At 41.1% G+C, this 144,179-nt stretch overlaps 3 protein-coding genes and 1 long non-coding RNA gene across 12 annotated transcripts; 1 reads left to right on the plus strand and 3 right to left on the minus strand.

Moving 5' to 3' along the window:
- Nucleotides 1-13,210: 13,210 nt before the first annotated feature.
- On the minus strand, nucleotides 13,211-64,440 carry CDKL3 (cyclin dependent kinase like 3). Of its 8 annotated transcripts, XM_036845938.1 has the most exons (14): nucleotides 61,033-61,159; nucleotides 60,570-60,752; nucleotides 57,040-57,234; nucleotides 48,521-48,699; nucleotides 30,920-31,032; nucleotides 28,673-28,812; nucleotides 23,065-23,153; nucleotides 20,757-20,910; nucleotides 20,322-20,650; nucleotides 19,117-19,207; nucleotides 17,734-17,896; nucleotides 16,822-16,919; nucleotides 13,878-13,932; nucleotides 13,211-13,710 (listed from the first exon to the last, which is right to left on the minus strand). In XM_036845938.1, exons 2-14 carry the CDS (start codon nucleotides 60,732-60,734, stop codon nucleotides 13,700-13,702), a joined length of 1,782 nt encoding a protein of 593 aa, XP_036701833.1. In that variant the 5' UTR covers nucleotides 60,735-60,752; nucleotides 61,033-61,159; the 3' UTR covers nucleotides 13,211-13,699. The 8 variants fall into 8 exon arrangements, 7 of the variants coding, with proteins under 7 accessions (XP_036701833.1, XP_036701832.1, XP_036701831.1 ...); XM_036845937.1 differs by lacking the exon at nucleotides 61,033-61,159 and adding an exon at nucleotides 64,041-64,440 and having other exon boundaries at nucleotides 13,211-13,932; XM_036845936.1 differs by lacking the exon at nucleotides 61,033-61,159 and adding an exon at nucleotides 61,218-61,324 and having other exon boundaries at nucleotides 13,211-13,932; nucleotides 60,570-60,749.
- A 68-nt stretch (nucleotides 64,441-64,508) lies between these two features.
- Nucleotides 64,509-78,325, plus strand: UBE2B (ubiquitin conjugating enzyme E2 B). 2 transcript variants are annotated; one of them, XM_036845940.1, is made up of 6 exons: nucleotides 64,509-64,676; nucleotides 66,759-66,839; nucleotides 68,535-68,560; nucleotides 72,267-72,356; nucleotides 75,679-75,767; nucleotides 76,994-78,325. In XM_036845940.1, exons 1-6 carry the CDS (start codon nucleotides 64,633-64,635, stop codon nucleotides 77,120-77,122), a joined length of 459 nt encoding a protein of 152 aa, XP_036701835.1. In that variant the 5' UTR covers nucleotides 64,509-64,632; the 3' UTR covers nucleotides 77,123-78,325. The 2 variants fall into 2 exon arrangements, with proteins under 2 accessions (XP_036701835.1, XP_036701836.1); XM_036845941.1 differs by lacking the exon at nucleotides 72,267-72,356 and having other exon boundaries at nucleotides 64,525-64,676; nucleotides 76,994-78,021.
- A 7,727-nt stretch (nucleotides 78,326-86,052) lies between these two features.
- Nucleotides 86,053-92,980, minus strand: CDKN2AIPNL (CDKN2A interacting protein N-terminal like). Its single transcript, XM_036849237.1, has 3 exons — nucleotides 92,695-92,980; nucleotides 91,282-91,381; nucleotides 86,053-86,435 (listed from the first exon to the last, which is right to left on the minus strand). Exons 1-3 carry the CDS (start codon nucleotides 92,931-92,933, stop codon nucleotides 86,424-86,426), a joined length of 351 nt encoding a protein of 116 aa, XP_036705132.1. The 5' UTR covers nucleotides 92,934-92,980; the 3' UTR covers nucleotides 86,053-86,423.
- A 29,740-nt stretch (nucleotides 92,981-122,720) lies between these two features.
- LOC118893091 lies at nucleotides 122,721-139,578 on the minus strand. The gene is made up of 3 exons (XR_005019410.1): nucleotides 139,452-139,578; nucleotides 138,236-138,411; nucleotides 122,721-123,117 (listed from the first exon to the last, which is right to left on the minus strand). It is a non-coding gene; the product is annotated as an uncharacterized LOC118893091 (long non-coding RNA).
- Nucleotides 139,579-144,179: the final 4,601 nt, after the last annotated feature.

Genomic DNA, 144,179 nt, shown 5'->3' on the forward strand with positions numbered 1-144,179 from the left:
GGTGGTGCTGAATTCTCTTAGCTTTTGCTTATCTGAAAAGCTTTTGATCTCTCCATCAAATACGAATGAGATCTTTGCTGGGTAGAGTAATCTTGGTTATAGGTTTTTCTCTTTCATCACCTTAAGTATATCCTGACACTCCTTTCTGGCCTGCAGAGTTTCTGCTGAAAAATCAGCTGATAACCTTATGGGGATTCCTTTGTATGTTATTTTTTGTTTTTCCCTTGCTGCTTTTAATACTTTTTCTTTGAATTTAATTTTCGTTAGTTTGATTACTAGTTGTCTTGGTGTGTTTTTCCTTGGGTTTATCCTATATGGGACTCTCTGTGCTTCCTGGACTCGGGTGACTATTTCCTTTCTCATGTTAGGGAAGCTTTCCACTATAATCTTTTCAAATATTTTCTCAGACCCTTCCTTTGTCCCTTCTTCTTCTGGGATCCCTATAATTCGAATGTTGGTGCATTTAGTGTTGTCCCAGAGGTCTCTGAGACTGTCTTCAATTCTTTTCATTCTTTTTTCTTTATTCTGCTCCTCAGCAGTTATTTCCACCATTTTTTCTTCCAGTTCACTTATTCGTTCTTCTGCCTCCGTTATTCTGTTATTGATTCCTTCTAGTGTATTTTTCATTTCAGTTCAGTTATTGTGTTGTTCATCTGTTTGTTTGTGAGTTCTTCTAGATCTCTGTTAAACATTTCTTGTATCTTCTCAATCCATGCCTCCATTCTATTTCTAAGATTCTGGATCATCTCTACTATGATTACTCTGAATTCTTTTTCAGGTAGATTGCCTATTTCCTCTTCATTTATTTGGTCTTGTAGGTTTTACCTTGCTCCTTCATCTGTAGCATATTTTTTTTGCCGTCTCATTTATTTTTTTTTTAATTTTTAAAGATTTTTATGAGTGGGATTGTGTTCCTGTCTTACTGGTTGTTTGGCCTTGAGGCTTCCAACACTGGAGTTTGTAGGCTGTTGGGTAGAGCTGGGTTTTGGTGCTGAGATGAGGATCTCTGTGAGACCTCACTCCAATGAACATTCCCTGGGGTCTGAGGTTCTCTGTCAGTCCAGTGGTTTGGACTTGGCGCTCCCACTGCAGGAGCTTTGGCCCAACCCCTGGCTCATGAACCAAGATCTCACAAGCTGTGTGGGGTGACAAAAAACAAAAAAGACAATAACAAAGTAAATAATAAAATTAGACTAGGAAACTAACAGATATGTTAGAAAGAATGTAAAAATAAAAACGTAGATGAATCAACAACTGGAAGGTACAACAGTACCACAGTAGTAAAAAAGAGGAGGGGGGAAAAGAAAAAGGGGGGAAAGGTCTTGGTTGTGGAGGGCGGGGCCTAAGAAAAGGTGAGGTTTGGGTGGTGGGCGGAGCCAATGCTCAGGACCCACAGGGCTGGAAAAAGCCCCAGTGGCTGTGGGGGTGGGGCCTAGGCTCAACAGAAGGAGCCAGGTGTGCCCCCCACCCCTGGTGTCAGAGGGCGGGGGACCTCACCTGGGAGCCCAGCAGGCTTCCCGGGCTCAAGTGGCAGGGCAAATGCCCTCCTCTCCTGCTCCTCCCAGAGGTCCCCTCCTGCCTGCCTCTCCTGAGCTCCCCGGCCTCAGGGTGCTGATCCTGTCTGGCCTCCACTTCTCCTTCCCCCTCAGTCCGCCCACATCCGACCAGTTCACTTGGGGGTCCCTCCCGTGTCCTTGGGCATTAGGGTCCCCCACCAGCAGCTGGAAGGCACCCTAGTTTTTAGATCTATTTTAAAGTTCACTAATTCTCTCTTCAGCGCTAATTAACATTTGACCAATCCACTAGGATTCTAATTTCAAATATTATATATTTATTTCTAGATGGATGTTCTATTTTTTCTTTTTCCAAATCTGTCTGGTTATTTTTTATAGTCTCTTGTTTTTTTTAATCATACAATCAATATTCTCTTTATTTCTTTATATGTAGTAAATAAGCCTCTGTGTGTATCTGACTAGTTTAATTTATAAAGTCTTAGCAGATTTGCTTCTGTTTGCTGTTTCTGCAAACTCTCATTCATGTTGCCTTATTTTTTATGTGTTTGTGATTTTTAATAGTGAGCCCATGTTCATAGTAAAAGTATCTGTGGAAATTCTTTAAGACCTTCATTTAAAGTACATTCCTGGGACTTCCCTGGTGGTGCAGTGGTTAGAATCCACCTGCCAATGCAGGGGACACAGGTTTGATCCCTGGTCCAGGAAGATCCCACATGCCACAGAGCAACTAATCACATGTGCCACAACTATTAAACTCGTGTGCCTAGAGTCCATGCTCCACAATAATAGAAGCCCCCACTCTCTGCAACTAGAGAAAAGCCCACGTGCAGCAATGAAGACCCAATGCAGCCAAGAAAACCAAAAAACAAAAACTCAAACATCAAAATAAATAACATTTTTTTTTAAACTTATAAAATAAAGTGCATTCCTCCAGAGAGTATTTGTATTTGCTTCTGCCAGGTAACTGGTTTCATTACTTACCCAGTAGCACTTTAAACCACATTCTAATCTTGGGTTTTTTGGATCATACATGTAGGTGAAATGCGACACCAAACCTGTATGAAGGATGGTTATGAGTTCTCAGGGAAAGGTTGTTGGTTTGATTTTTTTTTCCATCCAGAGCCAAGGACAAGACAAACAAATTTCTCTATAATCACTCTTTGAGGAGTATATTTTGTCTGATTCACTCTTTACTAAGGGTATCACTTTTTAAGGACTCAGCTTTATGTGTAGTTTCCAATACAACTTCTCACCTTGCTTAGGCCCTAGACTTTATCTCCAATGCTCTAAACCACCAGTAACTTTTGGCCATTAATGAGAAGTTTCATAATTGGAATTTTTCAGGATATCCAACACACATACAGTCAGATATCTAGTACACGTATTGCCAAGATAAAGTAGAATTGCTTTTGATCTGAGAAGGCTGAAACTTGATAAAAACTTCAACTAAGCCCTCCTAAAGGCACACAGAATTGTGAGTGCTCTGAAGTTTTAAAGAACTGCAACATGACACCACTAACTGCCAACCCAAGATTTCTTCTGACAAGCTTGCTCTGTGACATCCATGCCTCAGATTCTTACTGATTCATTTTTAACATCATTCATTGATTCTTCAGCAAGTCTTCAAACTACCAAGGTCATTCTGAATTTAAATTATTTGTTCCATACATATCAAGGTACATAATTATATGAAGGTACTGGGGGTAGGATGTAAAGGTACAAAGATATAAATTAAGAGGTAAGTAACTAGCATCATAAAGCAGGATGTGAAACATATAAATTTGTTTATATATAATATATAGTATAAACAATAAAAAACGGTAGTCTAATTTTATTCTTCAAGGTGTTAAATTCATCAGGGTGCTTCCTATCACTGTGACTATATTCTACGTTCCTTCTTCCAAATGAAAGGAAATGAGTGCCACATAGCAGCAACCTACTGAGCTACCAGTTGTAACCCCTTCCACTTATAACAACTCCACTTGGCCAAAGGATTGAAACCAGGACTCCTAATCATCACATGAATATCTACCCAACAGATTTCAAAACTTGACCTGGTTGACTGCCAATTCAGCTGCCACTGCCTCTGCCGTTCCCACTTCTCTGCATGACTTTTGGTAGCTACAGAGAACCAAGTAATGGCAATCCCATCAGCCCTGGTCCGGGAAGATCCCACATGCCGCGGAGCAACTAAGCCCGTGCACCACAACTACTGAGCCTGCGCTCTAGAGCTCACGAGCCACAACTACTGAAGCCCGTGCGCCTAGAGCCCATGCTCTGCAATAAGGGAAGCCACCACAATGAGAAGCCCGCACACTGCAACAAAGAGTAGCCCCCGCTCGCCAAAACTAGAGAAAGCCTGAGCACAGCAACAAAGACCCAACACAGCCAAAAATAAATAAATACATTTATTTAAAAAAAAGTAATGTAACATTTTATACATGCAGAGCAGACATGTATTTGTCATCCATGCCAACTTTATATCTAAACAAATAGAGACCAAGGCACAGATCCCCTCAGAATTTCACAAGCAGTATACAACAAGAGTAAAGGGCACCTGTAGACCTAATTTATTATCAAAGTGAATGAAGTCAGGATAAACTCGGACAACTTGGACAAAAGAACTAAGATTAAAGACCATAACTCTGGGGAATTCCCTGGTGGTCCAGTGGTTAGGACTCTGTGCTTTCACTGCTGTGGCCCGGGTTCAATCCCTGGTCAGGGAACTAAGATCCCACAAGCCGTGGGCGTGGCCAAACAAACAAAACCATAATTCTGCATCTTTGAAGGAGACAACTAAATTTGATCAGTACAGTACAAACTCACTATGCCCTGTGTGTATTAAACTTTATCTCAGTAAGTCCTCACAAAATCTCTAAGAGATAAGCTATTCTTGTCCCCATTTTCCAAGTGAGGAAAACTGAGGCAACAAAATACCACACACATACTCCCCAGTGAAGAAGTGGTAAAAGCCATGATTCTAATTTAAGCAATCTGATTATAATCTGGACTCTGTTATACTATGTGGCTTTTTTTTTTTAAGATTTTTTTTCATGTGGACTATTTTTAAAGTCTTTACTGAATTTGTTACAATATTGCTTCTGTTTTATGTTTTGGCTTTTTGGCCCTGAGGCATGTGGGATCCCAGCTCCCTGACCAGGGATCAAACCACCTCACCCCCGACACTGGAAGGAGAAATCTCAACCACTGGACAGCCAAGGAAGTCCCATACTACATGGCTTTCAATAAAAATTGAATGTTCATTCAAAAAATATTTTTAAAAAGAAAAAAGCCCCAGAAATTTATAGGTATAGTTTCAATAAATATTCTGATACCACTAGATATTCTGTTTAAAGGACAGCATTAAAGGAACCAATTTTCTAAACTCAAATCTATCAAACAACAACCCAAGGAAGACTACTGATAGCAGATTATTCCATAATAAATCTGGTTTTTAAGGTTTTTCATGAGGCATCAGATGCTTTAAACATTTTAATAATACTATTCAATGTAATAATTAGTAGCCACAAAGAAATTACTCAGAGATGCCCAAGAGATGCTGTCTGAAATGTATATAAATAATCTAGGGCTTGGTTTGAAAGGTCCTAAGACTTTGGAGTCATCCACCTGAGGAAACCCAAATCCTAGCATGCATTTTTATTACAGTTCTCATCTCAGGGAGTAAAAACCACTGATTTAGAGCAAAAAGCACTGTCTCATTAGGATCCCATCTTCATATACTAGTTCAGTCCAACAGGGAACTGAATGGCTAGCCCTGTTAGATCAGGGCAGACACTAGCTCCCGGTCCTGAAATGCTGGACACTGAGCTCCCTCTGGAGGAGGTTAGGACTAAGTGACTTCAAAGAGAACTTCAGAATCATCTTTACTCTTTGGCAAGAGCGGCACAGAGACCATGTAATAGCCGCTGGATACCTGCAATCTCTATACTGCTATCCATTAAATGAAAAGCCAATTGTGAAGAGCAAGCACCTTAACCCAAAGTTAGTCTGAAAGTCAATCGGAAGCAAACTTCATTTTATTTACCTCTTTGAGTTATATATTTCGTTTATTCTTTCGATACCATCCAATTAAGCAAGCACATTACTTCACTTATTCTAAGCCAAGAGAGTTAACTGAGAGACCTTCATAACACTGAGACAACACTCACACAATTTCTCACTCTATGGCAAGTATTAAGGGTACTAATTTAGGACTTGCCTGGTCTCCTGACACGCAGTCACTAAAGAAACAGAAATGTGGTGACTGAAGGTGGTTAATCTAAAATTCTGACCCATATACTGTAACTCACTTTGTAGAGCATTATTTCTTTTTACGCTTTCACTTGTCTTACCTGAATTTCCTTGTCTCTTTATAAATTTTGAGATACAATTTTTCTAACTTATCTGAGATTCCTCTGAATTCTGTTCCTAAAAAGCATCCTTCAGTTTTACCTATAAATGTAACTAAGTTTCAATTCCTCCATTAAAACACTAACAAACTGTAAGTTCACCTTGTCTACTTCACCTTTAAACTCCATGCTGAATGACTGCTATTCATTCCTTGTTCAGCTACTTGAGCAATGAATATTAGCATGCTATAGGAAGCACATTCTACCACACCAATAAAATTATTTCATATTTTATTCTTTGGTTTTTTTCGGGCTTCTCTGGTGGTGCAGTGGTTGAGAATCTGCCTGTCAATGCAGGGGACACGGGTTCGAGCCCTGGTCTGGGAAGATCCCACATGCCACAGAGCAGCTGGGCCCATGAGCCACAGTTACTGAACCTGCGCATCTGGAGCCTGTGCTCCGCAACAAGAGAGGCCGCGATAGTGAGAGGCCCGTGCACCGCGATGAAGAGTGGCCCCCGCTTGCCACAACTAGAGAAAGCCCTCGCACAGAAACAAAGACCCAACACAGCCATAAATTAAAAATAAATAAATAAATAAAGTCCGGGACCAGATGGCTTCACAGGTGAATTCTATCAAACATTTAGAGAAAAGCTAACACTGGTCCTTCTCCAACTCTTCCAAAAAATTGCAGAGGGAGAAACACTCCCAAATTCATTCTATGAAGCCACCATCACCCTGATACCAAAACCAGAAAAAGATACCACAAAAAAAGAAAATTATAGACCAGTATCACTGATGAACATAGATGCAAAAATCCTCAACAAAATACTAGCAAACAGAATCCAACAACACATTAAAAGGATCATACACCACGATCAAGTGAGATTTATCCCAGGGATGCAAGGATTCTTCAATATATGCAATTCAATCAGTGTGATACACCACGTTAACAAATTAAGCAATAAAAACCATATGATCATCTCAACAGATGCAGAAAAAGCTTTTGACAAAATTCAACACCCATTTATGATAAAAACTCTCTAGAAAGTGGGCATAGAGGGAACCTACCTCAACATAATAAGGGCCATATATGACAAACCCACAGCAAACATCATACTCAATGGTGAAAAACTGAAAGCATTTCCTCTAAGATCAGGAACAAGACAAGGATGTCCACTCTCGTCACTCTTATTCAACATAGTTTTGGAAGTACTAGCCACGGCAATCAGAGAAGAAAAAGAAATAAAAGGAATACAAATTGGAAAAGAAGAAGTAAAACTGTCATTATTTGCTGATGACATGATACTATACATTGAAAATCCTAAAGATGCCACCAGAAAACTACTAGAACTAATCAATGAATTGGTAAGGTTGCAGGATACAAAATTAACGCACCAAAATCTCTGGCATTCCTATACACCAACAACGAAAAATCCAAAAGAGAAATTAAGGAAACACTCCCATTTACCACTGCAACAAAAAGAATAAAATACCTAGGAATAAACCTGCCTAAGGAGGCGAAAGACTTGTACTCAGAAAACTCTAAAACACTGATGAAAGAAATCAAAGATGACATAAACAGATGGAGAAATATACCATGTTCTTGGATTGGAAAAATCAATATTGTGAAAATGACTATACTACCGAAAGCCATCTACAGATTCAATGCAACCCCTATCAAACTACCAATGGCATTCTTCACAGAATTAGAACAAAAAATCTTACAATTCGTGGGCTTCCCTTGTGGTGCAGTGGTTCAGAATCTGCCTGCCAATGCAGGGGACACGGGTTCGAGCCCTGGTCCAGGAAGATCCCACATGGCACGGAGCAACTAAGCCCACGCACCACAGCTACTGAGCCTGCACTCTACAGCCTGCGAGCCACAACTACTGAAGCCCGTGTGCCTAGAGCCTGTGCTCCGCAACAAGAGAAGCCATCCCAATGAGAAGCCCGTGCACTGCAACGAAGAGTAGCCCCCACTCACCACAACTAGAGAAAGCCTGAGCACAGCAACGAAGACCAAATGCAGCCAAAAACAAAAAAGAAAAAAAAATCTTACAATTTGTACGGAAACACAAAAGGCCCCGAATAGTCAAAGCAATCTTGAGAAAGAAAAATGGAGTTGGAGGAGTCAGGCTCCCCAACTTCAAACTATACCACAAAGCTGCAGTAATCAAGACAGTATGGTACTGGCACAAAAACAGAAATATGGATCAATGGTACAGGATAGAATGCCCAGAGATAAACCCACGCACGTATGGGCACCTAATTTACGACAAAGGAGGCAAGAACATACAGTGGAGAAGAGACAGCCTCTTCAATAACTGGTGTTGGGAAAACTGGACAGCTACATGTAAAAGAATGAAATTAGAACACTACCTAACACCATACACAAAAATAAACTCCAAATGGATTAAAGAACTAAATGTAAGACCAGACACTGTAAAACTTTTAGAGGAAAACATAGGAAAAACACACTTTGACATAACCACAGCAAGATCTTTTTTGACCCACCTCCTAGAGTAACAGAAGTAAAAACAAAAATAAACAAATGGGACTTAACTAAACTTAAAAGCTTTTGCACAGCAAAGGAAACCATAAACAAGACAAAAAGACAACCCTCAGAATGGGAGAAAATATTTGCAAATGCAACAATGGACAAAGGATTAATCTGAAAATATACAAACAGCTCATGGAGCTGAGTATCAAAAAAACAAACAATCCAGTTAAAAAATGGGCAGAAGACCTAAATAGACATTTCACCAAGGAAGACATATAGATGGCCAAGAGACACATGAAAAGCTGCTCAACATCACTAATTATTAGAGAAATGCAAATCAAAACTACAATGAGGTATCACTTCACGCTGGTCAGAATGGCCATTATCAAAAAATCTAGAAACAATAAATACTGGAAAGGGTGTGGTGAAAAGGGCACCCTCCTACACTGTTGGTGGGAATGTAAATTGATACAACCACTATGGAAAACAGTATGGAGGTTCCTTAAAAAACTAAAAATAGAACTACCATATGACCCAGCAATCCCACTACTGGGCATATACCCTGAGAAAACCATAATTTAAAAAAGAGACATGCACCACAATGTTCACTGCAGCACTATTTACAATAGCCAGGACATGGAACCAGCCTAAATGTCCATTGACAGATGAATGGATAAAGAAGATGTGGCACATATATACAATGGAATATTACTCAGCCATAAAAAGAAACGAAATTGAGTTATTTGTAGTGAGGTGGATGGACCTAGAGTTTGTCATGCAGAGTGAAGTAAGTCAGAAGGAGAAAAACAAATACCATATGCTAACGCATATATATGGAATCTAAAAAAAAAAGAAAAAAATGGTACTGATGAACCTAGTTGCAGGGCAGGAATAAAGAGGTAGACATAGAGAATGGACTTGATGACATAGGGTGGGAGGGCAAAGCTGGGGCCAAGTGAGAGTAGCATCGACATATATACACTACCAAATATAAAATAGTTGGCTGGTGGGAAGCAGCAGCATAGCACAGGGAGATCGGCTCAGTGCTTTGCGATGACCTAGAGGGGTGGGATAGGGAGGACTGGAGGGAGGCTCAAGAGGGAGGGGATATGGGGGCATGTGTATGCATATGGCTGATTCGCTTTGTTGTGCAACAGAAACTAACACAGTATTGTGAAGCAATGATACTCCAATAAAGTTGTATTAAAAAACAAAAAAGAATACCCAGCCAGTGAGTTGATAAGAAAATGAAGGTTGAACAAGCGTGAAAGTAGGAAGATCAGTTACTAGAAGACTACTACAAAATCCAGGCAACAAATGTTGTAAATAGCAGTAGAGGGGTAAAAAGTAGTCAAATCCTGGAAATACTTTAACAGTAGAGCTGAAAGGATGTAGGTTAGAGATGCAGAGAGAGAGAGAAGTCAAGGATTACTCCAAGATTTTTCTCCTGAGCAACTGGAAGAAATGGAGTTGCCCTTAACTAAGATGGGGAAACACGGAGGAGTAGCAGAGAGTGGGGCAGAGATCAGGACCTTAATTTGGGACATGATAAGTTTGAGATACCTATTATACATTTTAGCAGAGCTATTGAATGGACAATTGGAAATCTGAGTCTGGAGTTACACGGTCAAGTCCAGGCTAGAGAGAGAGAATTAAGAGTCATCAGTATATAAATGATATTTAAGGCCATGCATCTGGATGAGCTCACCAAGGGAATGTAGAGAGAGTGTGGTCTATTCACACTTGTCTAATAGATTGTCACTCATCCTAGGATTGCTAAGAAATAGTTATAATTGATTAGTTATAGTTGTTATTTGGGAAACCTATCAGAAGGCAGACAAACATAGCACCCTTCTTTAAAATGTCATTGGCAAAAGAAGAACAGATTTGTACACCTTAATTTTGAAACTAGAAGACCCAGAAAGAATGACCAGTTGGTTTACAGTCATTTGGAAGAACAGTAGATAATAATCACTATGAACTAATAACTTTTGACAAGTATTAGCAGCCAATAAACTATCCAACCTGTCTAACTATGTCTACTGCTGAAGTTCTACTGGCAAACTTCATACCTCAAACTTTCATATTATTGGCAAAGAATTTACAGAATAAATGATCATTACGATAACCAGAATAAGAACAACAAAAAGCACAGGCAAGTCCCTACAAATTCCTGTCCCCATATCTATATCCTTAGGGATAGTCTTAAACTAAAAGAACAGACAATCAGGGACATTTTATATAAGGTAGAGCTAGAACTTTTGGTAATGACTCTAAAGGTTACTCCTTATTCACAATAGTGACTAGATCTCTCCACTTTCAGAATTCTTTAACTAAACTTCTAGTTCCAGCCATGATTAATAGGTATTGATATTACCTTAAACAATGGTAAAACTGGAAAAAATAAATTAAACAACTGTTTTCAGACAATGAACAGCAGATAAAGGTCAATTTCATCAGATATATAATAGTCCTAAATATATATGTACCCAATAACAAAGCTTCAAAATGCAGAAAGCAACTACTACTAGAACTGAAAGGAGAAAGAGGCAAATATATAATTACAGTTGAAGATTTTAATATTCCTCCCTCAGCAATTAATAAACTAGTATATTGAAAATTAGTAAAGATATGAGACATAAATACCTCATTAGCATAAACTCAGGTATGGTTGAAAGGGGCTTATTATGAATAACAAAGATGCTCCTCTCACTCCTATCAGTCAGGAAATTATAAAGGTTCGGGGACCTCTGTGTCAGGAAAAGGGGACAAAGACCAAATATTTGTATTTCTTATTATATCACAATATTACAAAGAGCAAATTAAACCCAAAATAAATAGAGGAAAGAAAAGAGCATAAATCAATAAAATAAGAAACAAACAATAGAAACAATAAAAGCAAAAGTTGGTTCTTCAAAAAAATTAGGAAAGTTGATAAACCTCTAGCTAGACTAACCCCCCAACAAACCCCTACAAATTATCAATACAAGAAATGATAATGGGAACATCACCTCTTCAATGATAACAAGGGCAATTGATAAACGATGTTACGTCAATAAAAATCAACAACTTTGATGGAATGGATAAATTCCTTGAAAGAGGCAAATTACCAAAACTGACACAGGAGGGACTTCCCTGGTGGTCCAGTGGGTAAGACTCTGAGCTCCCAATGCAGGGGGCCCAGGTTCGATTCCTGGTTGGGGAACTAGGTCCCACATGCATGCCACAACTAAAGATCCTGCAAGCCTCAATGAAGATCCCGTGTGCTGCAACTAAGACCTAGCACAGCCTAAATAAATAAATATTTTAAAAAACAGAAAACAAAAAACCTGACACAGGAGAAATAGCAAATCTGTATAGCTCCATATTTATTAAATAAATTTAAGGAAAATTGAAGTTCCATCTTAAAATCTTTCCACAAAGGAAACTTTAGGCCCTGCTGGCCTCACTGGTGATTTCTAAAAAATGTTTAAGGAGGAAATAAAATCAGTCCTACACAAATTCTTTCAGAAAAGAGAAGAGGAGGTAAAACTTCCCAACTCATTTTATAAAGCACCTTAACACTGATTATCAAAAGCAGGCAAAGACAACACAAGAAAAAAAAAGGGACTAAAATCCCTCATTAATGTAGATGTCAAAATCTTAATAAAATATTAACCAATCAAATTCAATACAATACATAAAAAGGATCAAGTGGAGCTTAATGCTAGGAATGTAGGGTTGATTTAACATTAAAACATCAATTAATGTAATTCACATTAACAGAACAAACGAGAAAAATCATAAAACATCTCAGAACATACAGGAAAAGTATTTAACAGAATTTAACACCTGTTCATGGTAAGGACACTCAACAAACAGAAACAGACGGAAACTTCTTCAATCTAATAAAAATTGTCTACATAAAACCTACAATTAACATCACACTTAATGGAAAAGGCTGAATGTTTTCTCTCTGGTATAGGAAAAAAGGTAAGAATGCCCACTCTCACTACTTCTGTGCAACATTGTCACACATCACAGAAACACTGGAAAGAAAGAAGTAAAACTATCTTTATCTGCAGATGTTATAATTGCTTATATAGGAAATCCTAAGGAATAGACAAAAAAAAGAAGGAAGGAATGAAGGAATGAAGGAAACCTACTAGAATAAATAAATTTAATTTAGCAAGGTCTCAGAATACAGGATCACAATATAAAAACAAATTGTACCTCTGTAATACTAGCAACAACCAACTAGAAGATATTAAAAAACAATACCATCTATAATAGCATGAAAAACTAAGACACATAGGAGTAACTTTAATGAATGATGTATAAGACTGCTACAAAATATTACAGAAAAAATTTAAAGATGTAAATAAATGGAGAGTTTATACCATGCTTCTGGGTTGGAAGACTCAATATTTCTAAAATATCTATTCTCCTCAAATTGATGTATAGATTTTAACACAATCCCAGTCAAAATCCCAGCAGGCATTTTTGTAGAAATTGAAAAAAAAGGACAATCCTTTGATGTAAGGATCAACAAATATATAAATGCAATAGGCAATGGGCAGACCTATATTTACTGAACCCACCACAGGAACAACTCTTAATTTCCCTGGATGAGATTAGTTACTAAAGCTAACAGGGAGTCTGTTAGAAAGATATGTCATATATAATAATCTGAGCTGTTAATTTTAATCAACCTTTTAATGAGTTGAAAAGAGATCACAAGAAATTATCAAACTATCAAATTATCAAATTATCAAACAAAGGAAATTATGTTTCCTTTGTTTTTCATGTCTATTTAGTAAATACAAAATCAGGCAGAGTGCTTGTAAAATACCAGATAATCCCACTTTATTGTTTTTTGAAAAATATGACAATCAAGAATTTTGGTAGTATACCTCTTCTGGGTCATACATAAATAGAAAAAGTTTGTACCACATAAAAGGCACTATCAGACTGAACTAGGAAACTGGAAGAGTGCTGGCAGTTGTTGAAAGGGATAAAAAAAATTAATATTTAAACACCATATAATTTTCTGATACTTTATAAATATTATGTTATAAATATTATAACAGAACATGTTAGTCAGCTATGTAATCATGTAATAGTAATGAACTGCTTTTAGAAAAATGTCAGATATTTCATTGAGAACTCACTTCAGGAAGCCTGAGCATTCTAGGAAATAACTGACACTTAGGCTATGTGACTAGCAGAGGGCAGAGATCAGTATAAATACGGTGTGTGTCATGTGACAGGACGTGTTACCTACTCAGTAATCACAGCAAGTAAAGAAGCAGGCAGAGAGTAGACGACTTTTTAATTCCAAATCAAGATATCACATCAGCAGAATTCTTAGAAGAAAGAAAGAAGAAAACAGTGAATGGTTTGCTAGCAAAACAAAGTTGGATGATGATACCAACGAATTGCTGTCTTAACAGCTCATGTTACATTTCTATTGTACATAAAATTAAAAGGGAAGACTTGTCAATTTGTATTTTTAAGATTTAAAAGACACTACCAGAAAAAAATCTGTTCCTCTTCAAATTCTTCCCCTTACAATGGCCATCTCCACCCTAAAATTAGAAACCAAGCCAATAAGTGGGATAAGAATGTAAATACATGTTGCCAAAACCTTGCCTGTATTAATGTTAAATTATATGTAACAATATATTCTATATAAACTACTAATTGATAAATATGCTGGTCAAGCCAAAAGATTTGCTTCAATGCTTTGCTCAATTTCCATCCTTTTAAACAACCTTCATGATGTTTAAATACTGCTCCAGAACATCCAGTGTGAAACCAAACCCACGTTTCATGCTTATCAAGTGTATCTGTTTGCTCAGAAATGTTTGGTGCTCCCAGACATTGGGATCTCACTTTATTACACATTTAGAAACTTTTCCATCTATAATTATAAAGTTCTGAACCAAAGCTAAGAATGACCACTAATCAAACATGACTGAGATAACAGGTCATCAAATAAAATTATATGACTTAACATAAGCTGTAGTTTTATTAGGATGTACCAGTCAGGAAGTTTTTATAAATTAATGTTCAAATTAAGAAAACATGAATAATCTAAAGATTAATAAATTTAAAAACAAATATAGGTGAGTATACACATAACTACACAGGATTTACGATATATCTGTAGAATTCTCTAGTCAGCATTTTTGTGTATGTAATATTAATAAAAAGGATTTTTTTTTAACCATACAGTGATTCTGGGATTCCCTTAATTTTCAGCTGCTGCATTTTCTACTCTACATCTGGCAGGTTCTTCTTCCTTTCAGTTTGTGCATTTCCTGTATTCTAAAAAGTAAATAAAAACAGGACCTTAATGGAGGAAATGGTGAGTCTTTGGCTAAGGAAATACAGCCACAGATAAGTACTTATAATTTGCACCTGGGGGTTATTTTATAAGGTACAGGAAGACTATTTAGCAAAGTATTCCTTATTATCATCATGAGACAAAACTGAAGGTGGCTTTTCTATGGACTCTTCTCTCTTGCCTAACTCACTCATCAGCAGTTATTAGAATTTCTCTCTAGGTCACAGAGTCTATTCAGTTCATGTATATACTATTAACTGGGAAGTGCCTGGATGTGATTTGGTAATTCAAAAACAAATCAATGAATAGAACAAATAAGTTGCCATTCCCTATCTTAGTGTTTTAAAACATGTCATATTCTCTCATGCTCTAAATTAACAAACTACCAACTCGAAATTTAGGAAATTTTCTTAATTCTGACATTAATTTATTAAAAGCATTTGAACCAGTCTTACATGCAATTTCAGTCGCTTGTCAGAACTGCATTTTAATGATTAGTACAAATAAACTACAACCATCACTGACGACTTCTGGATATTTCTAACAACTACAACTGTTTCAACATTACTCTTAAAAAGATCGTCTTTTCAGGAGTTCTACACCATATGTACAAAAAGGGGTTTTCCTTTCCTACTTACTTTTGTATTTTTAAAATGACAGAACTGTCTTAAGAGTTCCTTTCTTCCTGCATTAAAATGTAATTTTAGTTCTGGGGGCTCTCATAGGACAGTAGGATAAACACATGTAGCACATTACTAGTCTGCCCAAACTCAAGAGCCCTAACTCACCCAATCATTCAAAAAATGTGCAAATGGTGTGCTGTTCAACATGCTGTGACCCAGGTTTAAAAGTTTAAAGCCACTTTATTACTTTTCATAACAAACTAAAAGATGGCCATTAACGCCTTTCTTGTTCTACCTAGAAAATATTTCTTTTCTGCAAAGTTGATTGTGGAGTTGTTAACAAGTTCTAGGCCAGGAATAAGGCATAAATGTCACTGTGAAAATATATCTAACAGTGTCTGATAACTCTTACCTGAATGTTGCAGAGATTGAATAGACTTAGTTAAAATACCTTCTTACATAATTTCAGATCAAAGTTTCTATCTTCTAATTTCTTCAAATTTCCTTAGGAAGTATGTACTAATTTTATCATGAATAAAAATGTAGTCAATTTTATTTAGAAAATAAGAAACTGAGATAACAAAGTTAATGACCTCACAGGTGTACAGGATCGAAGGCTGTCAATATAATTTAATTCAGTGGGTGCTCAGCATAATCCCTTTCCCTTAAAAGAGTACCTTTAAAGAGTATTCATTTAGATGTTGATGGCTTCAAGATTCCCAAATAAAATTCAAGATTATCTGATAGCTGAGAGCAAATCTTTGAAAACAGGACAGTAAGTAGAGAGCAGAGATGGGGGAGTAAATTGGACAAAAGAACAGGAAGAAAAAGGCCAAAGACAAAATACATATGTTCTTGTGGCCAGTATAATCCTATGTTTATACCATTATTCCTTTCCTCTGGCATGGTTTACCCACCACTGGGTAGTACACATGACACACATTCTATTTTCCCTGGGTACCATATATTCAATCACTCAACATTCAAATGAGAGTTCATATTTACTACCCTCAAAAAATAACCTTTAAAAAACTTTCATAATTGATTATTCTAGGAAATTTTAGTTCTGTTTCTAGAGGTCAAAGATTACACAATTATGAATTTTTATCTGACTTTCCAACGGTAATAACTAAAATTATATACTAAGTCAAGGGTTCTAAACAGCATTACTTAGTAAAAGCTATAAATAAAAAAGTCTGGGCTTCCCTGTTGGCGCAGTGGTTGAGAATCTGCCTGCCAATGCAGGGGACACGGGTTTGAGCCCTGGTCTGGGAAGATCCCACATGCCGCGGAGCAACTGGACCCGTGAGCCACAACTACTGAGCCTGCGCGTCTGGAGCCTGTGCTCCGCAACAAGAGAGGCCGTGATAGTGAGAGGCCCGCGCACCGCGATGAAGAGTGGCCCCCACTCACCGCAACTAGAGAAAGCCCTCGCACAGAAATGCAGACCCAACACAGCCAAAAATAATAAATAAATAAAAAAATTTTTTTTTAAAAAGTCTTACCTCTTGTTTTTCTTGATATTGATCTGCATTAAGTAAAGTTGGTATTTTAGATGAATCTGTTTTCTTTGATTCCCTCTTCGGCACTTTTATCTGTTTAACTTTTGCAAAAATATATACAACAATGAGAACTTGTTACTCCTACCTTGAAATTTTACTTTCCTTTTCAACAGTTTTAAATGGAAATTCTGATATCCACTAAAGTCAGTTTCTGAGTTTATTATAAAGGAACTGAACAAATCATGAGTTGTAATGGTATGATGTGCCAAATATAAATGATTTGTTATATAATTTTACTAACAGTCTACCAGTCTGTCCTCTAAATAAAGAGGACATTTATTTATAAAATTCTGAGTATAACTGTTAAGTGGATCAGATAATTCCTCTTGAGCTATGCAAGTACTATTTTCTTGCTCTTATATTATCTTTTCACAAGGTGTCACTGTTCTTCAAAGAAACATAATAATAACACTGCAAAAAAATGAGTTTCATTTTATGAGCTCAGTACTTGTTATAAATCTTAATCTACTAAATCCTTGGATGCCTGAAGCACACATATCATTCCTCCTATTATATGGGCAAGTTATCACAGAGAAACAGAGGAAACTGATTTACCCCAGGTCATATACTAAACCAAAAACACCTTCCTCAAATACTGTTCTAACATTCCAACAAAATTGAGCTAATGAAAATTTTACTTTTAAAGTTTTCTTAACCCTTTTTTAAAGTTATCTCCTTTAAGTCTTACCCATTATTTGACTATGGGGGAAAATTTTTCATCAGCTGAAAATATTTTGCATAGCAATATACTCCTTTCTACCTAAATCACATTATAACATCTAAGTTATATTACCAAAAAAGGTCTTGTAAAAGATTAAGTCTGTAGATTTCCAAAGCTATGCAACAAATATGTACCTTCCATTCCTTTCATCTCCTTTGACTGTATTGTGAAAGGCAATTCTGGGAAATGGAATTCTTTCCTGTTAGTTCTGGAAAAATTCAGCTTCCTTTTGTTTCCATTTGCCATTTGGTCACTTTGACCTGTTCGCTCATTAAACACACCCTTCTCCATTTGGCTCTAAAAAAAACAAATAAACAAGAGTTAATTTGAAGAAAGGTATGTAACTGCTTATTGAATGACAAGCCTACAAATGCCAGCCATTTGGATGGTATAAGATAGGCATAAAAATAACTATCTTTGCAAGGTTATTTTAATAAGTAAGAAGTAGAAGAGAATACCATCAAACATATAAACAGATCAAACTCCAATAAAAATTTTATAAAGTAAACTTTTTCTAGCATATTCAATATGCTGAGAATAGTCTTGATCATAAGAACCACAGTCTCAACTTTTAATTTTTGATCCTATTCATTGCATTTTGACTTTGGACAAATTGCTTCAGTTCGTTTTATTAATAACTTATTTTTCTATTTACAAAATGATGTGCTCTGGACACTGGGAAAACCCAAAGGAAAAAATTACTTGTGAACTCAGCATTCTGGAAAAACTTTTGTGTTACCTGTTTTTGCTCACTTGACAACAGATGATAGAAACTTTCCTAGGTTAATGAACACTCTTCCACAATGTAATGCGTAGTATCCCACTGTGTGGATGTACTTTAACGTACTTAACCAGTCACTTGCTCTTGGATGGATTTGTGTTGTTTTCAATGTTTTATTATTATAAATAACACTGTGCTTCAATTTTTAATTGAACTATTTTCCTATGTGAAAAATGAGGAAATGAACTACATTGATTATGTTTTCTTGTGATAAGATGTATTTATTTGGTAATTGCTCTTAATCTAAAAAGTAAGATATTAAAATCATTTCTTGGAAGTGAAAAACCAAAAAGTCTTGTGACTTTTTAAAACATATTTATTTATTTATTTGGCTGCGCCAGGTCTTCATTGCGGCATGCGGGATCTTTTTTTTTTCTTCAGTTGCAGCATGCAGGATCTAGTTCCCTAACCAGGGATCGAACCCCGGCCCCTGCACTGGGAGTGTTGAGTCTTAACCACTGGACCACCAGGGAAGTCCAGTCTTGTGACTTTTAAAGGTGAAAAGCTTACCTTCTTTTCCCAAGTCACACATTAAATACACAAATCAAGTTATAAGAAATAAAAATTGTGAAAGCACTAAGGAAATGATGACCTATTTTCACCTCAGGAAAAAAAAAAAAGGAAACTAAAAGCACGTTAAAAAAAATGTTAGAGCCCCAAACATAGAGAAAATGACAGAAGGTGGGGGGATAATGTTGAAAGAGGCCATATTTTAATGACAAGCTTCTTGCCTTACTTGAGTGGGACCTGCATCCTCATGCCTATTAGATATAACTTGTCCAATAGATTGTGAAGAAGTACGTCTCTTTTTTGCTCTTTCAGTTAACCTATTATTTAAAAAAATGAGAAGTTATTAGAACTTCCCAGAAGTGCTTCTGTTTTAGCTTCAATAATGATGTTATACCATGGTAGCCTACTATTTGAACAATAAGTGCGAAAATGCAACTGTTAGTCCTTAAGTACCAATTGCTCTAAGTAAAGAGGTGAAAACAGAGCAGAGAACAACTCACTCATGGCTAACATCAGTGGTGACAACCATGTTGTAAGGTTACTCCAGCTGGCCTACTTGGTCCCTTCTGTCTGTTCTGAACCTGGATCTCTTAACTACTGTGTTCATGAACTTCCGAGTTGTCTGACCAAGGCTAGTTTGTAACTATGGTTATTGCAACCATGGTTTAGGAGTCACCTCAAGAACGATTGGACACCTGCTGTCTATATTCTGTTGTACAGACATGTCCACTTGCCACCTCTGCAGACCACTAAGCTTCACAACTTATAGCCCAAATCAGTCTGTTAGGATTGGCTTAGGATAACTGAACTAAGCCTCCTTCCCCAACTAGAGCCATAGTAATTTCCCTAAATTTAGAATGGGCCCTGATGCCTTGCTAGGAAGACCCCTGTCATCCGTTACACTGCCGTTGATTAACCAGACTCATGGTACCAGTCTCTCAATCTGTATTAGTAGTTAAATCTAAAATCGGTCCAATATGCTGTTTTTCTCCCAAAATTTGACCTTGAAAAGCTACTTGACTACACACGATTATTTTCAACTATCTTTTCTCCATTTAGACAATTTGCTATGATACGAAAATAAAGCTTACTTTATTATTCAAAGGCACATCAATACCAAAACTGAGGTCACACTACATTTTTCTCTTCAAATGGGAAGTAATTTTTCTGAGGGTCTTTTTTTTTTAATGAGGTTTTTCCAAACAGCATTAGTGAAAAACTAAACACCTAGATAGCCAAGAAAAGTTATTTCTTCTGTAGCATTCATACGAAGCACTTAGTAATGGCCCATTATATGATTATAATTTCAATATACCTTCAAATTCAGTTTATATATAGACACTACAAAGTTGATTCTTTGAAATACCATTATATAAAAACACTGTATTACTTAGGTCCATTACCTTCTGTTTCTTTTCTGTTAAAACTCACCTTGAATTGTAGTGGGAGAGATTTGAATTAGGATTTGAAGCCATCAAATTCCTGCTAGTTAGATTGATGGGTGGCATCACCATACTACTTCCAGCATGTGGATCGTCTTTCATGCCCATAGAGTTAGGGCTGGGATTGACAGGGTTTGGTGGTTCACTGATTACAGGTTTTATATCTTGAGACATAGTATGAGCAATTTCAACTGCATCCTGTTGACAATGTCGACCTTCACACTCTATCTTTTCTGGTTCTAAGATATCTCCTTTTCCTCCTTTAACTTTAATAACTCTGACTTTGATCTCCTTGGGCTTTTTCTCTTTTTCCATTTCCTAGAATAGATACATCCAAAATCTGAGTCAGGAGAACAGTTATTTTTATCATTAGAGTACTAACTATAAAATAGTTATACTGGCTAAAAAGAAGACCAATTTTTACCTTTCCCAAAACTGAAGTACTTAGCAGTGTATTAGTATAAATTGTTTTTCTATCATCTTTCATAAATTCATTTTCTTTAGAATTCTCTTTTGGCTTTATGAATGATTTGACTTTTGCTTCTTGTAGCAATTTAGCTCTCAGTTCTGGTATGAATCTGATAAAACAAGCAATATCAAATACTTTTATTTATGTTGATAGAGTATTTTATCTTTAAAAAACTTTCTAATCAATTAATTTGCATTTGAGCTACAGCATAAATAAGTTATCAGTAATGCATGCCAAGAGATGGCACAATATTTACCTAATACAAATTGTTTCCTGGTAAAGATACATCTTTCTAAAATTTTTCCATGGTAATCTACTATTAATAAAACTTTTACAACATAGACTTATATGAATTAGATTCCTTTTTTGATGCAAAGTTTACTTCATAAAAGCATTGTTTTTAATTTTGATAAATATACTATTCTTTTCAAGGAAGACTCAGGCCACTTTGTCCCTTTTGTGGTTCTTCAAAGTAACAGGACTTAAAAGATGAACTAGTTTCTAAAATTTACTCTAGAGAAATATTTTCAGAACAAAATGTAATAGAATACATCAATATTGAAGGGAGGGGCTTCCCTGGTGGCGCAGTGGTTGAGAATCTGCCTGCAAATGCAGGGGACACGGGTTCGAGCTCTGGTCTGGGTGGATCCCACATGCCGCGGAGCAACTGGGCCCGTGGGCCACAACTACTGAGCCTGCGCATCTGGAGCCTGTGCTCCGCAACAAGAGAGGCCGCGATAGTGAGAGGCCCGCGCACCGCGATGAAGAGTGGCCCCCGCTCGCCGCAACTAGAGAAAGCCCTAGCACAGAAACGAAGACGCAGCACAGCCAAAAATAAATAAATAAATAAATTTATTTATTAAAGAAAAAAAAAATTGAAGGGAGATTGTTTTGGTTTTAGTTAGGCTTTTTTAAAGTTATTTATTTTTTAATAGAAAATCCATTCACATGGCTCAAAACTCAAAAGGTTATACCGAAAAGTCTCCTTCCCACCCCTCTCCCGGAGTTGCACAGTTTCCCTCCTTGAAGCAGCTACTGCCATCAGTTTGGGACTGAATGAATTCTACCATGAATGAATTCTTCCCTAGAATTATAGTAAAGGGTAGTGTGAGGAGATGAATAACCAGTATCATTAGTTTGGCTGAATAAGAAAATGGCACATTTCTGTTAAAACTTCCTTGCATTGCAGAAGGTCCGTGAAAAAAAGAGGCCTCTTATCCAAGTAAAAGGTCTTCCCCCAAACATTTTCTGAGGCTTCTATTATTGGAACTCAAGAACTTTCACCCCATAATAGTAAAAACCTAATATCTAAATACCCAAGAGAAATCAAATTAGTCTATGCAGAATTGATAGGAAGCAATTTTTTTATTCAATAACTGACCCTTCTTATCAATGGCACTTTTAATATATCTTCTCTTTTTTTAGATTAAAATTCCTGAAATGCCTGAAGTTCTAGTTACTCTCAAAGATTCCCTTTTCTTTGCCTTTTTCTATTTTGGTCTATCTTCAATGGAGGTCCTGGTCTTTTCTATGCCTGATCTTAACTCCATCACATTTTTAATTAATATTCATGTTTGTGACCTCATATCCAAAGGCAAACTGATTGATTTTGCAATTAATGAGAAAGTTTTCCTGTTTCTTTCAAAGCCCAAATAGAAAGTGGTGTGTTTTTTTAAAAAGCATGGCTGACTTATGAATCTACATTGTCATTATATATTTTAGATACAATGTGAGACAGAGACAGGCTTTAAGAGGCATGGTCCCTGTCTTCAAGGAACTTCCAGTTTGGTGGGGAGAATAAAACAACAGGAACTGCAACAGAGAATAAGTAAAGCAGAGAAAAAAAATCATCTGGGAAATGAATGCTAATTGTAATATATAGATCAGAGATGTTATCAGAGAGGAAAAACTGGACTATTCTGAGTCAGAGGTCTAAATGGAAACAAATCTAGAAAGTATTGATTGTTTATTTAATGTTATCTCTGGCCTATAATGAGAATTGAAAATGCATGTGAAGAGCTTAGCACACTGCCTAGGACATAGTAACTGTGTAATGAATGTTATGTACACTTTTTTTTATTATTAGAATTTTCACCATGACACCTGTAAGTCTACCATATACTTAGTCAATACAGAAACTCAGTAAGTTTTTGATAAATTGAATTCTTCTGTTGTGTAACATTAACCTACATAGCAATTTTCATGCTAGTAAAACATCCTAACATAAAACATGAAAAAGTCCACACTCACTCAAAATGCTTACTTTTCAATAAATCCATCTCTAGTAAAATACTCATGATGTAAAAGATCAGTAGATGATATCCTCTCAGCAGAATCAATTTGTAAACAAGCCTAGAAAATGAAAAAAGATTCTATGTTAAACAAACTCTTAACAGGGCTCCTAAAGGTAAATGTTAAATTTATTTCACAAATGTAGGTGTAATTAATTACCCAGAGCTAAAAGAGTTCTTGAAAAGATGGAATTAGACCTCAGGAATTTCTGACAGTGAGTTCTGACCACTTATTTCCCTAAGAAATTTGTACTTGTAAGGCATTATTACAGGTTAAATGTCCTGTGATTCTAGCCAAAACAGAAGTCGGTCTATTTCTGCTGGAATTAGCAGGAATTAATTAGCTCATTTTGATCCTCTTATCAGCCCTGTAAAGTGGAAAGTTCATGGATTATCATTTCCATTTTACAGAACTAGAAGCATGATTAGTGATTTGCCAAACTAGAATTTTAATTCATATTGTCTGATTACCAACCCAGTGCTCTTTCTATGGCATAAAACAGTTTCACAAATATCCAAGCCCCAAATCTTTCTATAACCCATTATCAGAACAGCTCTTTTCTGTTTCCCTAACTTGGGAGGACTTCAACTGAGTAGAGAACCAAAAAACCCCCACAAAACAAAAAGAGACAATGGAAGTAAGAGTTTTGTATAAGGGGCTTCCCTGGTGGCACAGTGGTTAACAGTCTGCCTGCCAATGCAGGGGATGCGGGTTCAAGCCCTGGTCCAGGAAGATCCCACGTGCTGCGGAGCAGCTGAGCCCACGTGCCACAGCTACTGAAGCTCGCGTGCCACAGCTACTGAGGCCTGTGTGCCACAGCTACTGAAGCCCGCACACCTAGACCCTGTGCTCCGCAGCAGGAGAAGCGACCACGGTGAGAGGCCCGCGCACCACAGCGAGGAGTGGCCCCCGCTCGCCGCAACTAGAGAGGGCCCGCGCACAGCAACGAAGACCCAATGCAGCCAAAAATAAATAAAATAAATAAATTTTTAAAAATTATTTTAGGGGCTTCCCTGGTGGCGCAGTGGTTGAGAGTCTGCCTGCAAATGCAGGGGACACGGGTTCGAGCCCTGGTCTGGGAAGATCCCACATGCCGCAGAGCAACTGGGCCTGTGAGCCACAACTACTGAGCCTGCGCGTCTGGAGCCTGTGCTCCGCAACAAGAGAGGCCGCGATAGTGAGAGGCCCGCGCACCGTGATGAAGAGTGGCCCCCACTCGCCGCAACTGGAGAAAGCCCTCGCACAGAAACGAAGACCCAACACAACCATAAATAAATAAATTAATTAATTAATTAATTTAAAAAAATTTATTTTAAAAAAGAGTTTTGGATAATAAGATGCACATAATGAATCTATATATAATTATAAATAGAACACATTTCTCTAATCAAAATATTAAATATAGAATTTGAATAAAATCTATTTGCCTTATAATATTCATTCTTCCTCTAAAAGAAGGCAAAACATACTAATAATAGTTAACTTTTATTTATGCTTACTATGTGCCATACAACACTCTATCTAGCCTTTTCCTATTACTTGATCCCAACAACAATCCTACAAGGTGGGTAGTATTACTATCCTCATTGTACAGATGAAAAGACTAAGGCCCAGAGAGGACAAGTAATTTGTCTAAGATCTCATAAATAGAAAAGATAGTTAAAGTCCAGAATATCCAAAGTAATTGCATACAATATTACACTTTTGTTTATTTCAAAAGGTGTATGTTTAAATTGATTCACAGAAAAAGTTGTAGAGATCTGCTATACAACAATGTGAATATAGTTAACAACATTGTACTGTACATTTTAAAATTTGGTAAGAGGATAGATTATATGTTATGTGTTTTTTACCACAATTAAAAAAAAGTTGACTCACAAAGTAAAACTGAGTTCATTATCATCTTTATGATGTGGGAATATTCAGATCCTTAAGACTGCAACTAGCTAAAAATATGTGCTTATTTTAGAACATAATAGTTATCCAACAACAAAACTTAGGAAGAAAAATGCTAAAAGGTCATAGCCTATTAGAAGCAGATAAATATTCTTTCTGTGAATAATATAATTCACAAAATTTAAATACTTGCCCTAGTTTGGAAAATGTAAAATACCATACTTTGAGAAACAGACTGGCAGTTCCCCCCGAAAATATAAATACACATCTACACAAAGACTTATAAGTGAATGTTAATAGCAATTTTATTTGTAAAAGCCAAAAAGAGGAAACAACCCAAAATAGGAGAATAGATAAAAAATTGTGATATATCCATACAATGTAATACTACTCAGCAATAAAAAGGAGCAAACTACTGATACACACAAAAACATGAACTGAATCTCTGGACTACAATGCTGAGTTAAAGAAGCCTGACATAAAAGAGTATATACTGTTTGATTCCATTTGTAGACTATTCTAGAAAATGTAAACTATAGTGACAAAGTAAATCAGTGGTTATCTGGGGATAGGAATGAAGGGAAGGATGGATTACAAAAGGACGCAAGGACATTTTGGGGAATGATGGAAATGTTAGGTATCTTGGTTGTAGTGGTGGTTTCACAGGTGTTTACATCTATCAAAACTCATCAAATTATACACCTGAAGTACATATAGTTTACCGTACAGAAATTATACCACAATAAAATTGTTTAAAAAATTTTAATCTAGGAAAAAAATACATGCTCTACACCAGGTATTAAGATGTATTTTAGGGGGCTTCCCTGGTGGCGCAGTGGTTGAGAGTCTGCCTGCCAATGCACGGGACACGGGTTCGAGCCCTGGTCTGGGAGGATCCCACATGCCGCGGAGCAACTGGGCCCGTGAGCCACAACTACTGAGCCTGCGCGTCTGGAGCCTGTGCTCCGCAACAAGAGAGGCCGCGACAGGGAGAGGCCCGCGCACCGCGATGAAGAGTGGCCCCCGTTTGCCGCAACTAGAGAAAGACCTCGCACAGCAACGAAGACCCAACACAGCCAAAAATAAAATAATAAATAAATAATAAATAAATTAAAAAAAAAAAAAAAAGATGTATTTTAGGGAATTCCCTGGTGGTCCAGTGGTTAGGACTCGGCGCTTTCGCTGCTGGGGCCTGGGGTCAATCTCTGGTTGGGGAACTAAGATTTCGCAAGCCACGTGGTGCAGCCAAAAACCAAAAAGATGTATTTAAAGTTACAGTAATCAATCAAAACTGTATCTGTACTAGAATAAAGAGAGAAATCAACAAAATAGAAACAGACCCAAGCATGTATAAGCATTTTGTCTATGATAAATGTGGCGTTCCAAATCACCAGATTATTCAAGTTGAAAAAAAGTAGTTATAAAATATACAACAAAAGACTAATATGTTTATTATTTTGCAAATCAATATAAAAAGATACTTGAAATGACAAATAGGTTAAGGATTCTTAAAATAAGAAATACAAATGACCAATTAATATTAGTAAAACGTCCAACTTTCCTGTTAACGACCTAAGTGCAATTTTAAGAAAGGTACTTTATTTCTAGTTTATTAAGTTGGCAAATATTTTTTAAATTATAATATTCTGGGACTTCCCTGGTGGTGCAGTGGTTAAGAATCCGCCTGCCAATGCAGGGGACACAGGTTCGAGCCCCGGTCCGGGAAGATCCCACATGCTGCGGAGCAACTAAGCCCGTGAGCCACAACTACTGAGCCTGCGCTCTAGAGCCCGAGAGCCACAACTACTGAGCCCATGCACCACAACTACTGAAGCCCATGCGCCTAGAGCCCGTGCTCCGCAACAAGAGAGGCCACCGCAATGAGAAGCCCACGCACAACAATGAAGAGTAGCCCCACTTGCCACAACTAGAGAAAAGCCTGCACACAGCAACGAAGACCCAATGCTGCCAAAAATAAATAAATAAAATTTAAAAATAAAAAAATTATAATATTCAATGTTAGATTGAGAATGGAGATTTATATCCAGTGCTACTTGAGTATAAATTAATGAAACCTTTCTGCAGAAAAAAATAGCAAAATATATCAAAAGTCCTAAAAAGTGTAAACCCTTTCGTCCACTAGTCACACTTCTAGGAATTTATCCCAAGCAAACAATACAAGTTCATAAAGACATATAAAAGATGTTCACTGTAGCAACTTTACCAATAGTGAGAGAAAAAACCTGAAAACAAATGTCCAAATTGCAAGATAAGTTAAATAAACTATAGTACAGTCATACAATGAAACACTATGTAAGCCCTAAAATTATGATGTAGCTCCATATTTACTGACATGCTAGTATGCTTAAAATATACTGCTAAGTGAAAATAAACAGGTTACATAGCAGTGTGTAAAGTATGATACCTTTTAAAAAGCATAAACTTCTATGCATGTAGTTGGTTGGGAAAAGCCCAGAAGTATATAAACCAAAATGTTAATAGTAATTGTTCCTGGATTGTGGGGCTGGGAAAATCTTAACTTCTCCTCACTGTTTATCAAGTATTCCTATTTTTCTTATGATCATTATGTATTCCTTGTATGATCAAAACTATGACATGAAAAAAGAAAGAAATTAAAGTGAAATGTAGTAAACAAGTCTTATCCTTTAATAAACTCTAGTTCTTTCCAAGTACCAAAGAAAACAACCTTCTTCCTTTGATAATAGTCTTTAGATGTTACATGTCATATGTTTAGTTTTATCTAAATAACAGCAACAACAGTTAACATTAACAACATTTGTTGACAGCTTATTCAAGCCTCTGTGCTGAGAATATTTCTACCATTACCTCATTTAATCCTCCAGCTCCAGAAAATAAATATTGTTAATGTTGTTTTATAGCCCAGTAAACTGAGGCACAGAGATTGACTTGCTCAAGTTTACAGAGCTAATTAGTGACAGAGCTGGGTTTTAAACAAAGTTCATGTGAATCCAGAGCCCCTTCTTATAAACACCACACTATACTTGCTTTGAAATTTAGGTAACCACTTTTTTTAAGGGCTGTACATTGGAAACAAGATACCTTAGTTGACCCTGGGAAAGGAAATTGGCTGGAAAGAGAAAATAGAAGCAAGTAACTCTCACATTTTGAATTTTGTACTAAGTATGCTGGTATATTTATTATGTAGTTCAAAATAAAATTTAAATTTTAAACTAACTTAAAAGTGCTATATAATGTTTTTGCTTCCTCCGATTCAACCTGAATTTTGGTACTGGTGTATCCTCAAACAACATTAAAACTGCAGCTGCGAATGCCTTGTGCATACCTTAGAATACCACTGTACAAGGAACAAATCCCTTGGGTAGATTGCTAGGAAGACTGGCTGTTAAGAGGTGTTGATAAACATGGTAAGTCCTTAAAATTTTCCAGTTTATCCCTAATTATCAATAAAATTGGGATAAACAAAAAATAATAGACAGGATTACCCCAGGGGCCTTTCATTTCTAACAGTCTGTGACTTTTAATTTCTCTGAACTTAAGACATAAAGACAGAGGAATATAGTAACTTTTAACAGATAACATTACTTCATGAATCCTTTTGGAATTTCATTAAAGTAATATCCTAAAACTGTATTATAATTTATGCAAATTTCCCAGAATAAGTCCTTAATCTCTTAACATACATGAACAATATCTGCCAACAATCCATTTAGCTTTGGGTATTTTTTTCTTGCATTTTTGGGGTGTTGAACTTGAGGAAGGACCACCCCAGCAAAAATGGGATTCTTGGAAAAGATATTCTGCAAGTGAGGTGTCAAATTGCCTGAAAAGAGAAAAAATATATACATAAGAAAACAGGGAAATTATTCTATAATCAAAATAATAAATTGTTATGTAGTCTGCATTAAATTACTAAAAAGGGAGAGTAACAGTTAAGTTCTTTTAATTTTTTAAAGTTGAACAAGGAACTATCTGAATACAGCATAAAAAAATGTGAGTTTCCCCAGTAATCTATTGATAGTACACAGGCAGTAGAAAATATAAAACCACATGTGCAAAAAAAAACAAAAAAAAAAACAAAAAAAACAAAAAAAACAAAAAAAAAACCACATGTGCATATTCTTTTCCCAAAATACAAGACATATTATATAATGCCATCAGAAAAGGCACTCAAACTTTTACGTATTTCTATAAGGGTATATAAATGGTTTAACTAGCAAGTGTTCATCAGCAAAGCCTTACTCAAAACAGCTAAAATACTAAAATTATATAGAAATAGGAATCCTGCAAAGAAGAAACAAGGCTATAGAGTAGTAGTAGAATGGAAAGAACTATAAAAAGGAGTGGAGAGAGCTAAGTTCTAGCACTAGTTCTGCTATAACTAATTCTGTGACCTTGGGCAAATCTTCCTTTTCTGTGCCTTGGTTTCCTCATTTGTAAAATAACAAAACTGATCCCACCATCTCTAGAGGTCCTTCTAACATTAATCTCATAACCAGAACTTTAAAGATGACAGAAAAAAGTATGATGTTTTAAGGCTCTGAACTGTATCTTTAATCAATATTTACCCAGATTCACAGTTTTTATAGTTGTTCACAGTACCTTTCTCACGATCCTGTAATTACATGTTTATGTATAGCTTCCTCACCACAAAAAAGGCTCCTCAAGCTCCTCATTCAGAGGTATATATATATAAAATCCTTGAAACTCCATGAGCAATGCTAACCATGAAAATGTTTTGGTAGTCAAAGCAGATCAGCTCTCTGCTTATCTACTGTGGTTTAAAAAAAAGTTTTCTCGGTAAATAATTGGTTTTCTATTTCCAAGCACTTTTATTTATTTATTATAAATTTATTTATTTATTTATTTATTTATTTTTGTCCGTGTTGGGTCTTCATTGCTGTACGTGGGCTTTCTCTAGTTGTGGCGAGTCGGGGCTACTCTTTGTTGCGGTGGACAGGCTTCTCATTGCGGTGGCTTCTCTTGTTGTGGAGCACGGGCCCTAGGTGTGTGGGCTTCAGTAGTTGTGGCGCCGGGGCTCAGTAGTTGTGGCTTGTGGGCTCTAGAGCGCAGGCTCAGTAGTTGTGGTGCACGGGCTTAGTTGCTCCATGGCATGTGGGATCGTCCCAGATGAGGGCTCGAACCCGTGTCCCCTGCATTGGCAGGTGGATTCTTAACCACTGTGCCAACAGGGAAGTCCTCCAAACACTTTTAAAAAGCGTCAAAATCAACTCTATTACTTAAAAAGTCCTCTTTGAAAGAAGCAAATATTTGTAGAAGCCAAAATTTTAAAACAACTTTCAGACAAACTGAAGTAGGTTTCTATTTTACTATTTTTCTTAGTATCAACCATCAAAACATGGCATAGCTATTTGCATCCCGGCAAAGAAAAATATTATTTGCAAAAACAGAGGAGAGGGACTTCCCTGGTGGTGCAGTGGTTAAGAATCCGCCTGCCAATGCAGGGGACATGGGTTCAATCCCTGGTCCAGGAAGATCCCACACACCACGGAGCAACTAAGCCAGTGCACCACAACTACTGAGCCCGTGCTCTAGAGCCCGTGTGCCACAACTACTGAAGCCCATGCATCTAGAGCCCATGCTCCACAACAAGAGAAGCTACCGCAATGAGAAGCTCGAGCACCACCATGAAGAGCAGCCCCCACTCGCCACAACTAGAGAAAGCCTGCGTGCAGCAACAAAGACCCAACGCAGCCAAAAATAAATAAATAAATAAATTTATATTAAGAAAAAAAAAGACGGAGAATTTTCTACCTTTTTTATCAGCCCAAAGCATCCATCTACTCCCATCTATCAAAAAAATACGCTTCCCTGTTCTTATAAAGAAAACACTAAATTTGAAAATCAAGCAGAATTGATCTGGAAACACTTATTTGAGGCATTTAATGGCATATTTCAGTAATACCTACCTACTTTTAAAACAATTTTATGAAGTAAATCCAAATCAGAGCTGCTAGGAAGATAGGGATTTCCAGTGGCCATCTCAATAATCATACAGCCCAAAGCCCAGATATCCACAGGTCTGAAACAGACAAGAATAAATCACTTTTCATGGAAAAATATATAAAACATCTTTTCTGAAAAAACTTTTTTTTTTTTTTTTGGCTGCACTGTGGGGCTTGCGGGATCTTAGTTCCCCATCCAGGGATTGAACCCATGCCCCCTGTAGTGGAAGTGCAGAGTCTTAACCACTGGATCACCAGGGAATTCCCTAAAAAAGAACTTTTAAAATAAAGTTAAGGCTAAAGAAAACAGAATGGTTAAGTGGTATCATTTATCAATTTTCACTACAATATCATATAGCAACTTTAGGATATATATTAAATATTATCATGTTTTATTAGTAACTTAAATAGTTTATATTTAAATTGCATGAGAAGCCATGTAGCAGTCCAAAATAATTAATAATTCTAAAATTGTTTGAAATACTTATATAAGGGCATTATGATAAATGGTTTATGACATAGAATAGCTGAATACTAAAATCATCTTGTACTTAGAAAGTAAAAATTAAAAATCTTAAATATTTTACCACTTACTTTCATTTATTTATCTTAATGAATTGTGAGTCATCCATAATTCAAGCTTTTTTCCCCACATAATCAGTTTTTTTTTTTTTTTAATTTTATTTATTTATTTATGGCTGTGTTAGGTCTTCGTTTCTATGCGAGGGCTTTCTCCAGTTGCAGCAAGCGGGTCCACTCTTCATCGCGGTGCGCGGGCCTCTCACTATCGCGGCCTCTCTTGTTGCGGAGCACAGGCTCCAGACGCACAGGCTCAGTAATTGTGGCTCACAGGCCTAGTTGCTCTGCGGCATGTGGGATCTTCCCAGACCAGGGCTCGAACCCGTGTCTCCTACATTGGCAGGCAGATTCTCAACCACTGTGCCACCAGGGAAGCCCAGCAGGCGGATTCTTAACCACTGCGCCACCAGGGAAGCCCCAGTTTTTTAAATAGATAAAAAGATGCCCAAACTCACATTCAGAAGAAATTATAAATAAACACTATAATGAGATCTATTTTTCACTGATCCAACTGACAAAAATTATAAAATTTGATAACTGCTATGTTGGTGAGGCTATGGAAAATGAATACTCACATGTACTGCTCTGGGAGTATAAATTTAAACAACTTCTTTGGAAGAAAATTGGCAAAAGCTACTAAAATTTTAAATGTACATATTTTTGACTAAACACCTTTATTCTTAAGAACTTATCCAAAGATCTACTCACACATGTGCACAAAGATAAATTATAAGAGAATTTCACTGCAGCACTGTTTGTAGTAGAAAGATTGGGAACAACCTAGACATCCATCAATACGGGAATAGCTATGTAAGTTTTTGTACAACCACACAATGAAATATTACTCAGTTGTTAAAAAGAATAAGGTAGGTCTATCTGCATGTGTTAATATAAAGTGATCTCTGAGATAAACTCTCAAGTGAAAAAAGCTAGATTCATTAAAGAAATCAGAGGAGATGTAAACGTAATAAATGGAGAGACATTCTATGTTCATGGATAGGAAAACTCAATATTGTCAAGATGTCAGTTCTTCCCAACTTGATCTATAGATTCAACGCAATCCCAATCAAAATCCAATTTGGAGGGGACTTCCTTGGTGGCGCAGTGGTTAAGAATCCGCCTGCCAATGCAGAGGACATGGGTTCGAGTCCTGGTCCGGGAAGATCCCACATGCCGTGGAGCAACTAAGCCCATGCACCACAACTACTGAGCCTGCGCTCTACAGCACGCAAACCACAACTACTGAAGCCTGCGTGCCTGGAGCCCGTGCTCCACAACAAGAGAAGCCACCGCAATAAGAAGCCCACGCACCACAACAAAGAGTAGCCCCCGCTCGCCGCAACTAGAGAAAGCCTGCGTGCAGCAATGAAGACCCAACGCAGCCAAAAATAAATAAATACATTTATTTTTAAAAATCCAATTTGAATATCAATAAATTGATTCTAAAGTTTATATGGAAAGGCAATAGAACCAGAAAAGCCAACATGATGTTGAAAAAGAACAAAGTCAGAAGAAAGACACTATCTGACTTCAAAACGTACTATAAAGCTACAGTATGTGAGACAGTGTGATATTGGTGAAAAAATAGACAAAAAGATCAAGAGAACAGTATAGAGTGCCCAGAAATAGACTCACAGAAATATGCTCAACTGATCTTTGACAAAGGAGCAAAGGCAATTCAGGAAAGAAAGTCCTTCTAATAAGTGATACTGGAACAACTAGAAATCCATATGCAAGAAGAAATGAACCTAGACATAGAGCTTATGCTTTTCACAAAAATTAACTCAAAATGGATCATAGACCTAAATGTAATATGCAAAACTATAAACTTCTAGACAATAATATAGGAGAAAATCTAGATGACCCTGGGTTTGGTGATGAGGTTTTAGATACAATACTAAAAGCATAATCCACAAAAGAAAAAATGGCTAAGAAGTACATCATTAAAATTTTAAACTTTTGCTCTGTGAAAGACACTGTTAAGAAACTGAAAAGAGAAGCCACAGAGTTGGAGAAAATATTTTCAAAACCCATAACTGATAAATGAACTGCATCCAAAATATACAACTCAAATAAAACTCAATAATAAGAAAACAATCAGGGACTTCCCTGGTGGCACAGTGAATAAGACTCCGCACTCCCAATGCAGGGGGCCCGGGTTCGATCCCTGGTCAGGGAACTAGATCCCACATGCATGAACTGCATCCAAAATATACAACTCAAATAAAACTCAATAATAAGAAAACAATCAGGGACTTCCCTGGTGGCACAGTGAATAAGACTCCGCACTCCCAATGCAGGGGGCCCGGGTTCGATCCCTGGTCAGGGAACTAGATCCCACATGCATGCCGCAATTAAGAGTTTGCATGGCACAGCTAAGGAGCCCACGTGCTGCAATTAAGGAGCTGCTGAGCCACAACTAAGGAGCTGGTGAGCTGCAACTAAGGAGCCTACTTGCTGCAACTAAGACCCTGTGCAACCAAATAAATAAAGAAAAAAGAAAACAATCAAATTAAAAATTGGGCAAAATATCTGAACAGACACCTCACCAAAGAAGATATACACATGGCAAATAAGCATATGAAAAGATGTTCAACATCATATGTCATCAGGGAACTGTAAATTAAAACAATAATTAGACAGATACCACCAAACACCTATTAGAATGGCTAAAATCTAAAACACTGACAATACCAAATGCTGGTAAGGACGTGGAGCAACAGAACTCTCATTCATTGCTGTTGGGAATGCAAAATGATACAGCCACTTTGGAAGACAGTTTGACAGCTTCTAACAAAGCCAAACATAGTCTTACCATACAATCCAGCAAAAACTGCACTCCTTGGTATTTAGCCAAATGAGTTGAAAAACTTATGTCCACAAAAAACCTGCAGATGAATGCTCATAGCAGCTTTATCCATAAGTGCCAAAACTTGAAAGCAGGTAAGATATCTTTCATCAGGTGAATGGATAAACAAACTGTCAGACATACATATGATGGAATATTAAGTGATTACAAAGAAATGAGCTATCAAGCCATAAAAAACATGAAGGAACCTTAAATACACATTGCTAAGTGAAAGAAGCCATCTGAAAAGGTTGCATAATGTATGACTCCAATTATACAACAGTCCGGAAAAGGCAAGTGTATAGAGAGATTTAAAAGATCAGTGGTTGACAGGGGTTCAGGGAAAAGGAGGGAAAGATAAAATAGTAGAGCACAGAGGATTTTTTGGGCTGTGAAACTATTCTGTATGATACCATAATGGTAGATACATGACATTATACATTTGTCAAGACCCACAGGAAACACAACACAAAGACTGAATATTAATATAAACTATGGACTTTAATTAATGATAATGTATAAATATTGGTTTATCAACTCTAACAAATGTACCAAACTAATGTTAGATGTTAATAATAGGGAAACTGTGCTGTGCGGGTGGGGGTAGAGGGGATATAGGGAAACCCTGTACTTTCTGTTCACTTTTTCTATACACCTAAAACTGCTCTAAAAAAGTGAAGTATATTAATTTAAAAAATTAAAAGAGAGAAAAAAAACAAGATTCTACACAATATATATAGTATGTTCCTATTTCTGTTTAAAAGGAAGGAGATGTGTGTCTGTTTGTGTGTCTGTGTGTCTGTGTGTATTGCTAGATAATGATTTTAAGGAACAAATGACTTAACTGTGGTGTATACAATTTGTTAAGTCCACATTACAACAAAAACTGGATAATAGGAACTTAAAAGCTTGCTTACTTCACAAGTTTTAAGAACTTACAGCAGAAACTAACACAACATTGTAAAGCAGTTATACTCCAATAAGAAAAAAAGAAAAGAAAAAAAAGAACTTAATAGAAATTTATAAGTTTTAGTGAGAAACAGTAAAATTAAAACCAACTTATTGCCTTCAAAGTTTTAAGTAAAGTATTTTTAGGCACTCTCCCTACAGTATGAAATTCCTACTCACCTCCTCCACTTCTAACAGAGGCACTAAAAACACTCCTACACAAATAAGTTCACTTTTTCCCAGCTTGTTCTGAACTTTCACAGTTCAGTTTGGTAAGGTAAGGCATTATCTGCAGAATTGTAAAGAATTATCTAGGCAGGTCTCTCAAAGAGCAATAGGAGACAAAATACATATAATTGATTGTCATTGCAGTGCTAATCTTAATGGGCTCCCCCATTATCTGAAGTATGAGTAAGTCCTAGGATAACATGCAGGAATAAGAGGAGGATTAAAAAGAATCACATGGGGGAAGAACTTGGAGATCTGCTGACCTACTCTCCAGTGAGACTGCTGAAAATTATGAAAAAAAAACCCACAATAATTAAAACCACTAGAAATAGTCCTAAGGGCAAACAGTGGGGGAAGGACTTGGAGATCTGCTGACCTACTCTCCAGTGAAACTGGTGAAAATTATGAAAAAACCCCCACAATAATTAAAACCTCTAGAAATAGTCCTAAGGGCAAACAGCAAATGAAGAAATACCTATTCAAGAAAATCTATGAAGGGACTTCCCTGGTGGCACAGTGGTTAAGACTCCAAGCTCCCAATGCAGGGGGCCCAGGTTCAATCCCTGGTCAGGGAACTAGATCCCACATGCATGCTGCAACTAAGAGTTCACATGCCCAACTAAGGAGCTGGCAAGCCGCAACTAAGGAACCCAAGTGCCGCAACTAAAACCTGGCGCAACCTAATTAATTAATTATTTAAAAAAAGAGAAAATCTATGAAAATTTGTTTAAAAAGATGACTATGTGGTATTTGAATCAAGACCACTCTCTCCCTCCTCCACTCTAGCTCAGTAAGGCAAAGACACTTCCCTACACAGTTCCAGCCAAGAACTTCAGGCTTCCTTTTTCCCTAGCTCCCAGTCAGAAGGCTTTATTCCCAAGAGGAAAACTTCAGTATTTCTCATATTTTCCCCAGTTACCTGTTCCTGAGGCTAAGTCCTGGGTGAGTGTGGAGAAAAACTTCAAAACAGCAAGAGAAAAATAATTCATCACTTACAGAGGAATCGCCTTAAGATTAACAGTTGACTTCCCAATAAAAACAATCTAGGCCAGGGACTTCCCTGGTGGTCCACTGGGTAAGACTCCACACTCCCAGTGCAGGGGGCCTGGGTTCAATCCCTGGCGGGGAACTAGACCCTGCATGCATGCTGCAACTAAGAGTTTATATGATGTAACCAAGGGTCCACATGCCGCAACTAAGGAGATCCCTCATGCTGCAACTAAGACCCAGCACAGCCAAAATAGATAAATAAAAATAAATAATAAATAAACATTAAAAAAAAAATTTAGGCCAGAAGGCAGTGGTACAACATATTCAAACTGCTCGAAGAAAAAATTATTAACTAAAAATCCTATATCCAGCAAAGTTATCTTTTAAAAATGAAGGTGAAATAAAGACTTCCCCAGATAAACAAAAACTAAGAGAATTTGTTACCAGCATGCCTGCATAACAGGAAATACTAAAGGAAGTTCTTCAGGCTAAAAACAAGTGACCCCAGACAGTAATTCAAGTCCACACAAAAAACAATGAGCCCAGGTAAAGGTACTTATGTTATTATAAAAGACTGTACATTACTTAACCATAAAAAAGAATGAAATTTTGCCATTTGCGACAACATGGATGGACCTAGATGGTATTATGCTAAGTGAAATAGTTCAGACAGAGAAAGACAAATACTGTATGATATCGCTTATATGTGGATTTTAAAAAACAAGACAAATGAACAAACATAGCAAAACAGAAACAGAATTATATAGAGAGAGAACAAACATGTGGTTGCCAGAGGGGAAGTGGGTGGGGGAAGAGAGAACTAGGTGAGGGGGATTAAAAGGTACAAACTTCCAGTTACAAAATAAATGCGCCAAAGGGATGAAACGCACAGTATGGTGAACATAGTCAGTAACTATGTAATATTTTTGTATGATACATATCATAACTAAACTTATCATGGTGATTATCTGAAATGTATAGAAATATCAAGTCACATAGGGTTATAGGTCAATTACATTGGGTTGGCCAAAAAGTTCGTTCGGGTTTTTCTATAAGATATTATGGAAAAACCCGAACGAACTTTTTCGCCAATCCAATACTTTAAAAACAAACAAACTCATAGAAAACGAGATTAGATTTGTGGTTACAACAGAGGCAGGGGTATGTGGGGGGAGGGGAAAATGGATGAAGGTAGTCAAAAGGTATAAACTTCCAGATATAAGATAAATAAGTACAAGGGATAATGATAAATATAATTAACACTGTTGTATGTTACATATGAAAGTTGTAAGAGAGTAAATCTTAAGAATTCTCATCACACAGAAAAATTATTTTCTATTTCCTTAATTTTGTATCTATGTGAGATGATAGATGTTTACTAAACTTACTGTGATAATCATTTCAAGATGTATGTAAGTCAAATCATTATGCTGTATACCTTAAACTTATATAGTGCTGTACGTCGATTACATCTCAATAAAACCGGAAGAAAAAAATTCCTATTTTTCTCTTTTATTCTCTTGATTTATTTTAAAAGCAATTGTATAAAATACTATGCATATAGTATATTGTTGGGCCTATAACATATAGAAATGTAATATATGTGTAACATTATTTGCCAATAACAGCAAAAAGGAGGTATGAGAGAGCAAAACTGTTTTGGCTAAGGAAATTACTATAGATTATAAAGTAATAATTACAACAAGGTATTTTTGGGTTTGTAACATTAATAAATTATTATACACAGCAAAAATACCACAAAAAGACAGAAAAGGGAATAAAGCTATATAGGAGTAAGTTTTCTATGTATATATCACTGGAATTAAGCTAATATAAATCTGAAGCTGATTATGATAATTTAAGGTGTACATAATAAACACTAGAGCCACCACTAAACAAATCCCCAAAAACTCTAGCAAAAAAAATCATTAAAGAAATTGAATTGAGGGACTTCCCTGGCGGTCCAGTGGGTAAGACTCCACGCTTCCAATGCAGGGGACACAGGTTCGAACCCTGGTCAGGGAACTAAGATTCCCACATGCCGCACAGCGTGGCCAAGAAAAAAAAAAAAGAAAAAAAGAAATTGAACTGATACATTACAAGATATTCACTTAATGAAAAAGGAAAGCAGTAAAATAAGAACAGAGGAACAAAAAAGACATGAGACATAAATAAAGAAATAAAGCAGGTGTATGGACTTCCCTGGTGGCACAGTGGTTAAGAATCCGCCTGCCACCCGCTCGTGTCTTGCACATTATTAAAGACGTTAATGACAAAAAAAAAAAAAAAAAAGAATCCGCCTGCCAATGCAGGGGACACGGGTTCGAGCCTTCGTCTGGGAACATCCCACATGCCGTGGAGCAACGAAGCCTGTGCACCGCAACTACTGAGCCTGTGCTCTAGACCCGCAAGCCACAACTACTGAGCCCACGTGCCACAACTACTGAAGCCCGCGTGCCTAGAGCCTGTGCTCCACAACAAGAGAAGCCACCGCAATGAGAAGTCCGTGCACCGCAACGAAGAGTAGCCCCCGCTCACCACAACTAGAGAAAGCCCACGCACAGCAATGAAGACCTAACACAGCCAAAAATAAAATAAATAAACAAATAAATTTATTTTTTTTAAAAAAAGGATATATTAAAAAAAAGCAGGTGTAAATCTAACTATATCACTAATAACATTAAATGCGAATAGATTCAACAATCTACTTAAAAGGCAGAGATTGTCAGCCTGAATTTCAAAAAAAACATAATTCAACTATATGAGGTTTACAGGAGACACATTTAATAAATTTTACACATTTATTCAAAGATACAAACATATTGAAAGTAAAAGGAATGAAAAAGCTACATCATGCAAACAACAACCACAAGAAAACTGGACAAAGTAGACTTCAAACAGAAAATGTTACTAGAGATAATGTTATAATGATAAAAGTGTCAATTCATCAGAAAGCTATAACAATTATAAACATGTTGAGAACAACTGGACAGAAGATCAACAAGGAAACAGAAGACTTGAATAACACTATAAACCAGTTAGACCTAATAGACATCTATCGAATACTTCATCCAATAACAGAATATACATTTTCTCAAGTCGCATGGAACATTCACCAAGATAGACTATATGGTAGGCCATAAACAAACCTCAATAAATTTAAAAAGACAGAAATGATACAAAGTATATTCTCCTATCACAACAGAATACAATTAGATATAAGTAGTAGGAAAATTTGGGAAATGACACATTACTAAATAACAAATGTATCAAAGAAGAAATCAAAAGGGAAAACAGAAAATACTTTGAGATGAATGAAAATGAAGAAACAAAACAAAATTTAGGGTATGTAGGTAAAGCAGTGCTTAGAGAGAAATTTACAACTATAAATGCCTATATTAAGAATTAAGGGGCTTCCCTGGTGGCACAGTGGTTGAGAGTCTGCCTGCCAATGCAGGGGACCGGGTTTGAGCCCTGGTCTGGGAGGGTCCCACATGCCGCAAAGCAGCTGGGCCCGTGAGCCACAATTACTGAGCCTGTGCTCTAGAACCCGCGAGCCACAACTACTGAAGCCTGTGCACCTAGAGCCTGTGCTCCGCAACAAGAGAGGCCGCGATAGTGAGAGGCCCGCACACCACAATGAAGAGTGGCCCCCGCTTGCCACAACTAGGGGAAGCCCTCGCATAGAAACGAAGACCCAACACAGCCATAAATAAATTTAAAAAAAAAAAAAAAGAATTAAGACAGACAACACACCTATCCCTATCTACACAGCAGCACTATATACAATAGCCAAGACATGGAAACAACTTAAATGTCCATTGACAGATGAATGGATAAAGATGTGGTATATATATATATACAATGGAATACTACTCAGCCATAAAAAAGAATGAAATAATGCCATTTGCAGCAACACGGATGGACCTAGAGATTATCACACTAGTGAAGTAAGTTAGAAAGAGAAAGACAGACACCACATGACATCACTTATATGTGGAATCTAAAATACGACATAAATCAACTTACCTATGAAACAGACTCACAGATATAGCGAACAGACTTGTGGCTGCCAAAGGGGCTGGGGGGTGGGGGAGGGATGGATTGGGAGTTTGGGATGAGCAGATGCAAACTATTATATATAGAATGGATAAGCAACAAGGTGGTACTGTATAGCTCAGGGAACTATATTCAATATTCTGTAATAAACCATAATAGAAAATAATATGAAAAAGAATATATGTCCATGTATCAATATAACTGAATCACTCTGCTGTACAGCAGAAATTAACACAACATTGTAAATCAAATACCCTTCAATAAAATTAATTTTTTTTTAAAAAGAATTAAGACAGATATCAAATCTACAACCTAACCTTCCATCATAAGACACTGGAAAAAGCAGAGCAAACTAAAACTACAGCAACCAGAAGGAAGGAAAACGTTATTAGATCAGATCAGAGTGAAGACTAATGTAACAGAATTTTTTAAAATAGAGAAAATCAATGAAACCAAAAGCTGGTTCTCTGTAAAAAATCAACAGAATCGACATTCAGCTAGAATGACTAAGAAAAAAAGAGTGAAGACTCAAATTACTGGAATCAGAAATGAAAGAAGTAACACGATTACCAACCTTACAAACATAAAAAGTACTATCAAAAAATACAATGAGGGCTTCCCTGGTGGCGCAGTGGTTGGGAGTCTGCCTGCCAATGCGGGGGACACGGGTTCGAGCCCTGGTCTGGGAAGATCCCACATGCCGCGGAGCAACTGGGCCCGTGAGCCACAATGAGCCGGCGCGTCTGGAGCCTGTGCCCCACACAAGAGAGGCCTCGCTAGTGAGAGGCCCGCGCACCGCGATGAAGAGTGGCCCCCGCTTGCCATAACTAGAGAAAGCCCTCGCACAGAAACGAAGACCCAACACAGCCATAAATAAATAAAAAAATTAAAAAAAAAAATACAATGAGGGCTTCCCTGGTGGCGCAGTGGTTAAGAATCTGCCTGCCAATGCAGGGGACACGGGTTCGAGCCCTGGTCTGGGAAGATCCCACATGCCACGGAGCAACTAAGCCCGTGAGCCACAACGACTGAGCTTGCGCCTCTGGAGCCTGTGCTCCGCAACGAGAGGCTGCGATAGTGAGAGGCCCGCGCACCGTGATGAAGAGTAGCCCCCGCTTGCCACAACTAGAGAAAGCCCTCGCACAGAAACGAAAACCCAACGCAGCCAAAAAATAAATAAATAAAGTGAAATTCTTTAAAAAAAAAAGTAAAAAAAAAAAAAAAAAACAATGAACAGGGACTTCCCTGGTGGCACAGTGGTTAAGACTCTGAGCTCCCAATGCAGGGGGCCTGGGTTCAATCCCTGGTCAGGGAACTAGATCCCACATGCATGCCCCAACTAAGAGTTTACATGCCACAACTAAGGAGCCAGTGAGTCTCAACTAAGGAGTCTACCTGCTGCAACTAAGACATGGCGCAACTAAATAAATAAATAAATAAATAAAATATTTTTAAAATACAATGAATAACTGTATACCAACAAATTAGAGAATTCAGATTAAAGGATAGTTTCTGAGAAAAACACAAACTACTGAAATTGGTTCAGGAAGAAGTCAACAGGTACTTCCTTGGTGGCCCATTGGTTAAGACTCCACGCTTCCACTGCAAGGGGCACAAGTGTGGTCCCTGGTTGGGGAACTAAGATCCCACATGCTGTGTGGCACAGTCAGAAAAAAAAAAAAAAAAAGAAAGAAAAAAAAATAGACAATCTAAATAAACCTATAGCAAGTGAAAATTTTGAATTAGTAATCAAAAAACTACATACAAAGGAAAGCCCAGGCCCAGAGGGCTTCACTACTGAATTCCACCAAACATTTAAAGAAGATGATCATGTGAATTCTTCACAAACTCTTTCAAAAAATAGAAGAGGTATGAACAGTTCCCAACTCCTTTTTAGAAACCAGTATTATCCCGATACCAAAATCAGACAAAAACATCACTAGAAAAGAAAACTACACACCAATATCTTTTACACATATGGACACAAAAATTCTCAACAAAATACTAGCAAACTGAATCTAGCAACATATAAAAAGCATTATACACCATGATTAAGTGGGATTTATCCCAGGAACACAGGTTAGCTCAACATGGAAAAATCAATTAATGTAATACATTATATCAGTAAATTAAAAAACAAAAATTCACATGATCATCTCAGCAGGTGCAGAAAAAGTATTTGACCAATACCCTTTCATGATAAAAACCCTCAATAAACTAGGAATTAAAAGGAAACTTTGTCAACACAATAAAGGGTACCTATGAAAAAACCACAGCTAACATCATACTTAATAGTGAAAAGATGGGGAGTTTTTCTCCTAAGATTTGGAATAAGACAAGGATGTCTGCTCTTACCACTTCCATTCAACATTGTGCTGGAGGTTCTGGTCAAAGAAATTAGGCAGGAAAAAGAAATGGAAGGCATCCAGACCAGAAAAGAAGTAAAATTATCTCTACCCACAGATAACATGATCTTTTATACAGAAAGTATAAATCCACTGAACAATTATTAGAACTAATAAGTTCAGCAAGGTTGCAAGATACAAGATCAATATACAAAAATCCCTTGAAATTTTTTACACTTGCAATGAACAATCTGAAAATGAAATTAAGAAAATTTGATTCACAATAGCATCAAAAAGAATAAAATACTGGGACTCCCCTGGCGGTCCAGTGGTTAAGACTCTGCACTTCCACTGCAGGGGGTGTGGGTTCAATCCCTGGTCAGGGAACTAAGATCACACATGCCACGCTGTGTGGCTAAAAAATAAAAAAAAATTAAAAATTAAAAAAATAAAAGAATAAAATACTTAGGAATAAATTTAACAAAATAAATGTAAAATGTAACAAATGGAACCTAATTAAACTCAAAAGCTTTTGCCTAGCAAAGGAAACCATAAACAAAACAAAAAGACAACCCACAGAATGAGAGAAAATATTTGCAAATGATGCAACCGACAAGGGATTAGTCTCCAAAATTTATAAACAGCTCATGCAGCTCAATACCAAAAAAACAAAAACCCAATCAGAAAATGGGTGGAAGACCTAAAGAGACATTTCTCCAAAGAAGACATACAGATAGCCAACAGGCACATGAAAAGATGCTCAACATCATTAATTATTAGAGAAATGCACATCAAAACTACAATGAGATATCACCTCACACCAGTCAGAATGGCCATCATCAAAAAGTCGACAAACATAAATGCTGGAGAGGGTGTGGAGAAAAGGGAACCCTCCTACACTATTAGTGGGAATGTAAATTGGTAAAGCCACTATGGAGAACAGTATGGAGGTTCCTTAAAAAACTAAAAATAGAGCTACCATATGATCCAACAATCCCACTCTTGGGCATACATCCGGAGAAAAACATGGTTTGAAAGGATACATGCACCCCAGTGTTCACTGCAGCACTGTTTACAATAGCCAAGACACGGAAGCAACCTAAATGTCTATCAACAGATGAATGGATAAAGAAGATATGGTACATATATACAGTGGAATATTACTCAGCCATTAAAAAGAATGAAATAATGCCATTTGCAGCAACATGGATGGACCTGGATGTTATCATACTAAGTGAAGTAAATCAGACAGAGAAAGACAAATATCATGATATCACGTATATGCGGAATCTAAAAAAAATGGTACAATTGAACTTACTTACAAAACAGACTCACAGGCTAAGAGAAGGAACTTATGGTTACCAGGTGGAAGGGTGGTGGGGAGGGATAGACTGGGAGTTTGGGATTGACATGTACACACTGCTATATTTAAAATAAAATGCCTTCCCATGAAAAAAATGTAAAATGTATGTGCTAAAAGCTATAAAACATTGTTGAAAGAAATTAAAGATCTGAAAACATCTTATGTTCATAGATGAGCAGACTTAACATTAAGATGGCAATATTCTCCAAAGTGATTTATAGATATGCAATCCCTATCAGAATCCTAGCTGTCTTATTGGCCAAAAAACCCCCCAAAATTGATAAATCTGATCCTAAAATTCACATGGAATTGCAAGGGTCCCATAACAGCCAAAACAATCTTAAAAAAGAAGAACAAAGTTGCAGCACTCACACTTCCTGATTTCAAACTAGCTACAAAGCAATGGTAATCAAGACAGTGTGGTTCTAGAACAAGGATAGAGATACAAATCAATGGAACAGAATCAGAAGTCCATAAATAAACCATCTGATTTTCATCAAGGGTGCCAAGACCATTTAATAGGGGAAAAAAATCATCTCTCCAACAAATGGTGCTGGAACAAATGGCTACACACATGCAAAAGAATGAAGTTAATTAAATTAACTTCATTTAAATTAACTTCATTATATTAATTAAATTAACTTCACATTTAATTAAAAATTAACTCAAAAAAGATGAAAGACTTAAATGTAAGAACTAGAAGTATAAACCTCTTAAAACAAAACAGAGGGGTAAATCTTCACAACCTTGGATTTGGCAAAGGATTCTTAAATATGACACCAAAAGCATAGGCAACAAATGGAAAAAACAGATAGAATGGACTTCATCAAAATAAAAAATTTTGTGTGACAAAAGACGCCATTAAGAAAATGAAGAGACTACTTCAGAGTGAGAGAAAATACTTGCAAATATATACCTGATAAGGAATTTGTATCTAGAGTATATGAAGAATTCTTACAATTTAATAATAAAAGCCAATATAATTTAAAAATGGGCTATGGATCTGAACAGACATTTCTCTAAGGAAGATATATAAATGGCCAATAAGCACATAAAAGATCAACAATGAAGTTCAACAATCATTAGTCATCAAGGAAATGCAAATTAAACCCATAATGAGATACCACTTCACACCCATTAGGATAACCAGAATCCAAAAGTCAGATACTAACAAGTCTTGGTGAGGATGTGGAGAAATTTGTAACCCTCATACTCTGCTGGTGGGAAAGTAAAATGATGCAGACACTTTGAAAAACAGTCCGGCATTTCCTTAAAAAACTCGATATGGAGTTACCATACGACCCACAATTTCAAATCCTAGGTACATACCCAAAAGAAATAAAGACACATGTCCACAGTAAAATGTGTATACAAATGTTCACAGCAGTATTATTCATAATAGCCAAAAACTAGAAACAATCAAAATGTCCATCAACTAATGAATGGGTAAATAAAATGTGGTATACCCATAAAATGGATATTATACAGCCAAAAAAGATAAAGTACCAATACATGCTGCAACACAGATGAATCTTGAAAACAATATGTTAAGTGAGATAAATCAGTCCCAAAGGACCAGATATTGCATAATTCCACTTATATGAAATGTCCAGAGTAGGCAAATCCAGAGAAAATGAAAGTAGATTGGTGGTTGCCTAGGCCTGGAAGGGTTGGGAGGAAATGGGGAGTGACTTCTAATGAGCACAGGATTTCTTTTTGGGGTGATGAAAATGTTCTAAAATTGAATGTGGTAATGGTCGCACGACTCTGTAAATATACTAAAAACCACTGAATTGTACACTTTAAATCTGTCAATTGTATGGTATGTGAATCATTATCTTTAAAAGAGCTGTCATTAAAAAAGGCTAAACTAAGTAGATATACTTTTGCATAATAAAACTATTAAAAATGCAAGAAACTGATTATAATAAGAGTCAAGGGACTTCCCTGGAGGCGCAGTGGTTAAGAATCTGCCTGCCAAGGCAGGGGACACAGCTTCGAGCCCTGGTCCAGGAAGATCTCACATGCCGCGGAGCAACTAAGCCCATGTGCCACAACGACTAAGCCTGCAGTCTAGAGCCCGTGAGCCACAACTACTGAGCCCATGCGCCTAGAGCCCGTGCTCTGCAACAAGAGAAGCCACCGCAATGAGAAGCCCATGCACTGCAACGAAGAGTAGTGCCCGTTCACTGCAACTAGAGAAAGCCCGCGCACAGCCATGAAGACCCAACGCAGCCAAAAATAAATAAATAAATCTATTTTTTAAAAAAAGTCAATATCATGTTACTTTTGAGGTTAGAAAGAGTACTGTAAGTGGAATAGGGCACATAGAGGGTTTTCTGGGGTAGCCTGCAAAATTCTATTTTTCCATCTGGTGATGGAAGTATACATTTGTTGTGTGAGCTTTTCTTGTATCTGTGTTTTATTTTACATGTTTTAAAATGTAAAGATGTTAAAATCTAACATGTTTTAAAAACTCACTAGCAAATTTATTTCAAACTCAGTGTGAAGCCTTGCATTAGAATCCAAACTGACTATATACAAGGCATCAATTTTGGCTCTCTAGAATACAAGAGATTACACCTATCCTCAAGGAATTTATCTTTCAGCAAGAAGAATATTTTAAAAAGAGGTAGATAGAACTAGGCCATATTAAATATTAACTGGTACAAAATTTACATATAATGTACAACAGGATTTAGAGGAGGATATGATTTGGGGGCAAGGGATAGGAATAAGGGGGTACATCAGGAAAGGAATTTAAGTAAAATATCACAAACAGAGGGTAAAACTAGGAGAGATCTTACAGAGGCTACATTGATTGAGCATTTACTTTGTTTTCATTTTTCTCATTCATTAAATCATTTAATCCTCACAACAAACCTATGAAGCTGGTTCCATTATTATTTCCATTATACAGATAAAGTAACTGAGGCACAGAGGTGGTCTGCATATGGTATCAGTGATAAGTACAGTCGAAAACATACCCTGGATAGACTTTGGGTAAATTAGTTTTTCTTAGTAAACTTACTCACTTTCTTACTTTCTTAGTGTCTTACTCACTACCTGTCTTAGTGTCGTCTTATTTGAAATGGGGATAAAATACTAGCACCTTCATCAGAGGGTTGTTGTGAAAATTAGATAATTTAATGCATGTAAAGCATTTAGAACAGTTTCTAGCTTTAAAATAAGTACTTATTGATGTTAGATTTTTTAAAAAATAAATTTATTTTTTTATTTATTTACTTATTTACGGCTGCATTTGGTCTTTGTTGCTGCGCGTGGGCTTTCTCTCTAGTTACGGTGAGCGAGGGCTACTCTTCATTGCTGTGCACGGGCTTCTCATGGCGGTGGCTTCTCTTGTTGCAGAGCACGGGCTCTAGGAGTGTGGGCTTCAGTAGTTGTGGCATGCGGGCTCAGTAGTTGTGGCTCGCAGGCTCTAGAGCACAGGCTTGGTAGTTGTGGTGCACGGGCTTAGTTGCTCCGCGGCATGTTGGATCTTCCCGGACCAGGGCTTGAACCCGTGTCCCCTGTATTGGCAGGCGGATTCTTAACCACTGCACCACCAGGGAAGCCCCTATGTTAGATATTATTATAATAACAGAACAATGGTTTCTAGGAAAAGCATGTGAGAATTATCCCCACTCCCATTTCTTGTATTCAGTTGTACAACTTGGTCCCTTTGTTCTTCAAGATTCATTATTTATTAGATTGTTGTTTCCTATACTGTTTCTACTGTTTCACAATAGACTGAGACCTTTCTACTTTTTGAGGCCTCTAGAACAGTACAATTTAAAAATTATTTGCCAGTCTGCAAAGACTGTGCCATATTCAAGAAGCAGGAAATCTGGCAGATCCTGTGGTAACACTGGCAGAGTACAGTAAATGTAGAGCCTACAGGTAAGCAGAGGAGGCAACTCTGTTAAGGGTGTGGCACAGCTTAAAGCAAGCATGGATACAGCCTGAGGGGTGACTGCATAGGTCTTCTGGGGCTGGGGCCACTCAGCCCCAGAGGGCAAGCGTGGTAACGTCAATAGCAGCAGGGCAGGTGCCTAGGGTCTCTCTGCTCTATTTTGGGGTGTCCCTTTTCTAGCCCAAACCCAGGTGCAGAAGGCAGAGGGTGTCAGTAGTATGGGTGACAGATACACCAAGGGAAAAAAAGAGACGGCTAGGAAAGGCCAGGCAGGATTCCCAAATATACTTACTTTCCATAAGATGTATCTTTTAATACTAATTCTGGAGCTCTATACCAGCGTGTGGCCACATAGTCCGTATAAATGTCTCCAGGAGCTGCTAGCGTTCGTGCAAAACCAAAATCACAGAGTTTAGTAATTCCGGACTGGGATACTAAAATATTCTCAGGTTTTATATCTCGATGAATGATCTAAAAACAAACAGAAGATGCAATAGATTAAAATGAGGTTTCATTATCTAGAAAATCTCTCAACAATTACATAGAGAAAATCTAGCTAATTAAGACAGTAAAGCTATTTTCTTACCAAATGCAAATGATTAACTACACAATGCAAAAGCTAAATAGTTATATACTTTCAGTTCTTGCCCCATCCATCATCTCCAAACAAAGCCAAGAAAACAGACATAATACTGAAAAGGTAAATCACATTCCTAAAAGGAAAAGTAATTAAAAGAACTTAATGGAAAAAGTTTAACTTTCTTTTAACCCCATGTCACACTCCAAGTACTGCCCTTTCTCTCATTTCCTTCACAGCTAAACTTCTCAAAGATATTATTTTTACTCAGTCTTCACTTTGACCACTCATTCACTCCTCAAGGTAATGCAACCTGTCTTCTGCTCCCACATTCAAACTGCCCTAGCCAAAGTCATCAACAGCCTCGTTGCTACATCCAACACACACCCCTCAATACATATCTTACTTGGTATCTTAGTGTAAAAGATATCAACCACTCCTCCATTCCTGACTTCTGGGACCTAAAATTCCCCAGTCTCCTCCTATGGCAGTTCCTTTTTCTCTATCTGTCCGTAAATGTAGGGTTCTGGTCTTAGGCTTCTCTTCTCTTACATCTTGTTTGCTGCACAATCTCAACTACTTTTTTTTTTTTTTTTTTAGCACTTTCTTCACTTGGTTATGGGAACACCATATTCTTTTGGGCTTCTTCCCATCTATTGGCTGTTCCATCTCAATCTCACCTACTATTACAGCCTTAGTAACTATCCATAAACTGATGACTTCCGTATTTCTATTTCTATCTTTCCTGGTTTCCACAAGGAATGGAAGTCCACAGGGCTGAACCACACATCCCCACAAACTCAGCAAATCCAAAACTAAACGCATCATCTTTTCGCCCAAACTCATTTGTTCTCAACAGTCCTTTAGCTCAGTAAATGGAACCAACATTGATCCCATGGCTCAAGCCAGAAATCAAGGCACTTTTCTCCCTCAGGTTCCATACTCTCTCAACCTGTCTACTTCTCTCCCTAGTTCAAGTTCCCTCAGTTCTCTCATCAAAATTACTAGCTTACCAAATGGTCTCCCTGAATTCACTCTAATCCCCTCCAATCCATTGTCCACAGTGAAATCACAGTACTATTTTAAAGTCACATGTATGATTATGTCACTCCTTCAAGGATTCCCTACCCCACAGGACAAATTTGAAGCTACGTAAAATGGCTGGTAAGGCCTTATAGGATTTGGTCTCTGCTCACATTCTCAATGTCCCTTCGCTAGCCTATTGAATATTAGCTTCCCAATTTTCCAGGTTTGTGTCATCATTTTTTGCATTTGCTGATGCTGTTCTAACCGCCTAGAACACTTTGCTTGGCCAACTATTTCCTCAGGTCTCAGCTGAGATGTTTCTATTAGATGTTCCTTCTATATGTTCTCACATTATTCTGCACTTCCCCCTTCACAGCATTTGTCATGCTTTAACTGCCTATTTACTTTTTTGTCACTCCCATCAGACTGTAAGTTCCATGAGGGCAAGATGTATGTCTGTTTTGTTCAGGCTATATCTCCAGGGCCCAGTACAATGCCTAAAACAAAGAAGGCATTTAAAACCTTTATCAAATGTATTAAGCATATTCTCATCACCAGAAAAGTATCATGACACAAGTGAAAATATCTTGGTGACAGAAATCTGGGATCTTTCCTTTTTTATACAACTTGCTGCTATAAGCCTTTGGGGTTGGCTCTTGTTCTGCCTCACTCTTCCTCCTAAATGGCCAAATAATTAATTTAGGGTAATGAGTCACCTTAAAGGAGACATCTATAAAACTATATTAGTCCTTTTTACTTCTACAACTTTTACTGAGTGACTACTATATGCCAGGCACTATACCAAGATCTGAGGATATAACATGAGCAAAAATAAACATGGAAAAGCACGTTAAGATACCACTTCACACATTCTGCCTACTACACATCCATCACCCTCCTCCTCAGTGCTCTAAACATGGGGGAGAAAGATTCACTCAGCTGATGTCTTAATGTTCTCACTCGTTTTAACAACTAACACCATGACTACATGGCAGAACTCTATCCTTTAGAATCAAGCACTCTCTGAATCCCAACTTTTAAAATTCTGTGTTTTGACAACATCCTCCTTGGTCTTCCACAATCACTGAGACCTCTATAAACACAGTATTTCTTTCTATGTGTTTAGATCTTCTTTAATTTCTCTCATCAATATTTAATAGTTTTCAATGTATAGGTCTTATATATCTTTTGTCAGATTTTCTCTAAGTATTTTATATTTTTGATGCTGTTATAATGGTATTTTTAATTTCAATTTCTGATTGTTTGTTGCTAATACACAGAAATACTATTAATTTCAGTATATTGATCTTGTATCCTACAACCTTGATAAACTTACAAGTTAGTTCTCTTAACTTTGTTGAAGATTCCATAGAATTTCCTACATAGATGATCATGTCATCTGTGAATAAAAACAGTTTTACTACTCAAAAAAAAAAAAAAAAGATACCACTTCACACCCACTGGAATAGCTATGATCAAAAGACAATAACAGGAGGATGCAGAAAAACTGGAATACATTGTTGATGGGGATGTAAAATGGTACCACCACTTTGGAAAAAGTTTGGTAGTTTCTTTAAAAAGTTGAAACATAAACTAACCATGTGATGCAGTAGTATTCTTAGCTTGTCCTATTTCTATTCCTCTCTCCACAGCTCCTGGTAGCTTTGTAAACCAACAGCTCCCAAAATCATGGTGAAAACTAGCAGCCTAGCAGCCACCAGAGGGAGTAGAATAGGGTTGTATCTCCTCCAAAGCCCCATTCCCAGGTAATAGTCATTATTTGACATGTCTGGCAGATCACTGGAAAATCGCACTAGAAGTCTTGTCTTTACTGACCTAACTCAGGGCTGGCCCAAGCAATCAGCCTTCTTAGCAGCCACTATATAACATTATAGCCACCTGAGGAAGCTATAACAGGACAAACAACAAGCTGACCAAAATACTTAATTAAAAAGAAAGGCTGTTTAGAATGGATAAACAACAAGGTCCTAATGTATAGCACAGGGAACTATATTCAATATCCTGCGTGATAAACCATAATGGAAAAGAATATAAAAAAGCATGTCTCTATGTGTATAACTGCGTCACTTTGCTGCACAGCAGAGATTGCCACAACATTGTAAATCTACTATACTTCAATTAAAAAAAAAAAGAAAGGCTGCAGTTGAAAGGTATTATAGTACAAAGTTTAAGAGCACAAATTGTGGTGAGACTAACAGGTTCAAATCCCCACTTTACCCCTTGATATTGTGAGAGTGGGGCAAGATTCATAAACATGGCTTCCTCATCTATAAATGGGGGTGAAATAAATATATATTTCCAAGTGTGGTTTTTTTTTTTTTTTTTTTTTTTTTTTTTAAAGAGCTCCTGACTTTATTTATTTATTTATTTGGCTGTTTTTGGGTCTTCGTTTCTGTGCGAGGGCTTTCTCTAGTTGTGGCAAGCGGGGGCCACTCTTCATCGCGGTGCGCGGGCCTCTCACTATCGCGGCCTCTCTTGTTGTGGAGCACAGGCTCCAGACGCGCAGGCTCAGTAGTTGTGGCTCACGGGCCTAGTTGCTCCGCGGCATGTGGGATCCTCCCAGACCAGGGCTCGAACCTGTGTCACCTGCATCGGCAGGCAGATTCTCAACCACTGCGCCACCAGGGAAGCCCCCTTAGTGTGGTTTTGAAGAATATGCCATTACGTATGCCTTAATATATGTAAAACACTGAAAACATTTAAAATAGTGCCTCATGTGTGCTAACTGCCACAAAAATGTTGATTACTATTATGATTCTTCTGTAAAAAAGAATTGAAGACATTCTCTGCATTCTGACATGGTATGACCTCCAAGATATAATGTTAAGTTAAAACAAAATATGCGTGTAAAACAAGAGAAAAGAAAGAAAGAAAGAAAGGCTGGGAGTGAGATGTCCATAAAGGGTTTGAAAAGTTCCAACATATTCCTGAGAATCATGAAGGGTACATGCACAGCTGTGCACACACCCAGGAAAGACCTGAGATTGTCCCTAAGCTCTCAAGACTGGCGGACTTTAAGGTTCTACACAAGCAGGAAGGTAAGGCTAAGGCAGAGTTGTAAACTGCCTGCCTGAACATTGAAGACATGGCCCAACACAGAGAAAGAGCCCTCAGTAAATATGGCTGAGAGATTTATTGGTTTCAAGAATTGAAGGAAATTTCTGTCCAAACCTTAGCTGACCACTAAACTAACTGAGCAGAGATTTTAGTGGTCACACATGACAAAGAATTCAGACTTCACAGAATTAGTTCAGCAAAGTAACTAAACAAATAGCAACAACTACAAACCCTGAGAGATGGGAAATTCTGACTTCCAGAGTTACCACATATTATTTTAAATGTCCAGTTTTCAACAAAAAATTACAAATGTCCAAAAAAAATCCCCCCAAATAGGTGTGCAAAGAAACAAATATGGCCATGCACAGGAAAAAAAGAAAAGCAGTCAATAAGAAGCTTTCCCTGAAGAAGCCCAAACATTGAAGCCACTAGACAAAGACTGTAATTGGCTATTTTAAATATGTTCAAGGTTAAAGGAAACCATGTCTAAAGAACTAAAGAAAAGTATGAACACGTCTCACCAAATAAAGGATATCAATAAAGAGAAAGAAATGATTTTTTAAAAAACCACTATCGAGAGGGCAAAAAGGCAATCCACAAAATGGGAGAAAATATTTGCAAATCATGTATCTGATAAGGATCTAGTATCCAAAATACAGAAAACACAACTCGACAATAGAAAGACAAATAACCCAATTTAAACATGGGCAAAGGACTTGAAGAGACATTTCTTCAAAGAAGATATACAAATATAAACTTGCCTATTCTGGACTTTTCATTTAAATGGAATTTATACTTACGTCTTTTGCATTTTGACTTTTTTCACTCAACATAATGTTCTCAAGGTTCACTCATTTTGTAGCACGTATCAGTACTTCATTCCTTTTTGAGGTTGAATAAATCCGACTGTAGGGTTGTACCCCATTTTGTTTATCCATTCGTCAGCTAATATACATTTGAGCTGTTTCCACTTTTTGGCTACTTTGAATAATGCTGTTATGAACATTCCTGGGCAGGTTTCTATTTGAACATATGTTATCAGTTCTCTTGGGTAGATACCTAGGAGTAAATGTGCTGGGTCATATGGTAATTCTATGTTTAACTTTTTGAGGAACTGCCAAGCTGTTTTCCATAGCAGCTGCACCATTTTACATTACCACCAGCAGTGTATGAGGGTTCCAATTTCTCTACTTCCTTGCCAGCATTCATTCTTGTCTGTTTTTTAAATTACAGCTAGACTACTGGGTGTGAAATGGTATCTCATTGTGATTTTGATATGCATTACCATAACGACTCAGGATATTGAGCATCATTTCATGTGCTATCAGCCATTTTTATATCTTCTTTGGAGAAATGTCTATTGAGTCCTTTGCCCATTTTTAAATTGGGTTGTCTTTTTATGCTGAATTGTATTTTATATTTTATAGTATCCTGGATACTAGTTGCTTATCAGATATGTGATTTGCAAATATTTTCTCCCATTGTGTGAACTGTCTTTTTACTTTCTTGATAGTGTCCTCTGATGCACAAAGTTTTTAATTTTGATGAAGTCCAATTTGTCTTTTTCTTTGATTGCTTTTGATGCATTAATACATGATCACACAGATTTACACCTATGTTTTCTTCTGAGTTTTCTAGTTTTAGCTCTTATGTTTAGGTTTTTGATCCATTTCAACTTAATTTTTGTATATGGTGTGAACTATCAGACTTTGGATTCAGTGAGTTTAATTCTCCTTTATTTTGCAGTGAAATGCTCCAAAACTACACAGAACTCCATATTACAATGATTTATAATAACTCTGCTCCATGTGCTTGAATATTTTTGTTTAATTTTTTTTTTTTTTTTTTTTTCCGCTGCACCATGCAGCTTGTGGCATCTTAGTTCCCTGACCAGGAATTGAACCCTGGCCTTTGGCAGTGAAAGAGAGTTCTAACCACTGGACCACCAGGGAATTCCCCTTGAATTTTTTTGACTATTGATTCATTTTCTTTGTTAGTTTTAAGATCATTTATATTTTTTTCCATTTTGATTCCATTAAGGCATTTTTGTTTGTTTTAGTGAACTATCGTTGACTTACAATATTGTGTTAGTTTCAGATGTACAGCAAAGTGATTCAGTTACATACTTTTTTTTCCACACTATTTTCCATTATAGGTTACTACAAGTTATTGAATATAGTTCCCTGTGCTATACAGTAAATCTTTGTTGTTTATCTATTTTACGTATAGTAGTTTATCTGTCAATCCCATACTCCCAATTTATCCCTCCCTCCCTTTCCCCTTTGGTAACCACAGTATGTTTTCTACGTCTGTGAGCCTGTTTCTGTTTTGTATATAGATTCATTAGTATTACTTTTTAGATCCCACACATAAGTGATATCATATATTTGTCTTTCTCTGACTTATTTAACTTAGTATGATATTCTCTAGGTCCATCCATGTTGCTGCAAATGGCAATACCTCATCCTTTTTATGGCTTAATAATATGATATATATCTATTTAGATATATATATATCATCTTCCTAAACCAATCATCTGCTCATAGACACTTGGGTTGTTTCCCTATGTGCTTGAATTTAAACACCCATATAAGTTCAAAATTGTTACTTTAGTTTTTCCTCCCTTTGAAGTTTTCTACTCTCAGTGTAGCCCATACTGGTGTCTCCCATTATTCAAGAAATATTTTTAAAGTCTACTACAGGCAAGACACTATAGGGATACAGATAACATATAACTATTCCTGACTCCTTATCTGCACTATTTAATGAGCACTTAAAACACACCTAGTGTTAAACACTACCTACTACCTAATTTGATCTTTATAAAAAATCTGTGAGGTACTATAGTATCATTTTACAGATGAGGAAAATGAAGTTCAGAGATGTTAGATAACTTTCCTGGAGCCACAGAGTAATGGGGCTACCACCTTTCATTGTGCAAGTGTGAACTCCACAAGTGTGGTTATCCATACATAAGCTGGTGGGTGAAAATCCAGGACAGTCTGATTCCAAGGACTGTGTGCTCTTAACTATTACATTATACTGTCCCCCCATGGATCCAGTTGGCAAGGAAATTACAATCTGAATTTCCAGTTGCTATCATAACCACATTTTTCAAAGCTGCAACATGAGATGCACTATTACCAAGACAGAAAATTAGAAATTAAGGTATCTGAAAAAGCCTAGGGCATATAGATGTTATGCCTATATCACTTACTAATAAAACTACTTTTGAGGCTTGTACTGTTATTTCACAAACATACATCTAACTTTACAGAAAGTAGAGCTCATGTTGGGAACAAAGTATGTCCATAAAAACCTGCTGAGATAAACATTAACTAAACAATGCTAAAAGACAGCACTAAAAATCAAAACAGTTGATCCTCTTTCCTTTCTTGACTTAAATGACAAGGCTCTACACCCCTCAGCCACTTTATTTCTCTCTTTTCTTTCCCTAAAGGCATCCACCTTCTCTTGCCATTCCCCTGGCCTAGTTTCCAGTTCCTACCTCCAAACCTCCCTTCATCTGAGCTGGCTTGACTTTTGATGTTTTAATGTACTTTCGTTAATAAAAGACGCCCCAGTTGACTGTTGATTCCTCTATACCTCCTTTAGCATCCCATAGTTGGTCTGCCCTATAGTTATAATTAGTGTGTGTTCAATACGTTTTTTGGTTCTGCAACTGAATTATAAGGTAGTAACTCCCCTGATCTTCTCTCTATTTTCAGAATGTCAATTAATATTGTCCAGAAAAATAATTTTAACAACTTTCATAAAAACAGAACAATGTTTAAAGGGCACTTACAATTCATATTCATCCTAGTTTGGCTTATTTTTAAGCACTTACATTATTTTTTTTTAACATCTTTATTGGAGTATAATAGCTTTACGTTGTTGTGTTAGTTTCTGCTGTATAACAAAGTGAATCAGCTATACGTATACATATATCCCCATATCCCCTCCCTCTTGCGTCTCCCTCCCACCCTCCCTATCCCGCCCCTCTAGGTGGTCACAAAGCACAGAGCTGATCTCCCTGTGCTATGCGGCTGCTTCCCACTAGCTATCTATTTTACATTTGGTAGCGTATATATGTCAATGCCACTCTCTCACTTTGTCCCAGAAGCACTTACATTATTATTGTGAAGATATGCAATTGCTCGAAGAATCTGGAAGAGGTATTTTCTAAGTCGTTTACTCTCTAGTCCATGACAATAATGTTGTAACTCATCTAATACTGTGTGGTCAATAAATTCAAACACCAAATGAATTTTCTTTTTCTGTCTAAAAACTTCAATCAGATTGACCAGGTTTTCATGATGAAATTGCTATTAACAAGAGAAATGGATTTTTAGTATTTCATGCACCATAATTTGCACATATAAGACCCATATAATTTTAAAAAGAAGAAATATTCTCTGCTTCTTTTCCTCCATGCATTTCAATAAAAATTTCTCAACTGATTTGCTTACATTCCTATTTTTTTAATGTTAATCTATTTAATAATTAATATTTATAGAACAGAGGGAGATGTATTGCTTTACTTCAAGTTGACATTTGGTTGCCTACTAAAATAATTCAGAGTTAATGTACTAAAATGTATTCTGCTAAGAGATCTCTTCCTATCTTTTAAATTGGTTTGTGATTAAAAGGTCCGTATGATTTCAAATGAGCATGGATTCCAGTGCCACTGAGCATGTAATCTGAATTTACAGAAGTTAATTACTCTCTGAGATTTGTCCTGAACTCTCAAGAGTAAAATATAAGTTCCAGGTGGACGTTATAAATTCACCACACTGTAACAAAAGGGTATCAAAATATCTAGAAACTTTTCATATATGTGAAATACCAATTTATATCCATAGGAACTTTACATAAATATACAATTATTTGTGGGTACATTTTTGTTCATTGTCTGTAATATTCTATTAAGCAACCAAACACATTTTTAGACTGGTAAGCACTCACTGTCAAGATAATTTCAAAATGTCAAAAATGGCATGTATCAGCTTAGAAAACAAAAGAGGTTTATCATTTTATGCTGCTTATTCTATTTTTTAACACACTGACTTAATTACAATCAATTCTCAAATATTTAACTTTTTCAAATTACCAAAAATATTTATTCATTTGGCTAAAAATTAAGGGGTATATTTTTGATGTTGGATTCATCAAAAAGCTATACTTGTAAGAGAAAAAGTTTGCCTTTATTCCAATGGCACAACATCCATTTTTCTACTTATCTGTACTAATACATAGACTAAATTCCTCAAAACATGACTAATAGAAAAACATGCCAAAATATAATGCCAGATTTCTTTCCTATTTTTGCTCCCAATCCAATTTCCCTGGTTGGTGGGGTGCCAGAGTGCTGCAGCAACAACATGCTGGCAGTAGCAAAAAAAAAAAAGACTGCCTTTAGACACTATAATATTAATCCTTCAACTAAGGAGAATTACTGGTTTCTTGACCAGTCTTAATTTTAAAGGCAAAAGCAGATAAGGGTGAATGCGAGTTAATAAGCATTAAGGAACATCCATCCAGGGGTAAGTAATCAGTGACTTTCTCAGATAAACCATAAAACCACTTGAAATACTCCATTATCCTTTTTCAGGTTGTTTACTTTTGTTTTCCTTTATAAATAGAAAACTTTTCTACAGATATTCTCACTAATTACTCTAACTGTAATTTATTTAATGAAATTCTAGCAGATAAAAATTTAGTTCTAATTAAGTCATTATGGCAGTGTTTTTAGACTAAGAATGTTAACTAATCCAAGAAATCTCTCATGGAATTAGATCTGATCAAACTAAAAATTCTACAAGAAATAAACCAATGAGAAAAAATAGTTAAGCTATCTCAAAATAGTTTGCACAATAGTTGTAATAGTAAATTTTCAAATTCATCTCTGTGTTCTTGCCACATATTGGTTATTTTTACAAAACAATTAAGAAGAAAAAAATAATTAGCTTAAATGCAACAAAGGTGAAGAAAGAGCAAAAGATATTGCCTGGGAAAAGGTCTCCTTCTAGTCAGATATTCACTTATGGTGCACAACAGTTGCCTTACAGTATTATTATGTTTTAGGTCATCAGGATAAGGACAGGTATCGCTCACAAAATCATAACATCTTTATTGACTTTAACTTTCCTTTTCATTGTCTAGAAATAGAGCAGTTCCAACAATCCACACATGCCTAATATATTTCTTCTATTTAGAAAGCAAATTGATCCATCATATCTAATATAGACTTACAAAGAAAGAAGAGAATATTACTTTTGTATCAGATAAAAAAGAACAAGAACAGTATCTGTTTTCTTCATCACATGTAAAAACATCTAGGCAATGAACCTTAAAGCATCTAGATAAATTCCAATAAACAAAATACATATGTATATTTAAATATTTTAAAAATCACTACTTTTGTACCCAATTGCCAATGAATCTTAATGCTCCTTTCTTTACACTCCTGAGGTCTTTCCACTGAGTGGACCTATCATACCTACGTGAAATTCTATCTTGTCCCCTGATCTCTCCTGCTATTGTTCTCCACCTCTAAACACCTACCTATCATCTTTACTGCACTGTATTCCTGTCACCTCAAATTCAACATTTCTAAAACTGAACTAGTTCCCAAACCATGTCTCTTTTGGGTCTTTCATATTTCCATCAATGGTAGCAATCACTGAACCTCAAAGATACCTTTGATTCCCCTTCTGTTTCCTTCTACACTTTCATGTCTTCTTTAGTAATATATTATGTTCTAACTCTACTTTCCATTCAAATTGCTGCATTCTAGCAAGGACCCTCACATTTAACAGGATTCCTGAATTAAAAACACAACAGATCTCCCTATTTTTACTTTCTCAGTCCTCCAATCTACTCTAAAAAATAATGCTAGATTAATATTTACAGTTTCTTTACTCTGAATTCAAAACCTTGCACCTCTCACAAAATCAAGTTTTGATTCCTTAGCCTAAAAGACAAGACTTTAAAACCTACCTCCAGCTTAATTCTCTAATCTCACCTCCTTCTATTTCCATATAAGAAATTCTACAGGCAAATGCTCTTTGTCCTTTCTGCTCTGCTCTTTGTCCTGCCTTCAGCCTCTCTGAGTTTATGCTGTTCCCCTAACCTGGAATACAATAGTCTCTCCCTCTTTCCTAAATTCTACATACCCTTTAAGGCCAATTTCATGATCCATTTCCTCCAAGAAACCTTCCCTACCCAACAGGACTTTGTGTTAATCACTTGGCTTTTATTATCAGCCACTTAATATTCAGTATTATTTTTATATGCCCTCTTGTCTTTCTAATTAATAAAAGTCCTGAAGAGCAGGTACTGTCTTTTACGTCATTATAGTCACAGCATCTGGCACAAAACCCTGCACAAAGCAGACATTTTTACTAAGTATTATACCTGGATATTTCTGAATAATTACTTCACAATATTTGGCATAGCTTTTGTTACATTATACATAAGAACATATATCTAGTATCACTGTAAAATTACAAAATGTACACAGTAAGGTAAGCTATCACACTTGTTTTTCTATTATATGTCCAAATACATATGTTAACTGAAATATTCATTATATAATTTTTTATTCCATAACAACTTCCCTTTTGACTTACAGAGTGCAATTAAGGCAAAAGAAGCAAACCTTTAGCAACTTTATTTCTCTCGTTGCAATTTTGTTGACAGACTTTTCTGGTTTCTCATAAAATATCTTAATGGCCACTATCTGCCCAGTATCCTTATGTTTACACTTCATGACTGTTCCATAACTTCCCTCTCCCACTTTTCCAAGGGTTTCATACATCTCCATTTTCAAGCCCAGCTTCTTCTTTATAAAAAGAAAAGGGGGGGGGGGGGAGGAAGAAGGTTAAACATTTATACCTTTATTTATTCAAGGCGGATAATGCATTTCCACAATAAACCCATACTTAAAAATACGGAAACAGGAAAAGTAGGAATCTTTTCACATATTCTGTTTGTCTTCGGGAACTCTGCCAGTTCGGCAGTAAGGGGTCCTTGTGGGGCTCTGGCCCCCACCAGAACTTGGGGAGCTTCCTGCTGTCAAGATCATTCCCACCAAGAGTGAAGATTCGCTCATTACATGTCACCTATTCATCGTGAGTGGGGTCCCCACACGTCCAGTCATGCCCGCGTCAAATATGAGGTTCCCGCAAAGCTGCAGTCGCCAACAGGTCAGGCCCTGGGGCCCAAGAAAACCTCGGTCCCACCCGCTCCTCAAACCAGGCGTCTTAGGGTCCTGGACCAGTGCCGCGCCCTTCGCCCCTCAGTCGACCTCCTCCGGACAGCCGCCGCCGCCTCAGCCCATTCTGCAGTCTCGCCGGCCCGGCTCCGCGCAGTCTCAGCCGGGAACCAGGACACCGACCCTACCTATCCCGTCAGCTCCCAACGGCCTACTGCCATGGCAACAGTGCACCGGGCCTCTCGCTCGGGGCCTAGGGCGCAAGACCGGAACACCGGCCAGGCCCGACCCGGAAGGAAAAAGAGAGAACAAGCAGAAAAGAGTTCCTGGGGGGCGCTAACTGAAAGCCTCCTTGAGGGTGGAAGTGGGAAATACGAGCTGCTGTCGATCAAACTGGGGCCACTACACAAGGTTGGTTTTGAGCGGCGATGGGGGCGGGTCGCATTTTGACGGCAGCTTGAGTGACTGCAGATCCTCTAGGGAAGGGGAACCGGCGTGGAAGTTTATCCGACCTGCGTCTTAGATGCCCCCAGGCTCGTGAACACTTGCCACTTGTGCCGGATCCTAAAAGGATGCCTGGTGTCACCAGGCAGAGATTTCTTGTAAAACGAGACTTCCAAGGAAGTCTTGTGTAATTATAGTTTTCTAAGTTACCTAGTTAACGTTAATATTCCATAGATCTGATTTCGACCTCAACTGTTGACATTCATCCTTAAAACAGGGATGAAACGATTCATAAATCAAGAACATTTCTTGAACACCTCTTATATGCTTACAACTTTTTTTCGAACTCATAGTAATCCTTTTAAAAAACTCCCTTCCTACGTGTCAAAACTCTAAAAGTCCCTCTTGAAAAGCAAATAATTCAGAGGGCTCCACCACCCCCCAAAAAGAAGCCTTAATCTAATTGCTTAAGAACTAGACATGAGGTTCTGCTGGAGTGCCCCCCTCCAATGAATAAACTGAATATCACTGGAAGCGCCCAAGGAGTGCTGTCTTTGTTAGGGCTTTCATTTCTTTTTTCTGTAAAAAAAAGTGTAAGAGGCCGAATCTCACTGTGCTGCTCGGAAATAAGAGAAAGCACTATTATTGTCCGATAAATGCTAATCCAGTTGGTCTCACCCCACCATGCACGTTAAAATCACACCTACAGAGCTTTTTAAAAGGTCCCATCCCCAGAGATCCTGATTTAAATGAGTTAGGGTAAAGGAACTGGTATTTTAAAACCTTCCTAAGTGTTTTCTATGCTGCTAAGGTTTATACTGAGAGAGGTGTGGGGGAGAAAGGAGAAGTGGTCATGGTTTTTTGCTTATCACCACCAAAATATTCAGAATTGTCTTTCCTTTTGAAAAGTTATTCAACCATGTTAGAAAATACTTTCTATCTATGAATAAGAATATCATAATAAATCTTACAGCGGACCCAGACTTGCTGTAAAGCACATTTATTAAATATTTGTTGTTGGCTTAATATTGACAAGGGACAAAGCATGAATCAGAGTTCCTGCTCTCAGTGAGCTCACAATCTAAAGCTACAGTCTCTACAGTATAAAATTATAGCTTTAAAACTATTCTTTCTACAAATAGATTATGGCAGGCCTGGTAACCAGGACAGCCTATGATTCTTTCTTATACAGTAAAGCTCTAGGACTTAAATGAAATCTCCTCACTTGATTTTCTCAAAAGCGTTACTTCATTTTGGAAAACCATAATCTGTAGATTTCCAAAACAATTATAATAAATTGCTAGACAAATGACATAACGGATTTTTTAAAAAAAGTTTCTCTTTGGCATTGCACTGTAGGTAACCCTACCAGTGTGTCCTCATCCTTAGTTATAGGGAGGATAAGGATTGCTGTGGCAGGAAGGCAAAAATAAGAATATTCACCTTATTAGAGAACTACATTTGTGAATGCGTGTCTGTCAAGAGTCAGGCCTGGCTAACTTGATTACCAAGGCAGTTACTAAAAACAAGAGAAAGAATTCAGGGATTGAAGAAAGGGAGGTACCAACAAAGTAGAGAACGTTAACCCTTTCTGGTTCCATGAAAGTATGGGCAACGCTAAATTCCTCATTCTATCTTCCTATAACACCTTGGGCTGAGGAATTGCCCGAATGGGTTAAAAGAGCTCAGAGTTCAGACCAACAAAGCCCTGAAGAACAGAAATTGGCGGCAATAGAGGATAAGAACTTAATGACTAGAAGTAATGTCAGAATCCCAATGGTCAACATCCCCGAGCCCCCCTAGAGGGGGACATTTCAGGTCATTTACTTGCTAGTGTAGAAAACCTGAAATAAGTTACTCAGGCTAGATACATAACCCCCACCGACGTTTGCATGCTCTCTGCCCCAGATCTGAATCATAGTATTAGGTTTCTCTGACAACCAACCACCTATTGATATACTCTCTTGCGATCACCCCCACATTTCTTGACAAATACAACGGTACCCTATTGTAGCCAAATCCACGGACTCACAAAACCTCAAATAAGAGCAGACCCATAAAGGAAAAACAATTCCGTAATTCTATGGGGATTGTAAACAAATATTAGATAATCTATACCCCGTTCGTTTATCTCTGCCCAGAATTTCCAACCCTGGAAACCCACTGCAATGCACATGCAGGATTTTTGGTGGCCCTAAGGAAGCATTTCAGGGGATTTTACTTAGTATGGGCCTCAGCATTGAGCTGGGGAAAACGGAGGTCCCTTCCCTGTTCCCCACATACCAGACTTGATAAGCCATTGAGTCAACTAGGGGGCATTTTAAGTCCAAGTTATTTTTGGCTCTATTTTAAAGATTTAAGAAGCAAAACAAACTACTGCTTCCGACACCACCTCATCAATTGCCGTTCATTGGACAAACTGGACGGAAAACTAGTAAAGGTGTATAGCCGTCCTCAGCCCCGTAAATTTACCCGGTTCAAAGACCTGGAGGAAACTCGGATCCAGGCGACGCTCTCACGTGATCCGTTCTAATCGCGTCATAGGGACACGTGGTTCTAGATACTTCGTCCCCTCCCCCTTAGGCGTGGATTGTTGACAACGCCGCCGGCAGTCACGTGATCTTACGTCATCCCACCTTCTTTCCCTGATATCTCTGGCCCCGGATGCGTCCCTCTCTCCCCACCCGGTTGAGCCTAAACTAGTAAAAGAGGGGGAAACGGGTTGGTGTTTCGGTTTCGGTGTTTCTTAATCACAATCTCCAGCCTGAGCACAGAGAACAATAATTGGTCGATTAGTTGAGGAAGCCAAAATGGATAGGGTCCCTGCTAAAGGGCTCCAATAACGAGCTCTCCTACGTCCCGTCCCCTTCTCCCCACCCCTCACTCCATGGTACTGGCGGAGGGCGGAGGGATCTGGAGGCGGCGGAGGGAGACGTCATTGCAGGGTTGTTTGTGCAACCTCGGCGGAGGCAGTGATCCACAGTGATTCGGCCGCCGCGCCGGGGGGTGGGGGGGCTGCGCGGGACTCTTTTTTTTCAGACTGACCGCGGGGCAGCTGGGGAGCATGTCGACCCCGGCCCGGAGGAGACTTATGCGGGATTTCAAGCGGTAAGGGCCTTCATCTTCGCCTGGATGACGGCTCCTCCCCAAAGCTACGGGGCTGCAGGGCGGGGATCCGGGACACCTTCCGCTCATGACCCTAAGAGGGCCGCTGTGGGCCCAGCGGGACGGACGGAAAGCGCAGTCCTAGCCCCCGTTAGCACTCTCGTGTCCTTGCCTGTTCATTCGTTCGACGTAAGAAATTTCGATACCCCCTCGCCACCCCCTCCCCCTCAAAAAGTAAAAAGATGGCCATGGGCTGTCCTAGGATTCCCTGCTGCCCACTTGTCCCAGTTGCCCGATGTCTCGCCCTGGCGTTCAAACCTCATCCCCCGCCCCTGCACCTTGCGGTACCTCCTCTCTCTGCCCTGAAAGCAAGCCCTTGCAGAAGCCTTTCCCCCCGCTAGCTGCACCAGTTAGCTTTGTTCGATGGCCTTGCGGTCTCCTTCGAGGGCCAGGGTTGGGGCCAAACCCTCTCGCCCTCCCTCCCTCCCCATTCTTTCTGCAGTGAGGGTGGGGTCTGATGCGCTAGGGCCGGAGGTTAACCCATCCTCCGAAACCCGACTCTCCCCCCGCCCTCCTGAAAGGACCTTGAGAACTGGCTTAGAGGGCTGGGACTTGGGCTGGCAACCCCAGCTGCTAATGCTTTCTGGAACTCAGCTCTGTGGCCTGGTGTATAAAGTCCTATCTATAGCCTCCAAAGCCTGGGGAAATGCCGCCCTGGAGACTGGCGCTAACCTGATACTCCCTGGGCCTCCTTTTGTAAAGTAGGGTTTTGTTAGGAGGTGTTGGGGTTAGTGAGGAGGAAGTGACTTTTTTTCAGTTGTTTCCCGTTGATTGAATGCTTGGAGGTACGGGGAGAAAAATGACGGAGAAAACTTAGCATTACGCTCCTCTGCGCATTTTTAAGTGTTTTTCTATGGAGACCCGCCCTGCTTGAGGCAAAATACCTAGTGTAAGAACTTAGAATGGCCGCTCAGGAAGTAATCTCTCAACTTCATTATAAACCCTTAAATGAGGCACTTGGAAGCCATTGTTTGGGGCTTTGGCCAGTTTATCATTGAGTGTATTCGTAACTTAGCATTTATCTTTGGTGGGCGGGCTTCAAGCAGCATATCCTCTAACGCTTCTGTTCGTTTTGGCCTATTCTGCTTGAGGTTGACTAAAAAGAGCCATTTTGGGGGGTGACTAATATCAAGTATCATACCACATGGCAGTCTATATATATATAATGTAACTTTTTTTTTTTTTACTGAGATGACAGTCTTTAAAAGGAGATGTACGTTTTGGTGCAGAACTCGCTTTCTACAGCTTGAAACCAGTAGATTTCAGATTAGCTCCCATGAGTGAAATTCAAATATTAAAACTTCCCAGTTCGTGGCCATTGTTACCCTGGTTTCTCACTGCAATTCTCTGCTTAATTCTGAGTTCTATACTTGGCATCTTTGGTAGTTTTCCAGGGGACTTCGGTTGCAAGAATTTGATTATGACAAATGTTGGAAGGTAACTTTGTATTGAGTTGCATGATCTGAGAGGTAGATTTAGTGTTGGTGCAGAGCTTTTAAAATAGGGACTGAGGGGAAAACCTTACCAAAGCTTTGATTACTTTAAAACCTATTGCTAATTGAAGCAAATGGGATAAAGTAACTCTACTGCCTAAAACTAGTTTCCTAATTAAATTGGATATACGTGTGTTTTCAGCCATTTAGTGTTTACACTGAGGTGGGGTTTTTTTTGTTTTTGTTTTGGGGGGAGGAATATTTGGTGGCCATGTTGCACAAGTAGCTGTGGTTAGGACTCACGAAGTCTTTGCATGTTGACAACAGTAAAATCGTTTTTTCACTTGAGGTTTTTACTTTGTTGTTACTGTTGAAGGCAGTTCTTGAACAGATATCTTAACCTTGGTGATATTTGAAGAGGGATGACTCCAGAGCGCTTTTAAGTCATGGTTTATTCCAGCTCAGCACAAGAACAAGGAAATTGATTTACTTTGTTTCTCAAAGTAGATGGTGTACAGTCCATAGGTGTTCTGTTTGGCGTTCTTAGTGGCCTTAATGTTCAACTTTTAAAATTTCTACTCTGGATTTCTAGATTGCAAGAGGACCCACCTGTGGGTGTCAGTGGCGCACCATCTGAAAACAACATCATGCAGTGGAATGCAGTTATATTTGGGTGAGTTGAAAGAAATGACAAATGGTAGGTGTGGTGATTTTTTTAAGAAAAGTGAACGTGTAACAACTAGGAAAGGGAGCTGAGGGATCAGGGATCTTACAAAAACTGCAAGGTAAAAAAAAATTCTGAGAAGAGTTTCGGCAGTTACATAAAATTTATGATTTTATGATCACTTTGGGCTTTACATGATAAAAATATCATTTGAGACTAAAGGAGAAAGATAAACTATTTTGTGGAAAATGTGCCAAGCAAATTCTTACGCTTGCATTCTACTAGAACTGTATAAAGGGCTAGGAACCAAAAATACTAGAACTTCCACCATGGTAAGGATTTAAATGAAAAATGTTTCACACCTCAGTGTGAAATAACTGAATGGAGCCTTTTGAGATGCATTCTTACCTTTTACAGATAGTAAATATTTTATATATGCTTTTTAATTTAAAATTTCCTTATGGTTTTTCTTTAGTTTTGCAGAACTGGATTTTATTTTCTTTTGCTCTTTTTTTTTTTTTTTTTAATTTATTTATCAGTAATAGTGGCTCACGGGCTTAGTTGCTCCGTGGCATGTGGGATCTTCCCAGACCAGGGCCCGAACCCGTGTCTCCTGCATTGGCAGGCAGATTCTCAACCACTGCGCCACCAGGGAAGCCCCTCTTTTGCTCTTTTTAAACTAGGGTTTTGCACTAAAACTTTAAAGGAATACTTTTGTAAACAGAATTCTGAATTGCTATTGAATCAGTTATGAGAGTCTACGTTAAAGACTAGTGGAAAACTGAGTGTAGTTCACCCTTCTAATTCAGGCTGTTAGAATGCTTCTTTGAGATCTTGAATGTGCCTTGCAAGTGGTAATTAAACTTCATGTTGCTGCTTAGGAAAGATGAAATTGGAATGTGGTAGCAAGGAAAAGATTTGGGCAAAAGAAACTGGCTTTCTTGGTGACATCAGATAAATCTAGTCGATTTGAACAAGAGCTATTGCTCTTTTGAAGAGCAGGACACTTTGGTGTCATAATTATCTTTTTTTAATATAAATTTATTTATTTATTTTTGGTTGCGTTGCTGCGCATGGGCTTTCTCTAGTTGCAGCGAGCGGGGACTACTCGTCTTTGTAGCGCGCAGGCTTCTCATTGCGGAGGCTTCTCTTGTTGCAGAGCACATGCTTTAGGTGCGCAGGCTTCAGTAGTTGTGGCGCACGGGCTTAGTTGCTCCGCAGCATGTTGGGATCTTCCTGGACCAGGGCTCGAACCCTTGTTCCCTGCATTGGCAGGCAGATTCTTAACCACTGTGTCACCAGGGAAGTCCATGGTGTCATAATTATCTTAAACTAAAGGGTATTGATTTCCATCTTACTGATATACATTGAAAGTAAGACTTTTCCTCTTAAGAATACAGATACTTACAAAAGGGTTGGTATTTATGAACTGAATTCTTTTTGTGCTAAAATTATGACAAGTTTTTTTTGTTTTGTTTTTTGCAAAACCACCCTAAAAGGAAAACTTTGAAAATTAAAGTTACCTTTTATGTCTATATCAATAAAAATCCAGGGCTGAGGTGATACTAAATTAACAATAAGTTAAATACTCCACAAATTACCAGAATGAGCCCCTCTTTCTCTGAGTTTATTCTTTCCACTTGTGAAAATCAGGAAAAAGCAGAATGAAAAACTTCTTTTAATCAGAAATCTTCTTGTTTTCAGACCAGAAGGGACACCCTTTGAAGATGGTAAGTCATTCTCAATGTTTTCTATTAAGAGGCTTCTTTTAAGTAGGGAATTGTAACACCAACCTATCTAGTTAACTAGTTTCTATTGTTAATAGGTCAAATTGTAACTAAATAATGCTACTGAGAATTTATAGTTTACAAAGGACTTTCTTCTCAAGTCAGCTTGATCACCTTCATTACTAGTTCCCTCTGTTACTTTGATATTGGCTGTAGAACTCTAAGCCTAGATTAGATGGTGGGGTCTATGTTGAGAATAGTTTAAATGGCCTTGTAGCATGCTGAAAGTGTCCTTGAGGTAAACATCAGAAGGGTAATCATGCTTTTTTAACTTTATGTATATTGATCAGGTGCTGAGCTGAAATTGTTCTTAATCATACACAGCTGCCAGTAGCTTCACATAACAGCTAGCATTTGACACCCGTAAATAGTTACCATTCTGCAGGATCTTTTGCGTCTTAAATTCAGTATTTTCACCAAGAGCCAGGAAAATGGAAAACTCCTTCTAATATGTATTTATAGTTGAACTTCTCAAATTGAGTTTAACCAGATACTTAGTTTCCCTAATTGTAGCATGGATTTTTTAAAAATTGTTAAACAGATTTGTCTTAGTTATCACAATGGCTTCAGAATTAACCCATCAAGGATATTTGTACAAATAATGATTGCAGAAGTATTTTTAAGGAGATAACCTGAATGTTCAATAGGAGAAATGGTTAAGCAAATTATGATATATCTAGACTCTAGAATATTATGTACCTATTAAAGAATAAGGTAGATCTGGACGTATATCTGAGGAGACAAAAAACTTGCAGAATGTATGTTGTAATACCACATTTTTACTAAATACATACATGCAAGTGTGTGTGGTTAAAGGGGGTTATATACCATACTGTTACCAGTGGTTACCTCTAGATGGGGGGTAAGGAGTTGAAGGGAGGTACTCAAGGAGTTCAGCTTTTTACTTTATACCAGAGGATTCTTAAGGGTGGTCCATAAACTCCTTAAGTTCCCTGTGACTCTTTCAGGGGTTCCATGGGATCAAAACTGTCTTCATACCAGTAGTGAGACATTTGCCTTTTTCATTGTATTAACATTAGCTCTGATGGTACAAAAGTGTTAGTGGTTAAAACTGGCCCTAAGCAGTTTAGCACCTTGGCATATATCAAGATAGTGGCACCAAACTGCTGGGAGTCATTGTATTTTTTGCATTTTAAAAGATGCCAGTTTCAGTTTAAAATGTCTTGATGAAAAAGTGGGAATTTATTAATATTACTAAATTCTGACCGTTGAGTATGCATCTTTTTAATATTCTGCGTGATGAAGTTGGAAGTATGCATGAAACACTTCTCTTACATACCAAACTATGATGGTCATCTAGAGGGAAAGCAGTTCTGCAGTTGTTTGAGCTGCAACTTCAATTACTGCTTTCTTCATGGAACATTTTTTACTTGAAGGAATGACTGACAAACTCCGGTTATTTAGATTCGAGTTTGTATTTGGTTGACGTATTCTTAAAAGTTACCAAAATGAGCTGTTAGGTCAAGCAAAGTGACTGACAGTATTTGTAGCTGCTGATAAAATGACGGCTTCCCAATACTTTTAAGACTTCTCTCATGAGATCAGTAGGTGGTATTACCTGTTGTGATTTTTTTTTTGATGGAGTATATATATAATGAAATACGGCAACATTTAGAAGATTTGGATAACTCAGTGAACCAATATTTTCCAAATGGCCAATGTATTAGAAAATTATGGATGGATAAAAGATATATGCAATATGCAACAGTTGTTAATGTAACTGATGCAGAAAGTTTTTGTGGTTTCAGATTCTACATTGCAGCTAACCTTTAAAAATGTACCATTTCTTTGGTGTAATATCAAAGAATATCTAAATTATCTGAAAAGGCTATGAAAATAGTCTTTCCTTTTTCATTTACATATTTGTGTGAGGCCTGATTTTCTTCATGTACCTCAACCAAAACAGCATGTTGCAATGATTGAATGCAGAAGCAGCTAAGAGAATGCAGCTGTCTTCTATTAAGCTAATCATTTAAGAGATTTGCAAATATGTAAAACAATGCTACACTTCTCACTAACTTGGTTGGGGGAAATATAGTTATTTTCATTAAATGTTACTTAGGTTAATGTGTAATGAGTTTACAGTTGTTAATAAATATGTTAAGTTTTCCTTGAGTTATAGTTTCTAATACAATAAATATAGATAGTTATAGCCTGTGATGTGCTGGAGGCAGCTTATACCGATTGTGAGAATAGATTGTTTAAAAATTTGGGGGAATTTTTGCAAGTTGGTTATTAAAGAGCCCATATTTTTAAATTATTTTCAATTTTTGGTAGAAATACTATAAAATGGTATGCTGTTCTCAACTTCATATTCAGTGACTTCACTTTGGAAGCTTGGCGTGGTTGGGAGTAAGAGTATAAAGGGGTCCTGAGACCCCATAATGTGAATTTAAAAAGGTTAAAAAAAAGCTGTTTCATATCTGTGTTTGTCTGAAGTGTTTATGTTGTACATTTTTAAAATTAAAATTAAAACTGTAAAACTATATAACTAGGTATAAGGCTATCTTTGCTAATGAACTGTACATTTCATAGACTCTATTAATATATCAAAATGTGAATTACATATCATCTTTGATTTTGTTTGTATCTTTGGCCTCCCTAATCCCAAATTTCCAAACAAAAAATGTAAAGAGGTAGAGGTTACATACTGAATATATGACTAATGAAAATAAAATATTAAATATTTTACTAAATACATGCCTCTGATACTGGAGTCATGAGTTTAGAATTTAGGGTGAGAAAGGGTTTTTGTTTTGTTTTTTTAAACTGCATTGATGAAATAAGGAAAGAAGCTTGTAGAGACATCTGGAATGGTTTTAAACTTTTATTGACTTCATTAGGAATAAGCCTTAACTTACTATGCCCAAGGTGTTGTGGTTGGAGTACCTATCCAACCTTCAGGTAGATTTCCTCAAAATAAAAGGACTCTGGATAGTGAATAAATGCAAAAGGAGGCTAGAAAGACAAACACGAAACTATTAACGGTGGTTGTTTCTGCTAAATAGATTTGGAATTTAAGAGCTCTTCTTTGTATACTCTGAACAGATTGACTTTATTATAAATGCATAATTTTTTTTAAATGCCTGTTTCTTTTGACCATAAGATAATGATTTAGACTGACCAAAATGTACTGTATTGGTCTATAACCAACAGTAGGCAGTTACACTAATGCTTAACTGATTCTTGGCATACTTAAGTGATAGGGACAGAGCAGACTTTTCACATTAGTGGCCATGCCTCCAATCTGAGTCCTTTGTCATGTGGTGGTGAGCCCATCTCAAAATCATTTGGCACCCCCTTCTAAGTTACAATAAATTATTTGTAGTTCCTCAAATGTGCATTTAAAATTTTGGTAGCTAGGGCAAAATTGCTTTCCAACAATATGACAGTTAATGTTCCCACCAGTAGCACATGTAAGTGCTTGTACCCCCCAAGTGCTTGCCAATGCTGTATGTTATCAGTACATAAATAGTATATTTAGTATGTTTTATGCGCTAAACCAAAATTGACATTAATTTTTGTGTGGTCGTGCAAAAGCCAGCATGGGCTTGGGAGTTCATTGATGAAGAGAGAGAAAAGTTATGCTTGTCTTTACTGTAATTATTTTGGTTTGTTTTCTATCTAGGTACTTTTAAACTAGTAATAGAATTTTCTGAAGAATATCCAAATAAACCGCCAACTGTTAGGTTTTTATCCAAAATGTTTCATCCAAATGGTAAGTAGCAATTTATTAGCCTTTGCAAATGATAGAAGGAAAAAAGAGTTGTTTCATCCTTTTAGGTCTTGCCCATACTTCTCGTTATTAGGGCCCACTTCTAGATGTTGCTTCTATGTCAATATTAACCATACTTTTGTAGTCTGGAATCTTATCAAGGTTCCAGATTTGAGGTAAAGTTTTGTTTTAATAACTTCTGATTTTAAAGTAATATCTATTTATTTATCAAAATGTGAAAGATACTAAAAAGAATTTATAGCTTAAAATTTAGCTTGCAAATAAATGTACAAAATTAAGATCATGTTGTATGTAAAGTTAAGTAATTTATATATAACATGAACATTTTCACTTATTAAATATTCTTTTGTATCTTTTTTTTTCTCCTCCTTTGGCCGTGCCACGCGGCTTGTGGGGTCTTAGTTCCCCGACGAGGGATCGAACCCGGGCCCCCGGCAGGGAGAGCGTGGAGTCCTAACCACTGGACCACCAGGGAATTCCCTATATCATTCTTAATGGCTGCAAAATGTTCTGTTTTATGAGTTTACCATTATTTATTTAATCATTGTCCAGTTGGTGATTTTTAATTGTTTACAGTTTTAAACAGCACATTTTTCTTGAAAATAAATCTCAAATACCCATGAATAAGTTTTTAGAAGTAGGATTACTAGGTCAAAGATTTGTATGTTTTTAAGGGTTTTTTTAAAATACAGTTTTCCTCCCTTGTTCCTATTTTTACTTTTAGCAGTTTATTACTATTTTCCATAAATGATTGCTAAGTGACTCTTTTGTAATTAAATTTGCTCTTCCTGACTTATTGCTCTTTACTTCTAATAAATTTGTATTCCTGGATTATAAATTACTGTATGAAAGACTTATTTTCCAGAATATTTAAGTTCTTTTTCCCTTTTATATCCTTTGCACATTTAAATGTGGTTTTCCCCATCAGTTAACTTACTTTCAGGAGGAACATTTTCAGAGGTCCTCTTGATTGTGCGTCTAGTCTAGAACTACAGACTACGTGAGATAACTGCAGGCAGATAGGGGTCTCCCTACTCATAGGAGAGGTGTGTTTGTGTGTCTGGGATCAAGGTGACTTCCCAATAATAGATTAGATCATAGATTTAGCCTTTGTGCTTTATTGCTGTGAAGTCGCTTTTTCTTTCAAGGTCTTCCCCCACCCAGAGGCAAGGCAGCTTTAATTTTATTTTCTGTTTCTATTCTGAGGAAATTTTCAAGTCACTTATTATCATTTATTCTACTGTAGCTTTACTAGCTTTGACTTGTTAGTGAATCAACCCAAACTAGTAAGGGAGCTCTGTAAATCAAGGTAGAAAAGACTGTGGAATGTGCAAGGAGTATATGTGTATAGGTTTAAGATTTTCAGCCTTAACAAATTTATAAGGAAACAGTGTATTTGATTTTTCTTTTATCCCTTCATATTAATAACATGGTTTCCCTTATTTCCACTATCAGTACCTTATTTAGTTAACTTCTTAGTTTGCTTTTTTTAAAACATCTTTATTAAAAGATTGACATACTGTGCTACTCACCCATTTAAGTTGTACAATTCAGTGGTTTTTAGTATCTTCACTGAGTTGTGCAACCATCACCATTATCAATTTTAGAACATTTTTATCACCCTCCCCAAAAAATCCCATGCCTATTAGCAGTCACTCCCCATCCCCACCCCCGCTGCCTCCCAGCCATAGGCAACCACTGATTTATTTTCACTCTACAGGTTTGCTTATTCCGGACATTTCATATAAATGGAATCATATAATATATGTGGTCCTTTGTGATTGATTTCTTTCAGCTGACATAGTTTTCAGGTTCATCTGTGTTGTAACACATACTTGTACTTCATTTCCTTTTATTGCTGAATGATAATCCATTGTATGGATAGACTACATTTTGTTCATTCATCAGTTGATGGATGTTCGGTTTCTAGTTTACTTTTGGATTACTTCTCAAAAATAGTTACTAGTTCAAAACTTTAAAATCATTTTACAGTTTTATGGGTCTTACAGAGGTGATGATTTTTGCTTTGGACTTGCTAAGTTTGATGTTCCTATGGGATACACAGTAAGTGGTTGACTGTGCTGCTTTAAAGCTGAGAGTTAAATCCGGTCTAAGGCTAACAATTGGAAGTACCTAGCACATAGATAGTAATAATTGAGGCCATGAATAAAATTGCCCAGAGGGTGTGTAAAGGGTAAAAAGGAAGAGGACCGAGGATAGAGCCCTGAGGAATGAAGGTACTTAAGTGTAATTTGCGTCCTCTCCCCAAAAAGGCCTCACTTATTCCTGTTTGATGCAGAGTGGTCTGGCTTGTTCTGTGAAGCATTCCACAATTTGGCAGTATCTATAACATTTAAATGCATTTATCCTTTGTCAACACAGCAATTCTGCTTCTGGAAATTTATTGTAGAGATAAATAATCTGGCAAGTTCTGGATAAAAATTTATGTTCATTGTTTGTATTCTCACATAATCAGTTCAGGAGGGGGGAAAAGCCTCTCAAATGTTAGACTTTTAAAACGGTAATCACTTGATTTTTATTTTTGTTATGAAAGGAATGCATACTTATTGGAAAAACAAATCATAAAGTACAAGGAAAGGTAAAGAAAATAATACCCTTCATAATCGTACTATTTACAGATATCTACATTTTGGCATTTAGTCTTACAAATGTTTTTGTGATTGCATACACTTCAAATGAAAATATTTATAAATAATTCTTTATAAAAAATGGAATTATCCTAAATAAGTAATTGGAAACTTATTAATGTAATATATTGGGGGTGTCATTCTACATTAATTAACATATGGTAGATGTATATCATTTCTGGCGGCGGTATTGGTATGTACCGTTAATAACGTACCATTATTTAGCCAGTCCCCTCACTGTGGACCAAAGGTAGTTTCCAGTTTGTCACTTCTATAAAGAGTATTATAGTGAACATCCTGTAAATAAAACTTTGCATGTCCATGATTATTACTTTTAGAGTGGAATTGCTATGTCAAAAAATTAGCTTTTTTATCTCCCCAAGAACTTTATTTAGGAATATTTGGAAATGTGGAATTTAAACAGATTTGCTATATAGTATGTGATGAAAAAATTTAACTCTCAGCCTCCTGATCAAAAGGCGCATAAAGAGTCCTTAGTTTGAGACTGATTTTCCTGTGAGACAAAAAGTTTTAGTTATTGACTAATGTTCAAGATTTCTGACTGAACCAAGCATTTGGTTTGTGGTAAAAATTTCTCTTTAATTGTTAGAAATGACAAAGTTAATATGTAACCAATTTTAGTGTTGTCTTTGCAGTGTATGCTGATGGTAGCATATGTTTAGATATCCTTCAGAATAGATGGAGTCCAACATACGATGTATCTTCTATCTTAACATCAATTCAGGTAAGCATGTGTTAGGATGCATCTTAACTTTTCAAGATTCTGTGGGATATAATTGGCTCTTTTAGGATCAATTTAAAGGCCAAGTGAGCAAACTAACCTTCCCAACACTAAGGTAACCAGTGGCAGAGCTTGGACAAAACCCTCATGATTTTTATACAACCAATCTGCTTTTTCATTCGTGACCACATTGGATCAAATACACAATCATTCTGATCAAATTTAAGTATAAAGTGTTCTCACAGGTCAGGTGTTTGTTTTGTTTTGTTTGTTTTTTGCCACACCACAAGGCTTGCGGAATCTTAGTTCCCTGACCAGGGATTGAACCCATGTCCCCTGCAGTGAAAGTGCAGCGTCCTAACCACTGGACCACCAGGGAATTCCCTCACGGGTCAAGTATTATTCGTGCCCACAAAGAAGAGTCTTCTTGGAGAGAGATAAAGATGATTGTTTAGAAAAAAACATAGGGACCTCAAGAAACTGCCAAGTGCAGAGAAGCATTGAGTATGTTACCCCATCCAAGAAATTTTTAAACGAAAGTAAATAACTATTCGCCAAAGCACTCTGGCAGAATATTTCAGAGTTGACCTTGAATGACAGTTTGGGGGAGGGGTGGGGGGTGAGTGATGTTTTAGTTATATGGATTTGAGAGGAGCAGAAGTAACGTTTTTGGTTTATGACCTTTATAAAGTTTTTTCTGTCACACTTCTGCTTTAATTCACGTCATCTTATAAAGTGTTTTCAGCTTTCCTGTTTCATTCCCTTGCTGCTAGGTGCATATGTTTTGTTGATTAAAGGAAACAAGGTACACTACCCAACTTACTGTCAGAAATTTGCAAGTTTACCTCAGTAATAGAGTTAAACTTTGGAAAATGTTAGTTGCTAAGCTATTTTATAGATATTGTGTGTTAACCAAATCAAGTTATTTCCTGGTTATTGTCTCAGTATGCTGAAGAATATTGTTCTTTTCCAATTTCTTTGAGATTAGAGGTCTTAAGGCAATTAAGAACTATCTGTTTTGAAAGCTTAAGTTCTCTAGCAGCAGGAAACTTAAGTGTATTTATCAAACCATTTCTGAAAGTACTTAGATCTAAAAATATGTAAGACGTACTAATTTCTGTCTTTCTTCATAGAATAATTTGTTTTGTACAACTTCTGTGCTCCATATCGGACCCATGTTAATATAAATAACTCTACAAATATGTTTTATCTTCTGTCTTTCCTTCTAGTCTCTGCTGGATGAACCAAATCCAAATAGTCCAGCCAATAGCCAGGCAGCACAGCTTTATCAGGAAAACAAACGAGAATATGAGAAAAGAGTTTCGGCCATTGTTGAACAAAGCTGGAATGATTCATAATAGACAACTGGTCTGTTAATCTTTTTCATCATTGTTGTGTATAATTTACCTCTCAGTAGAAAGGCTAACAAATTTTAAGTGCCACAGGTTTTAAGGATTCTGCAGAAAAAAAAAAGTCCTTCGGTTTAGAACCTACAAAAGCTTGTGTATCTTGATTAATGTACTTTTTATTGCATGGTGTGAACTAAGTTATTGCTTACATAAATTTGTAATATATCCTGTTTGTATTTTTTTCCAAGTGTATAATGTTGGTGTGGAGTTTTCATGACAGAATATACACATTTTGTAAATCTGTACTTTTTTCAAATATTGAATGCCTTATTTTTGAATTCTTTAGATTTTTAAATTGGAGAAAAGCACTTAAAGTTTTTTATATATGAATATTACATGTAAAGCTGTTAAAATACATAACTTCAGTGCAAGAGACTTTGTCACTTATTTCCTTATCTGAGTAGGAGGGGTTAATAAGTCTCTAGCTCTCCATCAATTGATAGTTTCATGTCTGATTTCAAAAGAACAGATTTATATTTTATCAAGAAATTCTTCAAATTCGATTCTAAACACCAATTATAATCTCAAACTTTATTTTGAATGTACCTATATTAGTTTCAGTTGAGCAATTATAGACATAACTGGTTTGATTCTGTCCAACTCTGTATTTAGGCCACTTGTTACTGTTTTTTCATGCACTACTTACTGTTAAACTCTACCTTTTGCGATTTCACAATTTGCACCTCCACCACGAGGAATTGGCACCTCTACCATGAGCAGAGAGCTGATGCAACTTATTTTGCTGCTTGATAGCACTTTAAAAGATTTTTGATAATGAAAAAAGTAAACCGTCAACATTTACCAAAAACTCATGCCCCACTATTAACAATAAATAAGAACTTGTTGCATTGGTTTGAACAAGGCAGATATTTGGAAGGAATCTTGGTGTAATTTAAATATTTGAAAACTGCCTTTTAATGCAATTGCCTATCTGTTTATTCTGGAAAAATGTTTTAACACCAGGGCCTGCTGAGTTGCTTTCTCTTGTGGAGATTTTTTTTTTTTTTAATCTCCTAAGTTGTATAAAAGTTGTACTGCATTTTAGTTTACTGGATAAACATAAAACACAGTATTGAAGAAAGCTAATACAAAGCTATCCTATGCCTTCAAATAGTATAGAAAATGGAAAATATACAAGTAAATTCTGTTGAACCACCTGTGTAGTCTTTCTAGTAGTTAAAAGAGCTATTTCATTAACCCCAAGAGTTTCTTGCACATTCATAGTAGCTTAGTAAGCTAACAGCTTCTTTTCTATTGAAAGACTGATTTCTCTACTGGAAGACTGTAGGATGGCAATATCTATAGGTTCTATTTATTAAGCAAATTTTAGAAAGGATAAGTGCTGATGTTTCCCTTTAAAAGTTAATACTTGAGAAATTTGGGGGTAAGTGTATGATCTTAGGGAACTTTTGATACATTTGAGAGTTAACTCACTGGAATTATGCCCCCGTCCCCCCAAAAAAAGATGCTTTATTTAAAGGTACTTTTTGGTCATATCAAATGTGTGATACTTCTATATTCAGCTCTAAAACAGTTTCTTTAGACATTTACTCCAGTGACTGTCTCTTAGATTAAATATACAGTAGCTATGATAGTCTCCCCTCTTATTTCATTAAATGCTATTTGGATACTACAAAATCTATTTTTATCCTTAACCTGTTTTCCCTATTTAAAACTGAAATATTTCAAGTATTGATAGATAATTATAAGGAAGTTACATCTTACTTCGCAGGCAGTTAATGAGCTCTAACTCCTAAATTCAACACATGCATAAAACTCATATCTAGCCCCCATTCCTATTGGAGAAAATTCTTAGGAATGTTGCATCTCTCAATTACTCTTCAGTTTTTTTCTTCAGCCTTGGAACAGATTCCTGTTTCTTTGGTTGAATACCAGATGTACTTCAATTTACAAAGTCATGTCATGCAAAGAATGTTTACTCTAAAATTTACTACATAAATTTTATAAATGTATGGTACGGCAAGAGGCTAGAACTAATTTATTTTGGTACAAATTTGGATTCATGTTAAAGATTAAGTGCATTTGTGATGTGCAATTCCTCTGTAACAGTACTTCTAACATAACTCTGTGCAAGGCACTATTCTAAGCACTTTAACATGATCACATTTCAAACTCAGAGTAATCTTATGAGGTGGGTACTACCGTATTACAGATGAGGAAACTAGGTACAGATCAAGTAACTTTCTCATGGTCAACCAGCCAGTATGTGATAGAGCTGGGATTTGAACCCAGGCAGTCTGGTCTTTTAGCCAATAACTATACTATCCCTTAAGAGATGTTAAGGGATTGAGTTCAGTTTTAAAATTCTACTGAACTTAAATATTCATCCCAATTTGTGAAAATACCATGTTGATTGAGTTTTATATAGACTTGTGTCTATCCAGTGAAGAGGTTTTCACCATTTTTCACTTTTTTTTGTAATGTAAACAAGTAAAGTCTGGATATAGGAACACTCTCATCTCTGATAGAAAGCACTCTTGACTTATAGACCAATTTTTTTCCCCTTCCTAGAAATATCCTTGAGTCTGTACAGACACACACCCCAAAATTAAAAAGTTCCATGAATATGAATAACTTCTGAAACTGATCTAAAAATTCTTCCTCATGTAGGTGGAAGGTAGTGGAGAGGAAAGCTATTGAAGGTGGCTTATTTAGTAAGTCTGTTGTGTGCCCAGTAAACAAGGTACCTATCTTAATTTATTCATTTAGTACTCTTTTAGAAGACAGAAGCCTGGGGCTCAAAAAACAATTTAGAGTTATGTCTAAGGTAACCTCAATTCTCCCAGGTTTTAAGAGAGATCAAGTTTTTAGGTCTTGGTGGTGTTTATTACAATTCCTTTCTACTGCATTCAGCAATGCAGAGTCCCAAAGGAATCTGGTATGTGGGGATTATGTATGTAAACAGAGAAGTCCATAGGTGGAAAGCCATTAAAGGTAAATGAAATTGTCCATAGGACAGGGGCCTTGTGCAAAGATGGTAGCCCTGTTACTTCAGTTCCCATCTAGTTAGGGAAAAACTAAACTGTTGTCTGATATGGGGAAATTCTAGTTATCTTGTTCCAGTATATGATACAGAACACAAAGATATATTAGAAACACACAGATGTGTGTGCTGTTTTTTCAGTAATTTCTCCCCACCATCACTACAGGTTTTTAAAATAATTTTGTCAATAATATCCTGAGGTTTTTAAGTTTTCTGTTCATAGCATGGACTAGGGCTTTCTTTTAGTTGGGCCCAAAAGATGAACAAGATGCACCCTATACAAAACTCTCTTAGCTCAGCAACATTAGTTCCTTGCTGGTTGAAATCAAGAGCCCTGGAAGGAAAAGCTCCAAGTTTCCTCTTTGGCATATGGAGGACTCAGACTTGGGCTAGAAGCCTGCATGGACTGTCAGGAACTCTGCCATTGACTTAGTGCTAAAGCTTGGCCACAAGATGCTTTTGTTTACCAGTGACTTCTGGAATTGTATATTTGGAAAGACTCTAAATATAGAGTGTACTTTGCTGAGTAAAATCAAATAACCTTTTAGCTGGTTAGAGAGGTCTTTACGTGGTGATGGTCTTCATTTGGTTACAAGTGTGATGCTTCTGTAGTCCTTTGGGGGGATATTAGAGCTGACCTCAGGCTCCATCAACCTGAACCATTTAGTTGCCATTCTTCCTGGAATGCAGGAGGGCTTTTGTGGTGTCTTAAGGGCTGCCAAAGTGCAAGTGTAAGCACACTTAAGGCAGACCTCTTAATGCTGCTTCCTGTCTGAAGCCCTCTTCCCTTCCCCCTTTACAAACAAGGCCTTGTGCCAAGAATACTGCAGCCCACCAGCTAAATTGGACTAGCAGCACTTGAACAGAAGAATGTCAAAGGCAGCTCTTTGGCTGGCCTCTGCATAAAGTCATTCTACAAAACTTGAGTTGGGAGATTTTATGTTTTTATGTTTTTGTGTTGGTGCTAGTACAAAGACAACAGGAACAGGAAGCTTCTTGTTCTTATAACTATCCTGAGCAGAGAATAGGAAAGAATCCAGAGACTAGCTCATGGCTTCAGCTTCAGCTAAAGGCCTAGAATATCGCCTCCAAAGAAAATCTAGATTAGTGACCTTGCTGTATTGTAGTGGGCCTTGGCTATAGGACTGTACCTGCATGAGCACATAAGGCTGTGGTTTCAGATGGAGACTCCCTGGAACATCGGCTGGAAAGCTGCCTTTAGAATGAAGACTGTCAATCCCAGGGGTGGGTACAAGAGATCTCTCGCAAGTCAGAAAGATCAGCGAGGGCAGTACTGGGGCCTGGTGGTAAGTTGATGATACCATCTGTTAGGGAGAAAGTTTCCTTCCTAGCTTTCATTAGCCCTTACACATTGGTTCTTTGGCAAGGGCTGGATATTGTGCACAGAGCAGCTTGAGAACAGACCACGATCACCATGGCGCCCTCTCAAGACCTAAGTTTGAGGGATCAGGCTGTAAGAGCAACAATATAAGTACCAAAGATTGGAGCCAAACACTGGGAACTGCTCTCCAGATAACCTCTGGCAGTACATGCACAGGCCTAGGGAGGAGGCCAACAGGACAGCAGTGGACCTCCAAGAGTCCAAGCTCTGAATCCTCTGGGACACTCTTTAATTAGCAGCTTTGTTTTTTGTTATAAAAGTAGAACCTAGTCATAAAAAATAAATTTGGTAAGCACAAAGGTAGAAGGAAGCATGAGTCATTCTCACCACCTGAGAAGTTGAGAACAGCTGGTTTAAGGGGAAGTGAGGACTGTAGGTGTTGGTCCAAGCCCAAATGTTTCCAATAGTCTAGGGCCCAAAATTCACACCCAAAGTGATAAGGAATCTAGTCAGTTTACAGTGTGAGACTCCAGGGCAAGCCTTCTGCCAGGCAGCTATGTTCATGGAGAAAGGAGCATACCCACAGCCTTTGCAAGCCCCAGACCCCTAGAGGTAGGGATTCCAAGGCTGGCCACGTGCTGACCCCTTTCCCCATCCTGCTTCTGCCCTCTGTCCAAAACAGCCTGGCATTTAATTTGTGCTGCATTGTTCAGTGCCTGCTGCCATTTGTTCTGTCAACATAACTACTGATATGTTGGCACCTAATGGGTGCCAAGCTGCATGTTAGGTCCACCCTTTTGCAGCTTTGGGAATGGAGACTGGTCTGGTGGGGTGATTATGGGTGGTCATTTTTATTTTATGTAAATTTTATTTGAAACATTTCATATCCTCCCAGCGTGGCCTCAAAGGGAAAGTAGGGCAGAAATGAAGCAATTCACTAAGTGCCAGGTACTTATACAGACATTGGTTTTTCTACGGAATCCTCCAATAAAGTAGGAATCATCCACACAGTGCAGATCCCTATACTGAGGAACTCAAGAGGAAGGAATTACTACCAGTTCACAACTACTGGGGATAATTAAACATTCTTAATAAGAGAAAATGCTGAAGGGAAGGAAAAATGCAGCCGTAACAGCATGAGATTTTGGTGCTAGCATTCACAGCAAAGCAAGGGCTTTAATCACTAGGCCCATGCAGTTCAAGGTTGACCTTACTGTTAATTACCCCTCCACTAAAGCAGGGGTCGACCAAGACCTGCCTCAAGGGGCTTGCCTGGTGGTCTAGTGGTTAAGAATCCGCCTTGCAATGCAGGAGATGCGGGATCAATCCCTGGTCAGGGAACCAAGATCCCACATGCTGCAGGGCAGCTAAGCCCACGCGCTACAACTATTGAGCTTGCATGCCGCAACTAGAAAGAAGCCTGCGTGCCACAACTCAGACCCAACACAGCCAAAAATAAGATTAAAAAAGAAAAAAAAAGATCTGCCTCAGGCCCCTAACAGCTTCTTTCTCCTAGGCAAATAAGTTCAAGGGCCATATTCAAGGATATTTTTGGTTCACTGGCCTTTTTTTTTTACTAGGCTGGGAAAGAAGGATGGGACTTGGGCTGTGACTACCTGGATTATGTTCTAAAGAGGTATCCTTGTCTGACAGCACTGTCAAGGAAAAAAGCTCTGGTTCACATGCCCAGGTCTAGAATAGGTAGGAATTAGCTCCACTCTAATAGGAACTTAATAGTCTCAACTTTTACTTTCTATTTGATTTCCAAGGGAATCTGTTCAGGTGATGTAGTCTTTGTTACCCCACCTCCTCAGCTGGTACTCTTGTCTATGAGCAAGGCTTCAGGCCCACCTCCATCTCTGATAGGAGCACATGCAAAGGACTCTGCCTCTACTGCTGGCAGTGTGAAAAAAAAACCTTCCAAACCAAAATGAGAAAGGCAGTCAATACTGCCACCCCTTGCCCTGGGTGTCATAACTTAGAAGGGACAGAGTAAACTTTGGGAAAGAAATTAGCAGGCTTGCTTTTCATTTAAATAAACAGGTTCTCTGGCTAGCTATTTTAATGAAAAGCAAGCCAGGCAAGGTTCTGTTTCTTAAGAGGGAGAGGGAGAGCATGCATTTATTTGTTGAAGGAAGCAATTTCCATACGATCACCAACCTGTTTTAAGTTCTAAAATTCTTGCCTCTTAAGGATTATGTTTACTCTTATTCCTACAGAACTGAAAGGTATCCCTAAACTAGTCAAGAATGAGAGCCAGGACTAGATGACAAGATAACTAAATGACAGGCCTCAGACCCCAGAAGTTGACAGTCTCCTTCCAGACATAAGGGTACCCAGGCAGAGATTTTAGAGCTGGACAGCTGGGAAACACAAGTCACCTGACGGTTAGGGTATATATATCTCATGTCAGATACAACAATGTGTATTTTCACTGCCATTTACTACAGATAGCAAAGCAACAGAGGATGGGCAGTGATAGTTAATGTGATTCCTCCCAGTGCCCACAGAATAGGTAAGCCACAGGTCCAAATGGATCCTGGAAAAGTTCAGAGGGAATCCTTTCCTTTGCAAAGGCAGAATATTGATCAGGTGGGCCACAGACTCTGAGGAATGTTTCAAAAAGCAACTTTCTGGATAACATAAAAGGGCCGCACTATTTAACTGAGCACCCTAAACTGTACCGTTAGTATAGATCACCCAAACACAGGTCTGAAATGCACAGGTCCATTTATATGTAAATTGTTTTCAATAAATATGTACAGGATCTGCAGTTGGTTGAATCCATGGGTTGTTCAAGGATCAACTGTAGTTGCTTCTCAAAAGATCTTGAGACTTATGTCTTTAACAGATAAGATCCTCTCCTAGTCATTACTTGCAGTAATACTTTACCATGTCCCTTCCTGTGATCTCACTTGATCCTTACCCCATCTTGTGGAGGGCTGTATATATGAAGAGACCAGTAGCTTGCAGCTTATATCTGGTGTGAGCTCCAGTTTCAGATCTAAGAGTGGGCCATTTTACTTGCACAAGGAGTGCTGCAATGCAAATTTTAGATTTCTATGCCACTTTCCACTCCAAAAAAACAAAGGATAAAATTCTAAAATACTGATTAATTTCATAGGTGAGACAGCCACAGAGGTTGTGAAGGTAAGATGAAAAACAGGCAGCTTATCCTGGGAAGAGTAATGGGATCCTGAAACAGAAAAAGGATATTAAGTGAAAACTAAGGAAGTCTCAATGAAGTGTGGACATTAGTTAATAGTGTACCAATATTGGTTCATTAATTATAACAAATGTACCATACTAATGTAAGATGCTAGTAATAGGGGAAACTGTGCAGAGTATATGGGAACTCTGAACTATCTTTGCAGACTTCCTGTAAATCTAGAATTGTTCTAAAATAAAAGCTTATTTTAAAAAAGTTTTTAAAAAAGGGCAGCTTAAACTGAGGAAACAGAGAAAACCCACTAGAAAATGGCACCAGAAAATTTGATTAACTAGAGAAGTCTTCAAAAACTATAAAGACTTGCAATGGATATGTTCCTGATAGGACATTTTATTTTATATCTTATAGAGAGGCCAAGGCTCACTGAGCACCGTGCTTGGCCCTCTAACATCTTAATCCTTGCCATAGGTCTTTGTGGTAGGTATTTCTACGATCTTCATTTTCCAGGAAAGGCCACAGGAGAAAAGTGGCTTGTCAGAGGTCCTGAGGTCTTCACTTGGCCCACCCTAGTGGTCACTACAGATTAGAGCTAGAAGCTGCACAGAGATGTGGTATGCTGTTTGGCCTTAACCTTGAGCCATGGGTGAGAGTCGTCCTACTTCTCTGCTCCCAGACACCACGCTCCCACAGTTGCTCTCCTCTTCAGCACTTCAGTGACCTGAGTTTACCAGTAGATTAAGCTAAGGCAGGTCCATTGTCGTATTCTGCCACCCTCTCCTGTACAGTGACAAGTGAATCCTGCTGTGACTGTTACATTGTTGCCCCCCAAATGAAGTCCCTCTCAGTATTTATGCCTGGAGATAAGTACTTAAGAGTGGGTATTAAATAAGAAAGAGGAACAGGGAGGGGTTAAGAAACATACATCAACTGAAAGGGGGAAATTAATAAAACCAGAATTTCTGAGCAAAGCAGCACTGCACTAATAAGCAAGTATTTCTTGAGGGACTTTGTACAAGGCAATTCCTCAAGCCTAGAATACTGAAGCCTCAGGCTCCCTGCAGAAAAAGAGAATATGGGCTTTATTCAGCGGCCTGGAAGGCTTTCTAGAGAACCTACAATCAACTGGCTGCCTGGAACAAGCTGTGGAATCTTGTGTCAATGAGTTTTAAAATAAGGCTTTTTTATAGGCTGCCTCTTCCCATGAGCTGGTAGATGCCTGAAGCCTATGATTTGATTTTCACTCAACTCTTTAAAAAAAGATGAAGTGTGTGTGGCAATAGGGTACATGGATGGTGTAAACTTCAGGTAGAAATAAGGGATATAGTTTACCTCAGTCGGCGGGGAAAAAAGACCATAAAGCAGAATCACACATAAAGGTACGTTGTTGAAAAATCCAAAGTGTAAAATTCACTACCTGCCATTATTACATCAACATTAAAAAAAAAAAACAGGCATTTTTAACATTTTGACCAACATTCAAAACCTGAAAATAAAAAAGAGGGCATGATTTATAAATACATAAATATCCATGCATACTTTTACAATGATAGCTACTAGAAGAATGAGAACTTTTAAAACGTCAATCTAGACAGATTCCCTTTCATTCCAATTGCCTCTTTCCTACATGTTATTAATATCAAGAGTCTTAAGAGAGCTGCTGAGGTCAATGTCATATTCATCCCAGCCTCCTTTCCAAGCCTGTAACTAATGATGAAAATGTGATGAATCTTCTGCCTTAGCTTTGATGCTAGGAAAAAAAGAAAAAGTTAGTAGCCATGTAGTCTAATGAATCAAACTCATAAATTAAAATACAGCAGTGATGCAATATTTATGTACTACCCAGATGGTAGGTAGACTCAGAAATTATTAAGATTTTACTACATACAGAAAATTCAGCAAAACACTGACCATACTACCCATTTGGAAGCCAGAGTCTAATTTTTTTGTCTTGTCACTTGTGATCTATAAATGTTCACAATTTAAAGTGATAACAGAAATACTTAAAAAATAACTTTTTCCATGGCATGCTCTGCAATGAAGGCTTCTAAAAACAGAATCACAGGGCTTCCCTGGTGGCGCAGTGGCTGAGAGTCTGCCTGCCAGTGCAGGGGACAAGGGTTCGAGCCCTGGTCTGGGAAGATCCCACATGCCGCAGAGCAACTGGGCCCACAACTACTGAGCCTGCGCGTCTGGAGCCTGTGCTCCGCAACAAGAGAGGCCGCGATAGTGAGAGGCCCGCACACCACGATGAAGAGTGGCCCCCGCTTGCCACAACTAGGGGAAGCCCTCGCACAGAAACTAAGACCCAACACAGCCATAAATTAATTAATTAATTAATTTTTTAAAAAAACAAAAAAAACAACCAGAATCACATAAACACTTATTGTTCTAAATTAAAATCAGTTGAATCCAGGTAGTAATTTACAACATTTCACATTGAGTCAGGATATTCAGGAGATGTGAAGGTTACAGGTTTCTGGATTTCACACTATTAGAAACTACAGAAACTGCATGTTTTCTAACAGTGGTGAACTGAAGCAGATATATTCTTTCTGGGTACTCTCTAGCACCATTGGTAAATTTAAACTTGGCTTTAGACAACTTTTAAGCAGGGTGCAAAGAAATCATTTTGTCTGTCACCTTCTATTTGAATGGATTTCCTTAACATTTAGCAGTGCAAGTGAATCAGTCGGAGACACTTTTTAGTAAGCAGAGTTTTCAAGGTATGACCTATTTCCTAGCTTAAGCCTGTCACTCCAGTCTTTGAGAAGTGAAGAAGCGAAATTCCTCAGCAAAAGCAAAATATAAGAGGGCTTTGTCTTTTTAGGAGAATGCAGTATCACCTAAAGAAACCATCTTTAGTCCAAAAGGAAAGAGAATCCCCTAAGCCATCTCTCAAATTTCCAATAGGATAGACCAAGGCTATAGCAGAAGAGTTGCCACTGGCTTTGGCTGCTGCAAGTATGGTCTTTGACTCAAGGTGCTGGCAGGTGATTCACTCAGCCTGGGCACCAGGCAACAGACTGGCCTGTGGGGTCAGACAGAGCTTTTCTGGCTTCTTCTATTTCTGTGGATAAAGGGAAAAGAAAGGTAGCTCCATGGAGCATTTATCTTAGGATACAAGACAAAACCTGATTTAACTAATCTGACAAGCTGAAAAAAAATTTGTTTAAATACTCACAAATAGTTGCCATCGTATTAGAATCACATCTCCTTCCACCAATGGAGTGGCTGCTCCATTACTTTAGAGCTTGCCAAGACTGTATATAATGCACAAAAAGCCTCTTGAAAGGCAGGCACACTTGTTTTTCCAACTGCTCTTTCACATTTCATATTTAGTCACTTTCCATACTGCCACTTTCCCTCTTGCACAAAAATGTTCTTAGGGGGACTTCCCTGGTGGCGCAGTGGTTAAGAATACGCCTGCCAATGCAGGGGACCCAGGTTCGAGCCCTGGTCCGGGAAGATCCCACATGCTGCGGAGCAACTAAGCCCATGTGCCACAACGACTAAGCCTGCACTCTAGAGCCCGTGTGCCACAACTACTGAAGCCTGCGCGCCTAAAGCCTGTGCTCTGCAACAAGACAAGCCACCGCAATTAGAAGCCCGCGCGCCACAATGAAGAGTAGCCCCTGCTCGCCGCAACTAGAGAAAGCCCGCGCGCAGCAACGAAGACTCAACGCAGCCAAAAATAAATAAAAGTAAATTTATAAAAAACAAATGTTCTTAGGAAAAATGGAGTAATTAAGTGGACAGATTTTTTGAGCCAATAATGATAGCTTCTTAGTCAATCACTCCTCTTTCTCCTTAAGACAATGCCTTGGAAATATAAACTCTGACAGTCTTAGTAATAACATCATTCCTGAGTGAGCGGCTGCTCTTTGTTAATTATTGCTCATTAATGGGTAAAGCCGGTTGGTCAATCACGAAGTCTGCTAGTAAGTACCTAGGGAGGGCTGTTAGATAACTGAGACTGTTCAATATATTTGTGTCTGAATCCCCCTTTTTCAAAAATAAATCATACACTGCAAATATCTGACAAATACCACCTGTCAGAGACCAATGCTCATTTCTTTTCTCAGATTCCACATCCCCCTTTCCCCGCCAAAAAAAAAGAGTTGAACAGACCACAGAGGTGTACTACCCTTAAAACTGCAGAATAACCATGAAGTATTTTTAAAATCTTACTTTAAAGAACTTATGTCCCTAAGTTATCTTCACTATTCAGTCTCGGGATACCAATAATGCCAGGCGATTCATTTCCACTTGCTAGCTAGCTTCAAAACCCAACTGAAATAATTTTAGAGCTAGGGATCAAAGAACTATAACTGACCTTTTCAGGTGCATGGCTCAACATCAAAGATTTTTGGTTTTGTTTTTTGTCTCTGGGCTGGCAATGTTGCTTAATGTTTGCCAGCCTCTATCTATTACATGCAAAAACCTCAGGCAAGAAGACAAAAAAAAACTGCTGCAAAGCTCCCAGGGCGCTCTTTCCAGTGGGCTCTCAGGGTAGCCTTCAATAGAGAAGGGACAGCCTTCAACACAACACAATTCTGTCGTGGCACAGAGATCAGATGACTTGTTCTCAGGACAGGCTTATCTAAAAGACTCTTACCAACTGGCAAAACTCTACACATCCTCTAAGTATCTCACTTTTCAGGATCAACTTAGCTTCATTTTCAGTGACATCAACAGTCTAAAACGTGGTTACTAAGAAAACATAAGTTTTATTTGAAGGAAGTTCAAACATATATAATCAAAAAGTGCTATAGAAATACAGGCTCCCTGTAGGCTTCTTCCAGGTAGCTAGGTGCCAATCATCAGTCTGATGGCAGAGCTCGTTTCAGGGATGCCAAAGTTCGTTTCTGAGGACTCTTCTCTGGAGGCTGACACTGTGCAGTTAAAGTGTCAAAAATGAACATCCCAGGACAGGGCTCCCTACATTTTTGAGGTTCAAGACCCCTTTACAATGTTTTTAACAGTTTAGAAACTCTTCTCCTCAACACACATACATATACTTCTTCACACCAGCCTATGGATAATGTTAGGGATGTGCATATTAATTACAGAACCTCCTTAGTCTCTTCTGGAGTCTGAAGCCCAAATATCGTGAAGTGTTCTGACCTCTAACATCCCAGTATGACGGGAAAGAGACAGAGAAGTATAACAAAATTTATGTGAAAACGGATCTTACGGAGGGCAGAATACCTCTTAAGACCAAAAGGCCAAGGAAAGAATCAGCCATGAGCAGTCAGGAAGTAAAGGCTCATCCTATTCCCTGCCTGCCCCTGACGAATGGGGTGCAATCAGGTGGCCAGAAATTATCTAGACGCCCCATGCCTGGGCCCCAGGAACCTCACCGCTAGGATACTGAAGGACTTACTAGAGGTTTTTTAAAAATATTATATAAGAGAATCCAAAAAGTCACAAACTCCCAATTCACAACGGCTCCCGGGCTACAAACAATAGCCCTGTTAACAGATTTTAAAAACAAAATAGCCCCTTGAACACAACCTGAACTTTTGATTCCAGGTTCAATTAAAAAACAATACTTTTTTAAGGAAAAATATCTGAAATCAAGTGGGGTGTGCTGTTTGGGGCTGAAGTACTTTCTGGGCAGCTGAGGATTTGATTAGCTCCTGACACTCACACTGAAGGGAACCTTGTTATATGCCCAGCTTCCCAGAAAAAGACCCAGCTAGGGTGAAGCACGGGCTTACCTATGTTTCCGACGATAGAACTATAAGAGAGGCCAGCAGTCTTTACTCTTTTGCTTTGGTCAATTTTGTAAGCATTTTCTGAGCATCTTCTCTGGGTTATGCCTATACTAGGTTTTGGAATTAGAAGGACTAATATCTTAAGCACCATCTCTTCCCTCAAGAAGCTTACAGTCTGCTCTTAAAAAGGTCTGGGTAAAGTGCTAAAGAAATAAACTACGGGAGATGAGGAAGCAATTAATTTTGTTGCCTGAGGAGACCAGGGCAAATGAGAAAAACCATATCTTGGGAGATTGTGAAAAGCAGTTGGGACGCCCAGCCCCATCCTCTGAGCTTCCTTCTGCCACACTCTCCATGGCTCCAGCCAAAGGCTCGACAGGCAGCAGCTCACCATGTAAAAAATCCACAGCCTCAGATCAGAACAAGCCTGGCAGAATAGGGAAAAGCTACGATGATATTACTCCATCTACATTTCCATCAGCAAGTCAGAGGGTCCAAACAGGTCTGGTGGGGTCCTCACCGATTGGGGTAAGGATGAGTTAATGTTACCAACAAGATTTTTTAATAAGTGGGAAACTGTAGCACTCTAACCAACATTTTCTTAAAATTCAAGCAAAAAGCTCACAACAGAATTTTCCTAAAGGAACTGAAGAGGTTGAGTTTATGTGTTACTCTACCAACAATGCATAATTTATCTACTGAGTTGTTCTCTAGTTACGAAAAGGCTTATACCAATTACAGAGAAATAAAATGAAAGGGCTTAGATTGGGGTAGTAAACAAGAGCATTCAGAAAACAATATACTCTAATACATCATCATAAAGGCAGGGGCCGTTAGCTCTATACCATTTCAAATGCACTTGGAAATCCTGTTTACCTTTTTCATTAATTCACTTCTGGTAGTAAATTGTGGCAGGTCTTCCACTTCAATCCCATCAGCCATTTCCATCACCTTGTCTAAAAGGTCTTTGTTGTAACTGCACGATAAAAAGTAGTAAGATAAAAACCGTGGAAGAATTATTGTCACTGTGGGCTAAAAAGAAATTGCAGGTAGCTGGACTATAAACTCAACTCTCAGAGGAACAATCTGATACTACTGGGGAAACTGATAGATGTTCAGCATCAAGTTAGAAAATAGTTCTTGCGCATGTGGATACAGAAGCAGCACTAGGGATGCCAATGGAGCAGGCGTTTTAAGATTTACAAAACAAACAAGCCTTACAAAAATAGAGGCACTGTACCTCTGGCAGTATATATTCACGGATATGATATGAGGGCCAAAATTCTTTTTTATTTTTTTGAACATGTGGAGTATTGGTCTAACGAAAATAACATTATTTGTTCATTTGTCCAATTTTCTAACATTTGCCTAATCTTGGATCCTGTTAACCAGAATTTACTAGAGGAACCTGGAAGTCAGAAAAGGGAGGGATACAGCAGGCACTGCTTCCCCATATCCTGTTCTAATAACTCCCCAAATCTGAAAGCAAAACCAAGCAGCTTAGGGCTGGAGGGACCATGTGACCAGACAGCCATAAGGAGCACAGAAACCAGGACTAAGCCAAGTCATCTCATTATCCTAACACAATTTCAGGAAATGCTAAATAAAAGGATGTGGGAGCCTCAAGATTTGCCACCTGCTTCATGGAGTGGCAGAGGGAGTGCCATTTCAAAAAGTCCCTTGAAGGCATTTGTTATTTTGATAAAAGGAAAGGCAGAGAGGCAAAGACTGCTTCTTTGGGTCCAGCAGACTAGGACATGGGGAGAAAAAGACAAGGACCACAGATTACATCCTGCCATAAATGGTAAAATCCACCAATCCTGCTAGATGCTGCATGACCCTAGGTATGTCTCTTTCCCTCTCTCAGCTTCGTAGATGTAAACTGGAGATCTGAGTTTCTGTCCCTGCACGTTTGCCATGTGGAAGAAAGGAGCTAATGAACTTAAAATGCCCTCTGCAAAGGTGACAGTTTGAAGTAATTATAATAATAATATAAATAACAATGGCAACTCGAACGCCTAGCATGTATAGAGCTCTTGCGAGATGACAGCCTGTGCTAAGTGCTTTTCACCCTTTAATACTGTAGTCATCACAACTAATTTTCCATATGAGGAAACTAAAGCTCAGAGAGATTAAGTATCTTTCCAAAGGATTGGCTAGGGTGGAAACCTGCCTTAGGCCTGTCTAGTACGGTTGGAGTTTGGGGGCAGGGTCAGCCTTGGGCAGGGGTCAGCCCTGGGGGAGGACTGCGGATCGGGACAGGGTCAGCCAGCCGCCAGGGGTCCGCACCTGCAACCCAGGAAGAGGTGGTTGGCCCAGACCATGGAGAGGGATAGCAGCTGGTCCAGGCGGCCGCCGCCGTCTGGCGGGTCGCGGTAGTCGGGCAGGTGGCGCAGGATGAATTCCATGCGGGCCTTCCATTGCTTCTCGCTCTCCGAGTAGGAGCGGAACTGCTCAGCGAAGTCGGTCGCCTGCCGCACACCCGAAACCAGCTCCTCCACGGCTGCTGCCGCCTCACCACCCACCATGGCGCCCTCCGCCGCTGAAGGCCGGACCCGCCCACCGCCTTCCGTACACGCACTGCGCCACCTCCCCACGGCTAGAGGGGCCGCAGCGGCGAGCGACTGCTCAGGCGGACTGGTCTGGAGCGCCCTCGGCGGGCGCGGCGGCTTCACCCGGCCCGGCCCCTCAGACTTCTGCAGCGCGGCCCCTGGAGTGGGTCTACCCCGGGGCCTCAGGGGCAGTTCTCGGCCCACCCCGCGGGGAGCCTGAGGGAAACTGGGAAACTGAGGCCCTCCCAAGCACAGAGTAAGGGCGGCCCTCTCCAATTCGGCAGCCGGATGCCAGCCAGGACTGTACTGTGTCCTTGGCCTGGGAATTCCCCGGGCACCCGGCCCGCAGACCGATGCCCCCAGTTCTGAGGACGTATAGGTGTAGCTGCTCTGGATCTACTTTTATCGATTCCCAGAGGTCTCGACACTCCACCCAGGTTGTGGCCCGCCTTCCTGGAGCCAGTAATCCATCCAACTGAATACCTGCCAGACCCTTTGCTAGGTACTGGAGATGCAGTGAGAGCAAATTCAGAGCGCTGCTCTAATGAACTTTACAGTCGTGAATACTTAATTGCTCTAGGGTGGTTTTTCAAAGTTGACAACTTTTAATAAAGAAAGGCCCTGAGTGCTAGGACCATGAATAAGCAAGAGACCTGATCCAGACTTGGAGGTCAGGGAAATGATGCTGGAGAGCAGAGAGATGAACAAGAGTTAACTACATGAAAACGAGTAGGGCACTGCAAGAGAGCCTGGCCTGGTGAAAGAACTGCAAGATCTGTATGACAGATCCTAAAGTGGGGGACAGTGGAGGAGATGAGGCTGCAAAGATCACCAAGCACAGTAGGTCATGGAAGGGGTTGTGGTCTAGACCCTAAAAGGAATGGGGAGCCACTGAAGGATTTTAACCAGGCGTATCCAAAAGATGTTGGGAGGAGCCAAAATGGATGTGTCAAGAGGAGATGAGCAGGTGAGTTGGCCTAACTCTGCTGTCTGTCCTAGGGTCAGGTAGACCCATCGACAAACAGAAGAGCTTCCTCATAAGAGGTGCATTTCCCATCCCGTTCAAGTACAATAACTGGGAAACCACTTGAGCCTCCATCAGCCTTGGGAAATTATTGACCTAATAGGTTTCCCCATCATCCCCCATCAAATGTGGGGCAGAGTACAGAGCTGAGCCTAGAATCCAGGATCCAGGATTCCAGTGTAGGTCCTATATTGTGAATGAGGCCGAGGGGCAGAGCCACCTATGTGTTGTCTGCTGCTTCTGCAGCTTCTGATGAGACATCAGGGCCTCCAACAGGCAGAAACCCCGTATAGAATGGAAATATCAGGCAGTCTTATGAGTAGACTGTGCCTGTAGAACCAGCACCAGGCTCAGTGACATCCCATTGTGGTTAAAAATAGGGAGGCATGCTACTCTCACCCTGGTGAGCAGGAAGAATGTGAACAGGGCTGTGAAACCAAAGACAGACTCAGCTACTCTACATCAGCCAGGAATAGGTGCCCAGAGCTGGGGCTCCCAAAACTGAGTGCAGATTATGTCTCCTGAGGGCCTTGTTAAAATAGCAGATTCCCAGGGAGTTTCCTGGTGCTCTAATGGTTAGGATTCGGCGCTTTCACTGCCGTGGCCCAGGTTCAGTCCCTGGTTGGGGAACTGAGATTCCACAAGCTGTGGGATGTGGCAAAAAAAACAAAAAAAAATAGTGGATTCCCAGGCCCATCACTGGATGTTGAGTCTAGGCTCCAGGTAATTGATTCCATCTGCAGCTGGCCAAACTTTGAAAAATGTTGATGAGGGTTCTTGGAACCAAATTCTGGGTCACCTGATTGTATGGTGGAGAGGTTGACCCAGAAATAGGAACCTGGGCTTTGTGACCAACAGCTGCAGCTACACAGCTAACTCCGCCCCCCAGGGTGTGAAAAAGCTAAGAGTTCATCCAGCAACTGGCTCATTTAGCATCATCTTTGATAATGATGAGACATATGCAGATGTGTACCTACATACAAACATATTCAGACATCCATGCGGGTTATAACAACTCAAAAGTACACAAATAGTAATTCTTTTTTTATAATATGATCTTGTTAACATTATACTTTCAAAATGTAAAGTAGCCTAAAATGATTAGATAATATTAACATTTTACCAGCCCCTACGGCAAGTCCAATTACTGCCCAGTTTATTGTTTCTAACTCGTTTCTGTGATTCAGGTTTTCTTAAAGTTACTTACTTATATAGACAAGGATCAGTTTTCCTCCTTCATCTTCGTTTTAAAACATCATTATTGATATATAATCCACATACCATAAAATTCACCAATTTAAAATACTCAATGGTTCTAGTATATTCACAGATTTGTGCAACCGTCAACACGAATTAAATATAGAACATTTTCATTACCCCAAAAATAAACTCCATACCCATTAGCAATTGCTCCCCACTCCCTCAAGCCCCTGGCAACAACTAATGAACTTTTTATCTCTATGGATTTCCTATTCTGGACGTCTAACGTAAATGGTTTCTTGTGACTAGCTCTTTCACTTACGGAATGTTTTCAAGATTCATCCATGTTGTAGCATGTGTCAGTACTTCACTCCTTTTTTATGGCTGAGTAACATTCCATTGTATGGATATACCTCATTTTGTTTATCTTTTCATCAGTTGCTAGACATTTGGGTTTTTGCTACATCTTGACTATTATGAATAATGCTGCTGTGAACATTCATGTACAAGTTTTTATGTGGACATATATTTTCAATTTTCTTGGTAGATAGTGGATTGCTAGGTCTATGTTTAGCTTTTTGAGGAACTAACAGATTGTTTTCCACAGTGTCTGCACCATTCTGCATTCCCACCAGCAATGTATGAGGGTTCCGATTTTTCTATATCCTTGTCAACTCTTATTATTTTCCCTTTTTTTGATTATAGCCATCTTAGTGGGTACAAGGCTGTATCACATTGTGGTTTTGTTTTGTATTTCCCTAAGGAATAATGATGTTGAGCATCTTTCATGTGTTTATTGGCCATTTGTATATCTTCTTTGTAGATATGTCTATTGAGATCCCTTGCCCCTGTTTTTTTTTTAATATCTTTATTGGAGTATAATTGCTTTACAATGTTGTGTTAGTTTCTGCTGTACAACAAAGTGAATCAGCTATATGTATACATATATCCCCATATCCCCTCCCTCTTGAGCCTCCCTCCCACCCTCCCTATCCCACCCCTCTAGGTCGTCACAAAGCATCGAGCTGATCTCCCTGTGCTATGCAGCAGCTTCCCACTAGCCATCCATTTTACATTTGGTAGTGTACATATGTCACTGCTACTCTCTCACTTCGTCCCAGCTTCCCCTTCCCCTCTGTGTCCTCAAGTCCGTTCTCTACATCTGTGTCTTTATACCTGCCCTGCCGCTAGGTTCATCAGTACCGATTTTTTTAGATTCCATATATGTGCGTTAGCATACGGTATTTGTTTTTCTCTTTCTGACTTACTTCACTCTGTATGACAGACTCTAGGTCCATCCACCTCATTACAAATAACTCAATTTCGTTCCTTTTTATGGCTGAGTAATATTCCATTGTATATATGTGCCACATCTTCTTTATCCATTCATCTGTCGATGGACATTTAGGTTGCTTCCATGTCGTGGCTATTGTAAATAGAGCTGCAATGAACATTGTGGTACATGACTCTTTTTGAATTATGGTTTTCTCAGGGTATATGCCCAGTAGCGGGATTGCTGGGTCATATGGTAGTTCTATTTTTAGTTTTTTAAGGAACTCTTCTCCATAGTGGCTGTATCAATTTACGTTCCCACCAATAGTGCAGGAGTGTTTCCCTTGCCCTTTTTTTAAAAAAAAAAAAAAATAGACTTTATTTTTTAGAGCAGTTTTTGGTTTACAGCAAAACTGAATGGAAAGTACAGAGAGTGTCCATATATCCCATCCTCCCCTGACCCCCACCACACACAGCCTCCTGCACTACCAACTGCTCTCACCAGAGACACATCTGTTACGTTGACACATCATTCTCATCGAAGTCCGCAGTTTACGTTAGAGTTCACACTTGGTGTTGTACATTCTGTGGGTTTTGACAAATGCATAATGACATATATCCATCATCATACTAACATGCGGAATAGTTTTACTGCCCTAAAAATCCTATCAGTGTTTTCTGAAGAGCAAAAGTTTTTAATTTTGATGAAATCAAATTTATTATTTTTTTTATGAGCCATGCTTTTTTGTCCTATCTAAGAAATCTTTGTCCTATCTAAGGACAAATCTTTGTCCTATCGAAGAAATCTTTGTCTAACTCAGTGACCTAAAAATTTCTGTATTCTTCTGGAAGTTTTATAGTTTTACGTTATACTTTTAGGTCTGTGATTCATTTCAAGTTAATTTTTGTATATGATGCAAGGTGTGAGTTGTCAAGAGCAACAAAGAATATAAGATTTTATCCCACTTACAAGCTAATAGGTTACCCTTCCACAGTTTCAGTGGGTGCTGGCAAAATACTTAAGACTCCTAAAACAGAGACAAAGAACTTTGTGACTCAGAGCACAGCAAACATGAGTTTCATGTTTGTATTGGTTCCCCTTGTCCCCTAAGCCCCACAGGGGCTATGCCAAAGGGCCCAGGTAGATAAGGTACAAACAGGTACACACAGTGGGTTTGTATGACCACTGAGGAACCCCAAGTTTAAGGAACATCAATCTTTTTTTTTAAATTTATTTGGCTACGCTGGGTCTTAGTTGTGGCATGCAGGATCTTCAGTTGCGACATGTGGGATCTAGTTCCTTGACCAGGGATCGAACCCGGGCCCCCTGCATTGGGAGCATGGGGTCTTAGCCACTGGACCACCAGGGAAGTCCCAGGGAATATCAGTCTTTTATAAAGGACTGCAAGCAAACCTGCTCAACCTTTGCCCCAGAGCAATACATTATCTTTTTTATCTGGATGGTAAACAAATTTACCCTTTGCTCTGAAGGTAGACACTATCCCTAGGCTGCTTCATGGACAAAACATCCTTGAAAAGACAGTCTGGAACAAAAGGGCAGTTAGTGTCTAACTCTTAAGGTGTGCAGATACTTGAGAAACCCATGGAAAATTATTTCCCAGCATAGGTTGAGATTTTTTTTTTTTTGCATATGGTTGTCTAATTGGTCCAGTACAATTTGTTGAAAAGATTATCTTTTTTCCATTCAATTACTTTGATACCTTTGTCAAGAATTAATTGACCATATATGTGTGAATCTATTAATGGACTCTCTATTCTGCTCCATTGATCTATGTGTCTATCTTTTTACAAATATTATAGTGTCTTGATTACTGTAGCTCAAGAGTTAGCAAGCTTTTTCTGTTAAGGGTGGGCTACATATAATTCCTGTTGTATACTTTTTTTTTTTTGAATTTTAGAATTTTATTTATTTTTTTATACAGCAGGTTCTTATTAGTTATCCATTTTAAACATATTAGTGTGTATACTTTTCTTTGTTTCTTTTTTCAACCATTTAAAAACATAAAAAGCATTGTAGCTTATGGGCCTTACAAAAATAAGCTGCAGGCTAATTTGGCCCATGCTGTAGCTTTATAGTCTTTCTTTTTTTTTAATCTTTATTTATTTATTTTTTATTTGGTTGCACCGGGTCTTAGTTGCGGCACGCGGGCTCCTTAGTTGTGGTAGGTGAACTCTCATTTGCGGCATGCATGTCGAACCCAGGCACCCTGCATTGGGAGTGCAGAGTCTTATCCACTGCGCCACCAGGGAAGTCCCTATAAAGTCTTAAGATCAGGTCGTTTAAGGGGGCTTCCCTGGTGGCGCAGTGGTTAAGAAGCTGCCTGCCAATGCAGGGGACACGGGTTCGAGCTCTGGTCTGGGAGGATCCCACATGCCGCGGAGCGACTAGGCCCGTGAGCCACAATTACTGAGCCTGCGCGTCTGGAGCCTGTGCTCCGCAACAAGCGAGGCCGCGACAGTGAGAGGCCCGCGCACCGCGATGAAGAGGGGCCCCCACTTGCCGCAACTAGAGAAAGCCCTCGCACAGAAACGAAGACCCAACACAGCCATAAATAAATAAATAAAATTAAAAAAAAAAAAAAGATCAGGTCGTTTAAGGACTTCCCTGATGGCTCAGTGGTTAAGAATCCTCCTGCCAATGCAGGGGACACGGGTTCAATCCCTGGTCCAGGAAGATCCCACATGCCACGGAGAAACTAAGGCCCACGCACCACAACTACTGAGCCTGTGCTCTAGAGCCCACAAGCCACAACTACTGAGCCTGCATGCCACAAGTACTGAAGCCCGTGCGCCTAGAGCCCATGCTCTGCAACAAGAGAAGCCACCGCAATGAGAAGACCGTGCACTTCAACGAAGAGTAGCCCCTACTCACCACAACTAGAGAAAGCCCACGCACAGCAATGAAGACCCAACGCAGCCAAAAATAAATGAATAAATAAATAAGTTTATAAAAAAAAAAAGATCAGATCATTTGAGTTCTCCAGCTGTGTTCTTACACAAAATTGTTTTGGCTATTTTAATTTATTGCTTTTCAATACAAATTTTAGCATTAGTTTCTCAATTTTTAGAAAAACAAAGCTGCTAGGATTTTAACTGGGATTGTATTGAATCTATAAATCAACTGGGGGAGAATTAACATCTTAACAATATTGAATCTTCCAATTCATAAACATGGTATATTTCCATGTATTTAGGTTTTATTGTTATGGTATATTTTAAAATCCAATGAAATATTAGATTTAAAACACACTTGCCACTTTATTTGTTCTTCCTTCATTCTCTACTTCTTACTTTCAATCTGTTTCATTTTTCTTCTACTTGAAAAATTTGTTAACATTTCCTTTAGTACAGGTCTGTTAGTGGCAAGCTCACTTTTTGTCAAGCTTAAAATGACTTTATTTTGCCTTCTGTATTAGTTTTATGGCTGCATAACAAACTACCCCAAAACTTAGTGTCTTAAAACAGTAACCATTTATTATCTCACATTCTCCTTTTTTTAAAAAAAAATTTATTTATTTATTTGGCTGCTCCAGGTCTTAGTTGTGGCATGCAGGATCTTTAGTTGTGGCATGCAGGCTCTATAGTTGCAGCATGCACGATCTAGTTCCCTGACCAGGGCTCAAACCCAGGACCCCTGCATTGGGAGTGCAGAGTCTTACCCACTGGACCACCAGGGAAGTCCCTCTCAGTTTCTGTGAATTAGGAATTCAGCTATGGCTTAGCTGGGTGGTTCTGGTTCAGGGTCTCTGCTGAGGTTTCAGTACATTTGCTGGCAAGTACTTTAGTTATGTGAAGCCTTGTTTAGGGCCACAGGAGCCACCTCCAAGATGGCTCAGTCACTGAGTTGTTTGTCTCAGTTCTCAGTTTCTCACTACATGGACCTCTCCACAGGGCTGCTTGAGTGTCCTCACATGGCGGAGGTCTTCCTTCAGAGTAAGTGAACCAAGAAGGAGTAAGGCAGAGCCACAGTATCTTGTATGACATGGACTGATCAGTTACATACCATCACTCTAACCTATTTTGTTCATTAGAAGTAAATCACTAACTCCAGGGACTTCCCTGGTGGTCTGGTGGTTAAGACTTCACCTTCCAATGGAGGGGGTGCAGGTTCAATCCCTGGTCAGGGAACTAAGATCCCACATGCCTCACGGCCAAAAGACCAAAACATAAAACAGAAGCAATATTGTAACAAATTCAATAAAGACTTTAAAAATGGTCCACATCGGGCTTCCCTGGTGGCGCAGTGGTTGAGAATCTGCCTGCCAATGCAGGGGACGCGGGTTCGAGCCCTGGTCTGGGAAGATCCCACATGCCGCGGAGCAACTAGGCCCGTGAGCCACAATTACTGAGCCTGCACGTCTGGAGCCTGTGCTCGGCAACGAGAGGCCGCGATAGTGAGAGGCCCGCGCACCGCGATGAAGAGTGGCCCCCACACTGCGATGAAGAGTGGCCCCCGCTTGCCACAACTAGAGAAAGCCCTCGCACAGAAACGAAGACCCAACACAGCCATACATACATACATACATACATACATAAAAAGAATGTAAGCAGACAAGAATAGCATTAAAAAAAAAAAAAAAAAAAAAAAAAAATGGTCCACATCAAAAAAATCTTAAAAAAAAAAAAAAGAAGTAAATCACTAAGTCCAGTACACATTTGAGGGCAAGGTGTTTTAGGCTCCATCTTTCAAATAGAGTGTCAAAGAATTTGTGAATGGATTTTATAAATTTATTTATTTATTTTATTTTTGGCTGCATTGGATCTTCATTGCTGCATGCGGGCTCTCTCTAGTTGCGGCAAGTGGGGGCTACTCTTTGTTGTGGAGCACAGGCTTCTTGTTGCGGTGCACAGGCTTCATGTTGCAGTGGCTTCTCTTGCTGCAGAGCGTGGGTTCTAGGCGCACGGGCCACAGTAGTTGTGGCACACAGACTCAGTAGCTGTGGCTCGCGGGCTCTGGAGCGCAGGCTCAGTAGTTGTGGTGCATGGGCTTAGTTGCTCCGCAGCATGTGGGATCTTCCTGGACCAGGGCTCGAACCCATGTCCCCTGCATTGGCAGGTGGATTCTTAACCACTGTGCCACCAGGGAAGCCCTGTGAATGGATTTTTTTTTTTTTTTTTTTTTTTATTTATTTATTTTTGGCTGTGTTGGTTCTTCGTTTCTGTGCGAGGGCCTTCTCCAGTTGTGGCGAGCGGGGGCCACTCTTCATCGCGGTGCGTGGGCCTTCTCATTGTCGCGGTCTCTCTTTGCGGAGCACGGCTCCGGACGCGCAGGCTCAGTAGTTGTGGCGCACGGGCTTAGTTGCTCCGCGGCATGTGGGATCTTCCCGGACCAGGGCTCGAACCCGTGTCCCCTGCATCGGCAGGCAGACTCTCAACCACTGCGCCACCAGAGAAGCCCTGTTCTTTAAAGATTAGTAGGCTTGTAGAATTCCCCTGTGCAATAATGAGCCTGGTGTTTCTTGGGGTTTTTTTGGGGGGGTGAAGGGTAAGTATTTGACAAGTTTTATCAATTTATTTTGACAAATTATCTAATAAATTATTTATTATAAATTATATATTACATCTGTATACATTATATTTATGTATAATATATTTCATTAAAAATTTTGACAAATTATTTTAGGCAGATTGGTGTATTTTGGTTTTCTATCTTTAGTTTTCTGATAAAATTGTACATTTTATATAGGTTTTCAACTTTATTTGCATAAAATTGTATAATGTGTTCTGTTATGGTTTTTTGTTTTGTTTTTTACTTTCTAATGTTTGTTTGACTATTTCCCACCTGTAATTTCTTACTTGAGTTATTTGTATATTTCCTCTCCTTATTTAAATGATTAAATTCGCTTGAGACTGACCTAATTTACAGATTTTTTTCTAAGAACAAGTTTATTTATTTATAAGTTCTACTTTATCTTTGTTATATTAACTAATTAATTTCTGTATTTGTCTTAACTTTCCTTTTGCTTGCCTTTGCTTTACTTTTAAATTATTTTTCTAGATTTTTGAATCAGCTGTTTAATTCACTTATTTTCTTTCATTTATGTTGATACAATCATTGGAGGCTATTAATTTTCCTTTGAGTACTACTTTAGCTATACTCATAGATTCTTCGATATGGTATGTTCATTATTATTGTTTTCTAGAAATTCTACAGTTTTGAATTTGTATTTTCCCTTTGATCATGGAATTATTTTAGACCTCCCACACACCCCCAAATAGAAGGGCACTTTTTCTTTTCTGAATATGTTATAAATGTCAGTGTTTATTGTGTTATTATAGGATGCTATCTATATTCTTTTTACTGTGGGAATTTAATGAGGTTTGGTTTGTGGCCTAATTTATAATCTTGTGTGTATGCAGGAATATCCCAGAGCACTTGAGAAAAAAGTATGTTCTCGATTCTCAGGGCACAATATTTGATGCATATCAATAATATCTACATTTTTTATTGTGTTGGTTAGACTTCTAGATCCTCATTTAATTTTGACCACTTGATCTGTTTTGGATTGAGAAAGGTGAAATCAAAGCCTTCTATTATTAGTGTGTGTTGTGATGGGATTTCTTTTGTGTTATGATTCCTACTCATCTTGTGAGAAACTCATAGAATTTAAGCTGTGTTAAGTAGTTCAAAATGGAGTCACAGTGGCCAATGTGAATTTCCATATTAGTTGTTTTGAAACATCTGATGTAGGATTGTGAGTGTCTTAGTGTTAGAAACTAAGAGTGTTACTTTAGATAAGAAATTTGTTTGGTAACATCTTAGGAAAGACTTCACTGGAACAGAAGGTACATCAGATAGAGACTAGACTCCCTGTGATGTAACCATTATACCCTGCTGGTAGACTCCTTAAAATGAGACCCTTGAGTCAGGTGACTTGAAGGCTCTTTGCTGGAGGACCCACCTCCAGGCTGCTGAGAGCTGTTCTAGACTGACACTGCCAGAGACTGTCGGAGCAGGGGGCGACTTCTCACTCAGGCTTGTTGTGAGACCTGTTGAGGGACTGGGGACCACTGCTGAGATGCCTCCTTCTGAGGACTTCCCCTTGGAGTGGTTCATTACCCCTTTTCTATTTTCACTACTTTGACTAACCTGTGTTGTGCATTAATTGTGTGCAGTAGACCAAGTGATTGTGCATTGAGTATTGGCTATGTTTCATACATCTCCAGTCCTGTGTTCTTACCTAGCCTTACCGCTGGGCCCTACCACAATGTGTCTTTGTCTAAATCTCCTTGTATCTCTATAGTTCTATAATGTGAAAGTTCCTGCTGTGTTATTTGGTACATAGATATTCATAAGTTAAATTTTCATGATGAATTATAGCCTTTAGCATTTAAAAGTACTTCTCTTTACCTTGTTTAAAGCTTTTTGTCCTGAATTCTGTGTTGTCAGATATTAAGACTTTTAATGTTTGTATTTTTCTGGTATGCTTTTCTTTCCCCATCCTTTCATTATTAACCTTTCTGAATCATTTTGTGTATATAGTCTAGAGTTGGATTAGGCTTTGCAATCTACTTTGAAAACCATTTTTAAAATAGATGAGTTAAACCCACTTATATTTATTGAATAGACAGATATATTTCATTTCAACTCTGTCGTATTATTTTACGTTGTGTTTTCATTATATATTTTTGAATTTGCCCTTTTTATTAATGTAGTGTTTTTTGTTGTTGTTGTTTTTAAATTTATTTATTTATTTATTTATTCTTGGCTGTGTTGGGTCTTTGTTTCTGTGCGAGGGCTTTCTCCAGTTGCGGAGACCCGGGGCCACTCCTCATCGTGGTGCGCGGGCTTCTCACTGTCGCCGCCTCTCCCGTTGCGGGGCACAGGCTCCAGACGCGCAGGCTCAGTAGCTGTGGCTCACGGGCTTAGTTGCTCTGCGGCACGTGGGATCTTCCCAGACCAGGGCTCGAACCTGTGTCCCCCGCACTGGCAGGCAGACTCTCAACCACTGTGCCACCAGGGAAGCCCTATTAATGTAGTTCTGATATTCAGGAAGGTTTGTATTTTTGCTCTAAAAGTTACCTTTATAAAGTACCCTCAATCCACTCTTTTTGGGGACTGTATCTTGATTCCCTACTATGAGCAACAATAAAATTACCTTTTAATTTTATCCTCTCTGCCTCACCCCTCCTCCATCATTTAGTCAATAGAATTAACAATCTTAGTGTTTATGTTGCATATGATTAAGCTTCTACTTGATTTGGAAACTTTAAATACTATCCTTTGAATCAAGTAATTTGAGGTGATCAGTAAACTCATTCTTATTCCTATCTTCTCTCTTTCTTCTTCAATTTTGTATTAGTAATGAGAAATGTCTACAATATTAAGTAAGGCATGTAACATCTGCATTCTGATCTGTCACCCTAATCTCTATATTTGTTTTACTCTTATTTCTACAGTTTAATACATTCAGTGCTCAAGGAAGGTCCTTTTACCCTGATTTCCTCAGGCTTGCTTAGGGGTGCTGAGACTGCTGTCCCATAGTTCTAGCAGGTTCCTCTGAAAGGGCTCATGAGAATGATATCCTGACTTCTTACAGATTTTTAAATGTTTGTCTGCCGGGTTTATACCTGAAGATCAGTTTGGCTGGATAGAATTCTTGGTCTTGCAGGTGTGGCTCCACTGTTTGTGGTAGTGATTGTTGCCCTGGAGAAGTGGTGGAAGGGTGGAGAGGTGGGGCTGGGGGACCTCTCCGTTGCCACAGTCTTGGACTTCTGACATGGACTCCTTGAGAAGTCACCTGTTCTGTGGATTTCAGAGCTTGGTTGAGGAGCGCTTCTCTGTTTCCCAGATTTCTTTACAGCCTTTGTCTCTAGGAAAATGGACCCACTTTTAAAAGTTTTATTTTTTTCCAGTGCTTTCCAAGACTTTCCACTGTCCCCTGTAATCATGCTTTGTTCAAAATGACCTTGTTCTCACAGTTTCCTTTCAGAATAGGGTCCTTCCCTTCCAGAAGGGAATCATTGCTGGAGATTTCTGAGCTTTCTGAGGCTCTACATCCCCTCCTCACTCAAGGTTTTTCACCAGCTTTCCTGCTCATTTTCACCTCTGGCTGCTCTTAACAACACTTTGGAGGTTGCATTTTTCTCCTGGTTTCACCACATACGTAGTTGGCAGGTTTGTTGTTGTCCTTGTTGAGTGTGAGACAATTCAGAACTAAACTGCTGCCATGTTCCTTCTGAAATGGAACATTTTCCTATTTTTAAATTATAATAAATAATATTAATGCCACTAAAACATCCTTTCAACTAAACCTCAATGTACATCAGGGTTTTTTTTTTCCTTCTGAGAAACTCCTAAAAGTGAAATTCCTGGTTCAGAAGGGCATGCACACTTTTAAAGCTTTTACTATGTTTTGCCAAAGTACCCCCTAGAAAGTTTATACGTAAGTTTCCATATCTATCAGCCACAGGCTTCTTCTTTAAAGCCGGTGAACAGTTACTGCAATCACTGCTCGAACATTCTAATATTTCCAGACTGTCTTGAGCAAAACTTTCCTTCTCTTTGTGCAGGCCCCCACTTTGCGGCTGACACTCTGTAGAAGTCCCCCACCCAGAGGCCGTGGCATGGAGTCCTGAGGCTGGAAAAACAGCTTGTCATTATTTACCTTCCAACACTTTCAGCTCTTCTCTTCTGATCTTGGTCTTGAAAAGGGGGGTCAATCCAACAGGTGAAAACACTCCTGGAAATGGCTCAAGAAGGCCTCCTAGTGGGTGGTCAGATGAGAGCACTGAACCATGGACCCCCAGGGTTTCCTTTTTCTTAGCAAATAACCTAAATTCATAGCGGTCCTGGAGGTATCAAAGGGAAAAAAGTACCTAGTTCCCCTCCATACGTGACAAAACTATTTCAAAATAGCCAAATGGACTGGAGAAGCGGTTTTATTCTTGCCCATCCTGCTTTGGAAAAGTTGAAAATGCAGGTGCATTAAAAATACCAAGTGGAGAGAGCTCTTGGATCTGGCTTCTCAAGCCTTTGTACAGGTTTTCCCAGCCAAAGCTGGGAAACATTAAAAGTTTTGAAACCCTGGGATCCATGGCTATTAAAGAAGTATCTAAATTCTAGATATTCCTCTCCTAGGGCTTCTCCCATATCCTGACTAGCTAACAGCAGAGGGCTCTCACAGGGACAAATAATATGCACAACTTGTTTTAGTCTGCTTATGATAATTGTCTCAAATTAACATCACAAGGCAGTGGAAATTACATTCCCCAAAGGCTTCCTACTGCAGGAAGTTACCCTGCTCCTTACTGCAAAGGTAGTAAAGATTAAAATCAGGTTAGCCTCTGTTTTGCAAAAGTTTGTTAATCCATCATTTATATTCATATAAGATGGTGTTTTTTATCAAAATGCATGAATGTTTTAACCTGTTGTAAATGTAAGCTTAAGTTTTTCCTGTTGAATTAGACAAGTCTTCTCTCTGCCAGAAACATTAAAACTGATATTCTTATAACAGCAGTTCAGCGGCTGCTTTAACCTAACTGAATGGATATTCAGCGCTCAGATCACAGAAAGTTCTAGTTCTTCACTATTTTGTATGCCTCGGGCCATACCAGGAGTTGAGTCTGAGTGCCTTATTTTAAGCACAGCACTGATGAACTGAAGTGCTCACAGGGAAGGAGATGAAGGAGGGGAGTCAGAGACCAGGTTATATGGGAGCAAAGGACACAGTTGGAGAGGCCCTAGGACTGTCTTCAGATCTTTGAAGGGCTGTTTTGTAGAATACGGCTCATTCTTCGTGGGTTTTCAAGGCAGGCATAAGGCCAAAGAGTGAGAGCTCTATAAAATTAGATTTAATCTTTAAATAGAAGAACTTTAAACAATTAGAGATGTCAGAAGAAAACAAAATGCTTCGTTGGGTTGAACCGAGCTCCCGGTCATCTCACATCTACACTAAATTCATGATTGAACTAGATACATAATTAAATATTTTACGATTAAAAAAATATGGCCACAGCTATTTGTTTTTAGGAAGACCTGAAAATGTTTAAGAAAAGCAGACTCTTTTGTTATTCTATTAGTTTTGCTGAATAGGACCCTGTGGCTTATCATCTTAATCCCAATTGGAGTTCTGAAACCTGTTGCCTGCCTGGCTGCCTTCGACATCTACTCACATAAGGAATAATAATAGCAAAACAACAAAAATGCTTTATATTTGTGTTCTCCCTCATTTTTAAATATCTAAATTTTAGCTGTTTCTCTTTCTCTATATACATTTATGTATATGTATTTCCAAATTATGTATTTATATATCCCAGAAATAATTTTAGCTTTCAGGAGGACTCACATATCCTTTATATTAATTCTTTTAACCCCAAAGAACAGTTTCCCCAGCACAAAAGGGAGAAAATTATTACATTCCTACTGTTAGTCAGTGGTGGTAGAGGATTTCCCCACAGTTCAAGAACAAAATCCTCTTCTGAGAGTGAAACTCTTAAGTAAGCACACAGTACACATTTTGTGTAAGAAATTTGCTTAAGGAGATAGTTTTTCCAGACAACCCAAACAAAAAATGGGCAGAAGACCTCAATAGACATTTCTCCAAAGAAGACATCCAGATGGCCAACAGGCATGAAAAGATGCTCAACGTCACTAATTATAAGAGAAATGCAAATCAAAACTACATTGAGAGGGCCTCCCTGGTGGCGCAGTGGTTGAGAATCTGCCTGCCAATGCAGGGGACACGGGTTCGAGCCCTGGTCTGGGAAGATCCCACATGCCGCGGAGCAACTAGGCCCGTGAGCCACAATTGCTGAGCCTGCGCGTCTGGAGCCTGTGCTCCGCAACAAGAGAGGCCGCGATAATGAGTGGCCCCCGCTTGCCGCAACTAGAGAAAGCCCTCGCACAGAAACGAAGACCCAACACAGCCAAAAATAAATAAATAAATAAATAAACCCAAAGTTTAAAAAAAAAAAAAAAAACTACATTGAGGTATCACCTCACACCAGTCAGAATGGCCATCATCAAAAAGTCTACAAATATTAAATGCTGGAGAGGGTGGAGAAAACGGAACCCTCCTACACCTTTGGTGGGAATGTAAATTGGAACAGCCACTATGGAGAACAGTATGGAGGTTCCTTAAAAAACTAAAAATAGAGTTACCATATGATACAGCAATCCCACTCCTAGGCATATATTCAGAAAAGATGAAAACTCTAATTCGAAAAAATATATGCACCCCAATGTTCATAGCAATACTATTTACAATAGCCAAGACATGGAAGCAACCTAAGTGTCCACTGACAGATGAATGGATAAAGATATGGAATATGGTACAATGGAATATTACTCAGCCATAAAAAAGAATGAAATAATGCCATTTACAGCAACATGAATGGACCTAGAGATTATCATACTGAGTGAAGTAAGTCAGACAGAGAAAGACAAATATCACAAGACATCACTCATATGTGGAATCTAAAAAAATGATACAAATGAACTTATTTACAAAACAGAAACAGACTCACAGATATAGAAAACAAACTTATGGTTACCAAAGGGGGAAGGGGAGGGGGAGGGATAAATTAGGAGCTTGGGATTAACAGATACACACTGCTGTATATAAAACAGATAAACAACAAGGAGCTACCATATAGCACAGGGAACTATATTCAATATCTTGTAATAACCTATAATGCAAAAGAATATATATATATATATATATATATATATATACACATACACACATATATATGTATAACTTGATCACTTTGCTGTACACCTGAAACCAGCACAACATTGTAAATCAACTATACTTCAATTAAAAAAAAAAAGAGAGAGATAGTTTTTCAATAAAAAGCAAGAAGGGGGAATTCCCTGGTGGTACAGTGGTTGGGACTCAGCACTTTCACTACTGGGCCCGAATTCAATCCCTGGTCGGGGAACTGAGATCCTGCAAGCCACACAGCCCGGCCAAAAAAAAAATAAACTAGCAATTTTGGGGGTTTGGGTTTAAAAAAAAGCAAGAAGAGGTGATATGGATGTGGTTCCACTCTTGAATTTAGCTAAGTTAAATTTATTTTTTATCTTGCCCCACCCCTTCTCAAGAAAGAAAATGCAGCAAAGGGATGGTGATGACTGGCAAGAGCCCTGGGCTCATCTCCTGTGCCCTGAGGAACAGATGGAGGGAAGCAGCCAGGCATTGGACCCTGGGGTGGACACTGCTGCCAGTCACAGGGCAAGAACTGCACTCTTTTAATACTTTTGGACTCACCAAGACTGGCCAGGGACTGGTTGGCACCACACCACAGCTAGATACCAGATTACTTCTCAGCATCTAACCAGGAAGTTCTGTCACCTGTTATACACTCTCCCACACTGTGAATATTAATTGCAGACAAACTTTCTGGTTCTGCCATCTCTTTAGCCACAGGATTAACCTGTGGGGCTAGTGAAAGGAGAACCACATTTTAGTGTGCCAGATTTAGCACACACAAAAAAATACTGGAAGCTAGCTTAAATTTGAATTTCAGATAAACAAATAATTTTTTAGTGTAAGTATATCCCAAATGTGTTTTCTCTGGCAACCTGCCACATTTTTCCAATCAATATTTAAGACTTTGAAAGAAAAATGAATGAATGAATGATGAGGAAGATCAATAGGACAGAAACAAATCACAGAGGTGTAATTAATGCATATCTAACACTTTTAAAATTTCTGTTTTTGTCAATTTAAAATATTTTCTATTAATTTTTCTTAATTTTTAAATTTTCATAAAAATAACATATATACCCCCAAAATTAAAAAGTCAAGTAGTACTAAAAGAGACATGGTGAAAATAGCAGTCTCTTATCCCACCCAACCCCAGCTCCCTGTTTGATGCTCAGAGGTACCCAGTTAAATGCTTTCACCTGTTTCTCTCAGTTTTAACCTCCTCTCCCATCTTTCTAAATCATATATTTATAGTGTTCTTTTGTTGATTTGTCAATTTTAAATATTACCCATTTTCTTGCAATCATGGGAGATGAGGATTGGTTTCTTTTACCTTCTTCCACCTACATCCTCCTTCCCTTTCCTCCAGCTTCCCAACACTGTATCACAGCCTTTGGTTAAATCAATAATCTGTGTTAACATTATTATGGCTCTGTAAATTTTTTTGTGTTGCATTTATCTTTTACAGTTTTTGTGTTGTGGGGTTTTCTGTAGGTAACAATTGCCTCAGATTTTTTTTTTTTTTAATTTTATTTATTTATTTATTTATGGCTGTGTTGGGTCTTCGTTTCTGTGCGAGGGCTTTCTCTAGTTGCGGCAAGCGGGGGCCACTCTTCATCGCGGTGCGCGGGCCTCTCACTATCGCGGCCTCTCTTGTTGCGGAGCACAAGCTCCAGACGTGCAGGCTCAGTAGTTGTGGCTCACGGGTCCAGTTGCTCTGCGGCATGTGGGATCTTCCCAGACCAGGGCTCGAACCCGTGTCCCCTGCATTGGCAGGCAGATTCTCAACCACTGCGCCACCAGGGAAGCCCTGCCTCAGATTTTTATTGACTCAGTTTTTGGTAAACTTTTTCTCACAAACTTATTCTCACAACTAATTCTCACAACCATCTAATAGCCCCTCAACATAATTTTCCACCTAGTCACACCTGTTAGGTAATCCATCTGGCTCATCTCTGTCCTGAGTCCTCTATTCTCTGGCTCAGAGGGGGACATCCCTAGGCCTACTGCCCCCCTGGCATCCAGGTCTCCTTTACCATCATCCTGGGAATCCCTATGCCCTCTCCTGGGTATGTCTTCCTCATTCTTGGATTGTTATCTTATTTGGGTGGAGAGCTTCCTGAGAAAGGGAGCATGAGAGGCAAATTACTTGTGATCTCCCATGTCTTCAAGTGTCTTTTATTCTACCATTTCTCTTAATGGTTTAGGTTTGGATTTCTAAGCTATAAATAATTCTCACTCAGAATTCTGAAGTCCTGACTCCATTATCTTCCAGCTTCCAGTGTTGCTGCTGAGAAGTCTGGTGTCTTTCTGATCTTTTCCTGATCCTCTCAATTGACCTGTATTTCCTTTCTGAGTCCTTTTGGGGTCTTTTCTTTATCCCTGGTGTCCTGACATTTCATGAAAATGAACCTTGAGAGAGAAATCTTCTTATCTTTCCCTGAAGATTTCATAGCATTTGTAAAGCTTTCTTCTCCTCTCTAAACTTATGCGTTCTTCCTCCCTCCCCCACACCTATCTCTCATGCCTGAGGCTTTCCTTAAATGTCTGGGGATCTTGGCTCTCAGATCATATTTAAGAGTCATGTGCTGAAGAGATGACTGGATGGTCAGCATGCTTGGGTAGAGCTTGTCTACCAGTGGATTGCCCTGTAGAAGGTGGCTGGTCATGAGCTGGCTCTTCTATTGGGCGTCTGTAACGGTATCATGTCTGTATCTGTAGGCCTTTCCCTTGAGTCTGCTCGGTTTCCTCAGAAGAGTTCTTGAGTCTTCAGCCTGGGGTGTGCCTGGTTGCCAGGCTTCCTAGAAGCAGGGTGAGGAAAAGGGGCTGGAAGTTTACCTCTTAGTATCAGGGTTTCCATTTATTCCCCATATTTTCAGTTCTGTACTCCATACTCACCCTCCATAGTGTCTGATGAGCTGACCCAAATTCCCCATGGGCACTTGAAGTCTCCTGCAGGAGCAAGCGAGGTGTGGCGACCCCACTGCCCACAGGGACTGTGCTCTCATGCAGTCTCCACCAGTTCCCCCCTCCGCACCCCATGTGCAGCTCTGCCCTCCCTGTCCCAGCAGTCTGCCCGCTTCTCACCCAGAAGCCCTCTGTAGGCATCAGGCCTTCAGCCTCCCCCTTGCTGCCATGTGACTCGCCACTCCTTCCTCTGCTTCCTGCCTTCCAAAAATGTGCTGACATCCTTCATCTGCTGCCATGTCCTCCCTTATTTGCATAAACCTTGTGGATTTGTAGCTCTTTTTACTCCTTTATGGTTGTTTGTAGTAGGGCTTTGGGAGGGAGCAGATGGAGATTCATGAGAGGCTCTTTTGTCACATTTAGCCAGAAGTTCTTTAGAGTCCATTTTCACTCTGAAGTACTTGAGGGGAACAATTTCCAGGCCACGTTCTGAAATGACTCCTGCTGTCAATCAACACACTTTTTATTACGTTTTGGGCTAGGTGTTTCTTTGTGGGAAATGGAGCAAAGTCCAAACACACACATTGTTTAATCATATTAGTAAAACACTTCTGACCTTTTGAAGGAGATCCAAATGGGTTTCTCTGCTTTTGTCTAGGAATGGGGACAGAAAAGCATGAGAGGCACTTTGAAACATGGTCCCGGCCCCAGTGCTTACCAGACCTGCTCTGTCTTTTGGGCTTGAATAAAAGCAGGGAGAATGCTGAAATACCATCTTCTTTGAATTAATCATGAGCCCCACCTCTCCTGCTATCTTGTGTTTACACATTACTGCTATTGTGTTGGATCTGCTGGCGGATCTCCTTTCATCTGCAGCCACACAAACCCTCTTCATTTAAAGCTGCACACATGGCTCTTGAATTAAGAGGGCATTTTAGCAATGATTCCTCATTCCTCTTACTGAAGGGCTCAGAGTCTTAGGGGAGGATCACTGCTGTTTCGATTGACATCTAAAGTCCAGACAAGCTAAGGAGAGAGAGCAGGGCCAGGAGGCTGTCACAGGGAAACGTGGCTCTGTGGGTGGGGCAAGGGGTTAGCAGGATGAGTAGATCAGGATGGAGAGGGCCTTGAATGCCACACCAAGGACTTTGCACTGGCCTACAGGCAGTGGGGAGCCACCAGGGAATCTTGAGCAGGACAGTGACCTGAGATAAACTGTGCTTTAAGAAAATTAAGCTGATAGCTGTGGGTGGGAGGGTTTGGAACAGGGAGAGGCTGGAGTCTAGGTGGCCAGTTAGATAAAGTGACTCTTAATCCTGGCTGCATAGACCACTGGGAGAGCTTTTTAAAAATCCAGACCCTGGCCTCCACCCTGCTGGATTGTTTCAGGTTTCTGGTGGGGGGGGGGGACCAAGAATCTGTGTTCTAATACATTCATCAGGTGCAGCAGTGAGCTAGAAGGCTAATTTTTTTAAAATTTATTTATTTATTTTTGGCTGTGTTGGGTCTTCGTTGCTGCACGCGGGCTTTCTCTAGTTGCAGCGAGCAGGGGCTACTCTCCGTTGCAGTGCGCAGGCTTCTCATTGCGGTGGCTTCTCTAGTTGTGGAGCACAGGCTCCAGGCGTGCGGGCTTCTGTAGTTGCGGCACGCGGGCTCAGTAGTTGTGGCTCACGGGCTCTAGAGCACAGGCTCAGTAGTTGTGGCGCATGGGCCTTAGTTGCTCCGCGGCATGTGGGATCTTCCCAGACCAGGGATCGAACCCATGTCCCCGGCATTGGCAGGCGGATTCTTAACCACTGCGCCACCAGGGAAGCCCTAGAAGGCTATTGAGACATGCCAGTAAAGGGCTCCAGACCTCAAACACAGGGCTGTGGCTCTGGGAGGCAAAGGAGGACACAGATTGGAGGCAGGCTGCCTTCAGGGTGGGAAGTGGGGGGAGGGCAAAGGGGAGAGAGGGAGTCCCACCTGACCCCTGCCTGTTTCAGGACCTGAGGGGAGGGAGGCATGAGGAAGACCATCAAGTTGGGCCTGAAGAGCCAAATGGAGGCTGGGCCCCTCCTGCAGAAGAACCTAGAAGAAGATCAGATGTAGGAGAAGATAGCAACAGGGGACATTTAGGATGTCAAAGGGGCCTGGGACTTGGGGGAAGATGACTGCAAGCATCTGGCTCCCACTTGGAGGGGAGTATGTGAAGCTGGGAAAAGGAGACTACGATTCAGATCCCTCCAGTTGCACACGCACACGGACACATGCATGGCTACATATGGACACGGACGTGGACACACAAACAGTCTTCTTCGGCAGGAGGCAGAAAGTGTGGTGGTTCAGAGATTGGGCTCTGGAATCCAGCAGCCCTGTCCCTGTGACTCTGGGAGCCTCAGCCTCCTCACTGACAGAAAGCCAATGACGCTAGCAGTTAACTCAATATGGTTGTTGTGATGACTTGATGAGATGCTGTATGCCAAGGCTGGGCACAGAGCCTGGCACGCAGGGAACACTCCATAATGGTAGCTCTGAGTAATACTAAAAAAAATGTGATCTGACTTCTGAAGCCAAGGAGCCATAAAGTATTTCATTCAGTGTATCTCACTTCTGAAGCCAGAGAGTCATAAAGTATTTCATTCAGTGTTAGGAGACAAGTCCACGGGAAGGCATGAAACCTCTCATTTGTTGCTGTCCACTCCGGGTGGCTTTCTCTGGGTGTGTCTTGATGAGTCCTTTGCTTTTTATTTCTAGGACTCCTGGAGAAATGACAGTCCCTTGCTGCTGCGTTTAATTGGAGAGGATCTCAGAGACCCGAGATTATAATTATGACACGTTAAATGCCGAGCTCTTCGAAAGTCTGCCGTTGCCCTCGCTGTCACCCTGAACAGCTCTGAGAACCCAAACCCTGCAGCCCCCAGAGTGTGCCTTGGGTCTCTCAGCCAGGCCTCACCTGGGAAATCTGAGTGATGGTGACGTGCAGGCAGCAGGAAGACACACAGTAAACCTAAGAGCCTGTGATGAGCTCAGGAGAGGTGAGTTGATGATATGCTATTTATAGCCCCACTAAGAGGCTCTGGCCGCCAGCTCCATGTGAGGCTGGGTGGAAATGATGCCTTTGTGGAGCTGAGAGCACAGAATGAAACTGGTGATTCATGGGCAGCAGCCACTTGAAATACAAACGCTCCCGCGTCCCAGCCCTGCTGGCCTTTCAGACGCCCACTTTGGAAGCATGTAGAACAGAGTTGCTAGCCTACTGTCTCCAATCTGCATGCCTTTGGACAGGATGCGAGGACAGGCAGGTTCTGCCTCACAAGGGACCTAAGAAGGGCAGCAGTGCTCCTCAGAGAACCCCAAGACCCTGAGCCCCCCCCTCCCAGGGCCTCAGCCAGAGCCCAGGTCAGGGCTGAGTAAGAGGCAAGCCCTGGGCTCAGGAGGCCTGCAGGTCAGAGAGAAAGGACCATTCCTGCTCCTGCCCTCTGTCTCCAGGGGCAACACTGGCCACACAGCAGCTTCCTGATGACGCTTGTTCTGCTGAACATACAAATACGTACAATGAGGAAATCCTGGTAGTTTTTAAATTCCCCCCCGCCCCATTCCATAGCCCAGTACCTGTCACCTGAAATAGCTGTTGTTTATTTTCCTTGGTAATATCTTGGCTTCCAGGCCAAAGTGTACTTGGAGGCCCCAACTCAACTCACACTCTGTGAGGAATGTGCTGGGGGTCTCTTAGCTTTGTCAACTAAGACTGGATTGAAAGGGTCGAACCAGGATAATGAGGCATAACTGAGCTCTGGAGCCAGACTGTCTGGGCTCAAATTCCATCTCCACACTTGCCAGCCATGTGGCCACCATCACATTCTTCTCTTAGACCCAGTTTCCTCCCTGGTAAAGTGGCGGCAATAACAGAACTTACCTCAGTGGGTTGTGGGGAAGAGGAAGAGAAGGAATGTATGTGAAGCGGTCAGCGCAGTGCCTGGCACATGGAAGGACTCAGTAAGTGGGAGCTGCCACTGCTGCGTGCTTGTTCTTGCTGCAGCGTCTCGGCCCTACACTGACACCATAGCCTGTGGCCCTGAGGCTCCTCATGCAGGTGGTGCCCTGAGCCTCAAGAGAGACCCTCTGTCCCTCACAAGCACAGCCCGCATCAGGCTGCCCGGCATGATGGGGTCCACCCCTGGGCAGCTTGGCCCTTTGCACTGCCTGCCCCTGCGCTTGCCTAGGAATCAAGTGCCTGTCTTTTGGGTTGGGCCTTGCCTGGGCTTGACCACTCTACTCTTCCACTCCTCTGGGCCTGGGGTGGCCCCTGGGGGCATTAACTATCACCGCCCAGTGGAGGACTTCACCTGAGGGCCCCAGGTATTAACTTGAGATCTGTAGCCAGCAGGTTGCCCACCAAGGTGGGGCCTGGACGGCAGACACGTTGGGCCCACCTCACCTACCAGCTGGACATACAGCACAAACTGCTGAATCATGAAGGCCCATGAGGCCTTGGCTGTTTGTACGTTCTCTCATCTCTAGCTGTCAGCCAAAACATAATTGTAGCTGTCACTTTGGCAGCAAGATGCTGTGATGTGTCCTAATACAACTGCCTCTGCTCCATGGCAGTGAGCTTTGGGGAGGTGGGAGGAATCTGCAGCTGCTCCCATGGAGAGAGCCGTTCTGGAAAGTGACCTGTGCGACGTTCAGCCACGTGCAGCCTCAGGGGTGGTGTGAGCACCAGGGTAAGGCCCTGCATTAGAACAGGCACTGGCACGCCTGCTTCTGCATCTGTATAATGCAATTCTGAAATGAGGCATTTTGGGCAGCTACAAGGGCTTGGAAAACAGCCTTTAGACTTACACAGAAGTTGGACTCCAGTGTGCCTGGGCTGAATGAGTGGTTAGACAGGGGGGTACATGGTGTAGGGAGATGGTGCCAGAGGTATACCTAGGGCCAGATTGTGAAGCAAGGGGCTTGAAGGCCAGGCCATGGAGCTTGGACTTGATCCTGCAGGTAATGGGGAGCCACTGAAGGACTTAAGGGAGAGAGTGATGTAGTCATACGACATTGAGTGTCTGGGCTCAAACATCCAAAGTAGTGGCGCTAGGCGTAAAGACCCCCCCCTCCCCACAGCAGTGGTGTGCTGCGTAGGAGAGTGTTCTGGAGTGCATGGGGCAGCAGCCCCAGGATTCAGGGGTGACTGCAACTCTGTGCTTAGTGGGTAAGTGTGGGAAGGGTCAGCTCTAGTCAGGCTAGCTGCAGGTGTTCAGCACGTGAGAGGAGGCTCATGCCTTCCTTCTTCCTTGGTCCTCCTAGGCCAGAGTTCATTAATGAGGCACCTGTGTGCAGATGTGCCCAATGCAAGGGACTGCACACGCTCATGCCAAAGGTCAGGGGAGGCTCCTGGGGCTGAGAAATGGTCCCACTGCCTGTGGGTGTTGCCTCCCTCACCACACACACACTAAGAAAACAGCAGAGACAAATATCCAAGCTTGGGGAAATTCCCTAGAAGGAAGGTTCCATCCTCATGAACTTAAAAAAATGCCAATTCATAGGCTGGTTAATGAAGACAGAGAATATGAAGTGTTGGGAGCCATTACTAGTGGGTGAACCACCCATGAGCATGGAAGCCAGAGCATATCTGGACCATCATGTAAGTCAGGAGGAAGACAGGATTCAACTGACAAAAATTGTGTGTACCCTGCTCAGAAGTGCGTTGTTGTGCAAGCAGTGGTTTGGCAGTCATTCTTCCCTTTCAGCTGCAAGCCAGGGAGGGCGGGATGCCTCTCAGTTGTCAGGAGAGGAAGGGAAGGGGGAAGGAATGTTCCCATTCTGGAATGATCTTCCATCAGTGTTCCCCGAGTTGGGCTGCCAGGAAGGCGGAAGGGAGGGGATGCGACAGGTATTGAACAGTGAGGAAGGTCCCTCACCTGCACAGCCCCTGATACAAGGTGTGTGTGGAGGGAGGGTGCCTGGAACCCTTTGGCCTGTGGGTGGAGCCTGAAGCTTATCCTCTTCCCTGAGGACAGGCAGCACATTGTAACCACCACTGGCTGCCCAGGGCTGGCTTGGAGCAATATGCCAAGATGTAGTTTTTCCTATTTGGTTTGCTTTTTCCTTTAAATTTTAACATGTATCAGGTTTTTTTTTTAATATAATATACAATCAGAAAAGTTCAAACAACCATATGTACAGCTTAACAAATAATTATAGTTAATGTTATAATTTTTTTTTAGAGAAAAGTATAAAAAAAGAAAACAGACGGCCCTTAAACCTTTGCCTGGCCAACCTCTACTGAAATTCTTTTAACATAACATAGTTTAAAAATTAAAATAGTACAAAAAGATATAAAATGAAAAGTAAGTGCCTCCTCCCTCCCTCTTCCCCACAGGTGAACACTAACAGTTTCTTGTGTATCCTAAATTTTTTTCTCTGCATCAATAATATTTCTGGAGTATGTGATCACACAAGATTTGTCTGCATTTAACAATAAATTTTAAAAGAGGATATAATCATGTCTGTCCCAAGATATAAAATTAATATGTGTCAAAGATTTAGTTTAACTCATTAATTAATGAGAGAACCACTAAAACATTACAACCAATTCAAAGGAGAACTCAAACTATCACACATGATAGTCAGATAAGGAATGCTGAAATCATTTCAGAAATGGATGCAAAATTGGTCAGAATCCACAAGGCAATAGTCACTTGTCTTCCACTAGACACAATCTGTATAACTGTGAACAGGAATTATTTGCATTACTATCAAGGTTTTACAACTTCACTTCCATCTTTAGAGCTGAGAAATATCTAGTCAAAGACACAAAAGGCAGAAAGAACCTAGGTGGGTAAGTTATTCAGGACAACCACTAAATTTCAACATCTTTCACAGTTTTCCCTACACTTGTAATTGGCTCCCTACCTACATCCCTCCTTGGAATTCGCCTGCCGACAACCCCTGCTGCCCTGTTTGTACCAGTTGATATGCTGTACACGTTCCAGGTGATGGGCCAGGGCTGAAAGCCTAGCCTGGGAGAACCAACAATCACCCAGGCTGAGCCAGCCAAGTGCTCCCAAGGCCCTGACACTCTGCTTCTTTGGTTGCGGGCCCTGGAGTTGTGAGTCAGGCTGACTCAGAACTGGCGGTCATGTTGGGCCTTGTAAAAGATGGTTAAGGGTTTGTGAAAAAGGGAAGAAATTAGAAATGCAGGGAGAAAGGGCTTGTAGTCCAGCACAAAAGACAAAATGTTTGTCTAATGAGCTTCCAGTTCCTGGGATGACTTCGTGCATTTGGATTCTGTGAGAGTCCTCTTTATGCTGGCGTCAGCTTGGGTAGTGTCTGTTCCAATAATTCCTTACCCAAGGGAGTAGCTGACATGCAAGATGTATTATGACCTAAGGAGCTGGGGTGGTGTCTGAGGCAGTTTCCCACAGAGCCCAGGGTCTGTGTTGGCACCACGGGGCATTATGTCAGCTGCAGAGAGCAGGGGGCAGAGTGGGTCTACAATACAATAGAAAAGAACAAATACCTGCCTCACTCTGCATCCTTGTACAATCACCTCATCTCCTATGAACAGGTTTTCTTATCTTAAAAATGGGGGACCATGCTCCTTTCTGGCTTCCTCCCTGGTCCCCATGGAGGTCCACTGGGAGGCATGGGTGTGAGTCTACTGCCCAGGCCAGTCATGTGGTAGGAACTAAGCCCACAGCACTGGCAGGATGGGAGAGCTCAGCCCCTCTGTGCAAAGTGCTTTGGGAGAAGAGGTTTTGTGCAGAATGGCCAGTCATGATTAATTGATGGGAGGCTCTCAGGCAAAGGATCAGATTTCACAGATAAATACACACACACACACACACACACACACACACACTTTGGCTCTCTTGAGAAGGAAATGTTCATTCAGCATAAGGCAAGCATATCTAAATCAAGATTTTCCATACCTTCAACGGGTTCCTTTCCACCATCTTCATTCATTCACTGAGCATGTACTGAGCACCTACTGTATGATGAGCACTGTCCCAGACACTGAAATCATGAGACAAAGTGTTAGCTCCTGCCCTTGCAGTGTTGGGAAGCAGACACACAAAAAGAGCTTTACCAAGGAGTGTGATAAGAACAGAGAGAGGAAAACAAAGGATATTCTAGCAGCACTCACCCATGACCCCAGTGTGGCATCAAGGATCCTCAGGGCATGGCCAGAGGAAAGTCTAGTGTTGCTGGAGTGCCATGGAAAGTAAGGGGCTGGCTGCAGTGGGGCCAGTCATGTGGGGACTCGGGGGCCTCAGAAGAAAGTCCATACTTCACTCAAGAAACTGAGTGCTGTGGTCAGATTTGTACTGTAGAACTGTCACTCTGGCTGCCCGTGAAGAGTGGTTGGAGGGGAACAGACTAGAGGCATAAAGACCTGTTAGGAGGTGGCTACAGGCATCTGAGCAGGAAGTGATGACCTGAACTGAGTAAAACAAGTGGAGGGAACTGATTCAAGAAATGTTTTGGCCAGGATTTAACCTGAGAAATGAGACAACGATGACCGTCAGATTTTCAGCAAGGACAACCATGTGGTTAGGGTGTCGCCATCACAGGAGAAAGAAACCCCAGGAGGAGAAGCAGCTTTGGGGGAGGGGGATGGGCTGGACAATGGTGAGTTGAGTTTGAGACATGGTGAGTATGAAGGACCTATGTACATGCAGGTAGAAGCAGTCTGAGGCAGATGGACACACAGGTCTGAAATCTAGGGAGCAGTTCAGGCTGTGAAGCTGGAGGGAATGTGGGCACAGACAAATTTACATGAGTGTGGTTGGGGAGGAGAGGGCAGGGGAAGAAGTGGAGGGGTATCATGCCCTTCGGCCCTAAAATTCTCACCTGCTGAGAATGAGGGTGGGGAAGGGGCTGAGGGCAAGGAGAGGATGCTTGGAACACCTGTTAGGGGAAATACCAGAGAATCTGACCTAGGCCTAGCAATACAGGGGCCCTGGTGGCTTTGGAGGTCATAAATCTGCATTGGCACTGACCTGTCCTCCTCAGGGTCTTCTCCAGGACATAGAAGGCAGGAAGGTTGGTCGGCCTGTAGTACTTGGGCTGCAGTCTTACAAGACAGTTGTGGCAGAAGGTTCATTTCCTTTTGCGTGTGTAGCAGAGAGAGCTAACTGTTCACCAAAAAAAAAAGTGTATCCCTTGCCCTGCCATAGAACAGAGTTGAGGCTAGGAAGGGGCTTCCCAGCAGAGGCTACATTTCCCAGCATATACCCCTCCTCTCACATCTGTTACATCTGAGAGGAGTCAAGTGACACGTTCTTGCCAATGGAATGTTGATCAGGGATGACATGTATTTTCCAGCCCCAAATAGTTAAGAAGCAGATGTGCCTTCTCCACCCTTCTTTTTCTCTTCTAGTTTGAGGCCCCCTTGGAAACCACATGTTGGAGATGGCAGAGCCACAAGGTGGAAGGATCCCGGTCCCTAAATCATCACTTGGAGGACACACACCACTGATCAGGAACACGCACGTGAGTTGTTTGTGAACAAGAAATCAACTATATTGTCTGAGCCAATATACATTTGGGGATAGCATCTAGCATTATCCTAACTAATATAGGGTTTAAGAAAATTGTTGATTGTTCAGATGACTCTGATGCGGCCAGACTGGAGAATCAATTGAAGCCTCTCGGGACAGAAAGTCTTTGTTAAAGTGCAAGGGCAGGAGTGGAGAGCAGACTGGAAAAATCTAGAAAGCAGGAGGTCAAGGCCTCTGGTAGAATTCAGGAGGCTAAGATTTCAGAGAGGCTATCCTTCAGTGTGGCAAGAGCCAATGGGAAAAGGTAAGGAACATTAAGCAGGTCCGGGAACTGTGATGCTGGGGGTCAGGAATCATGTTGGATGGTTAGTCCACTTGGAAATTGTGGTCTGTGACAAAGCAAGACATGGGGTGGAGAGAAAGTGTCAGAGGGCTGGGCACTGTCTTGCAACCAGGGCAATGGGAAGAAGTGCTTTAGTTAAAAACTAGACTAACCATCAGGACTGCCATCACTAAGCCCTGTCAGCTGCCATGGCTGAATGGATCTGAGCAGGGTGTCTCATCATTGGTGAGGATTTGTTCATTAGGCCACAGAGATGCACACCTGAAAGCTGGTCCATGAAAGGAACACCTGTAAATGCTGAGGCAGGCTAACTCCATCCAGAAACAGAAACAGCCAGACCCACAGCAAGAGTGCTTTCTTCAGTTGGTAGAGCAGCTTGGCACTCTCCAAATTGCTTATTTACACATCTGTTTGAGCCTCATGGACATCCCATATAAAGACAGTGTCCCTCTGTGCCAGGTAAGGTCACCAAAGTGTTAAATAAGTGATAGCACTCAGGAGGGAGTGGAGCCAAGGTCTCCTGATCCTTGGCCAGTGGTCCTCATTATAAAATTCCTTTTACAGACATTTTTAGACATTAACTACCCATCATCTTGGGAAGATTTAGGCCTCAACATGCCCCTGGCAGCAGGAATGACGGGGATGGCCTCCAAAGGCACTTCCAGCTAGCAATTCTTAAAAGAGTTTCTGAATGAGTAGTTCCAAAATAAGACTAGGAATAGGAATGACAGAAAACTCAAAATAATAGTTGTGAAAATAAGAGAAGTTTATGTCTCTTAAAAAAAAGTCTGATGTAAATGTAAGGGTTGCTATGGCCCTCCACAATTTCAGAGGATCAAGGCTCCTTCTATTTTGTTTTTTTCCTCTGTTGTTGTGTAACAAATTACCTCAAAACTCAGTGGCTTATAACAACAATAAGCTTTTCTTACCTCACACTTTCTGTGTGTCAGGAATTCAGGAGTAATTTTGCTAGGTGATTCTGGCTTAAGCTCTCTCATAAGGTTGCAGTCAGGATGTCAGAATGGAGCTGTGGTCACTTGATGGCCTGACTGGCACTGCAACATTGGTTCTGGCTGATGGCAGGAAGCCTCAGTTCCTCACCACCTATAATGCTCCATAGGGTTGCTTGAGTGTGCTTACAACATGGCAGCTGGCTTCCACTAGCCTAGAACAAGTGCAGAAGCTGCAGTGTCCTTTATGAAGTAGTCTCAGAAATCACACTATCATTTCTGCAATATCCTGTTGGTTACACTGGTCAGTCCTGTTGAATATGGGAGAGAATGAAACAAGGACATACCAGTAGTTGAGAATTACTGGAGGCCATCTTGGAAGTTGGGCTACCACATCTGCCATCTTCAGAGACTGGCTTCATCCTAATATTCTAATATGGCTGCTCTAACTCCAGCTATCACATCACAGAAGGTACTTTATGGCTGGCATGAAAAAAGGAGAAAGGAAGAAGGGCATGCCTTTCAAGAAGTTGCATACACTATCCTACTTATAGCTTATTGACCAAAACTTAGTCACATAGCTGGAAAGGAGGCTGGGAAATTTAGTATTTATTTTGGATGCCATGTACTCAGCTAGACCAGATATTGGGGGACACTTGGCAGTCTCTGACACATCAGCAATGTCCTGTGTATATTTCAAAGGATGGTGTGGGGAGGGGAGCACAGAGGACATCACTATCTTGGGTTACTGACCTGACTAAGGACTTCTGACCCATCTTGTCTGGGAAACGTGTGTGTGTGTGTGTGTGTGTGTGTGTGTGTGTGTTGCAGGGACAGGGGAGGAGTGCAGATAAGTGCTTTATCCTGTAATTAGTGAATCTCAGTGTCAAGAGAAAATAGTCCTTAGAAGAACTCAGGAGACAAATGAACATTAAAAACAGACTGAGTCCTAGAAACCCAGCCAAGAGTGGTCCCAAGAATTAAGATGATCCAGAAAATGAGAAGATCATCACAGGAGACACTGTGAGAGCAGCCTCATTCTGCACCCAGACCTGCAGGTTTAAATAAATTCTAGGCAGCCCAACTTATGATCCAAATGCAGAAGCCCAGATGGGCAACTCTACCAGCTGTGTTTTTAAAAGATCGTATGATTCCTGATCAATGAACCAAAGAGACCAAATGCAAAAGTGTTTAGAGCTGAGCTGCAGATTTGCCCAGAGACCTCTTAGAGACCAGAGCCAAGGCTTGAGCAGCCAGCTGGGTGCTGACTCAAGCTGGGGGGTGAGCCCGACATTGGAGCCTGGCTAAGCAGAAGATGAGCCATCAGCCAGCCAGAGAATTCTAAGGCTTGAGAAGCCCACAGAAAAGCTGCCCTGGCAGAAGGAGGGCAAGGCTCTGACTTGGCCGAGTGGCTAGTGACAGAGGGCACTGTCATCCTAGAGGAATGCAAAGTCTGGAGCAAGAAGCCTACAGCTGGGGCATCCAAGGGGGCAGCTGGTACTGCCAAGGCCCCTGTGGCAGGGGCTGGCATTCTCTTCACTGCCAACGCCTGCCTGGACCTTGGATCCTTATCTTGAGGGTGGAAGAGATGGACTGAGGATTCAGAGGTGCTCACTTCATGGAGGGTGACTACAGCCTCCTACCCGCCTGGCTAGTCTCGCGTGCCCTGCCCATAGCTCAAGCTGGATCACATCCTGGGTCCTGAGTCCACACCAGGCCATCTCCAGATGGGGTGTCGGGACACCCTGGGTAGGCAGCGTGCTCACTCACCCGGGTCACAACCCATGCTCCTTATCGTACATGGGTTGTCAATCATCGCCACATTGCTGCTGCACAAGGGTCAACCTCCAGAGCGGTGAGGGATCACCACAGCTCCAGCCTTCCCCACTCTGCCTTGGCCCAAGTGCCAAGGTCACCGAGAATTTGGGGGACCTCTACAGACTGCTACTTTGAAGACCCTTTCAAGAAAGACACCTCCAGGTGTGGCTGACATCAGGCTCCAACCTCAGGTGGGGGTAGGGGGGTGTTGGAGGCTAAGGGTGGGCTGGTAGGGGGTAGTTAGGAAGGGTAAAGCATCCCAAAGTGGCCTGGAATTGGCTTGGGTAATCCAGGACTGTGCTTTGTGGCTCTGTTACAGCAATGCTTGGTGAGCACCTGCTCAATGAGGCAGACACTCGGCTACCCCCGGGGACACAGAGCAGAGGAAGGCTCATATGACATCACACCAGACCATAAATAAAGCAAAACAGCAGAGGGTGCAATATGCAGTGATAGGTTAAATACAAGACACAGAAACAACGGAGGAGGGGAATGTGCTGGTAGAGTGGTAAAGGGAAGCTTCACTTCACAGAAGAGGTGGTACCTGCAAGAAAGAACAGGAGTTCCTCAGCCACTATGGGGCCAGGAGAGGAAGGGAATCTAGGCAAGGGGAACAGCAAGCCCCAGAGCTCTTAGCTGTGAGACCACCAGCGGTAGAGGAAGAGATTTTCCTTGCCTGATGTGTTCATTAGACTCTGAAATTTCTGGGCCCTTTCAGGGTGCAGTAGCCTTGATCTCTTTCCATTAAACAACTCAGAGGAGTCAGAGAGGGGAGAAGATGCTCCCTCCCTGCTCGTCGGGTTTTCTTTCAACTTTGAGTCCTTGGTAGCTGGTCATAATGGGGGGGGAACCATAATTATGAAGAGGAGAAGGGTTCTTTGATCTTGAAGAACCTGCCCAAGGCCCAGTCTGTCTCTATGTAGGTCCTCAAGTGACCCTGGATGGCCCCTTAGGCATGACTGCCCCCAGCAGCCTCTGATGGGGCAGGAGGCAGGGCTGGGAGGTGCACTGGGTGGGGCACTCTAGCCTACCCTCCCTGCTGTCAGACCCAGTCCGTTGAGGTGTCTGGGCCTCTCTGGAACCCTTGGGAACCCCCAGCATTGCCAAAGCACCGTCCTGCATCTTGCAGGTGGCCCTACAGTGTAAGAATCGTCATCTGGCTCATGCTGACACATCCTAGTAACTTTTTTGGTGGTGTACAGGTTTGCTTTTCCTCTAGGACCCAGGAAAACGTGATATGCAAATGAATCACCAGGTGACCCAAAATCAAACAGCTGCTCTGGAGTTCTTCTGTGAAGGCAAAAGGAACTGGAGGCCCCAAGGGGTCCACCTCCTTTCTGGGTCAAGGTGGGCAAGTGAGACTGAACCAGAGTTACACTGGGATGTCACCCTGTCTCTGGCTACAGGTGGACCAGGAACCTCAGGCAGAGCTGCCAGTGCCCAGCGAGGCTTTGGGAAGATTTGTGGTGCAGGTGGCGGGTGGGTCATCAGTGCTGAGGTCCTGGCCAGCCCAGCTCATTCATTCAGGAACCCCTTTCCCCTGACTGTTGCTCTTCTCACTGGGATATGCAAACAGCCTCCTGGCAGGCCTGGCCTTTCTCTCACCTATGCCAGCTCCAGCCCCAAGGCCTAGCTCAGGTCACATCTCTCTGGTTCAAAAACCCCTTAATATAAACTCCTTGGTCTGGCATCCAAGGCCCTACACACTACAGTACTAACTCACCTCTCACCAGTCTTCCATAAACTCCTCCTCCAGCCCAGTGTGTGCCCATCCTTTTTGTCCTCTTCCCCTAAAGCTCTCTCATCTTTGAGCCCTGGATCTTGCCTTTACCGGGTCCAAAGGTCCCCTTGCCGCTGCTGCCCTCCTGACCAGGCCCAGCTCCAGTGCCGTCTCACCTATCAAGTCTTCCTTGTCACTCTCTGCCCTCCGAACCTATGGCCTACAAGATGGAACTTTTTACTTAGATTGTATCGTTAATTATAGGAGTGATACGTGCTTGTAAAAACATCCCCACATTATAGAAGCATACACAGTAAAATGACTGTGTCATCCCAACTCTCCTTTCCCTAGAACTCACCCCAGTCAACAGTCAGGCATGCACATGGGTGCCCGTTTTACACAACAGGAGAGGGGGCCCTTGAGAACTTTCCATCACCACTTGACATGGCGGTGGCAGGGTGGTGGTGGGGAGGAGCAGAGTTGGTGGAAGTTTTAGAGAGTGGTGACTTGTGTTGACTTTGGAAAAAATCACTGGCCTCGAGGTCAGTCTGTGGGACCCCTTGATTTCTTTCAAAGAACAGAGCCCCAGGGAGGCATTTCTAGTTCACGGGAGGATATTCATTCTGTTCACCCAAGAGCCAGACACTCAAGTTCAAAAAGGCAGCCAGGCTGCTTGAGAATCCTCTTGGCCTAGACACAACCCCCACTAGAAGCCCGGGCTGAGCTGAGCGGAAAGTCAGGCCGCTTAATGGCACGGTCACTCGGTCAGATGGAGAGACGCAGAGTTTGAACGCTGGCCTGCCTTTCTCCAACCTGGGCCCTTGCCTGGCCCCTGTAGGTCCAGTGTTCTGGCTGGTCAGCCTGGAGCCCTCTACCCACCGTGTGCCCTGCTGGCGAAGCAGTGAGTCTCCTTACAGCATGGCTCAGAAGAAGAATCCGCCCAAGGGACTACTCACCCTCCTTAGAGTAGGAACTAGAGGAAGAAGCGGGGCTGCGCTGGCATCTCCTTCTCCAGAGGTTCCAGCCCATGTTTCTAGGCAGTTTGAGCAACAGGGGATAGACGTCTTCCCTAAATAACCCGAGGTACCACATCTCTCCCCCACACTCCAATTCAAATAAATATTTAAGGAAGAGAAGGGACTGTGGTACACTAAGGTGGGAACACCTAACCCCAATTTAGAGATGTCAGGGAAGGCTCCAAGGTATTGGCATATAAACTGACACTTAAAAAATAAGCAGGATGTGGCCAGGTGAAGGTGAGAACAGCATTCCACCCAGAAGGAACACCACTGGCAAAGGCCTAACAGTGAGAGGGAGCATGACTTTGGAGAAACTGGAAATTCACTGTGGCTGAGCCTAGTGTGTGAGGGGGACATGGAGGGGGTGGGCTTGGAGAGGTCGACTGCTTGGGTGTGCAAACCTCAGGGCTTTGTCCCAGTGGCCAAAGGGAGTCAAGGAAAGGTTTTAAGAAGATAAGTGACATTTCAGACAGATGACTCATAGACCATGAGCTGGAGGTGATAAGTTTGGAGGAAATGAATGCCTTTGGGTGAGCAATAATGGTAGCCTAGACTAGGGCAGGCACAGTGGAAGATGAGAGGAAATAGAATTCAACACAGCATGTGGGGGTGAGGAAGAGGAAGGCGACCCTGGCTTAGGTGTTGAGGATATAGATCACAGATCGACATTCGCATTCAGCAAACAATTATTAACTGGACTGGACTCAGGGTGTAGGGATCTGGAGGTCCCCACACACTTTCATATGTAAAGAATTGAAGGCCAGTGGCCAGTGATAAGCCCCAATCTGGCCATCTAGCCTGCTGACATCAGTGCAGACCTGATTGGGCACCCAAATCTTGATTCAGGCATATCATGTACACACAGAGGCTGCTAGACACCATAATCCTGAAGCAGACACCCCAGGTCCACAGCCGACCACTCTCAGCCAACCCAGTGCTCCCCTGACCTACAAGCCAGATATCCCCAGTCAATCAGCAACACTCAGAAACTTTGTTTTTTGAATACAGAACAGAGATAGTTCATGACCAACCCCATTTCTCCCCCTTCCCCAACCTAGACTCTCTGCTGGAACAGTTTTTTGTTTGGCAGTAAAACTTTTCTACTCAGCACTCAATCTTTCGCCTCTAGTCTTAACTCAAGCCAGAGGCCTCCACCAGCCACAGGGCCTGAAGGGGCTTCAGCAAAGTTGGATACACCTTATATGTTCTTTGCACAATTCTGATATTCTATACTCTGTGGTCCTTCTTTGAGCTCTCCTGGGCACCTGCGGGTGCAGTGAGCAGCCCAATAGGGGCTGAGGGTGTTATCTGAGGCCATGAAACATGTGGGCATTGGGCTGTGGGGTATGGTGGAAGAATACAGGTAGGAATCCCAAACCCTTGGTTATGGTCTCCAGCTCCCCAGGTGACCTTTCCTCTTTGGGCCTGTCCCTCCAGCCCCCAGGCCTTTGCACATGCTGTTCCCTCTGCCTGGAATACTCTTCCCCTTCCCCTTTGTCTGTTTGACTCGTCCTTCAGGTCTCTGCTTTCTCAGGGAACACGTGACTTTTTTTAAAAAAATAAATGTATGTTTTTGTTGTATTTATTTTTGGCTGTGTTGGGTCTTCATTGCTGCATGGGCTTTCTCTAGTTGCGGTGAGCGGGGGCCACTCTTCGTTGCGGTGCATGGGCTTCTCATTGCGGTGGCTTCTCTTGTTGTGGAGCACGGGCTCTAGGCACATGGGCTTCAGTAGTTGTGGCACGAGGGCTCAGTAGTTGTGGTTCGTGGGCTCTAGAGCACAGGCTCAGTAGTTGTAGCACACGGGCTTAGTTGCTCTGTGGTATCTCACTGACTTCTTGATCCAGGTCAGATTCTTTAGTTAAATACTCCCATAGACCCATGTTCCATTACTTCTTTCCCTTCATTAGGGGTTTTTGTTTATTTGTTTGTTTGCTACCATCTGCCTCCCCCAGCAGACTTCCATGAGAGAGAGTTTCTGTCCTACTCACTGTTGTATCCCCAGACCCTGGCAAGGGACCTGTCCAGTAGTAGGCACTGAATGAATGCATGAATGAACAGATGGATAGATTTCACTTGGTAAAACAAAAGCTCAGTTAGATGAGACCCTTCCCAGCATTGACGTAACCTTCTAGGCCTCTATCGTCTCATCTCTGAAATAGGAAGAATGTTCCCTGCTGGCTGCTTTACTTCTGTATCTAAAATGACTCCAGTTAGCCTGATAAAGTTTGGGATGCTTTAAAAACAACTGGGATAAAGGTTCCTATTTGGCTCAAGGACCTTATTTTCTGACCCCTGGTCACATATATATGAACACTGAGAGAGAAATTCAGGCTGTGCCAGAAACCCCTGGGCCCTCTGTCAGAGTTGGAGTTAGACAACCCCTTCCAGAGAAGGATGCGTGGCCAGAAGCCCCAGCCATGCCTCCTAGAGTTACAGCGGTAAAGGCTCTCCTGTGTTCCCATGGCCCGGCAGGCAGGGTGGATGAGTGTCACAGCTCAGAACTGGGAATGGTGCCCCATCAGGGGCTCAGAGTCTGCTCATTTATCCTTCTGTCTGTCTTCAGTGATGGACTGAGTGTAGGAGTTTTTCTGAGGCAGAGCCAGAGGTATGGCTTAGGGCCCAGTGAATCATCTCCCAAGAGTCTAGGCTGCACAAGAAGGCTGCCTGTGTCCACCATTGCTTTCACTGCTGCAGGTGGACCTCACCTGCTGAGGTCCAGATCTGCTTATAAGATGCACCAGGATGAGGACACCATCTTTATAATCTTCACGAAGAGATTCTGCCCAGCCATCCTCTCCCTGAGGGCCCAGAACTACACATTCCTATTCCCCACAGTCTTGAGGGAACTTGCTCCTCCTGGAAGGGGTAGCTGGCTGGACTGGAAGGATGACCTGGTCAGGGGCTGGAGTGAGACAGAGTCTCAGCCACATCAAAATTTGCGCTAATATCCCTAAGAGCCAGGATAGGGAGTACCAGGTCCTAATAAATCAATAAGGTTTTTCAAGAGCTGAAAAACCTAAACGAGGAAAAGGAGGAGGCATTTGATTCTGGAGGAGCCTTTTCAGTGGCTTAGGAATGCAATGCCCATTACACAAATGGGTAAACTCCTGCCATGGAGACCTGTCTCTGATGGAGAACTGGGAAGAGCCAAAGCTTTCAGTATTTTAAAGAAGGGTAGCCCCTTGCCCTCACTCTTCAATGTGCTAAGTCTGTGCCTTCTCCTTCTGCTCAGACCACCATTCATCCTTACTGCACTGCTGGTTCCTGGTCACCTTGGGACACCCTAGCTGGCCCAGGCCCTCCTTAAACAAACTCACAAGAGTCAGTACAATCACTATCAAAATCCCAACAATGTTTTTTTCAGATATAGAAAAATCCATCTTAAAGTTCATATGGAATCTCAAGGGACCCTGAATAGCCAAAACGATCTTGAAAAAGAACAAACTTGGAGGTCTCGTATCACCTGATTTCAAAACTTACTTCAAAGCTATAGTAATCAGGAGAGTGTGGCACTGGCATAGAGACAGACATATAGACAAATGAAATATAATAGAGAACCAAGAAATAAATCCTCGCATATATAGTCAAATGGTTTTTGACAAGGGTGCCAAGACAATTTAACGAGGCAAGAACAGTCTTTTCAACAAACGGTATTGGGAAAACTGGATGTCTACATGCAAAAGAATGAAGTTGGATCTTTACTTTACACCATATACAAATATTAACTCAAAATGGATCAAAGAGCTAAACATAAGAGCTAAACTATAAAACTCTTAAAAGAGAACATAAGGGAAAATCTCCATGTCATGTCATTGGATTTGGCAATGATTTCTTGCAAATGACACCAAAATCACAGGCGACAAAAGGAAAAATAGATAAATTGGGCTTCATCAAAGTTAAAAACTTTTGTGCATCAAAGGACAATACCAATAGAGTGAAAAGGAAACCCATGGAATGGGAGAAATATTTGCAAATCATATAAGGGGTTAATATCCAGAATATATAAAGAACTCCCACAACTCAACAGCAAAAAACAAATGAACACCGAATTTAAAATTGGACAAAGGAATTAAACAGACACTTCTCCAAAGAAGATACACAGATGGCCAGTAAACACATGAAAAGGTGTTCAACATCACTAAATTATTAGGAAATTCAAAATTAAAATCACTATGAGATACTAATTCACACCCATTTGGATGACTACTATTAAAAAACAAAAAACTAAACTGAACAGAAAATAACATGTGTTGGTAAGGATGTGGAGAAATTGGAACACTTGTGCATTGCCAGTGAGAATGTAAAATGATGCAGCTGCTGTGGGAAATGATATGGCAGTTTTTCAAAAAATTAAAAAGAATTACCATATGATCCAGCAATTTTACTTCTGGGTATACACTTAAAAGAACTGAAAGTAAGGACTTGAACAGATGTTTTTACGCTTGTGTTCATAGCAGTATAATTCATAATAGGCAAAAAGTGGTAATAACTCAACTGTACATCAGTGGATGAATGGACAAACAAAATGCGGTGTATACATAAAATGGAATATTATTCAGCCTTAAAAAGGAAGGCAGGGGCTTCCCTGGTGGTGCAGTGCTTAAGAATCCGCCTGCCAATGTAGGGGACACGGGTTCGAGCCCTGGTCCGGGAAGATCCCACATGCCACGATGCAACTGAGCCCATGTGCCACAACTACTGAGCCTGCGCTCTAGAGCCCACATGCCACAACTACTGAAGCCCGTGTGCCTGGAGCCTGTGCTCCACAACAAGAGAAGCCACCACAGTGAGAAGCCTGTGCACCGCAAGGAAGAGTAGCCCCCGCTCGTTGCAATTGGAGAAAGCCCGCGTGCAGCAACGAAGACCCAACGCAGCCAAAAAATAAATAAATATATAAATAAATAAATAAATTTAAAAAAAAAAAAGGAAGGCAATTCTCATATATACTACACTATAGATGAACTTTGAAGACATTATGCTAGGTGAAATAAACCAGACACAAAAAAACAAATACTGTACGATTCCACTTGTGTGAGCTATCTAGAGTAGAGTTCATAGAGACAGAAAGTAGAATGGTGGTTGTGGGCTAGGGGGAGAAAGGTATGCGGAACTGTTGTTTAGTGGGTACAGAGTTTCATTTTGGGATGATGAAAAAGTCCTGGGGATGGATGGTGATGATTGCTGTACAACAATGTGGATTTACTTAATGCCACTAAACTATACGCTTAAAAATAGTTAAAGTGGTAAATTTTATGTTATGTATATTTTACCACAATAAAAAAAGAAAAAGTTAAATGGGAGTAGGCACCTGAATGTGTAAGTGTCCTCTTCTGAGAGCTTACTCATGACCCTAGAGATAGTGGGAGGGATGGGGGCAAAGGAAGGGGGCTGTCTGTTCCCCACCTCTACCACCAACCTCCCTTTATTTCTACCTCTCTAACTGTGGTCATTTCACATGTCTTGTTCTATGGGTGTGTGTCTAGATTGTGACTGTCATTCTCAAGTAGGTAGACTCAAGAATAAAGAAATATGACAGCAAGAGGTTGACAGGTGTTGGGGGGATAGATTCAGGTTTCAGCAGGGATTCTCAGAGCCTTGGAGGGGGTTGCAGATTGAAAAGTCTTCCTAGTCTTAAAGATGAGTAAGTGACAGTTAAGAGGCCAGAGAGATGGAAGAGTCGTAGTCAAGCTAGGGGCAAACAGAATGAGGCCACTGTAGCTGAGTTCTGTGGTCAAGGTAGCAGGAGATGGGCTGGAGTCAATTGGGCAGGACATTACCCAAAGGGATCACAGCGCCCTGGAGGGTTTGTAGTAGGAGTGAGACCCATTTGACTTACATTTTGAGATGCTCACTCTGGCTGTTGGGTGAAGAATGGACAGCAGGGGCATGGGTAGGAGCAGGCAGACAGTGAGAGGCTGCTGCAGGCATCCAGAAGAGAGGTGCGGTGGCGTGGCCTGGGTGGTGGTAGTGGAGGTGGAGGGCTATGGAACAGATTCTTGAGATGTTGGGAGGGAGAGATGCCAAGGCCTGTGGGCTAGATTGGACATGGGGCTGAGGGGCTCGCTGCCCAGGGGTCTTGGGTGGATAGGTGGCTGGTAATACCATTTACTGAGATCTAACCAGTGGCGGGACAGGTTGAAGGGACAAGTCTGGCACCTGGTTGCTGAGAGATGAGTGGTCAGTTCACCTTCGCTGGTTACACATCACAGCTCTTATATTCAGAAAGTTCTTCGAGTCTAACCCTGACCTTCCAGCTGCAATTGGAGCTCCAGCCATTCCAGGTTGCCCTTGGTGAGTCTGCTCAGTGCTGAGAGGTGGTGGGACTGAGGCATGGGCTAGCGGCCAAGGGCTTGGGCGGCAGGTGTGCCTTTTGCATGACCGCTATTAAGCATATCAACCTGTGGTGCCTGTCAGACTCAGACCCAGGGAGCCCATGCCAAGGTGCGTGGGCTGGAGGACCCGGTACAGGAGCCTCCTGCCCCAAGCACTTCAGGTCCATACATGCCCCTCATCCTGCCTCTGGAGCCCTCTCTCAGATCAGAAGCATCCCCCAGGGCCCTCAAGAAGGGCTCTTCTTCCTGGTTCCTTCAGAGGTAGAAGGTGGAGAGCAAAACCTCTGATCTTGATGCCAGACACAAACTCCAAGAAATTACTCACCAGAGGGCAAAGCTTCAGAACCGCCGGAAAAGGGCCCTGCCCCACAGTCTGATCAGAATAGCTGGTCAGCAGGGGCTGTGGCACAGGGGGCTTTCAAGGTTGGGGCCAAGGCCCTGACCGGGCACAGCTCCTTCCAGAGCTGGGCTGCCCTATACCTCATCTTACCAAACTACAACTGCGACCAGGGAGCCATAGGCAGAAACCCCCTTGGATCTGCCCCCCTAGCTGACCAGTTGGGACCCTCAAAGCCCCCAGACCTACCCAAGACTGACTTGCCATGTGTTTGGGGTCCCATCAGTGGCTTCCTCATCCCTGATCCCTATTGTGCCCTTCTGGAAAGTGTCGATCAGTGCCGCAGCGGCCCCCATCCTGGAAGCCTGCTCCCTGACACCCTCAGGGAAGGGTCCCAGTATTGGCCTCTCATGAGCTTCCCATTCCCAGGAGCTGGGATCAGATGACCAGCCTACTCAGGTTTCCTTCTCCTGTCCACCCACCCACCGCTTAGCTCTCCTGGGCCTGGCTCACAGCCATGTCTGGTGTTAAGGCCTGCCAAAGGGTAAAGGGACGAGCACTGGGGAGGGAAGAGGTGACCGGGGTTCCAGCTGGCTGGGACAGAGCCAGGGAGTTGTCCCAGCAGAGATGACATTTTGGGAGTCATTAAATCTGGAGGAACAGAGTGGATTCACCAGGGTGGCAGCTCCCCCGCCTCCTGAGCAGAAGCTTGTGTGGTGTAGCCTTGAGAGGCAGGCCTCTAGGGGAGGAGCCCTTTGGCAGGGCGCTCTTTCCCCATGATGCCTCCTGTTCTGTGCTTTCGCAGCTTGAGTGGTGAGGACGCCTTCCTCATGGGAGCAGGGTCTCTAGGATGCTCAGCCCCAGGCCTGGTTCTGCCCTGAAGCCACACAGAAACGCCTGCCCCCGATCCTCCTCCCCACAATCCTGTGAGCTCCCTCAAACCACCCACTCCTGGCTGCGCTCCTAGATTTGCTCCAGAGAGCTGGATGGGGTAGGAGGGGCCTCACTAAGTGTCCAGGGTCCGCTTCAGGCAGGGGCTGGGCCTGGCCGTGTGCAGAAGTGTTGTGGGGTGAGGCCGGCCCGGGACCCACGAGAGGCGCCAAGAGAGGGGCTGATGGCTAGAGGGGTGGGCCATCGGGGGAGACTCAGCCAGTGTGCTCTCCCAGCAGCCACCTCTGACGGCTCCAAGGGCTGCCCTAAATCCTACTGTCACCTTCATCTCCATTCTCAGCCACCGCCAAGAGCCCTGGTCTCTCAAGGGTGAGCCAGTAGGTGAGCTAGCGAAGTCGGGACCGCCCCCTCCCTTCCCGCCACCCTTCTACCTCAGGTTCTGGGCGTGGGACAGAAGTGCCCATCCCTGCTTGCCATCCTACTCTGTGTGGTAAACAATGTAACCCACATGCCAGGCCGCTTCTGCCCATGAGATTGTGTCCTGTGGCTCTCCTGGGGGCATTAGTTCTCCCCCTACTTCCATGTTCAGACCCTGGCCAGGGTGTGCCCTCCATGCCTAGGGAGCCCCTCAGAGCTTTTCAGGGGTTAGGCCATTTGTCTCTCTGTTCCTGGTAATGCCCTGGGAGAGGAAACCCAAATTCCCTGAGGATAGAAGGCCAGGCAGTCAGGGAGAGATGGAGAAGGGCACATTCCCGAGAGGAGTGAGTGGAAAGGTGCAGACCCTCTTCCCCTTGCCCCTTGTTCACCACCCTTCTCTGGCCAGGTGATTCTCCCACTTGCCACCACAGCAATCTCTGGGAGGAAAGAGGCTGAAATCTCTAGGGTCTCTGGATATTTGGAAAGATGGGGTCAGGGATAGGAGGACTGCTAGAAGAAACCTCCAGAGAACAACCATGACCTAGGATGGAGTCCCCATGGGCCTGTCAGCTTGCTCTGAAACTGGATGGAGGGCAGCTTCCATAGGGGCCTGAGGAACCCCCGCCCTCCCAAAGGATCCTGATCTTTGCTAGGTCCTGTAGGGTCAGGCTAATAACCCTGATACAGCCTCCCACGCTGTTAGATGAGCCCTCAGGGAGTCAAACATCTGGGCTTCAGTGTCACTTTGGCTACTTGCCAGAGCTTCGTGAGCTTCTGCCCCTCTCTGAGAGCCTCAGTTTCTGCATCTTTAAAATCGATATTATCATTCCAAGGGCTCAAAAGAAGTTGGCTTTGTTCCTAAATATCTCCTTTCTCTGCCAGTCATTCATTCCAAAAGCCCGCTCTCCTTATTAGCGAGTTCTGGTTAAGCATTGCTCTAGTCAGATACTCTTGAAAGGTGGTTGGGGGCACAGTGAGTTTCTCATCTTTTGGGGAGGATGCATTTTTCTGATGCCATTGGGCCTTCCAGCCCCCTTCCCCAGTGCTGGCCATGCCCCCATAAATTGAGACCTCTATCTAGGCAGCACCCTTGCCAGCACCCTGTGCTATGCCCAGATGATTCCAATCCAACGGACTGCAGCCTGGGCAAAGATGTCAACACAACATTCCTTTGCTAATGGGAGCCTAAGCTGTCATTGGCCCAAGCAGGACTCTGACACTCAGCCATGCCACCCTCTATGTCAACTGACACCTGTTGGCTGAGTCCTTATTTTGCGCCAGGCACCTTGATAGGCTAGGAGGCAGGGAGTGGGCAGAGAGGAAGGTTAGCCATTCCATTGCCCCAACCGGTCCCCAGAGACCAGTGGTATCCTCATACACATGGCATTGAGGTTCCATGCTAGCAAAATCCTCAAGGTGGGGACTTTCCCCTGAGAGCCAGTCAAGGAGGGCAGGGGGGGTTCAGCCAGGTCTCCAGACTCCCTCACACCCTTAATGAGGTGGCAGTGCCATCAGATGTCTGGTCCAGCAGGCTGAACAGACAGAGCAGTCCTCTCACATTTAAGAGAAAATAGGATGTTGGGTTTACTATCAGGCTCAAAAGCAGGGAGCTGGCAATAAATCAAGAACTGAAAAGCTATGTCAGTGCTTCAAACTAAATTTCCAAGCCTGGGAAACAATTGCACATTAAAATCCATTGGAGGAAAAAAAAAATCTATTAAGATTTCAGGAGAAATGCTTTGCTATAAATTAGATTTTTCTGCCAACCAGGATAATTCAATAATTTCCCCTTGACATTCTTGAGATTGCTCTTTGGGGGGAATTATGATGCTTTGAAGTTGGGAGCGATTTGTTTCCAAGAAAAGATGAAGAGTTGACTGGGAGTGGAGATGAGAGGGCAAGGAGGGGACTCTTCTACTAAAGGGGAAGGGGGCCCCCTTTGGGGGCTCTGTGCCACTGGACAGAGATTTTCCAGGATGGCCAGGAGGACTGCAGGGCAGCGCTTTGACCAGGGGATGCCCCAGGCCAGACTTGACTCTGACAGGAGAGTGTGTGTATATGTGTGCGGGGGTGTTTGGGGAAGATCTTGGGGTCCTCCAATATCATCTTATAGTTAGGGCAGCCTCAAGTCTTACAGCTTTCCTAAATAACTGTCTAAAACCTTCCTCAACCCTGATGGAACCAGAGCTGCTTTCAGGTGCCCAAGGTCACTTCTTAGTTCTGCGTGCAGGGTAGGCAGAGGTGGCTGCCTGCCTCCCAGTCTTCCTTTCTTCCTTTGCTGTGCAAGATTCAGCACCAGCCAGGACCCCTCCCTCACATCTTATTTATCTCCTGTAATTTGGGGCTTTGATCCTAGCCCCTATCAACCCTGGTCTCTCTGTACAAGGTCCAACACAGCCATGATGCCAGACTGTCTCTGGTTGGCCAAAGCCACTCTGACTGGACAGGACAGCTGGCAGAGGAGGGTGCCAGGCAAGGGGAGGGATCTTGGAGGACTAGGCACAATCAGACAGGCCACTGGGTCCCAGCCTCCAAGACAGCTGTGGGGAAGGGGCAAGGGACCCAAGTCAGAACTTGGGTAGGACAGGGCTCCAAAGTCAGCCAGCCTGGCTGTGAATTCTGGCTCCTCCACTGGCAAGTGTCTTAACCTCTCTAAGCCTTGATATTGCTATCTGTAAAATGAGATAATACTAGTACCTACCTTATAGGTAGAACTAAATGTGACAATGTGTGTGAAGCCCCTAGCACCATGCCTGGCACGCAGAGGTGATACACAGTAGTATCTTTAGGACAGCTCTTCCCACTGCAGGAAACCCATCCCCTGCAGCCCCTGCTCAGGCCCCCTTCTCTCTCCCTTCTCTCCCACCAAAACTTGCCTGTCCTTGCGGACTTACTTCCTCAAACAGAACCACGAAGAATGATGTTTGCCTGTAGAGCTGGGCTGCCCGCTGAGAGCCATCACACAATTGTGCTTGGGAAGACTTTACCCATGGTAGTCACTCATTGTTGCTACCAACTACCCTCACAGGAAGGTTGGTTGATGTTAAAATTCTCTCATTTTGCAGAGGACCTGGGAGGTAAAGTGACACTGTTCAAGGTCACATATCTGGGAGAAGAGGTTGGAGCTGGGACTAGGGCCCAGGTCAGACCAGCTCAACCAGAGGCAGTCATTCATCTTAAAATACATCCTTCTTTCCATCCTTCCTTCCTTCCTTTCCTCCTTCCTTTCTCCCATGAATCAGAGCCTCCCAGAGCCCACACAATGGCCACTGGGACAGAGTGGCAAACTGAGGCAGGGATGCATGGGCGTCATCTTCTTTCCAATATTCTCCGAGTCTCCAGAAGGAAGATCATGGAGCGCAGCAGAAAGAGGTCAAAGGGGAAGGAAGTGGGAGAGTCTGGGAAAGTTTCCATTAAAGCAGCTGTCAGAACAAGCCATTCACTTGGACACTGCCTGACTCATAGAATAGAGAAATTCGGGGTTTTAAAGGTCATCTCATCCCACCCTCTTTTTGAATCATTTCTTCCACAGGTGCTCCGCCACCCTAGATAACAGGGAGCTCACTACCTTCCAGGGCAGCCCCAGGGTGCTCTTTGCTCCTCCACCCCTTCTGGGGCTCAGACTTGGCTTTCTGTGGCACAGTCCTGGCCCTGACCCCACACAGGCAGGGGCCAGCCAGCAGCTTCTCACTTGGCAAGGTCCCAGGTTTGGGGAGCTAATCTGTGAGCAAGGCAGGGGCTTTCTGGAGACTGCGACTCTCCAGAGGACAGAGCTGGGTGCTGTCAGGGCAGTGTTCCCCGGGGATAGCCCTGTTCCTAGGAGTTTCCCCTCAAAGTGGAAGTCAAAGGGAAACTTAGGGCTGGGAAACTTTGCCGCCACCTGAAACCAGGCTGGGAGTTCAGCAGACACGTAATCAAGACCACTGCAATTGCCTCAAAATGATGAATATTTGAACTGAGCCCCAGACCAGGGGATGTCCAGGTTTCTGGTTTTGCCTAGGGAGGCACCCCCCAGGGGACCTGCTAGCACCTGGAGGGGCAGGACATGGGAGACATGGGAGCTGGGAAGGGGCAAGAGGTGTCTGGGGGTTTGGAAACTGTGGCCCTTACCATTCAGTAGCTGTGTGACCTTGAGCAAGTCGCTCGGCGTCTCTGAACCTCAGATTCCATGTCTCTTAATGGAGGTAATAGTGGCGCCTGCTTCAGAGCCCTGATGGAGGTAACAAGACACGATGCCGGCAAAGTGCCTAACACTTAGTGAGCGCTCTGAAAGTGCCAGCCTTTGTTACTATTTGCAGCAGATGGGGAAACCCGTGGGAAATCCGGACGCCTCTGGGAAGCTGGGGGTGGTGGGCCGGAACTTCCCGGAGCCCTGGGGCTGGGCGGGGCGTCCCGGGTTGGGCCCCGCCTCCTGTGTCCCGTTCCTCGGGGCCCGCAGAGCTTCCTTGCAGCCGCCGCAGCTGAGTCACTGCGGCCCGGCCGGCCGTTGGCCTTATCTCAAGATGTGTCTGCCCCTCGAAAGCCCCCGGCGTACCCGCCCGGCTACAGCTAATTTGCGCCAAGTCCCTCCGGCAGTTCTGGAAAAACTCCCAGGGTCCCATAGGTTTGGGGTCCTGAGGAAGGAGGGAACCTCCTTCCAGGCTGTCTGGAGGTATCCAGGAAGCCCCTTGCCTAGAAAAGTCTCCCTGTGCCTACCGGCACTGCTCCTTTCTTTCCACCATTAGCTAAACTTTCCTTGGGAGTAAGCCTTGTCTTCTGCAGATTTCTCTTTTAAAATGTGCATTCCCACTCAATGCTTTAAAGGGGAAACCAGAAGACTGGAGAACGGGGCGGATACACCCTAAGAGCCAAGAAGGGGAGGAGTACTGAGAGGCCGGCCTGGGATTTGGCTGCCTCCTAGGCTCCCTCAGGCCCCGCCTGCCGTCTCCCAGCCCCCTGGACTCTAGGGGAAGTGGTGGGAGGGGGAGGGGGAAACAGAGCTGACAGACTCTGTAAACAGAGCTGGTTTGGGCCTCGGCCAAGGACTGGGTGTCCTGGCCCAGGCTGGGTGTGAGGCCCATCCGCGGCTCTCCAGGACACCCCGCCCTGCCCCGCTAACCCCGGAGGTGCCCGGCCCATAGCCAGCTCCAGCCAGGATGTGTCTTGAGTTTGGGGAAGTTGGCCAATTCCCACGTGGGAAATGTGTCCCGAACTGGGGGTAGGGGTTTCTCTCTAAGAACCATCATTGATCGTTCATTCACCAAGTGTCAGATTCAGGCATGGGGACAGCATCTGGTCCCTGCCCAGGGGAGAAGCTGGTACTGGGTTGTCACCCCACCCGCATCTCACCTCCGATCCCACCCTCTGCTCTTCTGCTGCCTGAGGCAGAGTCCCTGTGGGGTAGGAAGTTGAGTGAGGGGGCTCAGGTTCTGAGAACTCTTCAAGACCCAGTCCTGCCCCCTTGGCTTGTTGTCAGGTGTGGTATCCCATGCCCATAACCTCACAAGGGCAACTCAGAGAGCAGCAAGAATGACCTGGAAAGGAGGAGGGAGAGAGGACAGGCATCCAGGGGTACTCAAGGATACTCAAGGTTGGAAGCAATAGCCAGCAGTGGGTATGAGGTGGGAAAAGGGGTCTTTGGGTGTTTAAGGGAACAGGTGGCTCCAGCAGGTGGAGACAGCTGTGGGCTATGCCTTGGAGGAGAAGAACATGCAAGATGTGGAGAGGACTGGTGGCAGGAGAGGAGAGAGGTTGACCAATGAAATCTGTAGGGTGGGCCCCAAATGCCAGTCATAAGTTCTGGACTTTACGGTTAGGGTGATGTGCCCCTGGATGATAGTGGGTGGGGTGGACAAAAAAAAGGGTCCCATGGAAAAATATGTTTGGGAAGCACTGCGGGCAAAAGACTTAAATACCATTTACTGTAGGCTTTATCAGAGCCTTTCTTCCATATGCTAATTAATAAACATCTTTGTTCTTCAAGAGGGGGACAGGGTATGCAGAAAGCCCTCTCCCACCTTAAGCGCAGCCCCATGGGACTTGGTGCTCTTCTGAAAACATTAGGGCCCAAGAGTATCTTACTCGCTGGCTCTGGTCCAGGTGGAATGGATGGCACATGTAGTCACCAAGGAAAACATGGTTTTCCTAGAAACCCAGATTCAATGACCATCTCCTCAAAGGGAGGTCAGCCTGTAGAAGCCCAGGCAAGGGGCAATGGTCATAAGAGAAATCTTTATGAATGAGTTTGGCAGATTCACGATTCTGGGTTACAGGCTCCAGGCAATATCCTGTTCCTCAAATCAGGTCCCCAGGTTAGCATCAGTGAATCAGGGATACCCGGTCATCGTTAGGGAATCCCATGGCCTATGCAGAGAACATACTGACTTCGAGGTTATAAGCAAGCTGTAGCATTAAGGCTGACTGAGGCTGCACTCCGTGTAGTTCCTCCACTAGGACATACCCTGAGCTAAGCTTCATATGGCCAAATGTCTGACTCCGTAGAAAGCACAAGAGCAAAGGTAGTCCTTAAAAACTGGGCTTTCTCACTGCTTTAGTAAAGCAGTGACATCCAAGCTATACTGCTCAGGGACCCCTCTGACAAAGCGTAACCAACACCAACAAGACCTGCATCCTCACTGGGAGACAAGAGTGACCAGAAGATCAGCATAGGGAAGAGACAGCAGACCCTGCATGGGACCTTCCTGGACTATTCCAGAGCGTTCCCTGGGGCTCCCAGAAATCCTTGGGGCACCAAGCAGGGGGCTGCAGAAGCCCTGCTTGAGCAGGTGGGAGTTAAGAGTCAGGGATATATTAGCTGGAACCATGCCTGGGTCCCCTTGTCCTCACAGGCTAGGGAAGCAGTGTGTGTGTACCTGCATCCTCCCCATACTTGGAAGCTGCTCCAGTAAACTGTAAGATATAGTATGGTGAGGACATCTTGTGTGTAGTGTGAGCATGCTGAGAAGCAAGAGGTCAGTGGGAGCTAGCACCTCCAGGGAAGGGCTCCAAGATGAGGCAGGGTGTGTGGTAAGCCTTTCCAGGTGGCTAAGTTTTAGTGGTATAGAGAGGAGAGGACTGGCCTGGCCTGGCCAGTCCAGCCAACATCAGGATAGAGGCTGGAGAGGCCCACAGAGTCATCATCACCAACTTCTCTGAGGAACTGGATCTCAGGCTTAGGAATATAATGTGTCTCATGGGGGCCTGCAAACCCCTAAGCCCTCCCCTGCATCAGGCCTCACTCCTGCTCGTCGACAGATGAGTCTCCCCAGTCTTCTCCATGTATTTTCCTTTCTTCCTCGCTCACGTTACTCCCCAGCCTGTCACTTTTCAACACCCCGACATGGCACTGAAATGGCTTTGGCTGGGTGTCACCAGAGTCCTCCTGACTGTCAGATCCATTGAAGTTTTTTTTTTTTTCCTAATTTTTATTTATTTATTTATGGCTGTGTTGGGTCTTCTTTGCTGCGCGAGGGCTTTCTCTAGTTGCGGCGAGTGGGGGCTATTCTTCGTCGTGGTGTGCAGGCTTCTCATTGCGGTGGCTTCTCTTGTTGTGGAGCACAGGCTCTAGGTGCGCAGGCTTCAGTAGTTGTGGCACTCAGGCTTAGTAGTTGCAGCACACAGGCTTAGTTGCTCAGCAGCATGTGGGATCTTCCCAGAATGGGGATCGAACCTGTGTCCCCTGCATTGGCAAGCGGATTCTTAACCACTCACCACCAGAGAAGTCCCAGATCCATTGAAGTTTTAAAAAATAAACAGCTTGCTTGAGATCTAATTCACACACCATACAATTCACCTATTTAAAGTATACAATTCAGTGGTTTTTAGGGTGTTCAGAGTTGTGCAACGATCACCACAATCAATTTCAGAACACTTCATCACCCTCCTCCTCAAAAACCATGCCCATTAGGAGTCATTTTACTTTTCCCCTCACACCCCACTTCTAGACCTAGATAACCACTAATCTACTTTCTGTCTTCATGGATTTGCCTATTCTGGATACTTCATTTACATGGACTCACACAGTATGTGGCTTCTTTCACTTACATAATGTTTTCAATGTTCACCCATGTTGTAGCATGTATTAAAATTTCATTCCTTTTTTTTTTTTTTTAATTTTATTTATTTATTTATATATTTATTTATGGCTGTGTTGGGTCTTCATTTCTGTGCGTGGGCTTTCCCTAGCTGCGGCAAGCGGGGGCCACTCCTCATCGCGGTGCGCGGGCCCCTCACCGTCGCGGCCTCTCTTGTTGCAGAGCACAGGCTCCAGACGCGCAGGCTCAGTAGTTGTGGCTCACGGGCCCAGCTGCTCCGCGGCATGTGGGATCTTCCCAGACCAGGGCTCAAACCCGTGTCCCCTGCATTGGTAGGCGGACTGTAAACCACTGCGCCACCAGGGAAGCCCTCATTCCTTTTTATGGCTGGATAATGTTCCATTGTATGGATATATTTCATCTGGTTTATCCATTCATCTGTTCATGGCCATTTAGGTTGTTTCTACTTTTTGGATATTATGAATAATGCTGCTATGGAATTCATATACAAGTTTTTGTATGGGCATATATTTTCATGTCCTTGGGTATATTGCTAGGAGTAGAATTGCTAGGTTATATGGTAACTCTATGTATAATGTTCTGAGGACCTGTCATGTTGTTTTTCCAAAGCAGCTGCACTGTTTTACGTTCACATCAGCAGTGCGTGAGGGTTCCAATTTCTCCACATCCTTGCCAACATTTATTATTATCTGTCTTTTTTTTTAAATTGAGGTATAGTCGATTTACAGTGTTGTGTTAATTTCTGCAGTACAGCAAAGTGATTCGGTTATACGTATATATACATTATTTTTTTATATTCTTTTCC

Source organism: Balaenoptera musculus, chromosome 3 (assembly GCF_009873245.2).
Source record: "Balaenoptera musculus isolate JJ_BM4_2016_0621 chromosome 3, mBalMus1.pri.v3, whole genome shotgun sequence".
Lineage (NCBI taxonomy): Eukaryota > Metazoa > Chordata > Mammalia > Artiodactyla > Balaenopteridae > Balaenoptera > Balaenoptera musculus.

What these genes read in the sequence shown, in the direction of transcription:
- UBE2B (XM_036845940.1), top strand. Translation starts at nt 64,633, where the DNA reads ATGTCGACCCCGGCCCGGAGGAGACTTATGCGGGATTTCAAGCG. An exon ending in AGGGACACCCTTTGAAGATG is followed by an intron (nt 68,561 to 72,266) that starts GTAAGTCATTCT and finishes TTTTCTATCTAG; the next exon opens with GTACTTTTAAACTAGTAATA. An exon ending in CAAAATGTTTCATCCAAATG is followed by an intron (nt 72,357 to 75,678) that starts GTAAGTAGCAAT and finishes TTGTCTTTGCAG; the next exon opens with TGTATGCTGATGGTAGCATA.
- CDKN2AIPNL (XM_036849237.1), bottom strand. Translation starts at nt 92,933, where the DNA reads ATGGTGGGTGGTGAGGCGGCAGCAGCCGTGGAGGAGCTGGTTTCGGGT. An exon ending in CACCTCTTCCTGGGTTGCAG is followed by an intron (nt 91,382 to 92,694) that starts GTGCGGACCCCT and finishes TTTATCGTGCAG; the next exon opens with TTACAACAAAGACCTTTTAG.
- CDKL3 (XM_036845937.1), bottom strand. Translation starts at nt 60,734, where the DNA reads ATGGAGATGTATGAAACCCTTGGAAAAGTGGGAGAGGGAAGTTATGGA. An exon ending in AGAGATGGATTTATTGAAAA is followed by an intron (nt 20,911 to 23,064) that starts GTAAGCATTTTG and finishes TTGTTTTATCAG; the next exon opens with ATTCATACCAGAACTGAGAG. An exon ending in GTACTTCAGTTTTGGGAAAG is followed by an intron (nt 20,651 to 20,756) that starts GTAAAAATTGGT and finishes TATCTATTCTAG; the next exon opens with GAAATGGAAAAAGAGAAAAA.